The following is a 144,179-nucleotide window of genomic DNA, read 5'->3' on the forward strand; positions in this document are numbered from 1 at the left end:
AGATGATAGATTTTCATCAATCCCAGATGACTTGAACAGGTGTAGATGAGATTATTTATTCTCAGTCGTTCTTCATTTGTTTTAGACACACTAATGAGTCAGACTAATGTTTCAAGGAAAAGCAATACATAGAAAAATGTCATGCAAAAATTGAACATTGCATTTATTTCAGCCTTCTTCAGCACTGCTTCATTTGATCAAGTCTATGTTCTTGCTTACTTTCATGTCCTTTTGGGTTTCGATTCTGTAAATCGAAGTAAAGTTTTAGCCATAGGCTATGACTTGACTCATCTTGTGGGCCTTTCTATCCAACATGCAGTCTGTCTTAAGCAGTGCTGAGGCTGAGAGTTTACGTCTTGCTGACAGCACAGTCCAACAAGCAGACTTTGTATAAATTGAGTGTGACACCTTTCACAATGAATCTAAACGCGGCCAACTTCAGGGCAAAGTTTGTGCATTAAAGATGAACTGCTGAGACATCCTTGCTCATGATTTATAAATATTTTGCCAGGTGCTGCAGAAAAGGTACGACCAGAATGCTTATAAAGTAGGGCTGTATAAAGCTCTGAAAATGTGCTGTGCTCAAAGGATGCTTCAAGCAAAGCCCCCCCCCCCAAAAGCTAGGTGAAACTTTTTTTATCCATTTCTAGAAAGCAAAGCAAAACTGCTGTGATGCTTTTCATTGCCTCTGGGGCTGCCTCTGCCATGTCCTGAAGCTAGACCTGAAGGAGGAAGAACATCTAGCAGCTACAAGGGAAATGAAGGATCTTAATATAGTGAATCTTGATATATGTGGTAGCAGGAATAGCTAACAGTACTCCGTTTGAAAAGCATTACTTCCTGCAAATGTTATAAAAGGTAGTCAAGAAACAAAACAAAAAGAACGGCAGATCCCCTAAGGTAATTGGTACTTCTTCTCTTTCAATAAACACATTTGAATGGATGTTGCCTTTTTGTCACTCCAATTAAATGAAACAGAATTTACATGCATTATGAAGTTAGGTTATTGTTGTTGTTATTATGCCATTTGGAGATTAGTTGTTTTCATTCACACAGTTTGTGAGCCCATGGACAAAAGGTACCCTGCAGTTCTTTAGCTGGGTGTTGCCAAAAAGCAGCCCACTATTGTACTTTTGGACATATCCAAAATACTATTCCCAAGTGATGAAACATGATTGTTGTTGTTTATTCATTTAGTCGCTTCCGACTCTTTGTGACTTCATGGACCAGCCCACGCCAGAGCTTCCTGTCGGTCGTCAACACCCCCAGCTACCCCAGGGACGAGTCCATCACCTCTAGAATATCATCCATCCACCTTGCCCTTGATCGGCCCCTCTTCCTTTTGCCCTCCACTCCCCCTAGCATAAGCATCTCCTCCAGGGTGTCCTGTCTTCTCATTATGTGGCCAAAGTATTTCAGTTTTGCCTTTAATATCATTCCCTCAAGTGAGCAGTCTGGCTTTATTTCCTGGAGGATGGAGTGGTTTGATCTTCTTGCAGTCCAAGGCACTCTCAGAATTTTCCTCCAACACCACAGTTCCAAAGCATCGATCTTCCTTCTCTCAGCCTTCCTTATGGTCCAGCTCTCACAGCCATATGTTACTACGGGGAACACCATTGCTTTAACTATGCGGGCCTTTGTTGTCAGTGTGATGTCTCTGCTCTTAACTATTTTATTGAGATTTGGCATTGCTCTTCTCTCAAGATTAAGCGTCTTGTGATTTCCTGACTGCAGTCAGCATCTGCAGTCATCTTCGCACCTAGAAATACAAAGTCTTTCACTACTTCTACATTTTCTCCCTCTATTTGCCAGTTATCAATCAAGCTGGTTGCCATAATCTTGGTTTTTTTTGAGGTTTAGCTGCAAGCCAGCTTTTGCACTTTCTTCTTTCACCTTCATCATAAGGCTCCTCAGTTCCTCTTTGCTTTCAGCCATCAAAGTGGTATCATCTGCATATCTGAGATTGTTAAAGTTTCTTCCAGCGATTTTAACTCCAGCCTTGGATTCCTCAAGCCCAGCATGTCGCATGATGTGTTCTGCATACAGGTTGAATAGGTAGGGTGAGAGTATACAGCCCTGCCATACTCCTTTCCCAATCTTAAACCAGTCTGTTGTTCCATGGTCTGTTCTTACTGTTGCTACTTGGTCGTTATACAGATTCTTCAGGAGGCAGACAAGATGACTTGGTATCCCCACATCGCTAAGAACTTGCCACAATTTGTTATGGTCCACACAGTCAAAGGCTTTAGAATAGCCAATAAAACAGAAATAGATGTTTTTCTGAAACTCCCTGGCTTTTTCCATTATCCAGCGGATATTGGCAATTTGGTCTCTAGTTCCTCTGCCTCTTCTAAACCCAGCTTGTACATCTGGCAATTCTCGCTCCATGAATTGCTGAAGTCTACCTTGCAGGATCAGGAGCATTACCTTACTGGCATGTGAAATAAGTGCCACTGTTCGATAGTTTGAACATTCTTTCGTGTTTCCCTTTTTTGGTATCGGGGTATAAATTGATTTTTTCCAATCTGATGGCCATTCCTGTGTTTTCCAAATTTGCTGGCATATAGCATGCATTACCTTGACAGCATCATCTTGCAAGATGAAACATGATACCATCTGTTAATGATTTTGTATATTCTCTTTTTATACTGCCTGGTTTGGCAGAGATTATCCTTGCTCCCCAGGCACTGCTTTCCTAGAAATATATCAGAAAACTGTCTTATAATTTATTTTAGTACATTCGGAAATTTTCTTTGGCAAGAATACACCTCCAATTTGAATGGAATATTATTTATGAAATGAATCACAAGTAACCAAATTACATGACGGGTGACAGATTGAAGAAATATGAGCAAAAGGTGCAAAGAATCTGCTTAGTTGCAGCAAATTGTATTGTAAAGTTTAGTGTCCTTTGCATTCTGAGTTCCTGCTCTTCTCAAGGTTTCTGAAAATAGCTGTAAAGGCATTAATAATTCACTGGGTAATTTTAAAAAAGCTGCTTTCTATCAGCTTAGAGAGCAGGTAACAGCATCTGGCTGACTTTAGGCCCCAGCTGTTAAGTTGTGTTGGCCCTGGTTATTGCTTTCATAGGAGATCAGCAAGGAATCTCAGGGACCAGGGCTAGACTGGGAAATTAAAACACACACACACACACACCCTGAAAGGAAACAGTGACAAACCACTTCTGTGCTGTTGCCAAGAAACTACATGGAATTGTCCAGGAAATACTCAGGACTCAAGCTCAGCTTGAAGATGTTACAGATTGCAGAGAAGTGTAGGGTAGCTGGCCATAGCAGAAGAGAAAGCTTTGGCGGAGGACAGCCATCAAATGGGCTGGCTTGGCACACTAACTAGATCAGCACTCCATCCCACAGTAGTCAATCACAGAATGAAAAATGAGTATGGTACTGGACTTGGCTGTCAACATTGCTGTTTTATGGTTTTAGATGGTCTTATTTATTTATCCCTCTATTTCATCTGAAGGGGAAGAATCCTGAAGGGGATGGATGGGCTTTGGAAATGGTTTCTGGAAGTTATAAGGATTATCTGGATAGTGGACTGCTGACATAAGAGATGTTGCACTTCACTAGGACTAGTCAAAATGTGCTTGGCTCAAATATGGTGAGCTTAATCAGGAGAACTTTAAATAGAATCAGGGGTAGGTGGGTGGGACAAAGTCATTCATTCTTAAGTATTGTTGAAGGAAGTAGGTAGCTGTAACAGTCTGTTAAATTGCTTAATGAAAAATTAGGAAGAACACTGGGTCATAAAGTTCATGTCCTTGTTTTCTATACAGTATAGTATAGTAATGATCAGAGTATTGCTAATAAGCAAGATGAGCTTCAATTCTTACACAAAGAAGCAAGTATGATTTAATACAGTGTTTCTCAACCTTGGCAACTTTAAGATGTGTGGACTTTAACTCCCAGAATTCCCCAGCCAGCATGCTCATCTGGGAATTCTGGGAGTTGAAGTCCACACATCTTAAAGTTGCCAAGGTTGAGGAACTGTCATGATTACTGATGGCGAGCAGGAGGGGGCCTCTGTCCAGGGGGAAAAACGCATGAGTAGTACTGAGGAATTAAGCGGCCATTCAAAGAGACACAGATCAGACCCGCCTTAACTTTTGGGGTTTATCTGTCTGGGTGTTTCCCACGCTTCTTCAGTTTGTTAGGATTTTCTAATGTAGCAGTAATAAAACACTAGAGACCTATTCCTCATCTCAGCGTGGTTCCTGACTGTTAGGACATCAATCCTAACAAACTCCTACTCCCATTGAAAGAGGGAGGAACAAAGATAAATAAAGGAGAGACATTTGGGAAAATGTCTTCAGAAAACCAGGAAATTCGGCAAGCCATCCAACAATTGGCAGCAACCCTGCAACAACATCAACAACAAGTAGATCTCCAGATCAACACATTACAAGCTGCCGTGCTACAGCAGTTACAACAACCAGCTCCGGTTAATCCACAACCGGTGCCAGCAGCAGCAGCAGCAGCTCTGCCAGTAGTCTTGAGAACCCAGGGCAGTCTACCAGAGAAGTTTGGAGGAGAAGCAGGACAGTTGAGAACCTTTCTCACACAGTGCACAATGTTTTTCAACAGCAGACCGGCAGTTTCCCACAGACAGAACCAGAGTCACCTTCATTCTAAGTCTGCTAAAGGGACCAGCAGCCAAATAGGCTATTCCCATGGTGGAGAACAATGACCCAATTCTCAACAACTACCAGAATTTCTGGCAGGGTTCCGAGCACACTTTGACGACCCGATCAGAGAGGTCACTGCCAGCCGGGAAATTCCAAAGCTCAAGCAAGGCAACAAGAGAGTGGGAATCTACATTGCTGATTTCAAGCTGTTAGCTGGAGATCTGGACTGGAATGAGAGTTGAATTGAAAGACCAATTCAAACAGGGCCTGAAGAAATTAAAAATGAATTAGTGCACCAGGGAACACCAGCTACCCTAGAAGGTTTATATCGGTTGTCTGTGGTCATAGATGCCAGGCTAGAAGAGCTCAGACAGATGCAGCCAGGGAGAGGCAGGGGCCTCAGGGCACTTCCAGGATTTCCAGCTCTCTCCCCAGCATCTCCTTACTCAGGACCAGAGGAGCCGATGCAGATCGGGGCGAGCAGGAGGCTTATTTCCGAGGCTGAGAGACAGAGGGGAGAGAGAGCCCTCTGTTTCTACTGCGGAGTCCAGGGGCACATGGTGAGAGCTTGCCCAGCGAGAAGCCAAGCAAATTCCGTAAGAGCCTCAGGGCAAGCAGCTGAAACAAGAGCCACCTCCACCTCTACTTCCAACCAGGGAAACTCCGTCGGTCTCCCTCCACAGAGCTCAGCAGGGAGACCATCAATCAATTAAGAAGGGCTCATTCCGAGGATTCCAGGCAATTCTTTTACTACTTACCAGTCATAATGCACGTAAACCCAGAGCACCAGGTCAAGCTATAGGCCCTCGTGGATTCCGGAGCTTCCACCAATTTTATTGATGTACAGACCATACAAGACTTCAACTTCCCGACCATAGAATTGCCACATCCCATAGAAATTGAGACCATTGACGGCCAGCCCCTCAAGGCAGGGCCGATTAGAAGGTTCACAGAACCTTTGCAACTAACAACGGGAGACCACACTGAGTGGATCCAACTTTATGTTACATCATCACTTAATGTGCCTATAGTCCTGGGCACACCTTGGCTGAAGATCCACAACCCATTGTTGAACTGGACTACAGGAGCAATCTCCTTCCCAGCTAAGGAATGCCAGCACCACAAGATTCAAGCCGCTCTCCTCTCTCCAGCAACCAACAAAGCCACGGAAGCAGGGGGGGTCCAGTTGCCAGCCAAGTATGCAGATTTTGCAGATGTTTTCAGCAAACAAGAGGCCACAGCACTACCCCTGCATAGGGACTGTGATTGCACCATTGAGTTGATACCAGGAGCCAAGATTCCAGCAAGGAAACAATATCCCATGTCCCCCAAGGAACTAGCCACCTTAAAGGATTACTTGGATTCTAATCTCCAAAAGGGTTTCATCAAACCATCTACTTCCCCAGCATCTGCTCCTACCTTCTTCGTAACCAAAGAAGCCAGGAGGCACCCATGAGAGTGGTCCACGATATGAGTTCCCTCAATAAACTCACGATAAAAGAAAATTATCCCCTCCCGCTAATATCTGATCTGCTGGATCACTTACAGAAAGCATGCATTTTTACTAGGTTGGACCTCAGGAATGCATACAATCTGATCCGGATGAAAGAGGGCCATGAATATCTGACTGCCTTTGATACCAGGTTTGGTAAATTTGAGTACCTTGTTTTGCCCTTTGGCTTGACTAACACAGGAGCCGTATTTTCCCAATTTATGAATCAAATTTTCTCTTTACTAGATAAGTATCTAGTCATTTATCTAGATGACATATTAATATTCTCTGATGATGCTACAACTCATGTAACCCATGTACATAATGTCTTACAAAGATTGAGAGAGAGCAAGCTGTTCGCCAAGCTAGAGAAGTATGCCTTCGATTTAACTGAATTACATTTCCTGGGCTATAAAATATCAACAGAAGCCATATCCATGGATCCTTCTAAGGTCCAAGCAATTCTCTCTTGGCAACCCCCCCCCCCCCCGAAATGTGAAAGATGTACAAAGATTCCTAGGGTTTTGCAATTTTTACACGAGATCCATAAATAAATTTAGTGACAGGGCTAAACCCCTGACACAACTTTTGAAGAAAGGGTCAAAATTCATTTGGGGGGAGAGAGAGCAAGCAGCCTTCCAAGAATTTAAGCAACTCTTTGTATCCCAGCCGCTTTTAAAGCACCCTGATCCCACAAAGCAATTCATAATGCATTCAGATGCTTCTAATATTGCCATTGGGACGGTGTTATTGCAATATACAAACAAAACCGAGAATACATTGCTTCCTTGTGCCTTTTTTCACGCATGCTCTCACCAGCAGAGAAAAACTATGTTTTTAACAAGGAGTTGCTAGCAATTAAAGCAGCATTCCAAGAGTGGAGGCACTGGCTAGAAGGTGCAACCTTTCCTGTGAAAGTTTGCACCGATCACAAGAATCTACAGCTTCTACAAAACACCAGATCCCTCACCCCATGCCAAATCAGATGGAGCCAGTTTTTCTCCCATTTCAATTTTGTTATTTCTTATGTTCCTGGGGTGCAGAACCGTTTGGCAGATGCCCCGTCTCGATCCCTTCAGGCAACCCCCGCCACTCACCAGGAAGTCCAGGCTACTATATTACAACCTCACAACTTTGATCAGTCTATGAGGGGGAACCAGACAGAGATTTTAGCAGCAGGCAGACAAGCAGAGGACCTATTTACAAGAGTAAGAACTCAACAGCAACAGGACCCATATGCCAGGACCAGGATGGATGACCTCCAGAGGGGCCTGCAAGACACTGCCTCACCATTCAATGTGGAGGCAGGAATCCTCTGGCATAGCAGGCGATTATACATTTCCCCCCTCACTGAGGGAAGAAGTACTGAGACTTTGCCATGACCATCAAACGGCAGGCCACGGAGGTGTTTTCAAAACTCTCCATAGAGCTCTGAGAGACTACTGGTGGCCCAGGATGACTGCAGACATAAAGGGCTACGTGCCTTCTTGTCATACCTGTAGATGAGCCAAGCCTCTCCCAGGGAAGCCCACAGGACTCTTGCAACCCCTACCCAGCCCCAGTAGGCCTTGGGATACAATCTCCATGGATTTCATCACTGATTTACCCCTGGTCCAGGGGCTGACCTCCATACTAGTGGTGGTGGACCTTTTCACTAAAATGGCACATTTTATTCCTTGCAAGGGCCTCCCATCTGTGCAAGCCACAGCACAGTTGTTCATGGACCATGTTTTAGGTACAGAGGCATGGTAAATCACTTGGTGAGTGACAGAAGCCCTCAGTTCACTTCCAGGTTCTGGAGGGCCCTTTTCCAGTCATTAGGGGTTCAGGTCCACCTATCATCATCACATCATCCGGCTAGTAACGGGCAAGCTGAGAAAATTAACCAATGGTTACAGCAGTAGCTCAGGTGTTACACCACTTATCAGCAAGACAATTGGCCAGCCCTGCTCCTCATGGCAGAATTTACTTGTAACAACTCTGTGCAATCCTCTACCAAGATGTCTCCTTTCCAAGCACTCTACGGGGTTAACCCTCGGGTGTTGCCCACCTCCTCCCAGCAGGGAGCTGTTCCAGCCACGGCTGATTTTCTTAAAGAGCAACAAGTCGCACAGGAGTTGTTAAAGGAGCAGCTGAACAGGGCAAAGAGTGCTTACAAGAGAGCTGCAGATGCTCACAGACAAGAGGGGCCAGCGATTGCGGTAGGAGACAAAGTGTGGCTCTCTACCAAGTTTTTGACCTCTACCAGGCCCTTCAAGAAGTTGGACTCTAAGTTTGTGGGCCCTTTCACTGTGGTACAGTAGATAAATCCAGTGGCTTATCGCTTAAAGCTGCCAGCATCCATGAAAATCCATCCAGTCTTTCACAGAGCCTTGCTAGCCAAAGACCCTCCCCCAAGTGCCTTACGATCGCAACTGCCCCCCCTCCAGTAATTGTGGAGGGGGAGGAGGAATATGAAGTCGAGGAAATTCTGGACTCTAGGAGGAGGGAAAGGGGCATCCAATATTTCATACACTGGAAAGGGTACCCTGAGGAAGAGTGCACGTTGGAGAATGCCAGAGATGTACATGCACCAACGCTGGTTCATCAATTCCATCAGCTTTTCCCTCACAAACCCAAGCCTCGCACTCTACCAGAGATTCCTCACTTGGCTGAGCAAGCAGAGGAATCCCAAGCAGAGGAGTTCATAAGTTTGCAGTTTCCACCCCCACCTGAAGCCTTCAGACCAGAAACAGAGGAGGGAGCGCCACAGCCCTCCACCTCGGGCTTGCATTTCCCAAGGGGGAGGGGGGAAGAATCTTCTAATTATCTAGCTGTTTTCCAGCAGCAGCCACCTGGCCAGAAGCGTTATCAGTCCTGGAGAGCAGCACTGATTCATCCTTGGAGGAGTTTTCCTTTGAAGAATTGCCATCGTTGCCCAGTTCCCATGGGAGCTTGGAAGGAGAGATGGACTCTTATCAGACCTCTGGAAGGGAGGGGGCTGAAATGGAATGTGAATCTGGAGGGGAGGGTGATGTCATGAGTACTGATGGTGAGAAGGAGGGGGCCTCTATCCAGGGGGGAAAACGCATGCGTAGTACTGAGGAGTTAAGCAGCCATTCAAAGAGACACAGATCAGACCCTTTGGGGTTTGTCTGGGTGTTTCCCACGCTTCTTGAGTTTGTTAGGATTTTCTGTCCTATGTAGCAGTAATAAACACTAGAGACCTATTCCTCGTCTCAGCGTGATTCCTGACTGTTAGGACAGGAACATTGACTTAATTTGGGTAATTGGGACCTAATGAGATGAATCCCATGATTGGAATACAACATTCAAAGGATACAACTTGTTCAAAATGGAATGGAAGTAACAGAAGAGGAGAAGCTGCACTGTATATTAAGAATATTCCCACCTGATCAGAAATCTAAGTGAACGCGTTTGGCAATACTGTAGAGCACATGTAGTTAAAATAAATGGAGGACAAAAAAAAAAGGAATACTGTTATGAGTAGGGATGGTGAGCAGGAGGGGGCCCCTATCCAGGGGAGAAAACGCATGCATAGTTTAGAGGCTTTGAACTATCCTTCAAAGAAACTCAGAGCAGACCCGCCTTGAGTTTTGGGGTATATCTGTCTGGGTTTCCCACGCTCCTTCAGTTTGGTAGGATTTTCTTTCTACTATAGCAGTTAATAAACACTAGAGACAATCTCTTCATCTCAGCGTGGTCTTTTGCTTAAGTCAGGACAAATACTGCAATCACAAAGCAAAAGCCTTTTGACTGTCCCCTCCTGCTCACCATCCCTACTCATAACAGTACTCCTTTTTTTTGTCCTCCATTTATTTTAACTACATGTGCTCTACCCCCCCCCTTTTTTTTTTGCTAGTGCCACATGCTGTTCAGTACATGATGTAAAGTTAAACAATGGTTGTACATGTAGGGAGAACTAATTTTCTTTAGATGTACCACCAAACTATGAATAATTGAAAGCACCATTCCATTTTCATCATGGAGAGAAGTATTAGAAAAGAACACTCTATCTGGCTAGATGTGGTTTGTTAGTACTGTAACCCCCTTTCAAAGTAACTTAGCTGTACTTTCTCTTATTAGTGTGTAGTAAAAAGGCAGTCTGGAAAAATGAGTAATAATTTTTGCTGTAAGCTTCGCTTTAAACTAGCACATAAAGAAACACAGGTTTTTTTTAAATTCTCAGCTTCACAGTTATGTTGCAGTAACTAGAAGTACTGTTATATAAAATATGATTTGTTCTTTTATCTCGGAGCTTTTTACCCCATGGTAAAAACTACTTTCCCAGCCAGATTATCTTTAACAGGTCTTAGTAAACTTGCTCCTCTTAGTAAAGCTCACCTACAACAGTTTTAATTCAGTCTTTTCAAATCATGGAACCAGCTCAGAACTGAGAAAAACAACTTCTAATAAATCTTTCATTTCAATTTTCTCAAATCCATTTTTAATGTCAAGGTAAAGAATACTGGAATACTTTTTCTTTTTTAAAAAAATCTACTTTATTTCTCAAGTGGTTGAGGACTTGCATCTGAAAACCACATACAATCCAAATGCAATTACCACATTTGCACATAATGAGAATTCTGAGCTTCAATTAAAAATATGCTTAAGAAGAGAGGATGTACATATTCAGTATCATTTGTTCCATGAGCCAATGCAACCATTTAGTGAAAACATTTAAGGAAAATAATAATAATAAAAAATACTTAGAATATATTTACTGAGCTGCAAGTTATTCAGGAACATTTCAATTTTTTTTTCCAAATGGTCTTAACTATTTGGGAGGCCAAAGAGAAACAGTTACAATAAAAAGCTTTAAGAAAATTTGAAAAACAACGTATTGTCCATTTATTAAGAGACATTTGATTAAAATATGTTTGTGAGGTGACAAAAAACTGTTTCACAAACATTACTGTGTGTTAGAAAAACCTCTGTGTGGGGGAAGGTAGGATGGACACTCTCAAGGTGATTCTAAGCGAAATTTCCGTTTGGTGCAAATAATAATAAATTTATGAAAAATAAATCTACAAATGCTTCTCTCCTAAACGTACAGTAAAGTAATTTTGGTCATCCTTTAGGAGACAGTACACATTATACTGTACTACCTTTGCCTCAATAGTGGTATTTTGTACTTTCGTGCTAAGTTACGGGGTCATACCTGGAGCTCATTATGAATGCAGAGATATCAATGATATATTTAGTCATTATGAGACAGTGATTAATTCTCATTGCTTACTTTTATTATAAATAGAGCTTTTGTTGTGAGAACATATAATCTCTCATTTGTTGCTTGAAAGCCCAGAAAAGGATCATGTGTTTCCAGAGTTGCTACCAACTGCTTAGCAAGCTGGTCAACTTGTCTCCCTTCCTTTCGGTTGTAGAGAACAGTGGTTAGAGGAGTTGGCTGACGATAGATGAACACTCTTCGCAGGCACTCACAAAGGGCAGAATATGAGTGGTCTGGTGCGCAGGCCATGAATTTCTTGTCCTGCTTGGATGCCTGCACATAACCTAGAACACACATAGCAAGTAATTATTTTCATCTCACAGCCCGCCTATCATCATGTGATCTTTTGCTTTGTTTTCTTTTATGCAGCATAAAATGCGTATACGGGGCACAACCTTTTCTTTGGGACTCAAACTGATGAATATCCACAGCTTTGTATCCCCAGGGCTAGACTACTATAATAGAATAGACCTGGGGTTGCTTTCTGGAACTACAAAGAAGTGCAGCTATGGCAAACATGCTAAGAGGACAGCACATGAAAAATAAATAACCAGAACCCCATGTCTTGGCTGGTTCTCTAGGGATCTTCAATGCAGCATTTGAATTCTTTGAAATGTTGTTCTCACTCTAGTTCAAAGTAAACTTCAAATGAAAATGAGTTTCCAAAGCTTAAAGAATTACATTGATTATCTCTGCCACATCTGTCTAAGCCCTTTAATTGTGCAGCTGGCAAGATATTTCTAATCTTCCATTATACATGGAGAAACTGAAGCCGCATTTTCCTTGGAACCAATTACTGAAGCAGATTATCACAAAAGTGTTATTTTGTATGCCATATTGCAACAGGCTAATAAAATAGGAGGAAAATGTTGCTACTTTTTAATTAAACACTAAGATGAAGCCAATATAAAAAGGCCAGACTTCTTTCTAGCTATTTGCAAATTAACAAAAATCCTGCACATTTTGGACTTTTTAAAAAATAGCATCTTTAAGCTTTTAAACTATTCACTGACAGTCTCCTATTTTCATTTTTCCAGGCAATACTAACAGACATTAAGTTTCTTCTCTAAAGACCAGACTGGTTTGTTCATTGGTATAAATGTTTCCATTTCACTTTTTAATGCATATGCATCATGCAGGGAATCTTATAAGAGCAAAGCACAATTTAAAAATGTGAGCCAGTTTAAAATTGAGAGCCAGTTTGGTCTAGAGGTTAAGGTGCTGGGAGACTGAGAGTTCTAGTCCTGCCTTAGGTATGAAAGTGAGCTGGGTGACCTTGGGCCAGTCACTCCCTCTCAGCCCAGCTCACCTCACAGGGTTGTTGTTGTGGGGAAAATAGGACGAGGAAGGAATATTAGGTATGTTTGCCACCTTGAGTTATTTATAAAAATAATAAAGGTGGGATAGAAAATAAATAAGTAAATAAAATGACTGAACGATGTGAGTGTCCATGCAAATCTACACAAAGGCAATACTAAAAACATTTGTAAAAAACTATTCCACAAACACCTAATGAAATTACATACTAGAGATGGGCTGGAATTAACATCTAAAATTTAAGCTTTTAGAGAATGTTGGATTCTATGGTCTAAATGGCTGTTCCAACCCTGAATTCCCAGGATTCTATGACTATCACAAATAACTTATGCTGAGTAGAACCTGTTCAAGTTACCTCAGCATGAAGATGCTGGAAATGTCAGGTAAAGTTCTTCAGGAAGATTCAATTTGGGCCTTTATCCTCAACTGATTATTGAAATAGTTCACATTGGTAGCAATTAACAATTTTTTTCTCTTCATATTCTCCCTAGTATTTCAGAAGCTTGCTCCTATAAAACTAGGCTCTAATTCTGAAAAAAAAAAAAAAACTAGACTTGATGAGACAACACTTGAATTAATCTTGATCTCTTTTATCACAAGATTATTTCCTGAGATAACCATTTCCAAAACTCAGCCCAACCAAATTTTAATTAGAAGCATTGCTGTAAGAGCAGAGATGATTGAACTAAGTGGGAAAATGCTACAAAACATTGTTTAATAAGAGCAATACTGTATAGTCTTCTTCTCTTACCTAGGGCATTGAAAGTAGAAATGTGTTCCCACTTGTCTTGCTGATCTGGACGAGGCTGCCAGAGAAGAGCATCAACATCATGGCGCAAGCAGAAACATGGCATTTCCTTCGGATCTACCACTGTTGAGAAAAGATACTGATTGCTTCCAAGATTTACCTGTAGGATTAAGAAAAGCAATCCTCTTTATTACCAATACTGAAACTACTAGCTGGCTATACAGAACACAGCAGCACGGTTTCAGCTTTGTTTAAAATCCTACTGATACTTTGTTCAATCAGTAAGACAATTAGCTGAGTAGTCCAAATCTGTGTATTATGTTTTTCAGTCCAGTTCCGATCTAAAGGATTAGGATTTTGGGATTGGAGGATTAGCAAACACTATATAAAACTGATTATATTCAGTTGTGTTCCCTGGGCCAATATGGCATAGCATTTTGAATGCTGGATCTATGGTTTCAAATCTTCATTTGGTGATGAATCTTACTGGGTAAACGCAGATTAATTTATTAATTTTATAATCTCATTTTTACATTATAATATTCAGAATGTTTATCAAACCTTAAAAATACAGTACAAGTTAAACATACATAATTCTTTCACTATTTCTTGGTGAATTGTATTTCAAAAGATTTGGGCCAGGAAAAACATAATGAACTTTTTGGAAACATCATTTTCCAATTTATTTCAAGTTGGTGGGAATTCTGTATGGGGTGTCTATATACTGTAGATTGTGGAATTCTGTGGGTTGTACTTAAACAGGAACAAAGACCTGAACTCTATGAACCTGGGAATCACTGTCTGTTCCTTTAAAAAGGCAATTTTATCTACCTGCCCCAAACCTATAAATGACATTGGCATGTTGTAAAAAAGGTCTGCTGTACACATTTAAACAGCAATCATAATTAGGATAGTTGATATGCCAAACCATTAATGCTGCTGGCTTCCAAAAGAAGCAGAAATTATCTTTATGCCAATTTAAACACATACCTATTTTTCAGACTTAAAATAGAATCCAAACAAATAAATCACTCTATTTTGCATATGGAGAAGGTTATAAGCAGGTCAAAAAGGCTCCACAGGCTACATATGCAACACCATTGACTGTGTTTTATTTTGTTAAGAAAAAGAGCAGCTTTGCTGCTGAAAACCGAGGTTAAGAGTTTGTAACCAAGAACAGGGTTAACCAACTTCTTAATCCAGTATCTTCTTCCCTACAGTATGCTTAATTCCACATTAATTGAGTTCTGCTCGTTACTACAGTTGCCTGGGCATGACAATAAATATGCTGTGAGTGGCAAGCTGCCAATCACAAACTCCCCATGGCATTTCTGTCCTTGCAGCTGAAGCTGTATGTCTCAGTCTCTACCCCAGGAAAGCTGTTCATACCCACAAAGTGGTGTAACTTTAGCTTTAAAAATGGGATGTTTTCCATGGTTACCTATGGCTATTTCATACAAGTTGGAGTTCTGAACCATGGTTTGTCACATTACAAAGATAGCATATTACCCACTAAGTACTTGTTTAGCTATGCTGAGATCAATAGTTTCATACTAATGTTTTAAGTAAGTCAAAATCAAAAGGCACATATATTAGCAGAGGAGAAACCATGCACCAGTTTGTAATGAGAGTTTGTTAACTTCTAGTTGTTTAGCACTTGAAAAGTAAATAACAGATGCCTACAGATATTTTGCATCTTCTCCCTTGAACTGCTAAATTATAGTGATAAGCAGATTATCCACCTTATAATGAAGCAATCAAAATCTGGCAATATTTCTATTTACATATTTACATAAGACTGTAAGAACAGCCTTGCTGGATTAGGTCAAAGCCAATTATTTCTCCAGCATTTTGTTTTTCAGTGGCCAGATGTTTATGGGTTCTGACAAGCAGGAGATGGGGACATCCCCACCCCTCACTATTGTTTTCTGCTAGTATTCGGAGTCTTGCTACCCCCAATATACAGGTAATGTTGAGCTTTCAAGTCTAATAGCTCTTGATAGATCTGTCCTCCAGATTTATACAATCTCCTTTTAAAACCATCCAAGTTAGTGTGTAGGTAATAATGAAATCTCTCTCCTTGGTTGGAGAACATTCTATTGCCCTTTTCTTTATTCTTGTGATGAACCTGGTCTTCAGTTATCAATTCAGAGACTCTCAGTCACAAGCCATTAAGGAATGTGGAAGAGTTCTTTATTAATACAGTGATCAGTTTCAAAGCAAAGATCAGACTGAGCCAAAGCCCATGCAATTGCTATTTTTTAAAGGTCCCCCTTCGTACCAGCCCCTCCCTAAAATGCAAGCCTGTCTCATAAATCTCCCAGCTCTCAGCTCACTAACAAGTACTAGCACTCAAGCTGACCTTGGAGCCAAGCAGCCCAGCTAAACAATTTAATCAACATTCCTAACTGCCACTACAAGCATGCAAAAAGCAACAACTACAAAACCCGTTATATATCCTGGCAGGATGCTTCATCCTGACAATTCTCAATATTCTAATCTGCTTCACTGGGTAAATTCTGGCCCTAGTGCCCATTTTCTTCATACCATGCATGATGTTATATACCTTGCTCATGCCTCTTCTAGCCTTTGCTTGTAGGGAAGGGGTATGAAATCCTCTTTATCATTTTGACTGTCCTTCTTCTGCATTTTTTCTAGCTTTATTATATCCTTTTACAAATGCAGCAGATATTGTAGACAGTGTTCCAAATGTGGACACAACACAGAGCTATATAGAGGCATCAAATGTTGGCAGCTTTAAATTTAATCCCCTTTCTAGTGATCCCTATAATGGATTTTGTCAACATCTTCAGTGAGCTGTCCACTATGACTTTCTTGGTTAATTACAGACACCCCAGATCCCATCAGTCTCATCAGACGTGGGGGGGGGATGGGGCATTGTGCCAATGTGTATCACTTTATACCTAATTAAATAACTGCATTTGCCATTTTTGAACATTCATCCAGTTTGCATAGAGTCATCTGGAGCTGCTCACAATCACTTTTTGGTTTTTAATACTATCCTGAACAGGTTTTTTAAGTATTACCTACAAACACAGCCCTCTCACTGGCTAATCCTAAATTCGGATCATTTATGAATAAGTTAAAAAGCATTGGACCCCCAACACAGAGCCTTGTGAAACTCTACTTCTTACTTTCTTCCATTGAGAAAAATCGCCCACTTATTCCTCTGTTTTGCTAACCAGTTATCAATCCCCAAAAGGACAGGTCCTCTTATCTCATGACCAGCAAATCTACTCAAAAGCCTTTGATGACAAGCTTTATCACTGACTTTTTGAAAATTCAGGTATATAGTAATTACAAAATGTACAGCATTTTAAAAAGGACCCAGGAGATAGCTGAGAAATTATAGGCCAATCAGCTTAGCATATTCCATGGATAGAAATGAGAAACAAGGAAAAATATCTAAGCGCATAGAAGAACAAAACTTGTTAAAAGGAAAGCAGCATGGATACTACTAAGGTAAATTCTGCCTCACCAAACTTTTAGAGTTCTTTGAGGGTGTTGAGAACCACATAAATATTGACACTATTGTATACCCTTATCCACATGAAGTAAATCAGCAACAAAGAATCTCCAGACAGAACAAAATTTCTATGTCACCTGAACAAAAAATGTTAATGCAATTGGAAAATATATTTTCCCTCTGTTAAATACTACTCTCCCAACTTTTTAAAAAAGAACAGATAAGGTAGTAATTAGTGGAACAAAAAATACGGTAAATCACATTTTTGTATTGAGAAATAAAAATCCAGATGGCAATATGCAAAAGGTCAACTTACACTGCTGAATAATTAACTAATAAACAAAAAATATCACTGCAATTTAATATAGTTCACTACATCAAGATATAATTTTAGAAGTTATACACTCTCTTCTCTATCCTAGTAACAAAAGCAGTTGAATAAAAGTTGCATTACAGCTAAGAAAAAGGCCTACTGTTGGTAACCCCAACTTCAAGAAATGTGGTCAATGATTAATAAAGGGAAACTTTCATGCTGGTATAAAACTGCTATTAAAACTGAATTGTCACTTTATTAGAACATTCAAACATTTATTCAGAGAATAGACCTCCCACTTGTTCTTACAGTATATATGATAACAGCAGTAAGGCAGAATGGATGGTGAAACGGATGGAGTTGGTTGAGATGGTGAAACTAATGGCTTTGATGTGAGAAAAGACACTGTATAATTTTAATGCTAATTGGAAACTTTTTTTGGACTTTCTGTGGGAAAGGGACGTGTATTATATTTCAGAATTATTCTTCAAAAAATATAATATAAAGCAAATACAAATCTAGCCCTTGCTACTTCAAAACCCTATTTTAGCATACTGAAAAGATATAACGGGACATAAGAATATAGGTAGTCCTCGCTTAATGACCCTAATTGGGATCAACTCCGTTGCTAAGTGAAGTGAAACACGTGACCGACCTGCTTAATGACAGCAGTGCTGGCAGTTCCCGTTGCAGTTGTTAAGCAAATCACCTGCAGCCGTTAAGTAAGACATCATATGACCGCAACTTACAACCTCCGGTAGGCTTCCCCATTGACTTGGCTTGTTGGAAGCCGGCTGGGAAGTTGCAAATGGTGCATACGTGACCGCAGGATGCTGTGAGCATCATAAATGTGCAATGATTGCCAAGTGCCTGAATTGTGATCACATGACCGTGGGGACACTGTGACAGTTGTAAGTGAAAGGACTGGTCATAAGTCACTTTCTTCAGTGGCATCACAACTTCAAACAGTCACTAAACAGATGGTTGTTAAGCAAGGACTACCTGTAAATGCAATTAGTATTCTTCCAATACATACTGGAATGGGAGAGCTTTTACTAATTTTCTCAAGACAGAAAGAGGTATTGCTGAGCTTCTTGGTGGAGTAAGTTTCATAATTAGGCTTCCTGTGCTGGAAGACATACATTTGCACAGCTACCCAACCTTATATATTTAAAGAAACCAGAAAAAGTACAGAATTGTCTTTTGGGGCTCACTTTGATCAACTGTGAATAAAAATGAACTGCATGTGATTTCCAGGACTGGGACAATCGTAATGGGTCCTTTCTCTACAGCTGTAATGGCTTGGGGATTTAAAACAAACAAATATTTGTTTTCATTATTTCCTGGGCTATGAAAATTTAGAAACCTAGAAAAATGGATTACATATGAATTCATAACATTTTTAGTAATATATAAAGGGGTTAAGATACAAAAGAAATGAATATATACACAGAACTACACTTTTTAATTTTATACACCAGAAATATATGTATTTACACACACACACATATCACATTTTATAAAAACGGATAAAATGATTTTATAGCTGTAAAAAAGCACTAAAAATAAATAATGGCTAAATTACCATATTTTCAGAAATTCTGTATTCTTCCTCCCCTCAGGCAAAAAACAGAAGCAAAAATAACCCTGGAAGGGACATTTTTCTTTTGCTTCAATGTTTCCAGTCTTCTTATATCTCTACTCCCCAGTGCCCAGCATGCTGTTGCCCTAATCGTGTATCTTTGTGTAAACTCAAGGAAGAAAACTACACATTAAATAACCTTCAAAATAACACAATACTGTTTTAAAAGTAAGCGAAGAACCATCAACATATTCTCAACTTAGCCAAGCCATAATTTTGAACTACAGTGAATTAAAAATCTACTAGTACCATTACAGGGATGGTCCAGCTGCTTTGACCAGGAACTCTAAATTGTACCACCATGTATAAAGCTCTGCGTTCTACAGAGTTTTGCATTCAAAGAGAAATGACAGCATGGGTGAACCTTCTCTACCTGATGCCCTATGGATCCATTATACCAGGGGTGGGCAACCTTTTTCTTCTGGGGACAGCACTTCCTGCTTTTGCCTTGCCTGGTGGTCACAAGGACATGATTAATGATGTGATGTCAGTGGAGTGGACAAAGTTTTCAAACCTGATTTCCTTTAGCAGCAGATTAGGAGGCAAAGTAAGTGTCTTAAATCCCCTACCGCCTGGCCAACACCCAGCTTTTGAGGAAGTTTCAATATATTTTGCTCCTTAAAATAGTACAACGTGCCATAATCAAGAAAGGAGGCTGAAGACTGAGCCCCGCTTACTCTAGGGAGCTCTGCTGCCCACAAATGGTGGGCTGAACAACCTGTATTACATAACTCTCACGGTTGAGAAGCCTGGAAGTTATAATCTAATGCATTTGGAAAGCACCAGGTTGAGAAAGGCTAATATCAACAGAAGATCCAAGCTTCAATAAACCTATGGATAGGTTCATCTTGATTGCATTCAGCTAGTAAAACTTAAAACTCTGTCTGCTTCTCCCTTCTAAATGTCAAGTTGTGTACTGGGAATCTGAAAAGGTGAAGTTTACTTTTAATGATAGTAAGACTAGATTGCAGATTTTAAATTAGGTCGACATGACCCATTACGATGAACTATATTAAGCACTGGGTGGTTCATGGCTAATGAAATTCCAACTGTTATGGCGTGACAACCCTTCTAGCTTTAAGGATTGAAGCTGACAGTAGTGACAAGGTGTTTAATTGACCTTTTCTTGGTGGCCGTACATAGGTGATGGTTCAGATAAATAACATATGGGAATTCAATCTGGGACAACACTACGGACTGCTGCAGAAAATAAAGGAAACTAAAAGGAAAGGTATCATGAGGAAAGTAAGACAAAAAGATAATACAAACTTATGGAAGATACTGTTCTGTGTATTTTAAGGCATCAACACCTCAACTTGGAAGCTACGTTTTTATACAAAGTTCTTTTAATAAATGACTAGTGGGACAAACTGGTGTGTCCATTCAGTTTGTCTTCCTTGACAGCTAAAATAGATGTTTTTTTTCTTGGCTGAGTATGTCCCATCAAGTTAGTGTTGACTCTTAGCAACCACACAGACATTCTTTCTCCAGGATAATCTGTCTCCAACCTGGCCCTTCAGCCCTTTCAAGAGTACACCCATCACCACTGTAATTGAGTCCATTCACCTTGCTGCTAATCACCCTCTTCTCTTTTTCCCTTCCACTTTTCCCAGCATTAAAGACTTCTAAAGAGAGATAGGTCTTCACATGTGTCCAAATAATAGTCATTTAAGCCTGGTCATTGCCTCAAGTGATAACTCTTGATCAATTTGTTCAATGATCAACTTGTTTGTTTTTATTGTCCATGATATTCTCAGGAATCTTCTCCAACATCAAAGTTCAAAAGGGCCAATACTCTTTCTATCCTGCTTCTTCAAAGTCCAACTTTCACTTCCATAGAGTCTCATGGGGAAGCCACTGCCTGCACAATTCTGAACTTTGTAGGTAAAGGCATGTTACAACATCTGAGTATCTTTTCATGGCTTTCATTGCTACTCTACCAATTGCTAGTCTGCAGATATTTTTTGGATGCTTTCTTCTTAGGTAAAGGTAAAGCTTTCCCTTGATGTGAAGTCCAGTCGAATCCGACTCTAGGGGGCGGTGCTCATCTCCGTTTCTAAGCCTTGGAGCCGGCATTGTCATAGACACTTCCGGGTCATGTGGCCAGCATGACGACTCGGAACGCCGTTACCTTCCCGCCGAAGCGGTACCTATTCATCTACTCACATTTGCATGTTTTCGAACTGCTAGGTGAGCAGGAGCTGGGACGAGCAACGGGAGCTCACCCCGCCGCGCGGTTTCGAACCGCCGACCTTCCGATCGACAGCTCAGCGGTTTAACCTGCAGCGCCACCGCGTCCCTGCTTTCTTCTTACAATACTGAATATATAAATTTATTCCATAGTCTAGTGGTGGGAATCCCTGAAGGACTCTTAATGCTATGGTATCATTGTGCATTGGTTATTTCTTTTAGACTGCTTAAGTTTTTATAGTGATGGAACTGTTCTAATTTTGGGCATGACTCTGAGAGAAGTTGGATCACTTCATAGAAATCAGACTTACACGTTCTTCAAAAGTAACAAGTGCACTAAGTATCCTTTTTGAATCCCAGGCATTTTTGGAAGCAAAGTGTGTAGGAAACCATGAGTGAAACATTATACCTACCTGCTGGACATAAGCTCCACCAAATTCAATGAAACTTTACATTCAAGCAGATATGAATATACACTATGGTATAAGTACCAAACTATAATCTGGCCCATCCAATTTCAGAGAAACAGGTGCAGCTAAAAATCAGACACTGTCAGCATCCCACTTAAAAGGAACCTATTATGTCCTTTGAAAAAATAATGGAAAGATACTAAGAACAATGCCATCTGCACCTTTCCTGGTTATTAACTAGCAATTATTTGTTTCTTGTCCATAAAGAGAAGCTTATATGCATCTATTACTTATTACCTATGCTTCTTCCTTTATTTTTCTGTTGTAGTGAATGATCTTTCTATAATTTGCCCCCTCCTCCAATAATGAATAGCACCCTATTTTGGCTTGGATGAGCTGTTATTATCATATACGATACACTCTTCAACATGAGAGAGAGAGAAATGCACTGAAAACATATTCTAAGAACTGTGTCATTTTAAGATATACGGAAAGGGGATTGTTTTCAAAATAAATCCAGTTTAGCTAGAAACCTCCCATAACTTAACAGGGCGGAAAAGACTTTGTTCATTTGCTTGAAGCAAGCATGTCTCCCATGTAAAGGTGAAAAGGTACAGGACTTCTTCTGCACAAAATTCAGTCTCTTTTGTCAGGCAGGGGGGGGGGCACAGGAGCAAAGATCTTTCAAATGCAACTACTATGTGAATGACACCAAATGGTTTAGATGATACTGCTCAGTCTTGGAGTGGTTAGCCTATACATGAAGGAAGAGGATGATTTTTTTAAAAACCCTCCATGAAAGTCTCTCTCTCTCTCTCTCTCTCGTGTGTGTGTAGGTTTTAATAGATATATGTGTGTATTAACAGCATGCTGATACTGTTTTAACTGTTGGTTGGGAGCTGCCAAGAGTTCGATATAAGATGGGCAGCTATATAAATATTTTAAATAAATAAACATAAATAAAAAGCAAAGTCTCCTGCACTTCCTCCAAGAATGTGCTGAAAGCAACCAGATACCCACTTATATAAATCTACGACACAATATCCAAGTGTTTGAGAACAAATTTAAAATGTATTTTTTAAAAAAATATCATTATTCTTACTGCAGATGGAGGGCTTGAAGTGACATTTGCACATTCTCTTTATCCTCAGTGCTACAGAATGTCTGATACACCCGGCTGTCCTAGGTATAACTTGTTTTTTGGGGGCGGGGGCAGGGAAGCTCTAAGGCTGAAGGGCTTCCTTGGTGACAACATGTTTGACATTGGCAGTGGTGACTGAGGAAGAGTAGGAAAGGGAAGATGCTGGGAAGATCAGGGGAGCAGGTGGGCTGATGGGACAGCTATACTAGAACAACAGTGCTGGCAATGGTTGGGGGAAGTAGCTGGGGAAGAAAACAAAACACTTGTTCCATTGTTTTAGAAAAGACTGATGTCACCAAGACATTTACCCCCTCATCCATTTCTGTCTGAAAGGACAGCATTATCATTGAAAGTATAAAAAACAATCAAAAGGTCCAGAAGAACCAACAGAAAAAAGAACTGTTCAGTTCCCTTTAAGTTGTCAACCATTATGGAACTTATGAATATTATCTTATGCTTACCACATGAGTGATCTTCATGGTATCACCATCAAATCTACACAAACTTGTGCTATCTTCAAGGAAAATGTCACATTCTTCTAGCTCCTGAGCATTACATGGAGGATTTTCTTTATTAGGATCTGGATTCTGAAATCAGGAATTTAATTTCTTTAGCTTTCTATGCATTTTGTGAGCTGATGAGGCAACATTATGTGAAAAACAGTAAAAAAGAAGCTTGTAGTAAACCCATAATAAATAAATCTGTAATATATGTATTGCATCCAGTATTTCATTGATACCTTAAAGGTCTAATTCTAGAATATAGTCAATTCAAAGAAACAGTGTAAAATAATCACATTCTAAGCTGAAACATTTCAGAATGCAGGTTAGAAAATGATTTCTTCTCATAAAAAATTGGAAACTCGGAGTTTTGCTGGATTTTTGTCTCCCTTCTTTTTATGTTTATGCGTATTGAGCTTCTCTTCAAGAAAGTTTAATCCTTTAGTTTATCTACAGTTTGAAATATGTCCACCACTTTCAGCACCCCTAAACATAACTAAACACAATATATAAACCCAATCACTGTAGGATATTAAACAAAGTATGATTTCAAAAACCATGCAACCTTATCCACTAGATAGCAGTGTATTTTGGTATGCGTATTTATATATTAAAATCACAAATTTAATCAGTTTACCATTTCATCAGAGGTAAGATACATCAGCTGCTCAGCTATTGTGGCACTTTGAGCTGAGTCCATAATAAATTCCCCCTGAGAGTCACCAATGATCAGTTCTGGCCATAAATGCTTCTCTTCTTCCTTCTTAATTAAAATTATCTCTAATCTGGGAAGGGATCAAATAGATAAATATTGATAATCCATAACCAAAGCTATAATATAGGACTGCAATATTAAATAAATTAGATTAGTGTATTCACAATACTTTGACAGTAGTAACTGAGGTTCTTCAAGGGAAGCCAACTATGAATTCACACCTATACATTGTGCACTTTCACTGTAATACTATCTGGAACAGTCTAGAAATAAATTATTTCTGTAAGCATCACTGCCCCCTTGCCTTATATACCATGTCTTCCCCTCAATTTTGATGACTGACAGCAATTCCAAAAGTATAAGGAAAAACCAACCATCTGAGATGGGAAGGTGGGTGGATCGTGTGGATTCACAGATGGCCACATGAAAAACCTCAGTTACAGGTTAAGTAATCAATTCAACAACACTGTTTTTGTGAATCACACATGGGTGATCACCTGTTTACAAACTGAGATGATTAATGATGCCGGGAATGCTTTGCTGAATGTTACATACTACTGACATTAATTTCATCGTGGCACTCAGTGCTAAAGCTATTCTAACAATTCTACCACCTGGGTTATCCCTCTCCCCCACTAAACGGAAAGTGGATGAATAATAAAAGGCTATAGATGTAAATATGCAACAATGGAATTCAATAGATCAACTACACAACACTAAAATATATACCTATTTTCTTTAATTATCCATGTGGAGCTTTCATGGTCAATCAATGAGAAAAGGTCACCTTTCAGTATAGGAAACTGTGGGTCTTTCAGTGCTACACTGAGATGATTTGGAGAAAAGCTGACATGTATATCCTCTTTGGTAAAGTTTTCATGGAGTCGGAAAATGACTGTCAAATGATCTTCAGTCTGCTGCCAGTAGTACAGAGGTTCTATAAACAGAAACACATAAGGGGAATATATAATTAGCTACAAGCTACAACATTAAGATTTGTGGAGGGGCTGTCAGAGAACCAGTTGTCTGTACAATAAAATGCTGCAGTGACCAGCTACTTGAAACTGGAAAAAGAAAAGCAACAGCAGCTTCAAAGTACATTATCTGTCATAGTTTAAGTTTAAAAACTTCTCGGGAGGTACAGATATTCATTAAAATATAAAGAGAATAAAAAAAAATACAATACATACATAAATAGAATCTTTAAGAGTTGTAAGGGGCCATTTAGGCTATTAGTCCAATCTTCTGCTCAGTGAAGAAATGCAGACTAAAGCAACCAAGAACAATGGCCACCTAGTTACCGCTAGAACTCATCCCATGAAAGGGGAGCCCACCCCCCATTCCAGGCAACAGATTCCATGGTCAAACCGCTCTTACTGTTAGGAAGTCTTTTCTAACATTGAAAAGTGCAATCACAACCCTTCCCTCCCCAGTCATCTTTTCTCAGGGTTAAACATGTTAAATTATTTCCGTCTTTCTTCACTTAGTTTGTAGTCCTCCATCACCTTCACTGCCCTTCTGTGATCTTGTTCCAATTTTTCAAAATCCTTAAATTGTGGGGGCCAGAACTAGAGGCAATACTCTAGAGAATGACCAAAAATAGAATAGAGTAGAACAGTTACTTCCACTAATTTTGAAATTATATTTATGTTGATGCAGCCCAATGCAGGTTGAATTGAGCGCAATTATCTTCCAATGAACTAATGACAGGGCTGCTGGTCACAGAGCTGTCATTTTTTCCACAGTCTTCCTTGATTGTTCCCATCTATAGAAAACACATCAACAATTATGTACTGTGCAAAAGTCTTAGGCCATCGTTAGATATGTTGTTTTAGCAACGGTATAATGACCATATATAATTATTTCTCAGAGCCCAATCCTATGCATGTCTACTCAGAAGTAAGTCCCTGTCAGATCCCCCCATCAAAGGATTCACAGAGCCCCTTATCGGAGCATCTTCCATCATTTCCTTATCAATGGTGTAGACTCTCTGTCGCCGGGTGGGAGGGGGTGTGAAGTTGGAGTGTGATTTGTATTATTATGGCTACACATTTATGATGGCAGACATCAAGGCCAATTGGTAGAGATACACCAGAAACACCACCTGGATGGGGAGGGGGGTGACATACTTTTGTGGGAAAGGGAACCGGTTAAGGGAATGTAGTTTTAAATGTAAGTTTGAGTGGAAACTCCATTGGCAGCTTTACCTTTGTGCTAGTCATTTCGCTTCATTAAAACAGTTAAAGGATTTTGGTCTCCTGACTGTTATTGTGTGAAAGCTTGAATGAACTGGTGCTGTCAGTTCCATTATACTCAACCAGTACAGGTGTTTGTTTCCGGTGAGTAGGATAGGATTACACCTACTTCCTGCTGAACACAATGGGCTTACCTCTGAGTAAGGTAAATAACACCATTTTCAAACACCTCTATCAATGGGGCTTACTCCCAGGTAAGTATGGATAGGATTGCAGCCTCAGTCTCTTTAGGCTAAGGTGTTCTGAAAATTGTGTTTGTTTAAATTTTCACTGAAGGCCACAAGCACTCATTCTTCCATTTCTCTCCAACTCTTCTCACATATTGTCGACTGGACCCAAAAATTTCAAACTTGGATTCATCACTCCATAATACTCTTTTCCACTGATCCTCATTCCAATCTTTGTGAGCTTTAGCATATCTTAGCCTTTTCACCCTGTTCCCCTTCCACAAAGGTATATATATATATAGTATTTCTGGGCTTTTTTTCTGTTTTTCAATATTGCATACAAATTTCCTGTATTTTCTGGTTGTATTCTAATAAAGAGACTGAGGCTGCAATCCTATCCACACTTACCTGGGAGTAAGCCCCATTGATAGAGGTATTAAAAATGTTATTTACCTTACTCAGAGGTAAGCCCATTGTGTTCAGCAGGAAGTAGGTGTAATCCCATCCTACTCACCAGAAGCAAACACATTCACGTTTCTATTACCGCCCATCTTCCCACAAAAGGGGGACTCTACTCATTGAGTATAATGGGACTTACTTCTGAGTAGACATGCATAGGGTAGGGCTCTGAGAAATAATTATATATGGTCATTATACCATTGCTAAAACAACAAATCTAATGGTGGCCTAAGACTTTTGCACTATTTTGTGAATCACTGGAATACATTATTAATGTAATTCATAGACACTGTGAGGTAACACAATTAAGTAACCATACAATAAATACATTGTAATTTACTAAGTCATCAATGCAATATAAAACACAGTAGCTTTTTAAAAATAGAAGTACCATTTTCCTTTCTTTAGTCTAAAATGAAATTCATGGCTACACTGGATAGGTGAAGCTATTAGGATGGTTTTTGTCTAACAACTTTGCTAGCTAAAAAGGCAGAAGCCTTTGTCTGAAAGGACAGCACTACCTTTATAATAATTGTAATGTCTGAACTAGGCTATGACAGTATCTTCTGAGAGAAGTCTACTTACCTCTTTCACATAAATATGCATAAATTGGAAGTGCCACATTTCTGCATCATCATAGCTACTTATAGTCTTACAGTCATAAATATTGAAGGCTTTGGCCACGTTAGGTCCTTAAACAGATGGAAAGCCCAGGGGATACAGGTACTGTAAGTATATCATAATCTCTAACTTCTATGATTACTTCTTTTAAATGTAAGAACTGTGTGTCAAGATACCAAGGTAGGGTAGATGCTTTTGATGTTCTGGGATCAGATCACAGCATGCTACGCTGAAGCGTTTTCAAGCTTGCATGATTTTAATTATGCTTTCTACTTTAAAGCTTCAGGATAACATGAATAGTAGGGAGATTACCTTTCTTGTTTATTTCTGTTTTCTCCTTTTCATTTTCATCCTGCTTGGTCTCACCATTCTGCAAAAGAGTATAGGGCTTGTAAGAGATAACCATCAGGCCATTGCCACCTGGTTCTAGAGCTGCATAATGAGGAACGGATTTTCCTTGAAGCACTCGACGTTTGGATACTTCATATACTTCTTCACCTGATTAAAAAAAAACTTTGAATTTGTCAATTCCTCCCATTTTTAAAGGATAAGCATTCAACAAAGCAAGGACAAAAATAAATTACTTTTTTTCACCAAGTTGCTGGCCAAAAGATCTTGAGCAAACCAAAATTCAGTGCATAATCTGACAATGTCTTTAATAAGCTTTAATACTGCCTTCATGAAAGGAACCAACACGGAGTCCTTGAAAAAGTGTGATATAGATGTAGGAGCACCGAGCACATATACTCTCCTGATAACTTAAGGTTCATTACATTGCTAACTATTCTTCTGGAATAGGGACTGCTACAAATCCCAATATCCTCATTTGCAAAATGACAGATGTTGTATAAGTGGTCTCCAGAATAGAATTTGTACTACTTTAAAGACTTTCTAGGCACTCTTGATTCTGCCTTCAATATCTCATTATTCCAAAAAATAAGAAATCTGTTGCAACTTCCTTTAAATTATGATTAGATGCTATTAGAGGCAACTTAAAAGTCATCATACATAGCTAACGCTTCCACCTGTTTTCTCCACAACCACCAGCTTGGGAGGTCTGTTGGGCTGAGAGTGATCAGCCCAAAGTCACCCACCCAGCTGGCTTTCATTTCTATCCTGCCTTATGTCCAGGAGCTCAAGGCAGTGTACTAGTGCTCCGTCCTCTCATTTTTCCTCACAGTAACATGAGGTAGGCTGGGCTGAGAGGAAGTGACTAGCCCAAATTCACCCAGCAAGTTTCCATGACTGAAAGGTTACCTTGACTTCTATTGCCAGGCTCTACCTTAGCAGAAAAGCTATTCCAAAAGGTGACGGCTTGTAACATGGAGTCTGTTCTAGCCATCTGAGATGGTTTCTGTATATTTTGGGGAGGCAGGAGGGATAACAAAACATTCACTTAAAAGTAGCCTCTTTAATTTCAGTGTGATTTACTTCTATTTTTTTTTAATGCCATCCTGTATTGCCATATTTTCTTCTTAACAATATTTTCTAACAGCTCTTGCAAACATTCGGGTTACTAGGTATTTGCAAATTTGTATTCATATCCTTTGCTCCACTCCCCAAGTTAACGGCTACCAGAACTCCTAGAATAAGAACTTAATTAATATATAGCTACCAGTGAACTTCTTTCATATACCAGCGATGTAAAACCAAATTAAGCACTCACCGTCCTTAGCGGTATTCACAATTGTAACCCACTCCAGTGAGACATAAAAGCCACTGCCTTGTGCATCCAATTCATCTTTTTCGACTCGTAAGAGCAGCACACCAACTGAATGTGCATCTGACCGCAGAAAGGATATGCTGTGGACTATAATAAAGGGAGTCTCAAATTCTTCACTGAATAATATCTGGAGAAAGGAGGAAATTTAGTCAGCTACTGAGTAATATTTTCTGCGTATACAATTCATGCTTCATATCAGATAGAAAACTCAAGACCATCAGGCTGTGTTTTTGTGATGGCAACACAGCATCTGCTATTTCCAATATACCCAGCTCATTTAACAGGAGAAGAGAATACTTAGTTGAAGTGCTTTAAGTGTTGCGAATGGTATATGGTCATTTGCTTTCAATTCTAAGATTTCCCCCCCCTATTTTTATTCAGACTTGATACTTATAAAAGCTTTGTTTCTGGTGTCTTTGAATTGTGTTTTTTTTTAGTTGCTGCACTAATTTAACTTTCTATTTAACTAACAGATAAAGTTAAAAGCTGTATTAGACTTCTGCACTTTCCCATACTGTGCAATTGCAATAGGATCTACATGTGTAGAGAGGGCAAGTGATTCAACTAGCTTTAGATTAACATTAATGATATCTAAAACAACAGGCTACAATTATAGTTCACTAGCAATTAAGTACCACTACAATGTGGGAAGAAAGATGCTCAGGTCCCATTAATACTTGATTTAAGATCAGTATTTTATCTTTGCAATTCTAAATTATGTAGCTTATATTTAGGAAATATAGGAGGAGGGGAGGGAGAGATCCCTATGCTTTGTGGCAGAACTTCATGCTTAGAGGCTAATATTTATAGCAGCAGCAGCAGTAAGAAGGTAGCTTTATGAAGCTCCACTGTTCCTGCCAACTGCCAGACATAAAGCTTGGCTACAGTTAATAGATATGGATAATTCTCTCTGTTCAAGCATTCTTCATCTCTGAAGCACTGCACTGATGTCTTATAAAGACATATGAACCTGAACAGTAAGCAGCCATTACCTCTAAGCACTTCCAAAATTGATGTAAAAATTGTGTCCTTCTCCAGCATTTAATACTAGGCAACAATATATTACCTCATTATGCATAAGTTTCAATTAATTAGAATGCACATAAGCAAACGATGTTACTGGTCCCAGATGTTCCACCTTTGTAACTGAATCACTTATTCAGAATAACCTATACATAAAGTCTGGAGCATAGACAATAAATCTTATTCTATCATTCAATACCACAGATCTTCTGCAAAGGGGTAAAATATCACCCCAAGGCCAAATATAGTGCTCATTCAAACCAAGCCTTATCCCCAGGGACTGGCTCAGCATGGTGGATGAATCCTAATTGTAGCTTTATTCAACAAACCATGGTGAACACTAATCTTTACTAAGATACAATGCACTTCACTAGTCATCCAGGAAAATGACTAATCTGCCAGAGATATTGCTCAATCTACCATAAAATGCTCTATGGACAGGTTGGAAGTTTGTTTACCTCTTCATAAACCACTTCATATTTTACAAATCAAATCCCAAGATTGTGTTATGAACACATGCATGAGGAAAAAGATACTAAAAAAATCCCTCTGAAATACTGAAAAAGCTCTGGAAGCTTTTCAAATGTTTAGTTTCATACATGCTTACAAGATATCATAGCAACTCTTGAGATAGGATGCATAACAGGATGTCCAAAATTCAGCATTTAATTACAGTATTCAATTCTCAGCACAATTTCCAGGAAAAGGATAATACTGATATAAAAACCTGAGCTGCTCTTAGGAGTAACAAAACAATTGATATAAAAAACACACTAAAGAACATTCTAAAGTAGCAAAAAGCTAGGCCCTGTTCTGATAATTAGATCTTTTGCTATATATAAAAAAGGAGAAGAAATAGTTACATTTCTATGCCGCATTATTTTCTCTCAGAAATGGCTTAAGTGTATTTTAGAATTTTTTTTTACTAAAAAATATAGCAATCTTCAATGCTTGATAAAAGCACTTTTGATGTGATTAGTGTCCAGCAAAATGCAATTAAGCTCAACTTGATCTTCAAGTGAAGTTTAGGACAGTTAATTTAGGGATTGTGTTTTACGTACACTGTCCAGAACTGTTCGGGGTGTGTGTGTGTAACAGAAGTTTCTAAAATATATCAATAAATGATTATGATAATTTGGTTTCCTGTGATTAGCAGTCTTTAAGGTAGAAGCAAGGAGGCAAACCCTTATCTTGCTATTTGGAACACATATGAAAGTCAACATGTTTATACTGAAGCAACTGAGCCATAGGAAGGGGTAACCTTAGCCAAGCTTCCTCAACCGTTTGAGAAACGAGACAGCATTCAAAGTATTTAATACTTCTCTATAGAAGACAAATTCTCAAGACTTACTTCCCACTTTTCACAAGAACCATCATCCCGCTTGCCAGTTCGAACAAGATACAGTCTTCCTGTTCCATCTGAAAGGGTAACCCAGGTGGAAGATGTGAAATGTAGTGATGCACAAAGACGATTATCACAAGCTATTAAGTCTGCAGGAAGTCTGAATACTTCTCTTGGCTTTTTTAAGGCAGTGTCCTGCAAAGCAAGAAAACAAGAAAATGGTTAAGCTCAAAAAACAAAGAATAAACCCCATGATAGTGTAGCTGAGGCTTTTATGGATGGTGGTGGTAGTCTTTGGTCCTCTTGACATCAGGAAAATAAGCAGAAACAAAGCTATGTACGACAAGCCAGAGGAAAACTTGATCTCCCTATTAGAAGAGCAACAGATACTGAACAAGAGGGTGTGGCTATTGATCCAGAAGTCATTTGTTTCAGGATAGCTCTATTCAGCTCTGACTGGGGTTGCTTTCCCCTGAAGGCACATTCAAAACCTGGGAGTTCTCTTGGACTTGTGGCTCCTGTTATAGCAGCGGGTGGAAACCGAAGCCAGGTGGATTTTGGACATCTTGGCTGGTACCCTTTCCTATTATATCAATTACAACTACTTCTGGAATGAGATGCACTGAATACTCACATCTTTGTTACTTCTCGTGTTGACTACTGCAATTTACTGTACATGGCTTGCCCCTGAATACCATTTAGAAATTTCAACTGGGGCAGAATGCAGCTGCCCACCTGCTAACAAACTGGATTAGTTACCAGTTTGCTTCCAAGTGCAAATCCAGGTGCCGGTTGTACCTATAAATTTCCATATGGCTTGTATCTGGGCTATTTCCAAGACCACCACCTACAACTAGAATCTGCCCATATGGATAAGCAGCCAGGACTTGCAGGAGGTCCCAGTCCTGAAAGAAACAGATGGTGGGGCCAGAAAAATGTACTTTCTCTGCTATGATTCCTTTCCTCTGGAAGAGCTTATCTCCCAAAGTCAAGGTAAGTCTCCTGTTATTAATATTCAGGAAGGCACATAAAATACTCCACATCCACAGAACTTCCAGGAATAAATTTTATGGTTGAACTAGCCAGTGGCAATATGGGACTTGGCAATTATATTTGATGTTTTCACTGTTATTTTGATTTTAATTAGATTGTTTTGTACTGTACTATTGTGTAAGCCAACTAGAGTCTATAGCTACAAGTCTGACTAAATAAATTTATGAACTAAGTTCCAAGTCATTTTTATGCACCTACAGATAATATTCTTCTAACAGTTAAGCAGCTAGAAGGTTCAGACATTTGGATTTAACTTTAGCAAATTAGCAAACACTCATCTACAAAACTGCTCGGTGCTTAGCAGCTTTTTCTTTCAACAAGATTTAAGATGGCACAAGGCAGATATCATGCTAACTAGAAAAACTGGTAATATGTTGTGCATTAGATCACAGTAGCCATTCAGTTTAGGCAACTAATAAAACAACATCAGCATTATCATAAACATCTTTTTGTCATAACCTTGTAAATGTTGAATTTAAATTCAAAGAAAGTACATATACTGTATATCTTAAGATGAGTCCAATAATACTGTAACAAAATAGCCTCTCTTCTGGTTATTACATAGTGTAACGATCACTGCTATATTTACTTCCTTCCTAATGTTCACCTGCACACTCTCTCATATCTGTTCATATTTAGTTTAAAAACAGGAGTATAAAATAGCTTTAATTGAAGAGGCATTACACATAACAAATTGTAGCCTTTTGGACAAATACCAGATTATCTATTATTATCCATTAACAGAGAGAAGCCTGTTAATTTTTTATTTTGCTTCCCAGACATATTTGATTAGCTATTGTTGAAAAACAAAATGCTGAACAAATTGGAATTTTATTTGGTCTATCTAGGTTTTAGCTGTGTACCAAAATAAAAGACAGAATACACACTAGATATTTCAAATGTCTTCTTGGTTACAGAGGAAGATAAGAAATTTTGCAGCCTATTTCTACTGTCACTTAAGTAGCAAGACCTACCTTTGAAATCAGCTTCCAGTTTTTAGGCATCAAAAAGTCTTTCAACATCATGGTCTCCAAGATAACAATCAAGTTAGCTGTTAGTAGGAACAGCAGAAGGTTTTTGGTACTTACTCCCTGAGAATGGCTTCCTGACCTAACTGTTAAAGCAGTTTACAGATATTTCGGAGGCAACACCTTACTCGGAAGTGTAACTTCTCACTCTTTAGCAGAAACAAATAAAGGAAAAAAATACTGCATCAAATCAATAGCATTAAGTGCGATTATTTGAAAGTGAAAGAACTGATTTCTTCCACAGCTGAAGTGTGTCTACATATAACAGCACATGCATGCGTGGACAAGAGTAACATGCATGTTTCAAGAAACGGATTTCAAACAGGTTCAGGAAAAAAACAGTTTGTTTTTTTCTTCAGGCATTTTATTCAATTAAAAAGACATTTTATATTTATTTTACTTTTATATACTAAAAAGGGGAAAAACAAAAAAAGCTTACATATGCTATTTGAATGACTACACATTGCAAGAATGAGAGAATGTTGTTGGCATGTACATGAGGGAAAAAAAGTAGAGCTTTTGGAATTAAAAAAAAATTAGTAACCAGAAGCAAAACTATAATGATAAGCAGAAGTAGAAAGTTTCAACTGAGATAGAAATGACAAGAACGTTATACAAACCCATCAGATTAATTACCATGCCTGCAAAAGTAGGTTTTCCCTAATTTGAGATTTTTTAGAAGTATTTTGTTAGATAAAGCATCACTCTGAATAGTTAATTATCTGAATAGTGCAGTAACTTCCTAAGTGCAAAACTGGTAACAGCAATAGCTAATTGGTAAAAGTGCAAAGGTCCACTGTCCAGCACAAATTATGGTGCTGTATCATATATCATAATAAATAACACTAAATACTGTAGTGTATACAACCTGTTAATTCAGTAACTGGTTAATATGCAAAAAAAGCCCTACCAAAATAATGAGTATAATATATATTGAACAGTTCAATTAATAATACTGAATTGAATACTATTAATGAGCACAACTAAATAATGTTTTTTCTGTACAAGGCACAATGAAAACCATCACTGATTTCATTGCCATTTTTATTAGAATATGACAAAGCATGAATTAAATGATATTCACATACCAGGAACTGAGAAGACTAGCTTGGTGATATTTAGAATATAAAAATAATCTGCCTTTGAAAATGGGGATTTAGTTATCTATAACTGCCATGATCTCCATTTTCAGAGCCTCAGCGCTCAGGGAAGGAAGTTTAAACTTCCCCATCCCTGAATACTGAGATTTGGGAGGCAAGAATGGTGAAAAAATGAAAAAGGTCTGGCTGTGGCAAAAAGTAGGGATGAGGTTGGATTTTTAGAATTTGTGTTTGGGGAAGGGGGTAAGTGAAGGGGGAAGGCTATGTTAATATCTCTTAATCAAACCAATTAAAAAGTTAAACTGACATTATTGATACTTAATAAAAGCAGAAGCTTTGCCTATTGCAAAGCAGTAAAATATTATATTGCTGGGGCTGCAATCTCTGACCTGTTGTCCCACATCTCACCACTGTGCTCTCCTGAGCACTCCCCTGGCGCCAATCAGCACAGACAAATGGCAGCATGAGGAAAGGCACCTGCACCAGTAAATGGCAAGCAAATTAGCAGTGATTACTTAAGTGAGGGAAGTGAAAAAGGAAAAGTAACCTTTTGAATGAATGGAATTTGCAGAATCCAAACATTGTATTTTTGCTGAAAATTACACATGTAGCTCTTTACTTGCAAGAAAATTTGCCCAGTTTGCTGCTATAGCTTTGGACATCTAGCACCTTTATTTTATAATGAACTTACCAAAGTAACACTTAAATTCATGACTCTGCCAAGCTGATCAACATAATAAACATTATCTTGGTACCAGGAATCAAGATGTAGGTAATTATACATGCCAAAGGCACGCATGTGATCCAAGGTATACTGATCATCTCTCAGTTTAACTTCTGCTACGGCTGAAGAGGGAAACAGAAACAGGAAAACTGTGATATTGCATAATCACTTAGGAAATGCCCTAATTATGATATTTAACAGACAGCTGCTCAGGGGTCTTGTTCAAAACATAGCTTCCTGATTGCTTTTTAAAATAAGACTACTAGAAATTTTGCCCAAGATACTTCAACAGTAAATATACAGAAACTGGTCTGATAAATAGAAACAGTACTAGAGTGCCATCTGCTGTCTCCGCTTTAAGTTTTCTTTACATACTTAGGCAAGTTTTAGGAGGCTTTTTTTTCCCTATTAGCTTTCATAGCTTCCATTTCCTTGGCATTCAAAAACATGAAGAAAAAATGTAAGTTGTGGCAGATCTTCAAAAACTTTCATCTACAAACATGCCACACCTACTTTCTCATACCAGGACCACAAATCTCTTCAGAAACAAAACATGCTATTATTATGCATAAACACAGCAAGCTAAATAATTAGAAGCATTTCACTAGTAGGACTCTGGATTACCAAGTAAGAGAATGCTGAAAAGCTGTCTAGTCATCACAACCTATCCATAGCTATATTGTAATCATTATTATTCTCCCATGTTCAACCAGTTTGCCACTACATCTTGAAGGACTGCCTGTCTCCCATAGTATCTGCCCGGCTGATCCGAACTGGCAGGGTTGGCATGCTTCAGGATCCTTCAGTTAAACAATACCATCTGTCTGGATCCTGGTAGCACACCTTCTTTGTAGCAGTGCCCTTGCTCTGGAATGAGGTTCCCCCCCAAGATTTGAATGGCTCCCAAGGTAAAGTCTTGGTAGGTGTTATATAGCACTTGGAGAGTATACAAGCTTCTCTCTCACAATCATTCTTAATCCTACAGCATTACTGTACAGCAGGATTTCAGCTGAGAAGCACTGCTGTACAGTGGTGATGTTATCCAAGATTAACCTTTGCTTAAATCATCACCTTGTGGATCGAAACTTAGTTTATAAGTACAATCATTATAAAATAACAATGAAATATCAGAATACAGTCAAGTTCCTAACAATATAATCCAATTTTCTTATTTAAATCTCCCTTTGGCTTCATAAGATCTTTCTTTCAAGGAGAAAAAGAATACATGCAAAAATTAAAGTCTAGCTTTAATGAACTAGCCCAGATTAGTTTACAAGCAAACAAGGAAAGAGGTGCTCTTTTTTTAAAATATTTTTTTTGAAACTATTCAGGAGAAATATACAACTAAACTATATATTTAAAACCGAAGTATCTGGATACGTATTAAACAATTTAGTAAAGTTCATATTCACATGTGTACACCCATATTTTCATGCTGTTTTATATTGTATTTATACTGTGTTTTTATTGTATTTTAAATGTCTGTACCTACTGCTAAGTTAAAAATGAATTCGGCTCAAAGGAATGGGCAAGGTAGTAGAGCGAATACTAGAGGGCTTCTAACAGTCACCAAATTTGCTTCGGGATCTGGCGGCGCCCCCTGAGATGCTCTTCTTTCTTCGTCAGAGAAGAAAAGGGTATTTAAAAACTCAAAGCAGAACACAAGATCTTGCCACCCTGCTGTTATTTTCTTAGCCTGGGGGGTCCTCGGCTTTCCCTGCACCTTTTGGCCTGCCTCCATCCTCCCGGCTGTTTGTCTGGAAGCGCTCCACCGGCCCAGCCAGGCTCCCCGCAGGGCCCCAAATCGGGGAAGCCGAGCCAGAGGGGTGCCCGGCCGGCCAGCGCAGCCTGCGCCTCCCCACACCCCAACGCCCGCCGTACAAGGGGCGCCGCGGCGGCACTCACGCGAGTCCAGCCCCACTTGGTAACAGGCCAGCGGCTCCAACGACAGCTTGTAGCCCTCGAACCTGGGGTCCAGCAGCAGCCGCTTGACGCGCAACGAACAGTTCGCCGCCGTCTCCATAACGCAGGCCTCAGCCGCCGCGGAGGAGGCCGGGCTGCTAGCGCGGCTTCCAGGCCTGAGAAATCCCTGTCGCGGGAGGCCTGCAGCGCTGGGGCCGTGGCGGCAGTGCCCCCCGCGAAGGATTTTGGGTAGGAAAGGAGGGCAGAGCCTGCTGGGAATCGTAGTTTTGGAGCGCCTCTCGCCGGAGGCTTCCTGTGCGGAGCGCTCCTGTGGGCTTCGTGCGGGGGCGTTGAAGTTCGGCGCATGGCCCTTGCGGGGGAAGGCCCGGTGCGCAGGACGAGGCTCAGTGGAAAGGCTCCCCCATCATCCTAACCAATACAAAGTAATCCTATTGAGTTCATGGAGGTTGCCCCAATTCTACATCTGATTGGATCTAATGGGCGGAACTGTAGGAAAGTTCCTAAGATGGATATCTGGGTTACCCATTGTTCTAAGCCAGTGTTTCTCAACCTTGAAAACTTTAAGAGGTCTGGATTTCAACTCCCAGAATTCGTGGTTGGCTGAGGAATTCTGGGAGTTGAAGTCCAGACTTCTTAAAGTTGCCAAGGTTGAAAAGCACTGCTCTAAGCTATAAAAAGGGTTTCTCCACTTTGGTTTCGCTTATTAATTGAGCCCTGTCATTGTGGTTGGTGAAGCTGTACTGTCTTGGTTAAGGCTTAATGCGTTGTATGGCACATAACATGCTAAGCCCTAAAGTGTGGTCTAGGAATAAAAAAGTCTGCATCCACACAGACAAGATCAAGCAAATTATGTTATGGCTTAATGCAACCTTCTATGTGGACCTAACTTTTAGTATTTATTTTTAGGTTTGGTTATAGTGAAGTGCTCAACTTAGTGCCCTCAACAGAAGGATTAAGGTGGGCCACTTTGCTTTGCTTCTGTGTAGGCACACACAGTCCCTTCCAACTCTACGATTCTATGATCCTCAGAAGACCACTGATGGCCAATAAAGCCACTGGTTTAGTCTGCAGATTTCAGAGGGGCCACTAGATGGCAAAGAAGAGTGTTTTCAATTTCCTTTTGCTGCCATCCATTGGTCATCCAGAGTCTTGAAGCCCAAATCAGAGAGCTGTAGCAGTGGAGCTTGAAACATGTAGTACTTCATCCCACAGAGCTTCATCAAAGGGGCATTTCACCAAAAGCTTAGTGGAAATTGCTTTGCAACTCTATGCTGGCTTAACAAGAAACAAACACACTGTTCTTACACCGTACTTTTCTATCCGTGCAAATTACAATCCCATATATCAGGGCCTACAGCTTTTTTGGGATGGTGAGCACATGTGGAAGTTGAGAGCATATTCTGGCACTTCTCATAAAATTGCCGCTTGCAGTTCACAAAATAGTTTACAAGGAGATTCATTTCAGTCAAACACCAGTTTACAACAAAGTAAACAATTGAGTTTGATCTCCAATTCTTTAAGATGTTCCTCACCATCTCCAGCTTTATTGCTTTGGGGGGGGGTAGATGGGTCAAAGCACTGAAAAAACTTACAGTACAAGGTCCATCTATATGAGGTCCAGTGATATTTTGGACACAAAGATGATGCTGGAAGGTATATCTTTGCTGTTCAGAAAACTGGTTTTCCATTTAGTCTTTTAAAAGCCAACGAGTGACCAAGTGGTGAAGATGTTTGATTAGAACTGAGGATACCCAGGTTCAAGTCCATTCTCAGACACGGAAGCTCCCTGGGTGACCTTGGCCCAGATGCTTTGTCTCAGTGCAACCTACCTCAAAGGGTTGTTGTTTCAGGAAAAAACTGAAAGAGGGAATGCTATGGACACTGCTAGAGGAAAGGCAGGAGGCGAAATATTTTTTTTTAGATTTTTTTATCCTGTCTTTATTATTTTTATAAATCACTCAAGGTGGGGAACATACCTACTACTCCTTCCTCCTCCTATTTTCCCCACAACAAAAACCCTGTGAGGTGAGTTGGGCTGAGAAAGTGTCAATAAACCCAAATAAACATGGGTCACAGAATTTTGGTAGGTAGCATGTTCAAATTTCCAGCAATACACTGTTTCCAATGCAGTGATGTGTGTCTTGCCTTGAATTTGGCTACCCATTTTACAAAGTGATTTGCTTCCCAGTAAAATGTAAGTTGGGTTGTAAGTTTATTGGGAACAAGATTAATTGAACTGAAAGGATCCAACTTGTGAACCTTATATATTGGGACCCTACTTTTTTTTTGTCCTCAAAGAGACACCTACAATTTGAAGTCACTGCTTACTCCCCCGGGTGTTCCATTCACTGTAATTTTTGCCAAGAAAACTACATGGAAACATCGGAGACTGAGCTTTACTTTCCATTCACTTTAAATAAAATAAAGCTCAACTCCTGATAGAACATCCATGTGTTTTCTTGGCAATTGTACAGAAATTGTTCATAACTGTGTTTTCTGGGACTTTTTTTCCCCAACTCCATAATGTGGTCTATGGTCCTAGGATTCCATAGTGTCTCCCACCCAGGAACCAACCAGATGCCACCATGCTGGAAGATCGGACAAAGCCAACCTAGCTGGGTGTTCTGTTTACTTTTAAATATAACTATAACAAAGATTCAGTTAAAAAAAAAAGTAAATCCCAAATAAAACAGGTAATGGGAATAATTGCTGTATACCCCTCCCCCCGTGCTAAATGGCTCATTTAAAGTCAAAAGGGATTATTGCGGCATCAACACGCACCAAACTAGCGAGCGCCGCCAATGATTCCGACCAAAAAAGAACAAGGTGTGCAGAAGAGCATTGTGGGAAGAGTAGTTTTATGTTAAGGCAGCGTGAAGGCGTCATGGGAAAGGCTAAGAGGAAACGTCCTTCTGGGAGTTGTAGTTTTCATCGGGCGACTAGGCGTTAAAGCTATGCAGATGAGAACTACGCTTCCCAAATCTTTCTGCGAGGATTGAGGCAGGGTGTTGCAAGGCTTCTCCTCTTTAGTTGGGTGAAGTCCTGGGCACCCGGGAGAGTTAGCGGTTCGAGGCTCCGTTGAACTGGGTGTCCTCGGAGGCTGAGGACGCGGAGGAAGCAAGTGGCCCGCCGGAGAGGTAACCCGCTCGTTTGGGGCGGGCAGTGGGTCTAATGGAGGCTTTTGTGCTCGCGTGGATGTCGACGCTCCTTCGTTCCCTTGATATTCGGGTCCCTTTTCCCAGCCCTTCAAGTCTCCCTTCGTTAAAACAGAAGCTAAGATGAGTCCAGATCTGACTTTTCAATGATTGAGGGGCTTTTTTTTTAGAAGTGTAATTTAAGCATACATTGTTATATTTTGAAACCTGGTGGTGGTGCAATTGAAAACATGGACGACTCAACATGGGTGGTTATCAGAGAGGGGATCCCCAGGTGATTCAGTGAACGTTTGGGTGCTTGATTCAGTCTTCACTCAGAAACTGCATTTGCACAACGGGGTTAACCGGGTTGCTGAATGAAACCCATTTTGGTGGGCAGGTATAAGACATGGAAAACCTAAACTAACCAGACTGGGTAGATTTGCACCAGAAAGTAGGCTACAAGACTTTGCAAAGATCACTGCTCAATAGCTTCAGTGTGATGTGAAAATACATTGGCTAAGTTTTTAACTGAGCAGGTTATGCATGTTGTGAGAATGCAGTCCAGATACATACCATGCAGGTTTCTGGAAAACCGGATTGAAGTTGGGAATATGACAAGCTAATTTATACCAAGTCAGAATACTGATACCCTTATTTCAGTTGTGGGTCTGTAGGTTGAAGAGCTGTACCAAGGGTTTATGGAAGTCAGAGATCATCCTTGAAATAGTTTACATCACTGAAATATGGGTCTTTAACTAATTACTTACGTATTTATGTGACTTATATTCCACTTGTTTCATTCAGGAGCCCAAGGGGAGTTCTCTGTTTTTCCAGCAACTGTAAGGTAGTGAGTGACCCAGTGAGCCTCTATGGCTGTGGGTACACTTAAATCTCTGATCCTAGTCCAACCACTAAATCACAGTGACTCTTCTTTTCCCTTTGATAAGATGAAAGGTTTACATCTTGCCCTTTCTTGTTGCTTCCCATTGAGCTGTTCAAAATATATTTCAAAAAAGAAGTGGGGAAAGGAGAATCTGGATTCACACAACACACTAAACCTAATGTGGTTTGTTTTTGGCTTAGCCAGCAAGCCATCAACCATGCTGGGAAATACTAGAAATTGAAATCCTAACACATCTGGAGGGTACCAGGTTAGAGAATGCTAAGCTCAGTTTTAAATGGGGCTCAAACTTCGCTAAATCATATTTTGTTAAATTATGGTTGTATTTGTGCAACCCACTAATCACACTCATGGGTGGGTTCACATCATAATCTGAACTATAAATTAAATCTGTTTTGGCTTAGTGTGACCCAGTCCAGTGACTTGAAAGCCTTCCTAATACAGACTTCAGTAACAACCACCTTTGCACTAGATACTCCAGACCAAAATTCTTCAGGGTTCTAGTTTAATCAAAGGCCTTTGAACTGTTTAGAGGAAACCAACCTTTATTTTCCTAAATTTTCTGGTCCATATAGAAGGAGGTTTGAAGAGCAGAAGTTGTATGAATCCAGTTTCCAATGCTATGGTAAACTATCCAAGTTGGTAAGCTATGAGAGGCCCAGACTCACTTCCATTGTAATGGATTCTTCATTTGCTTGAGTCAGGGAAGAAAGAGGACAGAATTAATCATGGCTTATTATATATGAGCTGGAACTAGAATTAAGTGCTTTCAAACAAGCCATATTTTGTAAGCCAGCTTGAAATCAAGCCTTTGACTTTTTCAAAGCACATGGTAATGGTTTGGTTCACAAATAGCACTAAACCATAATATTATTTGGTTTAAATCAACATGGTGTATGAATCCAACCGTTCTAGTTTACAAGCCATGCAAATGGTATGGTTTATAAAGCCATAAACATGTTATGTTTTAGCGTAATCTACAAACAGATCATTATGGCTTGATCAGCAAATCATGGTCAAAATACCCATAGCTTAGCTTGATGTGTTTTTATTTTTTAATTTGCTGTACTATACAAAAGAAAGAATACAAAGAGCAGAAAAAAAAAACATGTAATATGTGTAGAAAACAACTTGGTTTTTAATCACAGCAGTAAAACTTGATCACACAGTAATACTGATTAATCTTCCTATTACATTGATAGAGAACCAGTTGCAGATTTAAGCAGGAACCAAAACCAGGAGGTTTGTTGACTGTGGCATGTGGCTGGCAGTACCTTCAGTTTCTGGGATTGCAGACTGTACCCTCCTGAAAAATGAGTGGAAATGAGTGTACTATGACACAAAAGTCCATCTGCTTCTCTCTTTCTTTTTAAGTAGATCTGTTCTACTTGCACTCAGGAGGGAAAAATGAACAAAGATGCACAAATGAGAGCAACAATAAATCAAAAGTTAATTGAAACAGGAGAACGAGAACGGTAGGTGGGTTTTCTGCTCTAGTTTTAGAACTGTATTGCTCACTGGTTGAGAAGTAGGGATGTGTATGAAACAAAAAAATTGCATTTTGTTTTGAGTCTGAGCAAAAGAGCCCTATTTGGAACATTCTAATTCAGTTGGAGCAAAACTAGAAATCGTTTGAGTGTTCTGGCTATTAAATAATGGGATTTTTTTAATGAACCCGTTGCTCCTTTGTTTTCCATTCCAAGGCCAAACAAATAGGAGGGGTGACAGTCCACACTAGCTGCTAATATGCAGTAAATGATATATTGTTAATAGATTATTGCTTGAAACTTGAAAATAATACAAGTATATGTCAAAATAAGATTGAGTTCTTTTATCATCTTAAATTATAATGTAATTTGATTTTGGCTTAGTAGGTTTTGTGAATCCAATCACTGTGATTTACATAGTTATCTTAATTACAACTTAGCACAATGTAAAAATCAGCCTGTTGTCTAGTTCATGCATCTCCTAAGTTATACTTTATTTTAATCATGACTTGCTGAATAAGCCATAGTATTTAGGTTCACATATCACACAAAGCCATAAGTTATGGTCTGCAGCTGGATTTGACTTAATTTGATCTAATCTACCAAATAATATTGTTTTGATGATGAAACAAGTCATGTGGGAGATCAAATGTATTGCCTTGGACTACTTAGAGATAAAATGTAATTAACACGACTTATTTTCATACTCATTGGGCCAATTTATGCTACCTAAATTATTTGCGAGTTTCATGTTTCAAATTTTGTATCATCTTTTTTATGCATGTTTAACTTCTATTTGTGTATTTTAATTTTTTTAAAAAAAATTATATATATATATATATATAAACTCCCAGAGTTTCAGCAATCAGATTAGGAAAAAAAAGTGTATTTAACTTTTTCTAGTACCCTGTGTGGATATTTTTCATGCTAGCAAAATTTTAACACTATTGTTTTTACAGCCTTAAAGAACTACTGAGAGCCAAATTAATTGAATGTGGTTGGAAAGATCAGCTGAAGGCACACTGCAAAGGTAATTGTCACTTGTGAATAGATTGTAATTCTTATTTCATTAATTGTGAATATGTTGGTACAATGAGGTCATAAATTCATGGTAATATGTACGTTCACATGCTTGCACTTTCTATCACAGGTGTCTGATACAAACTGCAGTATTAAAAAAGGAAACACACATTGCATTGTCACACTAATCCATCTTTTGTGCTTGTGTCCAAATGTTAAGCACAAGTATGTAAGTCATGTGATTTGCATCATGAAGTAGCAACTCACATTTTGTCACTTGTCCCCCCTTAACCATATGAATGGACCCTGTCCAGTGAATGCCTATGCTTTTGGTTCTGGAGGATGATCCATCAGATTTGTATTTTATCTGTTTAAATATAACATAACCCACTCCTTTAACTGTTTTATGCATTGTGTGCAAGATCCAATTTATTATAGAACTGGATTACCCATGTCCCAATTTTTTGGTAATGTAATTTATTAATGATTTATTTAGAACATGTATGTCTTGCCTGCCTCCAGAATTCTGAATATATATCTTCTGCTAGATATAATGAACTGTGGAAAGATTCCGTATAGAAACCATAAATGCATCTTTTTTATTGAATGGATACCTGTAAAGAGCAAATACAATGAATCTAACACCCTAAATCAGTATCAATTTAGCACTGATTTTACAGAAGTTCCCTCTTGCATCTTTAACATAAGCAAAGAAAGATTAAAGTAACTGCACCCTCATCAGCATATTCACCTATGTAGGATGGCTAGAGAGCCAGTTTAGTGGTTAAGGTACCAGGCTAGAAACTAGAAGACCGAGAGTTCTATATCCTGCCTTAGGCCCAAAGCCAGCTGGGTGATCTTGGGCCAGTCCCCCTCTCTCAGCCCCAGGAAGGAGGCAATGGCAAACCACTTCTGAAAACCTTGCCAAGAAAACTGCAGGGACTAGTCCAGGCAGTTGCCAGGAGTCAACACTGACTCAAAGGCATTACCTTTGGTAATAATCATATGGCATAGCAGTTTGGTGTTCATGCTGCTTTTTCTTGCTGGGAAATCCTTGTGAGGTCCAGCAGCCAGATGTGTAGACTCTTTAGCCGTGACAAGTCATGTTGCCTGGGGTGCACCACGAGGAGGCTAGTCTACGTTGCACCAAGTTGAGCTGAGAGAAAATGACTGGCCCAAGGTCATCCAGCTGGCTTTCATGCCTAAAGCAGGACTAGAATTCACAGACTCCTGGTTTCTAGCCCAGAACCTTAACCACTAGACCAAAGTGGCTCTCTGGGGAGGGGGTAATAGCTAAAGATGCAAGCCAGCATTGCTTTATCTGGGAGTAAGACCCATCAGCTTAGTGGAGTTGCTTTTGATTGTACAGTAACTCTCGTGTATTTTTCCTGTATTTGTATAGGTTTGATATAGGTAGGATACATGATTCCTATGTTTGGTCTGCCTAGGGAATTTGTTAGCACTCCTCTCTTCTCTACTTCACCTGTTTTGCGTTAATCATTGTATTTTTAACACATGCTCTGAGGTTAATGCAAAATATTCCTGCTTCCTAGGGCTGAGAGAGTGAGTGACTGGCCCAAGGTCACCCAGCTGGCTTTGTACCTAAGGCAGGACCAGAAGTCACAGTCTTCCAGTCTGATGCTTAACCACTACACCAAACTGGCTCTCTATATTTTAAATTACTTTATTCTAACTACTTTGAAAGGGAAAATAAAAAAAAAGCAATGTCAGCCAGGCCACAATGGTGTCTAGTTATTGACCAGGATAGATAGTGCCAAACAAGGGCACAATTCAGTTTTCTGGGTTATCTTAGATATAGGTTACTATGTTACTCCTAGGTAATGTAGTACTAGTTTAGCTGAGTTGTGCAACTGAACGATTAAGGAAGACAAACACAAAAGTGCTCTAATCTGGATTTCAAAAGCTTTTTGTCATGGGGTTTTGGCTACATTGCTATTCAAAAACTACTCAGAATAGTTTGGATTGCATGGGAATAAATGATGGCGTGGGAGGGTGGGTAGATGGGGTTGGGTTCTAGAACATGTAAGAGTGTCATTCAGGCCACAGTCCATTTTTTTAAAAATGCTCTATTGTGTTTAGTGTGTAAATCAGGTTTGTTTCTGCTATTGAGTTTAATGGGTAAAAGGTACGGATTATGTCAGTTTCTGTAGCCAAAACAAGCCTATCTGCTTCTACCTGACTTTAACACCTGTCTGGTTGTCCTGATCTTGTTTAGATGTCATCAAAGAGAAAGGGCTAGAACATGTTACTGTTGATGATTTGGTGGCAGAAATTACTCCAAAAGGCAGAGGTAATAAGATTCTCTTGTTTTGGTACTGGAGCATAAAGTATACACTGAGTTCTTGGAATAAATTCTCTCCAGGCACTGAACAAACTTACTTGTAAAGCTTCAAGAAGGTGGCTGATTCATGTACAGTGCCCTGGGATTTACATTTGCGTTTTGTTTCAGTGTTTGTGCTGTCCCATCAAAAAGAATGATTGCGTTATCGGGGCCTTTTTTTTTTCTTGATCTATGCATTGAAATATTCTCATTTGCTATGAAAATACCTTACTCTTTTGAATGTGGTCAGCCACTGAGGTTAATGATAGAAACTAAGAATACAACTTTAAATAATTTCAGTGGGACCAGTGCAAGCCCTAGTTGCAGGGATATTAATTGTGACAGTTGAACGTGCTAAGGTCTTCAGAGATCTTCAGCCTGTTTTAATAGCTTCCAAATTAGTATTATATATGGTTCTACAATGCTCATCTGCTCTGCCTTTTCATATTCCAGCATGCTGTCTACCATCTCAGGTTAACATTTGTGGGTAGCCCAAGATCTTGCTGTAAATAATCATCACAGAATTATATAGGGAGTTATATAGGGCTGATCGATGCAGGAATCCAAATGAAAGCATCCGTGACAAATGCCTGTCTAAGCCTCTGTAGGAACACATCCAACAAAAAACAAACCCGTACCTCTCTTACTGTTAGGAAGTTTTTACTAATAGCCAGAATGTGCCTTCCAATAATGTAAGACAATTATTCTTTTCTGCACTTTCAAATATGGTGCCACGAACTGGACACTAGGATATACAGCAAAGTTGAAGATGACAAAGTGAATCCAAGCAGTTGGGAGCGCCCTTTACCACTACCTTAAATCACATCTTTCTTTGGGACTGCATGCAAACCTGTGTCACACACGTGGGACATGTGTGCACAATTGCTCTTTCCTTTCCAAACTGGATTGCAACAGAGTGCAGAATAGAGTTCAGCCATTCATTTTGATGATGTATGAACTATCCTTCTTTTCAGACACTCTGTTTGTTTTTCGAGCAGTCAGATCACACTGCTGTCTCACCTTTTGATCAATTCCAATGCCTAGGCCTTTTTCACATGCACTGTTCCCAAGCAAGGCATCCCACATCCTATCTATTTACCTACCTACCTATCTACCCACCCACCCAATTTGTCCCCGCCCATCTCCTCCCTTCTGGGGACTCTATGCTCTACACCCTATGCTTGTGCCTTTTGATTTCTTTTTCCAAATGAAGAATTTTTCATTTGTCGCTACTACATTTAATTCTCTTGTTTTCAGTCCAACTCTCCATCAAGATTGTTTTGAAATTTGTTTCAAGCAATACTGTCTTTGGGTTGAGCTTGATTTGGTGACTTACACAGAAACATCCATGCAGTTATCTTAGCATGATTCAGATACCACCATCATTTTCTTCCTGTAAGAATTTTTATTTCCCATTCGAGTCTTACCCAGAGTCAATCAGGCTTAGCTTTCTAGATTGCCAATATTGGCCAGATGGTGCCACATGGCAAATGTACATGCACACACACTCATACATAGAGAGAGGCACAGAGAGTGTTATAATACTGTATTTGAAATTTGATGCAGTGTGACAGTGGTTTCATTTTTCTCCTCTCTTTTTCCCTTACTTTTCAGCCTTGGTACCTGATAGTGTAAAGAAAGAACTTCTGCAAAGAATAAGAACATTTCTTGCTCAACATGCCAGTCTCTGATCCTTCGGTTTGAATCTTACCATGCTGTGTTCAGTGAATCACGTGAAAAACTGGACGAACATTTTTCATGCTTCAGGGTTAAAGTTCACTATTTTTTAAAAAAATATTTAGTTTACTTACTGCAAGTCTACTTCAGTTCACTGACTTCTTAATCCTGATGTTTTAATGAAAACAAAATCCCAACAACCTGTGCTTAAGTGTTGAAAGCAAAGACGTTTCTGCCATTAAAACGGTGTTGTGTGACTTAATGGGACTGATGTGTGTCAACATATTTTTTTAATAGTAAATGGCTTCTCTGCCATCTGCTAAATGAGTCCCAGCACAAAGGATAAGAAAGAATAAACAATGAGGATTTGATGTCAGTTGCAAAATAGCAAAGCAGCAGAGAGTAAGGGAGCAGCAGTGTCTGCAGCAAACTGCCATGGCTCCAAATGATGGCACGTGACCAGTGACATCACGCAAATTCAGCCATTACGTGCTTGCAGGCTGACATCTGAAGGAAATCACGGCATTTGCGTGACAGCATCTTACACATTTTGACATTTGCCCCCTTTCCCTCCACCCCATGGATGCCCATGAAAGGAATTATTCCTTTGGAATATTGGAAAAGACGAGTAGTTTAGTATAGATTCTGCCTACTTTTAGCCTGTCACAGGCCATAATGAGTAAGTAACAAGATGAATTTAAAGAGGGTTTTTTTTTTTTTTGAAAAAACAAAACAGGAAAGCAGTCCGATTTGAAGTAATATGGTGTTGACACAGCAAAGGAAGCCAGATTCTGTAACCTGCAATGCAGTTTGGGCCATATATATCTAATGTTCCTGCTGCTGCAAGACTGTCAGAATGGAGAATACTCTCAGAAATCAAATTGTCATTTTTCTGATGATCGTTACCTGACATCAAGGCCTAAAAAACAAGGAGATAAAAAAAAAACCAACCCCAGCTTCTGAATACACTATATTTTTCGTATCTCACTTACCTCATGGAGAATCCTGAATAAAACACTATTTGCAATCCTATTTATTAGTATAATGCAGACTGTCTCAACCTTTTGACCCTGGAGGAACCCTTGAAATATTGAACCCCTGCATGTTCAGGCTCAAATATAGGCCAGAAGTTATAAAATTATATTAATTCCATGTGAAGGCCTGTATATATGCATTAACAGTGTTCTTAAACTAAAGAATGAAACTTATCTCTTTAATGGGAAGTTGCCCAAATTTGAAATAAATTTTTTAAAATCATTATCTCCCAGGGAACCCCTAGTGACCTCTTGCAGAACCCTGGTTGAGAAACCCTGGTATAATGTAAGGGTTTGATTTTAATAATGAAGTAGTGTTCTGAAAGTTTCTTTAAACTCAAAATGGCTGAAATGGATATATTGCTAATTATAGTACTGTAAATATACTAGGATTGCATTTCAGGTATAGTATGACTTGCGGATAATGTGCTGAACATTAACACTAGGCAGGAAGGCAATGATAAACTTGAGAATCACAAAAATAAGGACATTTCAGTGAAACAAAGATCAGCTGGTAATCTATAGCTGTGAAAGCTGGACATTGCTAAGGAAAAAAATGAGGCTTTAGAGATTTGGAGATGGTTACAGGTAATCCTCGTTTAGCAACAGCCTCATTTATCGACCACTTGTAGTTATGAACCAGGCTTTGTGGTATCGTGTGGTGGACATACCATTTGTTACAAACAAAACTATCCTGAGAATAGATTCTCGAGATAGGAATGTGTGTGTCTCTGCATTACAAAGCTACCATTATCTGCATTGCAAAAATCCAGACAAGTACCAGGTGGCAGCAGATTGCCTCTCTGTTGCCACCATCTAGTGATCATCCAGAAGTTTGCAGCCTAAATATGGTAGATCTAGTATCTGGCATAGATCAAATGGAGATAACCTTTTTTTGAATGAAAGTTCTTTGTTATTAAGCAAATATATGGATGACAGGTCTCAATTCTGCAGTTGGATTAAATGCTTCATGGAAATTATATTCTTTTTAAAATGAATTCCTTAATACCTTCAATTTGTATTTTTTAAAATGAGACTGAATCAGGATAAGAAATAAATTACATTATTGGAACATGGGCCTCAATTAAACGGTAACATTATTCTGAAATTAATGTTTTGTTATGAGCAATTTACTCTTTATATTCTTAATATTTTTAGGAACATTGCACTGTTTTAGAGGTTTATTTGGAGAAGCTCCCTTGTTCTTCATTTGGGAAGCATCACTTGTCAGCAAAAGAGGGTTAATTTTCCAGGTTCATATTTATGCCATAAGATATATACTATTTCTTGGCTAATGAATGACACATTTTGCTTGCTAGAAATTTGACCTCATGGATGTAGCACCCTTCTGAGAAGAATCCAAATACCTTACGAACTACCTTTCCTTTTTTCTAAATGCTTTTGAATATACTGTTAAAAAAAATGGGCCAATTCCCAGCCCACTATATTTTAAGTTTTTTGGACACTTTATATGCATGAATTATAAATATATATTTGATGATAAAGAAATCGAGCCTCCTAAAATAAAATTCTCAAGTATAGACAAAGATGGATAATGTGCTGAATATTAATACTAGGCAGGAAGGCAATGATAAACTTGAGACAATCACAAAGATAAGGACATTTCAGTGAAACCAAGATTAACTGGTAATCTATAGCTGTGAAAGCTGGACATTGCAAAGGAAAAAAATAGAGGCTTTAGAGATTTGGAGATGGTTACAGGTAATCCTCGTTTAGCAACAGCCTCATTTATCGACTACTTGTAGTTACAATGGTGATGAAAATAACTTTGCAACCAGTCGTCACATTTACAACCTTTGTAGGTCTGTAAAGCAAAAGAAAGCTGAAGTAAGATCATAAACACAGTTGCGGTTTCACTCAGCAACTGTTTCACTTAACTAAGTTGCTGGTCCCAATTGTGGTCGCTAAACAAGGACTATCTGTATTAGCATTACCATAGGCTGCAAGAACCAACCAATCAATGCTGGCTGATGACAGCTGACTATCACCTCCAAATTAGGAAGGAGAAACTCAGGAGTCACTTGTTTTGTTAGATGGGCGGCCATATACATTTGATGAGTAACTAAAATATAACTTGTGGGAATGTAATACAGTCACAAGGTGGACTAGAAGAACTGCTTATGCTTGGCAAGATCAATAGTAGCACATAAGATAACAGTTAAAAACTTGGTGTTTGGTACAAACCACAATGACATGAAAATAGCAAAACATGCCATGTGGTGTCACAGCATAAACTCTAGTGTTTCATACTGGTGTCTTGACATTGGATAGCACCACACACATGATCTGGATAAAGTGGGTGGCAGAATTGAGGAAGTAAGTAGAATGCCTTTGGCTGTAATTACTAAGAATAAATCAAAGCAGCACACATTTTCCCCTATATTCATGAGTCAAGCCAAACTTGATGGCGCATATATATATAAATATATATGCAGTACTACTAGTCTGCCTTGTGACTGTATTACATTCCCACAAATTATATTTTAGTTATTCATCAAATTTATACGGCTGTCCATCTAACAAAACAAGTGATTCTTGAGTTTCTCCTTCCTAATTTGGAGGTGATAGTCAGCTGTCATCAGCCAGCATTGATTGGTTGGTTCTTGCAGCCTATGGTAATGTTAATACAAACAGTCCTCGTTGAGCGACCCCCCACACCCCTACTTGTATTTCTACACTGATATTTATCTATCTATATACGCGTTGTTTAAACCAGGGTTTCTCACACTCTGCAGCTTTAAGACGTATGGACTTCAACTCCCAGAATTCCCCATCCAGCCCCCGCTTGCTGGTTTAAATCATTCCGCCTTCCTCTACCGTTTTCTCCTCTCCTAAATAAAAACATTATGCACATATTCTAATCAACTAATGCGCTTTTCCTTTCGGAGTACGCATGCAATTTTTTTTTAAAGAACGAAATACCCAGCATGGAAAATTACTTGCGCACGCGCCCAGCGCAAGCCACTCGCTAAACCTTTGCCGCCGAACCGCGAGCGAAAGGCTACCCCGGAGCCACGTGCCTAAGCGGCCCAGCCTCAGAAGCTCCACCTCCTCTCCTTTCATCTTCCCCTGCCTACGGTGCAGGGCTTAAACCTTATGCGCTTGCGCAGCAACTCCCATCCTTCCGGTTCTTTCCCCACACCTTCTCTTGGTGCCGAGCCCCGTTGGCCCAAAGTGTCGGGGCGGGGCCGGAAGAGACGATAGCTGGCGCGGGGTCTCCAGGGTGACAGTAAGGTGGAGCCGGTAGTGACCCGTGAGGGAGGCTATGGAGGAGCCAAGAGCCACGGCTGGGACGGAGGCCGCCGCATCCACTTTTGAATGAAGGGAGCTCGCGGTCGCCGAGGGAAGCGGCTGTCCCTCGGCTTGACCCGCGTCGCCTCCACGTCCGCTCGCCTCCACGCTGGACACGGTTAGCGAGCGAGCGAGAGGCGCCGCCTGCCTCGGAGTCGCCTTCCTGGAGCCGCGCTGAGGCGATTCTCTCCGTCCCCTCCCCGGGAGGAAAGCGCGCGGGCGGGTCTTGCTTCCCCGCTCCTCCCTCCGGCCGGATTCCTGATGAGGCGGCCGTTGGTTGGCTGGCCAGGCTTTCCCTGGCCGTGGGCGGCCTTGCCCTCCAAGCAAGTCCCCGGGAGGGCCCAACGTGGGCTCTTTGCCCCGGAATCCTTTGGGGGGGGGGGGGTTGTACTCCAGTGCAAAACCTCTGTCGTTATAAACATTAAAATCATAAATGAATGCAATGTAGGACATGTATCTTCCAAACTTCTGTATCCCCCATCTTCTAGGGAAGATTTTTTTTTTAATTGTAGTTGTGCAGCTGTAAATTTACTTCGTAGGCTTTCTGTGGTTGGTTTTGCTGTTTTCTTCTGTGGAAAAGAGATAGGTAAATCTGAGAAAACAGTTTCTCTGTCTCGTGCATGCTGGTTTCAGTAAGGTAGTGCATGTGGCCATGCTGTTTTTCACTTTGCCAGCACCATTTGTCCCAAGGAATAAAACTTTATTTTTTGTGACATTCACAGTGGCTTTTGAGGATGGCATTGGGTAGTTTACTCTTCCGAAGAATTTTGGCTTTTAAATCCTCTGTTCTGCAAACTTTTTATCTGTTTATGAAGAAGTCCATGTTTAGCAAGCTTGATTTCATTCTCACAAATTGTGAGACCAATATTTGAAATTGCAGTACCCTGGGAATAAGGGTTTTGAAGTAGAAAAAAAAGTCTCTTGGCTATGTTTCCTATCTACTGTATTGCATATCCTGAGTGTCAATATTTATCAGCTCGTTGATGGGATGTGAGCAACAATACATTGTCTTACTAGGTAGGCTCTAGATATGTGACCCTAGTTTGTACATAGAAATGTGAGCATACTTGAGGTAAAACTCAGCTTTGGTTGCTCATGTGGCATACTAATGAAAATGTACCAAAACTGACTGGTACTGTCTGTACTTTATCAAGGACTGTGGCATGGGTATGACTAAAGCTGGTAACCTACTGCTTTTCTGTTTTACTAAAAGCATTACAGTATGAGTATATGAAAGCTTGAGTTGAACAGAGCTGGTGATGACCATGGCATATGATTGATTAAGACATGGAATGTAAGAGGATGTAATGGTAAAAAGCATGAATTAACATGTTAATATGTTCTCTCTCAGTGAAACTAAGAGAAGGAGAAGGATGTAATAGATCTGAATGAAGATGGTCTGATTTTCTGAAGTGGAGTTGAATACATACAAGGAAGCTAACCTGCAGATTTAATTATGTATGAAAGGGTGAAAACTTGTATCAGTAAAATTTGGAGTTATATAGGTTATTAGAAAATAGGAATCTGTAGGTGACTGATCATTGAATGTTATGCTCCAGTGAATACAAGTAAGTTGATTTTTGAGAAGTCAAAAGTAGAAATGGGGAAAAGTAGTTAAGAAAAAAAAGAAAGTAAATGAAATGACTGAAGTAAAATAATTGCAGGAGAAGAGGAATTGTGGTGGATTTCGGCTGTGCCGCTGTTTCTTGGGAAGGAGGGAGCACATTCCAGGGAGGTGGAGGAGAGAAGAGGAGGCAATGGTGGGAAACAAAGAGGTTCAGGGTGGCCCCACCTTAGAGTCTCCCAGATTATTTCCTTTTAGGTTAGTTAGAGTAGCTTTAATCTGGCAAGATTCTGTCTATACTGTGAGAGAGCAAATAAAGAACTGGTGTTTGGCTGGACTGACTCTCTGTCGTTCTTGAGCTGAGCCTGACAGGAGTGCATATAAGAGGGTGATTGCTGGAAAAAATATGATGATGAAAGACCTTGTGAAAGAAAGCTACAAAGAATGTGCTGTAGTAAAAAGTGAAGCACAGTTAAAAGAGAAAATACAAAGCAATTTTGATGGAAATTGAAAAAAAAATATTTTGGAAGTGGAGTGAGTGAACAGAGATTGGAATTAAAAATAGAAGTGAAGAAATGATTTGGGATGAAATTGAAGTGAAGGAATGCTGGAAAGAGTATTTTTAGAAAAGAATATGGGTACAGTAATACTATATGGAAGAGGGTCATTGAAGCAACAGCTATAAATGTTAGTATCCAAGAAAAAACTATGAAAAAAACTCACAGATGTTGTGATACTGCTGAAAAATGGTAAGGCTGTAGGTGAAAGGAAATGAAATATTGAGAAATCTAAAAATATGTTGGTTTGTTAATGGAATGACTGTACAACTTAATAAGTGTGTGAAACTGTATATGTGCCTGACACTTGAAAGTATGGCCTTATTTTTCACCTATACAAAACAAAAGGTAGTAAAAGAAGCTAAAACTATAGTGATATTACTTTGTTAGGTGTGCCTGTGAAGGCATGTGGTGGAATTCTGATTGAATAGACATGAAAGATGACAGTGAACAAAATTTGAGAAGTGCAGTATGTTTTTATGCATGGTAGGGGTTTGCAGGCCAGATTTTTGTTTTTTAGAAGATCACTGAGTAATGCATGAATGCAAAAAAACAGGTTTATTGTATTTAGAGAATACAATTTGTTGATTTAGAGAAAGTATATGATAAAATAAGTAGGTTTGACTTATGGATGCTTTACCACCAATATGGACTTGAAAGTTACTGAACTATTACTGAACTTTCAGTAAGAGCAGAATATGATGAAAGTATGTAAATGGAATACAACAAATGGTTTACACTGAGAATGAAGTAAAACAAGGATATGCAATGTCCACTTGGTTATTTAATATACAGATAAACATAATAAGGAATGCTTGTAGTGACACTAGAGAGTTCTTGGTTGGGGATATGAATGCAACAGGGGCACAGACCTGAAACTTCTATATATCAAAGATCAAATGTGAGTGACCAGTATGAAAGAAGTACTTTGAGAGAACGAATGAGGATTACATTGTGAAGGAAATATGTACGGGAAGAGTGAAAGGAAAGATCAAGAATGACTATGAGAAAGGGAGAGGTGAGAAGATATGGTATAAGGCAATATATGGACATAGTGGAAACAAGGATAGAAAGTGTGAATTGTGTGATGGAACGAAAACAAGATTTCCTTTACTTTTTACCTTATGCTTTTTTTTTTACTTACTATATCTAACTCCTTTTATTCTTTCTGACCCAACAGAATGTTGGAAAGAAATTATATAAACAATAATTCCGCCCAGAGTCCCCTTTTTGGGAGAGATGGCCAGTGATAGAAATTTGAAAAATAAATCTGAGAACAGAACCAAACCAAATTTTGTATTTAATTTTAACATAAGCTAGCAAAAGAAAGATTGAGTTTGAAAATGGGTCAGATCTTGTAGGGAACAATGGGGGGGGGAATCCCCTAGTTTATCTCTGTGGGAGAAGCAGTGGGGCAGTTGTTCAGACCATTGCCTAATGCTTCATTCTAAGCTGACCTCCCTCTTCCTTCCTGGTGTTGTGACAAGAGAGCAGCTATTATTAAGGGGTTTGAAATAATTTAATTAGCTATGCTCTATGTGCTTTTCTTATCTTGTTGCTCTTTGCATAATACTGTTTACTCTAGGACGGAACAATGTGATGACAGTCAAGTATATGTCTGTCCCTACAGGATATTTGCTGGATTTGCAGAACACATTAAACCACAAACTAGTCAGCCACATTTTTATCTGGCAGACTGTGGTTAATTTATACTTGAATGTACTGTGCAAGCACACATTGGATTAGTTCCATAAATCATGTTTAGTGTAGTTATGCATAGGCATATTGTCTGAATCAAAATAAGAGGAGCCAGTTCCATTATTAATCCCAAATGTGTTCATGTACTATATATATTCCTTACCATAAATTTGGTTCATAATTGTGTGATTAATTACTACAAAGAAGACCTGGGTTTTGAGTTGCACTTAAATAATGTCATAATGATAACATTTTGGAACCAATGCCATGAATACCCTCAAAGATTTGAATGCAGATACTGTAATATGTGTTTCTTGCATTACATTATTTCCACCCAGATCTATGTATTTTTGACTGGAAACAAGAACTGCTAAGTTTAGTGAAGCTTAATTGTTTTTCGATGGTTATGACTCAAATCCTGAAACTTGCAATGCTAGCCTTGTGATCAATATATTTTGTTCTTTGTACTGTTTAAAGTATAGTGAATATATGCACATTACCACATACTCTACTGGATAGTCACTTGAAATAGGTACATGGCTTTTATATACATAATTTTAAATTTGGCACAGCAGACTTTCAGTCAGCCCATGAGGTAATTCATTTTATCGTGTAGACATGATTATGAATACATTCCTCTTTGTTATGCTACTGAAAAGCTATGCATAAGTAATCCTAAACCAGTGGCCATTGCTATAGCTAATGATATCAAGCTTTATAACTCATCTGTGCATTATGAGGAGAAATACTCCATTTATGTTTCCTGACTGTTTCACCATTCAGTTTTATTGGAAATCTCATACTTTACTATTATGGATGATCAATGAAAACATTTCTCAATTTTCTACACACCATACATAATTTATGAATCTATATTTCCATATCCCCTTTACATGCTTTTCCCCCCATCATTAAATCATAATAAAAATTAGCTTTTCTTAATTGAGAAGCTGTTCTTGTACATTTACCTTTTTCTTAGCCACTTTTGTACCACTGTTTGCCTCAAGTTTTATTGGAAAATTCTGCAGTTTGAAGATGGTACACTGGGATTCATTTTTAATCAACATAATTAAATCAATTTCTTGGGATCTCTATCATTTACTGAACAAAGTCAAGTTTGTGCAATGTATAGATTTCCAGATGTTGCTGAACTACAGATTTAAAAATGTGCATAATATATAGTATTTCCATTTTAATCTGCATTATAAATATTTAAGGTATTCTTTAGCTATTGCTCCTGAAAATTTTTTTTAATAATGCCTTCAGTTTGTGTGATGTTTCTTTGTCATGTGAGAAAAAGAATTACTGAATGTGTAAATGGAAACTCTCTATCCAATTAAAGATTTGTCTTGGTATATTTCTAGGAATGTTTACTTCAGAGTAAATCCCATTCAATTCAGTAGTGTATGACACTGAAAGACAAAATATTATGCATACAATTCATACATTGTTTTTATAAACAGATACAAAGACTAAACAATTTTGTGTTAGTTACTTAAAATGTTAAGATTTGCTGTCCCTGTAGCATTAGGAAAAGAGCCAGTTTGGTGCAGTGGTTAAAGCACCAAACTAGAAACTGGGAGGCAACCCAATTTCAAAGCCAGCTGAGTGACCTTGGGCCAGTCATTCCCTCTTTCAGCTCTAGGAAGGAGGCAATGTCAAGCTACTTCTAAAATCTTGCCAAGAAAACTGCAGGGACTTGTCTAGGCAGTCACTAGGAGTTACCACTGACTCAAAGGACACCCCCCCCCCCCAAAAAAGAAAGCATTAGGTAAGAATATCTTTTATGTGTCATGTAAGTCACCTGCTTGATAGCCTGGAGCAGATTTTTAAAAAGGCTTCCAGAAAAGTAGCATTCTATTGTGGACTAGTTGGTTCTTTGACTATCAGTGTCCCACGAATTGTTATACAGTTATGAGGCCAAGCAGTCTAATAATCTTTTGAGATTTTGCCAAGTTATAATAACATGATTTATGTCACTCTGTTGCTGAACTGGTTTAAAACAATAACCTTTTCAATTAATATTGAAATAAGCCTAACATTTGAATTCAATCTTCCGTTTTTCATTATATTGGACTAGTTCAGATATTGTAGCCAAAATTATAGCTTAGCTTTTGAAAATGTGCTATGGCAATAGGGAAAAGAGCCATATGCTACTTTGGTCCCATCTCCCGCTCTACTGGAGCTTTTCTTCCCTGCTAGGGTATCCTACTCAGGCAAACAATTGTTTTTGCAAGCAGTTTTTGTCCAAATTTTGGGGAGGGGGGGTAATGTTGGTTCAGAGAGACATTCTGATTAGCATTAACTATAATGCAACTACTTGGGGTATCAAAGAAAATGGAAATGGAATAGATTAGAACATTGTTTTTGAAAGGAAGCATAAGAGAATGCAGCAAAATGACTTTAGCATCATGCCCAAACTAGCCACTCTCGATTATGGATCTAGTTAATCCACTATTAGGTTTTTTAACTTGCTGACCCACACTGTGCAGGAAAAAAATATATCAAACAATGCTTTGCCAGAATTGAATCTACCCAGTCTAGACATTTAGAGCCTGTTGAGAATCCACTGTACTTTAATAAGGTCACAGGTGTGGATTAGGTGACAGATGTTTTCTCTAGTAGTTCCCATGCTTGTACTTTTTTTTTTGCCCCCCAGGTAAGTTTGGACCATCCCTCTTGCATTTCATGAGAAGGTAAATGATATTGTTCCAAACTACCTTCAGCCTTACTGGACTTTGGATGCATACATGACTTTGACTTTGCTGGTTGTAGTGGAGGTAGCAGCCTTTTCTGTATCAAAAGGTGGAGACAAAGGCCTCCCAGCAGAGTACTTTAAAAAAAAACATCTGTCAGCTTGCTCAGTGACCTATTTTGTTTTTGTTTTGGGGTTATGGGTTGTTTTTTTTTGCCACCTATGATTCAGGCAACCTATTGAAAGGAGGCTTATCAGTAGAACCTGAAAATAGATGTCTTTAAATTCTGCATGCTTTGTTGAAGGGGAGTTTTACAGCATGTAAATTATGAGTACTTCTCTTCCATTGACCCAACGGTGTCTTTTGCAAGGCAGCTCTGGAATTTGTATTTTTGGGTTGCCTCTGGCTAGTGGACAGATTTTTTTTTAATACAAGGTTGATCTAGAACCTTAAATTAGATGTCTATAGATTCTGACACTTTTTGTTGATGTCTAGCACAGTATGAAAACATATTCCACTAGTATTCTTGATTTCTTAAAAAGCAGTGGGATATTTGGACATAGCGATCTTCTTGCAGACTAGCACTGGGAATTGCATCAGACGTTCTTCAATAGCATATTTTCCTTTTGATCTTTCTTAGTAACTGAATATACATTTGAAGTCATACTTATGGGATCTAGTTACATTGAAATATATGCACAGATTTTTCTTAGCACCCAAGGCCATAAAAATATCCATCATTGCAAAATAGCGTTATGCTTATCAGTACATTTTTTCCCCCTTTTTCAGGTGAAGTCTTTCATCATGGCAATTACACAATTCCGTCTATTTAAAATTTGTACATGCTTGGCAGCAGTACTGTCTTTTTTTAAACGATTAATTTGCAGGTAAATATCAAATGTTGCATGCAATTTTGCTCTGATTTTTCCTCTAACATTTCTACCTCATTCTTCTTGAGGGTTTTCTTTTTGCATGTGTTACAAATTGGGGGAGGGGGAATATATTCCTTTAATAAAACTGTTACAAAATAAAGTTGAATTTCTTCCTTAATTGAACAATGAACAATCATAGAATTTGATGTTGCACTGAGATTTTTTTTTAAATTACTAATGTCCCTCTCTTGTATAGCTAAAGATACTGATATTATAAACATGCTTAGAAAAACAAAAAAGTACAGTGTCACATGACTGGTTGTAGCACATATATAGTCAGGACCAGAAATATTGGAATAAGGATGACTGTTTTGGCATTTGGCCTCTGTGCACCACCACGCTGAAGTTGAAAGGAAACACACCCAGATGGGAGCAGTACAGTGTCATATGACTGGTTTTAGCACATATAGTCAGGACCAGAAATATTGGAATAAGGATGACTATTTTGGCATTTGGCCTCTGTGCACCACCACGTTGAAGTTGAAAGGAAACACACCCAGATGGGAGCAAAGTCAGGATTTTCACCTATAATTCAAGGGGTTTGACAAAAGTGGGGCACTAACCATTCAGGAAGTACAGCCAGTGGCATATACACACTCCCATCGTTGGTGGCTCATAAGTAATGGAACAAATGGCTGACAGCTGCATGGCCAGGTGTGGCCTGTTTCCTGGGTACCCCATGACCAATCAAGCAGATAAAAGGCCTGGAGGTGGTTCTGAGTGTTACATTTGCATTTGGTAGCTGTTCACTGGAACTCTCAACATGTCCAAAGAGGTGTCCATGCAAGTGAAGGAGGCCATCATTAGGCTGAGAAAACAAACCCATCAGAGAGATAGCAAAAACATTGGGAGTGGCCAATACAACAGTTTGGAACATCCTGAAAAAGAAGGACTTAACTGGCAAGCTCAGCAACAGCAAAAGGCCTGGAAGACCACTGAAGACAACTAAAGTTGATGACTGCAGAATTCTCATGGTGAAGAGGAACCCTTTCACAACCCCTAGCCAGGTCAAGAACGCTCTTGCGGAGGTAGGCATGTCATTGTCAACATCTACAGTCAAGAGACGGCTTTATGAATGTAAATACAGAGGCTTCACAACAAGGTGCAAACCACTGGTAACGCTCAAGAACAGAAAGGCCAGATTAGACTTTGCCATCAAACACCTAAAAAAGCCTGCCCAGTTCTGGAATAAGATTCTTTGGACTGATGAAACCAAGATTAAGTTGCACCAGAATGATGGGAAGAGAAAAGTACAGAGAAGGAAAGGAACAGCTCATGTTCCAAAGCTTATCACATCATCTGTCAAACATGGTGGAGGCAGTCTTATGGCATGGGCATGTATGGCTGCCAATGGAACTGGGTCACTTGTGTTTATTGATGACCTGACTGCTGATCAAACAGCAGGATGAATTCTGAAGTGTATAGGGCTATGCTTTCTGCTCAGATTCAGCCAAATGCTGCCAAACCGATAGGATGCCGCTTCATATTGCAGATGGATAATGACCCAAAGCATACAGCAAAAGCTACCCAAGAGTTTCTCAAGGCAAAGAAGTGGGATGTTCTTCAATGGCCAATTCAGTCACCTGATCTCAGCCCGATAGAGCATGCTTTTCACTTACTGAAGACAAGACTGAAGGCAGAAAGACCCACAAACAAGCGGCAGCTGCAGTAAAGGCCTGGCAAAGCATCCTGAGGGAGGAAACTCCGCATTTGGCCATGTCCATGGGTTCCAGACTTCAGGCAGTCATTGACTGCAAAGGATTCTCATCCAGATATTAAAGGTGATCCTTATGTTTGTAATGATGTTGGTTTGTTCCATTACTTATGAGCCACCAATTATGGTGTGTGTATGCGACTGGCTGTACTTCCTGAATGGTTAGTGCCCCACTTTTGTCAAACCCCTTGAATTACAGCTGAAAGTCCTGACTGCTCCCATCTGGGTGTGTTTCCTTTCAACTTCAATGTGGTGGTGCACAGAGGCCAAATGCCAAAACAGTTATCCTTGTTCCAATATTTCTGGTCCTGACTGTAAAAATAAATGTTTGTAGGATATAAACTTTTATTTATAAAAGAACTTGTTTGTAGGCCAGTGCTTCCTTCTTTGTATACATAAAATGGTTAATTGATTGAATTAATATATATGCATCTCAAGTATAAAGAGTATATATTTTTTTCCATTTAGAAAGAAGCCAGAAAGTCAAATAATGTAAAAAAGGACAGTTGGTAATATAATACTAGTATTCTGCTAAGATTAAGTCTTGTACTGTTTTGAGATTTGTTCTCACTTGTTATCTGAATTATAGATGCTGCTTCTGATTAAACAGGCATAAGAATAAGTATAAATACACATCATAAGAGATTCAGAAAGTGTTTGTAAAAATATGTCTAAGGGACTAATGGACCACATACTCATTTTTGTTTGGTTTTTATCACAATATAAAAAATGCAGAGGCATATAATGACAATTTTAACTTTTATTTTGTAATGTACCTTTGCTGCATCAGTAGTGATTATGCTTGTGGGAGAAAACAATCTAACATTTATTTTGGTTTATGTAGGAAAATATACCCTAAAAGGAATGGCAATTTCTCTTAAAAATTCTGATGATTAGAAAAGGAAGGGAGGAGATGGGCATTGATAGAAATGTGAATAATAAACAAACAAATATTTTTGCTTACTATAGTTCCCATTTCTGACAGACCTGTTTTTGTTTTTAATATTTTCTCTGTCTTTATAAAGTTAGTTTGCTCTGAAGGTTCTGATTTTATAAATATATTCTGCAGTTTTCTAAATAAATTCATTTTTATAATGTTAAGAATTACCCTCTCAAATATGTAATTCATGTAGAGCATGCATACTATAAAGAGTATTTTTTTTCATCTGTCTGCAATATTTGGAAATTTAATGCTGCACACTTCTTAATGTTCTGGTGGAAATAAAATATAGAGTATGCTTTTAGTACTGAGAAGCACTCAAGCATGTAAATCCCTTCAATTGGGAAAAGTCAGAGCCTCTTCTATGTATATTGCAGGAGAATCCAGCATCTAAAGTATATGAGTGTGACAGCTGACACACCACAATATAATCTTTACTGTTGTGTTACAGAAATACTAAATTGGCTTATTTTCTTGCAGTTAGATAGTTTATTAAATGTTGATTCTACTGATCCTCATTGCATCATTTTATAAAGGAAGCTTGTCATATCTCAATGAGAAATACCTGCGGTAATACAGATAGTAGAAGATGTGCCTTGGGTTTTAAATTGTCAGAAAAAGACCTGGAAAAAAGAACTATAAGTTCTTCTTCTTAAAACTAGGATTTTAATTAGAAATTAAACAAGCTTACACAGAGGTTGGTGAGCTTTTTAAAGGTGCTACTGTAACTTTTAATTTAGCATTTAAATAATTTCTTACTTACAACTTCTTCAGTTTTATCAAATGTGTCAGAGTTAAGAAGAAACTTCTCTTTTTCAGGACTGGAAGAGGACGAAAACTTAGTGGAGACCAAATAACTTTGCCAACTACTGTGGATTTTTCATCTGTTCCTAAACAAGTAATGCATTGAATGGTCTGGATATCAGTTTTTAAATATAGTTCTACCAAATGACCCAATAAAAATAGGTTATAAATTATAGATGTTGGATGGCCAATAGAGAACTGAAGTCTTTCTAATTTCTTTTCAGCCAGAAGTAGAAGATTGGTCTTCATGGGATGAAGATGCACCTACGAGTGTGAAAATTGAAGGTGGTAATGGCAATGTGGCCAATCAACAAAATGGGTTGGAAGAAATGGAGCCTGATTACTTTAAAGACATGGCACCAACAATAAGGAAAACACAGAAAGTATGTTTTCAGCACTCATAGCATTTTGAAATCTTATATAGTGCCTTGTAATAGGGCTGTTATTTAGCAGCGAAAATTATTTTCTAGCTGTGGCTCAGTTAGACTGTTTATGTAGTTAACTGCCATACTTCAAAAATGATCATATCCAACAGAGGTATAACATATTGAGCAGTCTTATTACTGCAAATTCAGCATCATGGACCTGTATCTGGTTGAAGCTGCCAAAGTTTTCTTCTAACTGTAGAAAAGAATCTCCTCCTTTCAGTTTTTCAGTTTTACATCATAAAAAAACTTCATTTCTACCCAAAATTGACTGATTTTTTGTGTTTGTACCCACTGGGAGTATAGCAGCATATATGTGTAATAAAGAAATAAATTTACATTATTTCCTCTTTTCTGTTTAGCGTTTGAAATGTAATCACATTGAACGACTTGCATGTTAACATAACTTCCCAGTCATTTTTCTGAGTTTATATGTTGAGCCATATAGTTTTTCCAAGGATGAGATTAAGGAAAAAAGTCTGAAAGCAAAACTAGTTACTACATATGAATTAGGTTCTGTGGATTGAGTGAGATTATGCATTTTTGTTTGAGGGTTTTGCAGGGTTGTATGCCAGCTTTCTTCGACTGATACTGTAGTAAAGCCCCACCTCATTCCAACAAGCAGCTAGACAAGCCCATTACATGCATGTGAATGCAGAGTCAAAGGGCTTTGCTTCAGTTTGAGTGTTTCAGTCCTATCATCTACCATAAGCAGGCAATAGGGATATTGCATGTGACTGGGGTTAAGCTTGTGTGGAAAGATAACATGTTTCAGGATGTAGAATTCTGAACAGTCTGGAGTTTATATTATACTTTGAAAACAACATTGGACCACCTGAGAAGTGAATAAGCCTGCAAAAGCCTTTGGCTTGCAAATGTTCCCTTTTCTCCCCATCTCTTTTGTAGATATTAACAGAACAGAAGCATTTGCTTCTACTTTTAAATGAACCACATTTTAAACAAATCATGTTTTCCCTTTTCATCCACACTTATGGGTTGATGAAGAATGTAACCAAACCAGTGCTTTCCATATTCACTCATAACTGGGAGTTGAACTTTGTTTAGGAGTGACAGCTGACACCTCATGGCCACAAAAGAGATGAGTAGGCAGCAGTGGTTTAATTGTAGTGAAGGCAAGGGAGGAAGCAGTCTTGGGCCTGCAAGCCCAGAAAGTCCTGCTGGTGGTCTCCTTATCCTCATTTTTTGCCTCATGTCTTCAACAGTCCTGATTGGACTACTGTATTTGGCCTGCAAAATCCAGGTGTCCAGTAGGCAGCGGTGGAAAGAGTTGTCTGTATCTCTCTGCTACAATGTCTGATTTTATAGCCTAGACCTGGTAGCCCAAGTAAGGGGCCCCAAGAAGAGCCATATCAGGAGGGTGGCATGGAAAAGAGGAGCTGCTCTTGCACCCAGCTCCTCTTCCACTTCCAAGTCACTAGCCAGAAATCAGATGGTGGAGCTGATGGAGTTAAGGATACTTTGGTTGACTGAAAAAGTGAACTCCTGCAGGATTCAGGCCCACTGCTGCTGTGGCCGTGGCAGGAGATGTAAGTTGACATCTTTGAAACAGCCAATATGGCGTTGTGTGACATCAATTTTTATAGTTAGGTTAATGAGCTTCCAATTGTATTTGTTAATAATAGCAATATTATTTTCAATTCTTATCTTTCAGATCATTGTTAAAAAACGTGAACCTTTAAATTTTGGCAGCCAAGATGGTGGTGCTGGATTTTCAAGTAGATTAGCAGCCACACAAGATGTTCCTTTTATTCACCAATCTGTAAGTAACTTCTTTGTCACAAACATTTTTGTATGTGTACTTTCCAGAAAGTCTTGGAGAAGGAATGCTAGCTATTTTTGGTTTTTTGGCAATAGGTAAGACATACTGATAAAAATAATCTAATAAAGCCGTAAGTTGTGTAAAAATTTAGAAGCATTTCGTGGTGACACAATATAATATATCTGCATGCATGCATATATACCCATTCATCCTTGATCCCATCTTTACATGTTTTCCTGTACTGTCTTCTTAACTATTCCTACTTCTCATTCCTACTGTATTCAACTTACCTGTTTCTCCTGACATTCTCCAAATTCTCACTTCTATTTAAAAAAGAAATATGTTAATATATACATCAATTTTTGCTTCTTTCGACAAACTTTTGTCCCTCACCACAGACCATCTATTACCCATTACCTTTCTATCAGCATCTGCATTCTCCCTCCTTTTGTAAGCATTCTACCAAGGTATTCACATTTATCTATTTCAACTTGCTTTTTACCATTTATGCATAACCTGAAATTGACCCCTGCCTTGGTCTTTGATGTATTAATTTTCAGATCAGTACTCCAAGAGTTTGAATAGAATTAATAATAAAACTGATGAAATAATTTGGGATGACACCTAAGTGAGGGAATGCTGGAACGAGTATTTTAGAAATATATTTGGGACTGATAGTGATATGTTGAAGACTAGAATGAAAACAAATGCTATTATACATGTTAGCATCAAAGAAAAATTGATGAAAAGGAAGTCATAAATGTTGTGGGAATGTTCAAAAATGGTAAGGCTGGAGAAGTAGATAGTGTAACTGAGAAATGTGGATCAGAAAAAAATATGGTTATGTTTTGTGTGTGGAGTGGCTGTGCAACGTGTTTAATGTGACTGCGTATGTGCCTGACAACTAAAGGAATGCCCTTATTCCCGTATACAAGAGGAAAGACAGTAAAAGCAAATGCAAAAACTACAGATGGATTAGTTTGTTAAGTGTGTTGGACTGAAAGGCATGACAGATGTCAGGGAACAAGTATGGCGAGTATGGCTTTATATTGGGAAGACCAGATTTTTGCTCTTTAGCAAGTCCCTGAGACATGTGTGAATGTGAGAAAGGAAGTTTATTGACCATTTGTTGATTTGGAAGAAGAGTATGATTGTGAATAGATTGGAATTTTAGAATGTTTTGCAGAAACATTTTTTATGTTGTTCCACCTATGCAGTTAATAGGAACAATCCCCTAAATTCTAATCATCATCATCATATGCTCATCTTTGCTTTCCAAGAATTACGGAAGCGGGAAGATGCTGGCCAAGAAGTTATTAGCATAGATGGTACCATACAGTAACAGTAATATGGAAACATGTTAAATTAAGAAAGTGTTGGCTAGCATTTGAAAGTGGGCCGTTTTTTTTTCTGCATTGTACTGAATTCATTCAAAGAAGATGGTTGCTGTCCATAAGTCTCCCCTCACTGCCTTCCAGGAATAGGTAGAGTTATGTTTACCAGAATTTGGAATTACTAATTAATTTCCTTTTGCAGCCAGAACTAGGAGACTTGGAGACATGGCAGGAAAACACAAATGCTTGGGAAGAAGAAGAAGATGCTTCCTGGCAAGCAGAAGAAGTTCTGAGGTAATTTTATCAAATCCTGTAACTGATTATAATTTAGCTAGACATCATGACTCAGAGAGGATACACTGCAGCTGCATCTGGATATAATGACAAAACATAGTTTATCATAATGGGAATGAAATCATAATATGAATTTTGTTCCCCCTCTCTTGGCATGGAGGTAAGAGGACATTAGAATCTTTAGCTTTTCTTTTTATTTAACAACTTTAAATTAAGGTTTGAACTTAAGCTTCTATCAATAAAGTCATTCTTTTTGATCTGAGGGTACAATTAGAAGTTTGAGAGTAAAGGAAACACTCACTAAATTGTTGGCATGGTGCATCACCAAGCACCCATTTACAAGAAGGCAAATCAGTCTCTCAGGGTACTTTCTGCCATCTCATTTGGATCCTGTGGGGCTCAGAGGCATTCCTGCAAATAAATAGAGTGCTAGGGTGTGGTGCTTTGCTTTGTAGGAAGTCAGTTATTAATTTTTTTAGAAAGATCTTTAAAAAAACAACAACGAGCAGATGTCATAGGTAACCTGATGGGCACCAAAGGATTATCTGAGGACACATTGTTGCTTACAGACACTATATTGCCTTTCTGTGGACTAGATTTTCATTGGGTACTCTTTTTGATTGCGAGGAAGACTGTGAACGCATTCACAATGCAAACTGACCATATCCATTGAAGAAACTGCAGTTAATCACTTCATCTGAATCTGAAGATTGGAGTAATTACTGACAAGGATTTCTGCCAGCCTTGACATAGATGTGCTATGCCTTCTGCTGCCAAATCATGTAAGCTGCTGGTGCTGCTAATTCACACCTCTGTTTACCAGCCCTTTGCTCTTAAAGGGTGCTGTCATTGCTAGGGTAATAATTTATTTAACATTCTTCAAATGTTAGGATAGTCTCCTAATTATTATCGCAATTCTGTTTCAAAGAGTTTAGGATGGTAAAACATAGAGATTCTCATATGAAGCCTATCAAGTAGGCAAGGCACTGATGGAAAATATCTTGCTTATGTGGAGAGCTGAACTCAGGTTTCCCACATCTATCTAGTACTGACCATTAAATCAAACTAGCTATTCTGGAACATCTCCATCTGGTAGGAATCAAGACCTTCTGGGAATAAATCAAGAACTGGTGTATTGCTGATGGGAGTAAAATGTGCTGTGTGGTGAAAAAATGCCATTGACAGAATAATTCTGTGTATGTTTCCTAATATTGTAGAATTTTTTGTTTTGAGCTTTGAATAAGTGTTCTGTCAGAATATCACAAGTTGACAGTGTTTCAGTGAAACAAAACAAGTTCCTTCCTTCTTTGTCTTTCAGTCCAGGGCCACAAGAGAGGGTAATCTAATTTTTTTTCCTTTGGATTTTTTTTTAACATTTTCAATAGAAATAAAATATCCCCTTGGCCAGCTATTCTCTCAGTTGGATGAATGGTAGCAGTTAGCATAAATTGCCATCAATTCAAATAACTTCCAGCAAGTTTTCTGTTTTGTTTTTGCAGCCTGCTTGCCTCATGGGCACAAACTCAACAAAAAACAACTGGAACACAGCTCGTTGCTGAAAAGGAAAGCAGGCATGCATGGGGTGCATGTACAGGTAGTCCTTATTTAACGATGGTAATTGGGACTGGCAACTCCATTTCTAAGGAATGTGATTATAAAGTGTGATGTCACATGACTGAGCCGACTTATGACGGCAGTTGCAGCAGTCCCAGTTGCCATCATTAGGCAAATCCTGTGCAGTCACAGCGTCCCATGGTCACATGATTACCATTTGCAACCTCCTGCCAGCTTCTCTATTGACCTTGCTTGTTGGGAGCTGGCAATGAAGGTTGTCAATGTCATAATTGCAAGCCAGTTGCCAAGCGCCTGAATGGCGATCATGTGATTGCAGGGATGCAATGGCCACAACTATGAGGACCAGTCGTAAGTCCCCCTCATTCAGTGTCATAACTCTGAACAGTCACTGAATGAGTGGTGGTTCAACGAGGGCTCCCTGTACACACAATCACAAATGCATTCAACAAAACAATTTGAGTCATAAACACTGATGTCTTTGCCTTTACTGCTTATAATCTCAGCAGTGGTAGCAGTAAGCCCAGTCTTCTCTTCAGGAGATTAGATTCTACAATGGTTTTTCAGCCCTGAGTCATCTACATAATCAACTGCTGCTTTGCCCTATATTCCAGCTCCCACCTTAATCCAGTTTGTAGTAGCAAGCACATTACCAATCCCTGCTACTATACTGACTGGGCTAAATTTAATAATAAATAATAAATAGCCCCAACCCAATCACAGACTACAAACAAAAGTCCAATTACAGTTCTTGCAATAGTCCAGAATTTATTTTTATTTATGTTTTATTTTCTATCCTGCCTTTATTATTTTTATAAATAACTCAAGGTGGTGAACATACCTAATGCTCCTTCCTCCTCCTATTTCCCCCACAAGAACAACCCTGTGAGGTGGGTTGGGCTGAGAGAATGACTGGCCCAAAGTCACCCAGCCAGCTTTCGTGCCTAAGGCGGGACTGGAACTCTCAGTCTCCTGGTTTCTAGCCTGTCACCTTAACCACTAGACCAAAAATGTCATGATTTGAAATGAGCAAGTTTTGATCTGAGTTCAGGAAAAAAAAGGTACATTTCAAACAATAGTTATAAGCTTGAAATATTTTCCCCTCAGAACCATTGTTCTAGCTCTATTATATACTCAAAAATAAGAGATATTACTTTCAGGTATGGGTGTATATGAGATACACAACTATGGCTCTTAGCACTAATTTCAGAACTTTCTGCTCAGGACTCAGAATGTCACAAGAGTAAGCAAAGGCTAGTTTTACTTCAGGCATGCTCTCACTATTCTTCTCCAACTAGGATTGTTAATCTATTGTTGCCTGTATCTCATCATCTATTTCCCCAGATAGCTGGATGGTCCTTTCTTTCATGGATTTTAGAAAAGACCATTAAAGCATGGTTGTTCCATCAGACCTGAGACTGGAATATTATGAGCTTGTTCCCTGTAGTAGTGAAAACTCCTTTGATTTTTTTTTTTTTTTTGTTATATTGATGATTATTCCTTGTGCTGTGTAGGTTATTTAATATTATTGGTTTATTACCTTTTCATTGTATTTTTCTTAATAAAATTTATGGAGTTTGGGATGTATACCACTCAGAGTTGCTCATACTTGGAGCAGTCTTTACGCTCAGTAAAATAAACAAGGAGATAGATGCAGTCTACTGCTGCGTTCAAGTAAATAGGTAATCACTGATCAGCTCTTACTTACACATTTAGCCACAGTATCAGGTTACATATTACTTACTATGGCTGTAGTCTGATGCATCAAGGATACAAAATTTTGACTCTGCTAGTACTATATTCCCATGGAAACAATCTTTTGCATGAAGAGTGAGTAGAGTTGAAGTGGGAGGTGGAACTTGGAAAAGGTATTGTATGTTATTTTTTTTACATGGTCTTTTTTTCCTCTGATGACTCCTTTTTTGTCCCAGTAAAAGCTATTCAAAAGTGGAAGTGATGGATTCTCCTTTGCTGGAAGTGCTTAAATGAAGTCTTTATCTATATGCTATGGAGATACACCTCCAAGTCGACAGTGTTGACAGTAGCAGATATAACAACTTACAAAGTCTGTACGGCCATCTGATAAGGATAGATCTGTTGCGCTATTTGGCACCCTGTTCTTTCCTTCTCCCGTGCAACAGGTAGAAAGTTAGTGGGTATATGTATCGTGAGGAATGCATGTTTATTGAAAGAAGCACAAATGACTGTGTGTAAAAGCTTGCTCCTTCCCAGTTCATTAAATGAAAGTGAGAATTGGGTTTGTCAGGAGAGACATAAACAGTAACTTGAATAGGAGTGGGGTGCTTGAGATCCTAAAAAAAAAATGTGAGAAGTTTAAAGAAGAAAAGGCAGTGTATGAAGCATATGTGGTGGTGGTAGAAGGAAGGTGGGTTTGATGGGTTAGGAGGATACGGAGATGTATTGTGAATGGGATTGGTCTAAACTAGTTTAGTTACACTTCCTTTCCTCTTTCCTCTCCTATGCCTTTAATTTCTTTGGTTTATTATTTATTACTCCTTTTCTGTGCTCTGATAATGTTGTTCACCTTAAAAGAAAATAGCCTGATGGGAATGTAAGTATGTATGCATGAACTATTGTTTCATATTAAAAAACATTGAATCCACAAAATGTCTCAACAAGCCAGCAGATGGCACAGCACACAGCTAAGGTAGTCTTTTAGAGTGCTGGTTAAAGAAAATTGCTTGAAGGTTACTCTCTTTCCTTTAATGCTAAATATTGTGTGAGGTATTTGCCATGATAAAATTGAAATATAAAGCCTGAAATCTATTATTTTTTCAAAGATAGTGTATAATTTTCCAAATTAAAGTAGCAATTCAGGACTTAAGAACTTTAAGTTGAGTCAATATGTGATGATTGACAACAAAAGCCTTTATAGTGTGAGTTGTAAGTCAAAATAAGGAGTTAACAAGAATTTTTGTCTCGGAGTTCCAATCTTATTTAGTATATTAAATAAAGATTTAGATATTAAAACTTTATGTTAAGAGAAACCCAACATTTGAATGCAGTACAACTCCATACATAGATTTATAATCCATGAATGGCTTCCAGATTAAATTGAATTCTATAATAGACTTGTTTTTCAAGTAGGAGGTTATTTTTTTACCATTGAAGTATATTCCCACAGCTTAATTTGTTATTCTTCTATAGATGAAATTGTATAATTTCCAATAAAGTGTCATGGCAGCTGTTATCATATAAAAAAGCCAATATGTATATTATTATGGTTTATTAAACAGCTTTTACATAATTTTCTGTTTGATTTTAATTGCTTTTTATTGTTACTGATGTATTCTGCACAGAATCATAAATTATGAGTTGAGTGGCCTTATAAATTTCATAAATAAATAAATGGCGATTTTTACTCTCATCCATTCTAGTTTCTCTTGTAAAGCACCCTGCATCTCTGCAGGCTTTTGAAGCTGTTTGATTAACATAGATATTGAGCATACCTCTTATTAACAGACAAAGTTACTATCTATTAACCTGGCTTTGGAGACTATTTGTTCCTAATTTCAGAGAAAATATAAGAACAGCTCTGCTGTATTACTCCATAGATCTGTTTAGTCCATCAGACTGTTGCACAGTTACCAGTTGATTGCATTTGGGAAGCTCAAAATCTTTGGCATGTTGCTTGTCATTCAGGAAGTGGTAAACAACCATCACAATTAGTGTCCTTAAATAGCCTCAACTTCTGTGAATTTGCCCTGCCCCCCTTTTAAGGTCATCCAACCTGTCTGCCATTATCACAGATTCTGGCTGAGTTCTACACTTTTTGTATGTGCTCTGCAAAAAAGTATTTTCTTGGTTCTACAGCTGTTGGGCTACAACTCTCATCATACCTGATAATTGGCCATGTGGATTGGAGGTGATGGGAATTGTAGTCCAACAACTTCAGGTGTTTGGAAAGGCTGACTTAAGAATTTGGGCCATAAAAGCGAGTGGTGCTATCTACTTGTTGCTGCCTAAGCATTTCTTAGAACAGCAATACCCAACTTCCCTTCCCTTCAGTTAGAGATGAGAAGGATCACCTATGGTAATGAGAAAAAGTGTTTTTCTAATTACGTATCATCACAACAGAGTTCGAAATGTAAATGAGTCTTATTTCAAATTAGTGACTTATTTAAAAATCTAATTACTGAAAGTTTTGAGGCTGGATTTTTTAGAGGTAAGTTGCAGGGGGAAAAGTAATAAAAGTGGCATACATGATGGCAGGAGGGTTCAGATTCCCCGAATAGTGGCTCTTATGTCAGCCCCTCAAATGTTGGATAGAATATGAGCTTATTAAGGACGTCTGCAGAAAACTGTGCATATTGTGATCCAGTGGACTGCTGTGTGGAGGGGTTCATCTAATCCTGCAGGTGCTGATCACTGAACAGAAACAGTTATGTCGGTAGAGCTGAGATTATCATTTCTTATTTTGGTAGTTTATCAAGCAGTAATTATTCTGTTTTTAAAATCAAATGGTGCTGAGCTTAATCTACCTTTTGATGAGTCATTTGGACTGTCATTGATACTGTTCAGGAATCAGAGACCATGGTAATCCAGTTCCCTGCTGAATGTAAGCACAGAATCAAATAATGCCACTGAGGCTCAGGAAGTGACTGTAATACCATATGATCTTGAGTTACCCAAAAGCTTTTAAAGATAAATTTGGCTAATGAGCATTTAATCCTGTGTCTTCTGTGAAATTTCAGGCAGCAGAAAATGGCAGAAAGGGAAAAACGAGCAGCTGAGCAACAGAGGAAGAAAATGGAGAAAGAAGTACAGCGGTTAATGAAGAAAGAGCAAAATAAAATTGGTGTGAAGTTGTCTTAATGCCACTTGTCATGCCAGCAAAGGGAGAGGATTCAGTTTCCACAGCATTGCATCATTTTCTAATGATCTCAGTATTTAATAGAACTAAAGTTTGCAGTTTCATTTTTGAAGTCATCCAGGAAAAACAGTTAATAATTCCTTAATGTATCTTCAACTGGACAGTTGAAGCGACAGAAGCCTCATCTCACACAATTCCCCTACGACAGGACGGGGTTTTCTGCTGAAGCCGGATCCCATTGCACTCCTTGCAAAGAGGTACTGCTGTATAAACTCTTCAGCTGTTCTGAAGCTAAAGTGGAAAAAAAGGTGTAAATAGTTGAATGATGGCAATCTATTCTATTGTCTATTATGCTTATTACTGAAAAGATGTGTAATTAAATAATTTTAAACAACGTGCTGCTGTTTTTGCTTGTTCTCACAAATCCTGCCTTTGCTACAATACCAAGTGCCTCGTTGTATATTGTCGAGAAGCTGACTGAGCTGACAGCATCATGCATAGAAGAGAAAGTAAATTCATGGTGATGTTGCCTGTTTTGCTTTGTTTTGCTTTTCTGGCATATCTGCTTCAGAATTAGATACTTGCTTTCAGATAGGAAAAAACTAAGTGAAGGTTTTATCCGACATAGTTTCCAGCATTTTTATTTGGGGAGCAAAAAAAGAAAAAAACCAACCCATGACAATCATTGCAGGTAGAACCATGTTAAGGATGTGAAGATCTTAGATCTTACTTTAATATTCTTTCTTTATTGCTTGTAGATTTAATGCAAAATGCTTAGTCTCTTTAAAGCTTTGTTTAATAGTACCCAAACGAAGAAAACAGAAATAATTTCCCATGTATTAATATGTATCTGCCCACTTGTCCAATTTTATTGAAAGGCTTCAGATCTGCTCAGGTGGTGGTGCAAAGTCCATTGCATGCAGCTGTTGTTGTTGTTATTATTATTATTATTTAGACTTAGACTTAGACGTGTTATGGCCACCCACTCCAAAAGACCCTGGGTCAATTATAACAATGGCTACCTCTGAAACTTAAAATTCAGTCTTTTAAGAGTTCCAAATCTTTTTGGTACACAATTGACTAGCATTCTTGTGACAGTGGGGTGGCAGTTGGTGGCAGCCAAAATGGTTTTCGTTCCTTCTTCTGCAACAACAGTATGATATCTGAAACAAGGTATAACTGTATTGAAGGCAAATATGAAGTACCCCAAAGTATAAACAAACTTTTATTTCCTGGTAATTTAAGGGTTATTGCTTCTGGGCCAAGCATCCTTAATTCTGAAAAGAAATACAAGGTTGTCATAAATCAATATGAAGTAAGATTCCCTAAAGATAAAAATGAGCAGCCTTGCCTGGAATGAATTACTCCAATATCTTAATATAGCAAGCTGACCCAGTTCTTGGGTGCTTGTCAAAATCAAAGCTTGAAAGTCTTGTATGGATCCTGTTTTCTCATAGTTTCTTGTTTAGGAATGTGCCATGATTGTACATCTCGTCCTCTACTTTCATCTGCCAGCCATAAAAGCAAGAGTAAGGGTTCTCTAAAACTCATAATGGAAGTAAGTTTCCCGTATTAAAAATTTTTCAGGTTGATTTCTATGGCAATGCTATAGGATTAGTAACACTGGTTTTTATGTGATTTTTACTCCTGGTGTGGACTTTCCAAAAGGAGTTGCCCATTTTGTCACTTACTATGTAAATTACCTTTTGTAGTATTTAGTTGTATGAGAGATTAAGCATAATGATCTAAACCTTTAATAAACTTTAATGCCGAAGAATCTTAATATGGGAATGTAAGGTTATGTTAGTTTATTGATGGAATTATTTGCATAGAACTGAAAAATGAATATTCCTTCTGAGAATAAACCTAGTCATTACTAAACATCATTGAAAATGATGGAATTTAAGTTTCTCTTCATTTCAATGGGATTTAGTAATAACAGTTTCTTAGTGGGAAAAATTGTTAATACTGTCAGAGTAAGAATACAGAATTTTAGCAATACAGTAGATTCGGACTACTGCTTGAAAAGCAGATTTGAAGAATTTATGTCAATAGACCTGATTATCCAAATTGAAACAAAGGTGGTGTGGTGAAGAATGGAATATATAGACAGTGGCTTATAATATCACTCATTAGCAACTGGCAGTGTCATTAATCAACTTCCCAGCAATGTTGTTAGTCACCTGGCTGTCACTGCTCAAAGCAACAGTATGTGAGCTGCAGCTGAGCAGTTCTGTATCCTACAGGCTTCTGTCTTGAACTGCCACCCTTGGCCTGAATTATAATTTGTCCCTTCCCTGTAACTTCACATTCTTTTTAGCATGCAATTGCCATCTGGATATATGAAATCTTTATGATAGATGATTCTGTTAATAGAAGAATAAATTAACTAAACATTAGTTACTTGGAGAAGAAGCTGCTATCATAATTCAAAATAGGCTTTTATACAGGAAAGGTGATGATGTAATTAAATAACATTCTATAGAATATTGGGCTAGTATAAAAAAAGAACAGTAAATACATGATGTATAGTTAATGCAGGGACGCGGTGGCGCTGCGGGTTAAACCGCTGAGCTGCCGATCGGAAGGTCGGCGGTTCGAAACCGCGTGGCGGGGTGAGCTCCCGTTGCTCGTCCCAGCTCCTGCTCACCTAGCAGTTCGAAAACATGCAAATGTGAGTAGATCAATAGGTACCGTTTCGGCAGGAAGGTAACGGCGTTCCGAGTCGTCATGCTGGCCACATGACCCGGAAGTGTCTATGACAACGCCGGCTCCATGGCTTAGAAACGGAGATGAGCACCGCCCCCTAGAGTCGGATTCGACTGGACTTTACATCAAGGGAAACCTTTACCTTTACCTATAGTTAATGCAGTTTTACTTTAATAAATTGCTGCCTTAAATTGAAGCATCCCATGTTGCTAGAAAACAAAAATTAATTCCGTTAGGGTCAATGTAACTTTTCCCCTGTATTGTAGCCATGCTCCTGGGCACAATTTCAGCCTCATTACAATGGACTAAAGTAAAAAATCTCCCTTCATGCATGTTTCTGATAACATGTTCCTTTGCAATTAAAACCAGATATTGTATATAAACTGCATATTACCTATTTAAATAATTATGGTACTGGTTCTTGTTACGAAGATTTCCAGTTTTGATTCTTTGGTTATAATGAAACATTTCCATGAAAATATATTTAGGAGTCCTATGTTTGGCTCTGCCTTATGTTTTGCATTCAGCAACCAGAGGTGTTTTGGAATCCAGCTTAACTCCTTGCATTAAGATGTGGAAATAGAAAAACATTGTCTTTTAATTACAGAGACTAACTTCTGTTTATATTAAGGGAGGATTAAATTCTCTGGGTGCCCATTGGGTGTGCTCAGATCCTATTCTAGATCAAACAATGACTGTGCTCACATGACATGCTTAATCACAAGTCAGTCAACTACATTTTGGATTCACAACAATTGTGTGAATCCAAACTCTTGTCAAATGTGGTTGTGTGTTATGTGAAACCCCCCCTCCACTGGCTTCATTCAGTAAACTAGGGTTCAGAATTCTGTAAACACAGTCTGTGTGTCATGGTAATCTTGGTTCCAGTCCAGTTTTTACATAAAGCAGAGAGAAAGGGAATGAGTTAATACGGATGGACTACCTATTTGATTAGGACTGAGGAAATCCAGTTCAAATCCACCCTAAGCTGTAGAACCTAACTGGATGACTTTGGGCCACTTAACTCCCAACTTAAACTCCTAGAGAAAAAGTAGAATGAAAATCTAATAAATAGTTTTTAAAATAGCTATATTTTAAAAGTGATTATTTGAGACTTCTGGCATAAGTGGTCTTCCTTTCTAGCCGCTTGCTCCTTGGGGAGAAGGAGAGTAGAAAATTGGTTACTACTTGCGGGCGAGGGGGAGGAGAATGAAATGGAAAATATACTTTGTTTTCAACCTGAAACAAACCATCTCATTCTGGAACTTCTACCAAACTTGCAGATTGGTCACAATTTCACAGAAACAAAACCCAGAATGCTTTGACTGTGGTTTCAGCTGAAACAAAAACCAGAGAGAAATTGGAGTGATTTTATGGGCCAACTAGGTCTAGGTTGGTATCTGTCAACCCTTGGCCCCCACTTCTGCCCAGCCTGCTTGCCCTTGATCTCCCTGGCCCCTCCCTTTCCTCCCTGCTCTCCTGTCCTCAGCCACCACTGCCAGTGCCAATGTCCACAGACCTGTCACAAAGGAAATTACTTTGTTTTGCCTTTTCCCCACCACAGCATCTCTGTCCAGAACACCTAGGTTTTGGTCCAGACTGTGAAAAAAAGAGTTCCATTTTGTTCCATATAAAGGCCCAAACACCTGAAACACACATATTTCGATTTGGGCACAGATTGCCCCCCAAAGGGTTCTTCTGTGCCCAGAATCACTTATGGAAGGAATTACCCTAGGTATGACTCATATGCGACATCAGTATGGTTTGATAGGTCATTTCCTAATTGTAAAATGCTTTGAATTTCTTATCCTGGGAAGCAGTGGGCAGACATAATAAACCAAGAGAAATTAGGCACCATTTTGAGCCTATTGGGCATATCTGGGGCAAAGAAGGTATCTGTAAATCCTCTAGTGTTGGTAGCACATGGCTTACTGCTGCTCAAGAGCATGCAGCTTTTGTCTCCTCAAACTTTTTCTACCCATGATGTAGAATATGAAGCTTCACAAACCTTTCCTTGGTGTATTGGGGACAAAAAATCTGAATCAATGACATGATCTAAGCCCTGCCCTTTTTACATGCATTGCCTGTAAAGGGTATGCATATAAAAGGGTGGGCTTTTGATTGCACAGTTGTGGCCATCATCTTGACTTATTTGACACACACGTGGACACCCCTCTGTGTGGTCTAGTATTGTGGTTCCAGTTAGTGACAAAGAGATGGCTTCAGTTCAACACACATGCACATTCCTTCTGCCCTGACTCTTATTATACACTTTGAAAGCAATTGGCTTGGACTCCTCCAGTTATGTGAGTGGCTACAGGTAGTCCTCACTTAACAACCATTCATTTAGTGAAGGTTCAAACTTAAATGGTGATGAAAAAAACGACTTACGACAGGTCCTCACACAACTGTTGCAGTATCCCCACGGTCATGTGTTCATGATTTGGGAGCATGGCAACTGGTTTGCATTTATGACTGTCGTAGCATTCCATGGTCATGTGATTGCCATTTTCAACCTTCCTGGCTGGTTTCTGGCAAGTAAAATCAATGGGAAACTTCATGATTCGCTTAATGACCACGTGATTCACTTAACAGTGATTTGCTTAACTGCCACAAAAAAGGTCATAAAATCAGGTTGGATTCACTTAATGACTGCTTCACTTAGCAACTGAAATTCCAGTCTCAATTGTGGTCGTTAAGTGAGAACTACCTGTACATACCTGGGGTGGAGGAGATAGGTACTTGAATTCCTAAATTAGCCTCCTCCAATCTGGCTGCCGTAGTATCCCCCCCTTGGGTGTACAGTGCCAGACAGATGTGAAAATGGCTAAATGCTTCAAAACTGGTCCATTGAAGTATACAAATGCAATACCAGTAGCAAAAGAACTAAAATTCAGAAAACTGACAATAGTTAACAGGCCTCGGGTATGCATTCATGATCTTGCAAAAACAACCCCCCCCCACCAAAAAATAAAAGTTGAATAGGAAATACAGCAATGATGATCTAACATTGGGATGTCATTGGTTTCTCACCCTTAGCTTCTCAGCATTTGGAGATTTCTTCTGAAGAGCATTTTTGTAAGAGCTGTTCTTACAGCATGGCGCAAGTAAAATAATTGGAGTGGTAAATGACTACTGAATTTTGGAATACATTTCTTGGTAGAAAATGTAGTTCAAAAAGGCCTTTAAAATGAAGATGAAAAGCTATACACACATGCAACTGTAACCATTACCTTATTTGGCAAAATGTGAACTCCCCTGCTTCTAAAACTGAAAATGTGAGGAAGGAATATTTGGTTGAGTGGGTGGTCTTCCATTTTCCAGATTTTTTTTTAGTGGTCCTTGATTGCAGAATGTTTGAGAAACACTTGCATACACCAACCATTTTCATTCTCCAACCACAGTCACCCACAGAATTTGTCCTGCACACAAATTGTCCTCCAAGGAGAAATTGATAGAGATGGGATAAGAAGAAGGATGATTGCACTGGGAAGGGAAGATCAAAACTGAATGATGGCAGGAAGAAGGAAGTGGACAGGGAAGGACAGAAACCTATCAAGAGGAAAGCCAATATAATTGTTACAAAAGGAATGACATTCACTGGGCAAAAATTCCATTCCAAGAAGTAGCAGTTGCGCATCCTACTATTGCCTTTGTTTTCAACAACTACCAGAGAATGTACGACACCCCCAGTACATACATATACATGCACACACAGTTCACAGGAAATTTATTGGGGGGGGGGGCTTCAAATACATCTCTAAAGCTTCTACATGGACTCCTATTTTATAGCATAAAATCTCTTGTACTGTGCCAAAGGCAGCTACCACAAACACACCACCTCAGTTTCAGCATGCTTTATTTACAACATATGATTCAAAGGGTTTTGCTTTCTTGAAAGATTATTAAACAAGGGGAGAAAATAAGTTAATACATCACACACTTAAAATTTTCCTTCATAGATAACATTACACCCCATGTAAGACTTCATTTAAGACTTGAGACAAATTTCAATAAAATATATCCACAGCCATATTTATAAACAAAATAACACAATTCAAGATTCCCACCCATCTACATGAACGTACTGGGGTGGGGGGCAGATTTGGTTATGATCCCTGGGTACACATGATGAATGGAATGCAAGCTTGACTGCGTCACTATTGTGCCATTCAGAAGCATAGACAACACATGCTGGGGTTATATATGCTGCCTTTGAAAGAATGAACTTGACCCTCACATCAGGAAACATTTGGTATCACAATCCATACATCCGACCACAGGATGAAAAGTGCTTATCATGCGCTATAAATGCACTTGTGTATACACTTAATGGAAACAAGTCTCCATGCCATCAATAGTTTTCCTTCCATTTCAAACAATGAACATGTTTCAATTAAATATAGTGCAAATCAAACATTTAGGAGCAAAACAGGCAGATTCACCATTATGCACACCACTTTTTTTCTTTTGAATGGCCTTACTACATATCCACCAGAATTCCATCTCTTAGCACACCACTCAAGACAGTTACATCTAAGATTGGAGAATGACAGGTTCATGACGGAGAGAATTCAAGGCCAACAGGCAGCAGCCACGGAGCAATGCTCCAAAACTGAAGATTGGAATCGTTCCTCCTCTCCTAGTACTAAACATCCACATGATTGTTGGCACAATGGGGGCACCAATGGCCAACAGATCTATGAGGAAGTTGCTGCTCCAATACCTTCTTACGATGCTTCCCTCAGACAACTTTGTGACATTCCCAAGGGTTTTGGTGTGATAATCTATGAAATCCAGTTCTTTCATGACTCGGTTTTTGTAGTATCGAGAATCCATGGCACTGTGCATGGATTCCAATGGTGATAAAAGGATAGCAGAATTTGGATCACTTGGTGTCAAGTCCACAAGCAAGTCTGTGATATTTTCAGGACAAGACACACTGGATTCTACCAAAACTGGCGATGGGCTGATTGGACAACCGTCTTGTGCTTTGAATATGTTCTGAATCAGCTGCTCCATGCCTGATCTGTATAGCAACACATCAGCCTGAATAGCTTGTTCCACTGCTTCACTGTGATTGTCATCCTCTCCTTGGGAGTTTGCTAGGCTTTGTACAAGATCCAGATGGTTGAAAGTAGAGGATGTAAAAAGAGCTGGGTGACCAAATTCAGGTGTGGTAGCAAACATGGTTTCTTCAAAAATGTCATTCCCATTAGCGACATCATCACTGAGCAGTACACCACTATCTGCCATATCCTCCATAGAATGGTTCTCTGTAAGCATGCTGTCTGCCATCTTGGAATAAGTTGTACTCATTGTGAAAGACTTGTCAGGTGACTCACATCCATATTCTAAACTCTGATCCTCACGAGAAGAGCCGTTCTGGGCCATTTCCATGCTTTGAAGCAAAGACTCCAGTTTCTTGTTCTGGATGTTGATGTCCACAAAATACTTCTGAATCCCTTTGTCTTTCTCAGCCAAGCTATTTTTCATAGTTTCAATAACCTGCTTGAGTTGTTTAATTTCCTTCCGTGCTTCTTTCAAGGCAAGCTGGGCCTCCACACGATGACATTCTTCTTCAATCCAGTCATCCCGCATGCGCGCCAGTTGAGATTTAAGTTCCTTGATTTCACTTTCTCTAAGGGGGGAAAAAACATCCTATGAGCAAGTTATGCTCTTTTGAAGTTCCAAACTGTGAGGGCAAAGTGGTGATGATTGATGGGCAAGCTGTATGACAGTGGAGAGGTATTTCTTTCGATATATTTTGTTTTGTTTCAGGACAGGATAATATAGATCGTATGGCAAGTGGTTTTTACAGTCAACACAAACTTTTTTCTAAGCTGCTATTTGCCCTAACTGTAAAGCAAGCAAGTCATATACATGTATTTTTCCTCCCAATATTTCCTTGTAACCTCCCTTTCCTGTGGGTGCATTTCACTTGACAAAACTACCTATTCCACTGCAGCTGTAGGTTATACTACAGTTTTGATCATCTCTTTTTTTCCTGTAAAGTAGAATTAGAAAGGGTGATTTTCACTAGGAAACAGTAACTAGGAGTGATTAATGGTTTCCTATACAATGCATACAAGTTTCAGATCTGTAAATCTATCTCAAATATAAGTCCATCTAAATCTCGATGAACTGTATCAGGAATAGGCAACCTGATATCCTTCAGATATTCTGGACAAGAATTCCCACAATACTTTATTTTAGGAAGTTGAAGTAAGAGTTGAAGTAAGAGTTGAAGTGCAAAACATCTGGAGGGCACCAGATTGCTTATTCCTGGTTTGCGGCAGTAGATCAACCAGAGGTCTTTGGTCTATCCCAACATTTATCTGGAGATGCTACAAATCCAGGACTTTCTGAGTGAAAAAAAAGTATCTGTCCTATGTAGATTTTCCTTTCCCTTCCAAAATTGTCTATCTGTCTATCCATCTATGGTTACTTACTCTCCCAGAACATTGTTTAGAAGATCTACAGTTTAGGTTTATAATGTACATCTGTCTAGATAATGGAAAATAGCCTAACCATGAACCTCCAAACAAGCCTTCTAGTATCTGTTTCTAGCCAGAACGTTTACCTTTCTTGAAGTCTGCTCTCTGATTCCTTCAATTTTGTTTTCAGGTGCCTCACTGTCACTTCCTTTTGTTGGAGAGGGGTGAGGTACTGCTCTGGACTGGGTGGCTTAATCCCATGATTCTCACCACAAGAGTTGTATCGTGCTGGCCGCCTGCAGTAGGGAAAACTTTGTTATGCTTGCTGAGGTGTGTTGCATTCTGTGCAGGTGATTCTAATTGCAATCCTATATGCATTTACCTCAGAGTAAGCCCCACTTAACTGGTTGCTTCTTTTATGAAGATCTCTCTCTCTCTCTCTCTCACACACACACATACACACCTATAATAACTGTCAAATTATTTTGGTAGTTGTTCAAGAACTTCTGTTACTCTGTGAGGCCTTCTTCTGAGTAGATTGCATAGGATTTAATGCCAGGGTGGGTTAAAACAATTCTTGAAATCTGAATTAAATCTTTGGGAGGTAGCAGGTCAATTCTAAACACTTTCCAATAAGGAATTGGCTTCCACAGAAAGGCCGTGTTTCCCCTTCTTGTTATTTTTTAAAAAAATAAAAGCTTTGCCTTAAGCACACCAAAATTACCTTATTCAGATCTTAAATGTCCAATAGCTCAACTAGCCCAAAGCTAAGCCATATACCGCATGCTGTATAATAGTATCTACAATCTATGTACTTCTTGCAACTGATTAACAGTCCCAGGGCTAATCATACTGAAGGCAGAAGCCATGCAGTTGCCTCTGGTAAAAACTTCAGAACAAGCAACCACATGAACAGGTCAAGTAGGGGCACAGATAAAAGAACTTAAGAGCGCTCCACACAATGGAATTTCTTTCTGAAGCAGATGCAGGTCAAAGGAATGGGAAATGGTGTTGGATTACATCCCTTCACACAGGAGATGGATTCAGAAGGAAAGAAAAATAGTTAACAGAGACATTAAGTTAGGAATGTGACCTCTGAAAGATTCCTTCTTCTCAGGGAAGGAAAAAAAAAGAGCTTGTCCAAATGCTCAAAACAAGCAACTTGAACATCAAGAGATTCCAGGAACCTGCAATTATGTGCCCTGGAGACACTCCAGTGGCAGCTAGAGATGAAGGGGTTTAAAGATAGGGGAAGTGGTGGGATGGCAGGGAGATAAAGATTATGGAAAAGCTCACTTGCCTAAAAATGGGGCTGTTATCATTTCCCTTGTATGAGCTGGAATTGCTGCTGCTGGCTGAAGAAGCACCATAATTCTGATGGGGATTAATTGGACTCAACTGATTTTTGCACAGCATCGACAAGAAGTCCTTCTCGCGGGCCGTGGTTGGAGGGCTGGACCCAGACTTGTAAGGCAAGGAACCATGATTCCGTCCATGAGGCCCCCGGCTAGAAGAGACAACAGTGTCAACAATGGGTTACAATATGTCATATAAAAGAAGACATGAAGTTGTGATAGTTTCTGCTGATTATCTTTGACATTAATTAACAAGACCTATTTGGGTCAATTAAATCATGAGGCCAATTAACCAGGTGGCATATTTATTTAAAATAACTTGTTTATTTTGAATCAATGTAGTTAGCAGAGACATTTATCCTTTTTCACTTAAGGAAGAATTCTTCTTTCAAGATGACACCTGCAGATCTTCTAAAGGTATCCATTTCTTCTGAGCTACTGTTTTGTTCATGCACAAATGTATGCCAATTAACTCAAATATCAGTACTGACTAATTGAGCCAGTCCATGAGACTTCTACAATATATCAACTTTTCTTTTTAACGCTTGTAAATGTAGATGAGAACCAGGTTGGTGTAGTGGTTAAGGCACTGGGCTAGAAACCAGGAGGCCATGAGTTCTAGTTCCGCCTGAGGCACAAAACCAGCTGGGTGACCTTGGGCCAGTTACTGTCTCTCAGCCCTAGGAAGGAGGCAATGGCAAACCACTTCTGAAAAACCATGCCAAGAAAACTGCAGGGACTCGTCCAGGCAGTTTCTGAGAATTGGACACAATTGAATGGATTAAAAAAAAATGTAGATACTCAATGTTCCCACTTTGTGGTTGCAAGTGCAGCATTAGTAATTGATCTAGAGTTAATATGGTATAACTGAAAGAGTTTTGGATCTGGAGCAAAGACATCAGGGTTCAAATCTCTGCTTGGTTGTGAATGGCACCTGGGCAACTCACAGGCTGTTTTTACATGCCACAAACTGAGGTTTTACAAAGTACATTTTGGAAAGCAGACCACCACCTGAAATGTAAATATCTTCATCATGCGTGAAGGGAGCGTAGGATGAAAGTTGACTTCATGCCTTTTAAATTGCCCTCCTTGTTGAATAAACAATGCAGTAAGGAACAGTTTACCTGTGTAGACTCCCCAGGGATTTTAAAATGGCAGTCAGGGTGTTCCTCTCTGAAACCAGTACAATTTCAGAATTTTCTGACTGCGACTTTCCAAATTGTGTGAGCACCAATGCAAGACTGCCAATTTGTCACACAGCAATTTCACACAGCACTGCTGAAATCTTGTGAAAAGTTAAAAAAGTTTTACATTATTGTTTTGGAATGCCTTGCAGTGGTTTAGTGGGGCACCGACGCCCAAAATAGGTAGATTTATTTATGCATTTAATAATTCAATTTATATTCCACCTTTCTGTTTGTGTGAATTGGTAAAGAATTAACAATTAACAATTAAAATATACAAATATAAAACATAACAGGAAACATAATGCAATTAAAATCAAAATTAAACCTTAAAAACAGCATCATTCCAATAATCAAAGGCTTGGCAAAAAGAAGTGCATTTTTGCCATTTTTCCATATTTTCTAGAAAAAAGTAGGCTTTTCCTATTAATATCTGGAGAAGTTGGATGAAGAGAATGCAACAAAAGTATCCTGGCCTTTAGTCATAACCATTCTCTGCTCACCCTGCAATGCTTTAAACAAGTAGGTTGGGCTAATATGTAAAGTCAAACTATGGTTTAGAGCAGTGTTTCTCAGTCTCAGCGACTTTAAGACCTGTGGACTTCAACTCCCAGCATGCTGGCTGGGGAATTCTGGGAGTTGATGTCCACAGGTCTTAAAGTTGCTGAGATTGAGAAACATTGGTTTAGAGTTACTTGCCTGTTTTTATTTAATATTTGATCTAAATTACATTGTGCAGAGGTTACAGGACACTAAGCCATGATTGTAACCATCCACGGTCCCTTCAGGCACCATGTCAAACTGTAACCATACTTTCACTGTTTTCTTCTAATGACTGCAAACCTAAGTTCAAAGGTAGGAGACCTTGAATTCTTATATACATACATACAACATATATACGTACATACATAGTAAAAGTACATTTATTTATTTTTTTAAAAAAATGTTTGATTTCTAAGCACATTTCATAACAACAACAACATGGCATTGGACTGGTCATCAGCCATACCAACATTGCTTTGACCACTAGTTGGAGAATCTATTCACAAATAAATGTTTGTGACTTAGTATTATGGTAGGACTTTAATGTGAACACTGAACAAGTTACACAGGTCTGTTAAGAGGGGTGTGTGTGTGTGTGCACGCATACACATCTAATAATTAAAACTGTATGTTCTGAAGTATAAAAATAAGCTGACAAATAATCGGCAGAACGCCTGGATGAGAAGTCAGCAGCCAGGAAGCAGAAAGCTCTTAATTTAGGATCTCTTTGAATTGGTTTCCTCCACCCATTGTGAGGAACAATTTATATCATCCAGATGGTGGCATGGCTGTGTGGCACAGAAGCATCTCAAGACAGAGGTTGGTGGCTTTGTTCCCATTTGTTTCAAGAAAGCGGGGGACGAGGGGAGGAAGGGAAGAACAGGACACAGCATTGCCATTACGCTGAATGAATCTCTTCCCCTCATGGTGGAAAAAAAAGCCACACTTACAATTTTAAACTAGCAAGAAAATAGTGTCTCTGTTTTGCATACATGGCATGGCCAAGATATTTTTGGCAGGCAATGTTTACCTCATTGGGTGAAAGGCTCTATTTGAAAGGATACAATACAGGACTTCGATGGAAATGTAAAAGCCTAACGCTGTGTTTTCCTTGCTTGGCTTTCTTGCTGAACTAATTCATTGCTGGGGTTTGTTATCATGATAAACAGCTTCAACTCAAACATCCAGAATATAATTTTTTCTAAGAGAAAGAAGGATTGGAATGGAAGCTGCCAAGTTATTCATGTAATTTAAATGAATTCAATTCTCACCGTGAAAGGATTTTGTTAGAAAGAGGGAAAATAATCACCACAACTTGCACTTGGCCAGAATGTAGTGAAAACACTACATTCATAGTGTGTTTAAATCTAAAACAGACCATCGGCAGCTGAAAGAAGTAACTCTTGCCCATGAAACTGAAACATTCAACAAATTAATGCAATATGTAACATCCAGCAGCCAACACACTAGAAAAGTAAAACATCCCTTGAGCTGAGCTTGGAAAGATCCATGAAGTCTTCTTGACAACAATATGGACGTTGCTTTCCTTTGACCTCTTTCGGGATGCTTTTCAACTTCTTAGTTTAGCACTTGGATGGGACACTACCAAGACATCCAGGGCTGCAAGCTAAACTGGGAAGTTGAAAAAGATCCTGAAAGAAGGCAGAGAAAAACATATTCCATACAGTTATCAAGAAAACCTCACGGACATACCACCAGGTCCACCTGCTTAACTTTTTGAGGCCAGATATGACCAGCTGGGTGATACCACTTTGCTTGGCAAACACTCTCGAAGCCTGTAGCCTACAAACCCTGCTTTGCAAATTCAAATCAGTATGGCCAAAGTATTGCAAAGTAAGAATTCTTTCATTGCATAAGTTTTCCTGGACTATAGTCCTCTTCATAAGGCTCTGCTGATGACATGGACCACTTGTCCATGAAAGCATTTGCCACAGTGTATTTGTCAACCATTAGCTAGGTTAAAAGACCCCAGCAAGTTGCAAAGCATCTAACTGAGCTTGGAAGCCAACCAAAGTAGGCTCTTGCTTGAATTTGGATGGGGACCACCTGGGATTCCAGGGCTGTTGTTAAACTTCTGATGACTTCCAAAAGCCTTGGACTTGCATTTCCCAACCTGCTGCTTTCTGAATCTGTTGGGCCTGTAACTCCCAATGCCCTGTGGCCACAGAGGTGTCACAACATTGCACAACTTTTCAGCATGCAACAAGACACCTACTCAGCTGACAAAAGCAGATGGGATGAAAGTTGTGCTGGCAGAGGGTTAATAGCATTAAGAGTACAGTGAAGAGAACAAGACCAACTGTTTCCTTGTTCTCTGCATCCTAACTATTTGTTACCCACTTTGCTGCCTTGTAAAAGTAATATGCTGAACCCATGACATCAGCCTTTTGATGCAGTTTTAAAACTTTAAGGGAGTTGTGGGCAATCTTTTGGTGGCCTGAAGCTGCCTTTGATATTTTTTTGATAGGTTCAAAAGCTGCAGTTGATGGGGCACTGAGAAAAGTGGCTGAGACCATGTCACAAACATCGGTGGAGCCAAATTTGGGTGGGTTTTTTATCCTTCCCTGCTTTTTGCGGGGAGTGGGGCTATTTTCTTGGTTTTAAGAACATCATTACATTTCAGCTTTCAAGTGTACTCTGCTTCAAAATGGGCAGGAAAATGCGCCACTGATCTTTGGAAAGAGTAGTTAAGGGGCCTCCCACAGCTACAAAAATGGATTTCAGGGAATCCTGTGCCTAATGGTGTCTTAAGATAACAACTTTCATCTAAATGTTAGATTCTTCTTTGTCCTACAGATCCAGATGCAACTGTGGAAAACAGACACAGATGGAAGGGGCCATTTAAATTACTTTTCTTCCTTCTTTTCCATATGCTAAGCTTAGCTTCAGTATAAATAGCACAGAAGATAGGGGGTAAGGTGTTGTGACATACTTGCGAGAAAATGATGGTCTTTTGTTTCCAGAACCAGCAGACATGTGGACTTCAGGAGCTGAAATGCTTCCTGTACTACTTGATGAACTAAAATCAGCTTCGCTTCCTGGAAAGGAAAAGGGAGGAATAAGTTTGATGGAAATTCGAAGTCAAAGATTAGCGTGCAGCATACAAGCCTCACTATGAATCACCACCATCATCCTGCCTGGCCTGAAACCTTCCCATCCTGCAGTTTGTGAAACTGAAAGGGCAGATCCCATTTTCAGTTATTTAACATTTCGACAGGAATAAAGAACCAAGAGAAAAATAGCTCTTCTACAAATTAACTTAATTATTAAACAAGCAGATAAGTAAATTGGTTTCTTTTTAATTGTTATGAGCAACCCTGGAATATTTGTCTTGAACAGAAGCCTATTTAAAAAGGTATTTTTAAATTCCTTTCTTTAAAAAGGTATTTTAAATTCATTTCTTAAACTTGAAAGCAATTTGTTTTCTTGGATACCTTTTGTTTAGAAAGAATAGTTCAACCAACTGACATGCTAAGGTGATATAAGAATACCAGACCACTGCAAGCCAAGCCTTTCTGAAGTTAGATTGAACTCCTACCAGTTAACAAACAATTAAAATTCATTATTTCTCTCTTGCTATCTTCTAGTACTGGTCTGGATACCACACTAAGGTCACATCATCTATGTATATGTCAAGAAGAGGATCCATCCAAAGTGTTCCCACCCTGAACAGGTCTTCTTTTTAGATCTTGAGAAGTCTCGAGCTAGGGAAAAATTATGCTTGGCAGTAGATTTTTGCTGATTCCTTCTTTCCTGTATGGCCCCCAACTCTATTTGCTATACAGTTTTGCTTCTGGAACATTTTTCCAAGGAACTCTGGATCCAAGCCCAAAGCTGCAATCAAACTGAAATTTATATTGTGTCTTTTTGCTATGGTTAAGATTTTTTACCCAGCATCTTTTATTGCTTTTTCTATTCTTTTTATATGTACGTTCCTGGTTTATGGCTGTTAGCTGCCTATTCTATTTGATTACCATGGTGACCATATAAATTCTCATAATAAGTAATTAAATATCTACTTGATGCAGGGTGGGCAACCAGTGGCCACCTAGGCACATCAAATCTCCACTGTGTTTACCATAATGTTTTTGAAAAACCAAACAATTGACAAGTGCACATCTACCACCTCTAGTCACTGCCATGGTCTGTTAAAAAGTGTGAGCCTATGCCACAAAACCCTGGCTTAACAGCACAGTCTTAAAAATGTTTATTCAAAAGACTGCCCTTCCCTATTCAATGGGATATACCACCAGTGGAGTGTTCATCAGGCTGCAGTTTGTGTCTCCGTCTCTTCAGTGGACTAACATGCACAACAATGCTGTGATGATAGTGATCATAATATTATTCATCACTCCTTGATAGGAAGAAGTCTGTCTGCGGTGACTACGCAATGTGATAAGATTTTAATCTTGGTTTACTGAATTAACCCAACTGGTAGGGTTTGCACAGAACACTGAACCATAACTTATCTAAAATTGTGAGTTCACACAACTCACTGAGCCAGAAAAGAATAAATGAGGGTTAAAAACACCACAGCAGATGGTACAAATGCAGACACAGTGTCTTCTATGTGTGCAGGATTTCTTCCATAATGAACTGAAAAAAAAGTTATAGAGTGATCACATGGGAAAAACATTCAGTAATGTCGAGAGAGAACAAGAAAAGTAAACAAGCAGGCTTTAAGCCATGTTCTAGGTCAACCTTTTGGATATTTTGGAATAACCAACAGATTATGTGAAGTGTTTATGGTTCCAGTTTCGTATTTCTGTTGGCTCAAAGTCTTCCTAGATTGTTGAAGAGGAAAAGATGTTGCTGTGTTTTAAAATACTATCTTTTTTCTCATGAATCACAGTACTTTCATTTCCAATTAGGAAAAAAAAATGCAACAGAGGTTGGGCAGAATAATTTCTTCTTAATAATAAATAAAGCGTGGTTAAAAATATTTTTGCATTAAATCACAAACGATCACTTTTTAAATTAAGCAAGCTCCCTATACAGTAAGTAATTAATAAAATAGGGTGTATTGATTTTATTTTACTGTGAGAAGTTCTTCCTTGCATTCAGCAAGTGGGTAACAGCAAACTTTCAATAACCCAAGATCTAATGAAATGCTATTCCAGACCACTTCAAGCCAAGCCTTTCTGCAGTTAGAATGAACTCCCACCAGTTAACATACAATTTAAACTCATTATTTCTCCCTCCCTATCTTCTAGCACTGGTCTGGATACCATGTTAAGGTTACATCATCTGTGTATATGTCAAGAAGAGGATCCAGTGGCACACGAAGCTCTTTCAGTCCAATGGAATTCCATGGAAGAGTTAAAATACATTAAGTTTCCAATTTATATTAATTTTCAAACGAATAGAAGGAATCAGACATTCTTGACTATGGCTAGATCACAAAATTGCCAATCAGTTTGACAAACTCTATTTTTATCCTGAACATTCAGTGGAATCAACTGCACAGAAAAGATGTACTAACTTCATTATGGGTGAAGTATTCACCAAGAGGAGAGAAGTATAATCATCTAGTTTGACCAAAACATTAAAAAAAAATTGAAAAATTCTTATTTGCTTTGCCCTTTAGAGATGAAGATGAGATGTTGATTTATATGGAGGAAAGTAAGTTGGGGAACAAACTGCCCCCACCCCAGATTCTGATGACCACAGTGTCTGGGACAGGGAATTTAAGAGGTCTTTCCCACCTCAGCCCCATATGAAATGGAATTTATATGAATCAGATCTGCAACATAATATTACAGTGTGTTCCTATTTCCAAATAAATGGGTGCATCTCTTCAGGATTCCAGCCAGCTTCCTCTTCTTCCCAAATTCCATTCCATTCTGATTCCATTTGTTTGGTCCTTTTCCGCCCACACCCATGCTCCTAACAGACAGCACTGAATAGATACTGACTAAACTCATGCACCACTGAGAGTGGGGGGCTGTTCATTATGTTTAAATGTTAGTTGTACTTCTACAAACATTGTAGCTTGAACATGTTGACCATTCTTTCATGTATTTCCACACCTCTGTTGCAGCTTCATTTGTCTCACCTTTTTCCATTTGTCTGCTGTTAGAGCACCCTTTCTCAACCTTTTGACCCTGGAGGAACCCTTGAAATATTTTCCAGGCCTCAGGCAACCCCTGCACATTCAGGTTCAAATATAGGCCAGAAGTTACAAAATTATTATATTTGTTTCATGTGTAGGGTGTAGGGTGGTATATATACATTAACAGTATTCTTAAACTAAAAATGAAGAATGAAACTTAACTCTTTAATGTGAAGTTGCCCAAATTTGAAATAAGTTTTTAAATAAATCGTGATCTCCCAGGGAACCCCTAGTGACCTCTCATGGAACCGCAGGATTCCACAGAACTCTGGCTGAGAAACATTATTTTAGAGGTTCCAGAGACCTTACTGCAGACACTCAATATCAATTTATTTTCTATGTGTATAGCTGCACCCTTTCATCTGCATGCCCTCTTCTCAGTCTGTCTAGCTCCACTCTTACTTTCATTATTTAATGATTTTTTAATCCTGCCTTTATTATTTTTATGAATAACTCAAGGCAGGGAACATACCTAATACTCCTTCCTCCTCCAATCTTCCCCACAACAACAACCCTGAGAGGTTTGTTGGGCTGACAGAGAGTGACTGGCATTTCCTAATAGTTTTATGCTGCCACCAGAACAGAACACGGGTACTAGTTTTTGCACTTGTAACAACCACACTGAGACCAAAAATACCAGGGAACTTTCGCCATCAAAATCTCTAGTCTCATCATTTCTGAGTACCTTCATTTCCAGAGGTAGTTTCTTCAAACTACAAAGATGAAACCTTAAACAGAAGATAACTTAAACAATGTCGGCCTCTTTGCTTACATTTGGGAGTGTGTATTTCCAGAATGGGGAGTGGGGAACTCTTCACAAAAAGAAAAGCTGTAGACTCTCTTGCAGAGGGATGTGTATTTTATGTGTTCGGTGGAGCATAGTTTTATCCTGGTGTCTCCATGGAGACAGATCACTTAGTAACTCCTCACATCAGAGTAGTGGTAAGCAAAATAGCCAGTACCATAGCAACAGACTCGAGGCTAAAAGGTAGCCTATCAGCAACTGAGTAGCATCTCTCTCAGGTAAAAGTGCATCCCATTATCATGCTGTGCAGGCTAGCTTCACCAAAAGGTGAAGAAGAAGAAGGTGCAGGAGAAAACAAGGAATGGAAAAGACAAGGCTGTCTGATAGGGGCAAATCAACCTGTTTTATGCAACTGGTGATTAGTGGCAGCAATGTCCTGGGAGAAACACAAGTAAGAATAGGATATTTGGGGTAGCAAACATCTATAGTGTTTACATCTAGCTGTCTTATCTGGTTTTATCAGTGCTTGGCCCTCTGGAGTTGTTGCTGAGTTCTCTAGATTTAAGGACATGTGTTTTGAAAGGGCGAAGACCCCTTGTAATTTCAATAGAGAGGAGTCAAGTTGAACTCAAGGGAAATTTGACTTACAATAAAAGCATTGAAAGCATTTAAAAACATTAATACTTAATAAAAACATCAAAATAATTAAGTTAAAACCTCCAACAATAAAAGGCATGTCAAAAAATCTGTTTTAAAGATTTGACAACAAGGAAATTAATTGTGTTCATTTGATAAAATGTGGAGCCTTTTATTGAAATTAATAAAGTGTGTTTGTTTTTAAAAGATAAAAGGTGGACCCAAAGTCACAGTTTCCGAGACTGATGTCAAATCCGATGCAGCTGGACAAAATCAAGGACACAAGAACTACACAGATTTCAATGTTTATCTAAGATAAATATGAATCTTTAATGTTTATCTGAGATGAATATGAATCTTGGAAGCTGTAATAGGCAACTTCTGAACTTCATTTATGGTGAGTTAATTATGGCAGAGTCTTTTCAAATGCTTTGAAATGCTTCTTTCCAGATTCTTTCCATCTGGTCCAAGTTGCTGTCTATGATATAAGCAGTCTGACTGCTATCTCTTGATTATATCTGTGTTCTCATCCATTCCTTTCCCAGCCTCTCCACAATCTCTTATGCTGCTCAGGGACCATTTTGATCCAAAGAACCCCAAATCCCTCCAGTTGTCTGGCCAACTATGTGACTGCTCCCAAGGGGGGAAACCTTTGCTGGTGAAACTGAACAACCTTCTCAGCAAGTCATGACTGAAAAAGAAGGACCTAAAATGGATATGGCTATGAATAGTCTTTTTTTCCCCCCAAGACAATTATATAAGATATAGAAAAAAGATGGATAGTCATTGGAAAACTCCAGTTTCACCAAAAAATGAAGCCCCCAAAGATGTTCCTTAACCTATTTTAGAATCAAGAAGGTCCTCCCCTTCCTAGAAGTGGGCCACTTAGGCCACCGAGTCCAGTGCAGGAACCCAAATAAAAGAAACCTTGGCAGGACCCTATCTAACCTCCACTGAACATACTCAGTGAAAGGGAGCCCATCACCTCTCTGAATAACGGACTCCACTGTCAAATTACTTTTACTGTTACCAAGTTTTTTCCTAATGTTTCCCTGGAATTTGCCTCCCTGTATCTGAAATATATCGCAGCTAGTCTTCACCTAGCGACTCTTTGTTTACGCAACCATTCGCAGTTACGACAGTGATGAAAAAGTAACTTTGCAACCAGTCCTCACATGTACGACCTTCACAGGTCAGTAAAGCAAAGGAAAGCTGAAGCAAGATCAAAAGCACAGTCACAGTTTCACTTAGTGACTGCTTTGCTTAATGACTGAGTTGCCAGTCATAATTGTGGTCACTAAATGAGGACTACCTGTATTCCATATTTAATGGATTTAATGGAACAAGGTGAAACTTAGCTGCTTTATTTATATTCTCCCATGGAACTAACTTTATCATTCATAACTTCAGCAATACCTTAAACACTGCCTTCTGTTTGCTTCCTGACAAACATCCTAAGCATGTTGTTGTTTATTCGTTTAGTTGCTTCCGACTCTTCGTGACTTCATGGACCAGCCCACGCCAGAACTTCCTGTCAGTCATCAACACCCCGAGCTCCCCCAGGGACAAGTCCATCACCTCTAGAATATCACTATCCATCTTGCCCGTGGTCAGCCCCTCTTCCTTTTGCCTTCCACTCTCCCTAGCATCAGCATCTTCTCCAGGGTGTCCTGTCTTCTCATTATGTGGCCAAAGTATTTCAATTTTGCCTTTAATATCATTTCCTCAAGGGAGCAGTCTGGCTTTATTTCCTGGAGTAATCCTAAGCATGGGTCTATACAATCCACAAGGTTGGAATCAGTGATAGCAAGCATATGGATAAGAGATGTCTGATCACACATATGCCTTTTATTCTGCCTACGATTATCCAAAACAGTTACTTGAAAAATAAGTGGAAATGAAAATGGGGTGAACATTTCTCAGTAACAGCTTATCCATGAAAAGAATGCTACCTTTAAAATCTTCAGTAAGAATGAACAATGCAGCATTTTGTTAGGTGTGCTGCAAAGCTATTATTTGAAAACATTCAACTATTCCCATGACAAGGCCTCTCTATTCAATTGAACACATTCTGTATTTAAACAACAAACATTATTTGTACCAGATTGCTGAGCTCTGCAGCTGAGAACAAAAAGCAGCAATTCTAGCACAACATTTTAAATGTCAATTTCTGCAAACTTTTTGCAGAATATTTTCCCAAGAATAGAATGAGATGCTTTTGAATCAATATCACGTCCAGCACAGCATCCTATAGACTGTCAACTCTTTCTGCAAATAAATGATCACAGTTCAAAAATAAAAAGGTAGCATGCTTGTTTAATTGGTTTAAAAGTAGTTAATCATCTTTCACATTCAGAGGCTAGTTTTCAATTCATTTGAAATTTCCAGTCTCCAGCTGCATTTATTAGTACCTCGACAAAACATTTTTTACTGTTTGATTCACCATATTTAGAATAAATCCCCAAATCTCATTGATTTCAACAGATCTAATCCAAGTATGACTAAGTCTGGCTCTAATGAGGTCAAAAGACTGCAATTTTATGAAACTAAGCTCAACAGAACTTACTTTTGAGAACATATGCACAGAATTGTTATGTAAATAATAAAGAGTGATAAGTTAATTACTTAATAAATGTGCAGTTAATATTACTGAAATCAAAAGGAAGACTATTTAAAGGAATCTAGCATTTACCCTTAGGGATTTGTGGCATTTAGTATGATTTATTAGGAGCCTTGGAAATTTTGAGCTGAAATTTTAAAATATTTTAATAAATGAGTAAAGAGAAATTACAAGTTAATTCTACATTTTGTCATATTTAGAAATCAATGGGATTTTTCTTATTATTTATGATTAAAACAAATCCTGTTGTTTCAATATGTCTACAATAGAGTGTGAAATATGGAACCCAACCAATGTATGCAAAACATTGTGAACCTTTAAAAATGCATAGTAAATTATTGCCCCCACTAGTTTTGTCATCTTCTGCAGTTAATTTATAGTGAAGACCTGTCTGACATTCATCAGAAACTTTGTATTTACTGTCTCCTACAACCATTCATTGTATTCTTTCTCTTTACAAGGGAAGAATTTGTGGTGATTTAATTTGCAGAAAGTGATAGGAAAAGTACTTCAACATTAATTAACAATCAAAAAGTTTTCTCCATCCATATCTATCCTTTAGGCAGTATTAATACAATGAAGCTAAAGCAGTTACACTGTCTTTAAATTGAATTTAGAGACTCTGGGAGGAGTACAAGACATGTAAATAAAAAAATTAAACAAGCAAAAATAACAAAACAGAACAAAACATACACACAAGGTGGAATATCCAAATTAATCAGTTTAGTTCAGGCCAATCATGCAGTGGAACAAAAATGTTTTCACTGCCTTGCAAAAAGGAACAAAAGTGCTACATGTACGGGGGGTGGGATTCCACAGCAGAGCCAGATACCTCATCCATGTCCCATGCCCTTCCTGGGGGTGGGGGTGGAGGTATGGACTTTCTGTAGGCCCTCTCAAGATGCTTGGACTGGATGGGCAGAACTGACCTTGATCAGGCAGTGCCTGATGTAACCTGGTGGCATTCCATTAAGGACTTTAATGATCAGCACTCTGAATTTGACCCAGAAGCTTGTGAATAACCAGTCCAGTGACCTCAAAATCTGTATTATCCTATATTGGTTGGATTTTACCAGCTCTTCTGGCCATTGCATTCTGGACCAGTTGTAGTTTTCAAATCATCTCCAAAGGTTGTCCACATGGAGCACATTATGGTAGTCCTCCTTTGGACTCAAATTTTGTTTGTCAGACTGTTGACTAGGCTGTGGTTCTTCCTCCTGTTTCCTAAGGTCCTTCCCACATACTGTTACATGATGTGGCATACATAGTGCTCCTTCTTCTCACAACATAGCCCTCTTATGTTGGGTAGGTTGGGTTGAGAGAGATTAACTGACCCCCAAGTCAAGCAGTGAGCTTCTGTGACTGAGGATGGACTTGAACCTGGGTCTCCTTGGTGCCAGTCCAACACCTTCACCACTATGCCATATTGGCTCTGCAGATTTACTGGTTGCCCCCATGTTGTTCAAAAGAGAAAGGAATATTCTATTTCAGCAGCAACTCATTCTAGGTGATGTGACAATGGTAACACGCTGAGAAATAGGGAAATGCAGTTCCTACTCATATTCAAACACATCTTATTCAAAGCATTCAAAAACATCCTTATGTTGTAGAGCAGACCTCTAAGGTTTCAAGCATCACCTTTTTGCTACTCAGTTTCTGTTTGTTTTTAAATAACACCATCATTCATAATACAGTATGTATGCTTCACCCCTTATGTAATTTCCAAGTAGGCCTTTGTTTAAAGAATATTTTACACCATTAAGACCAATTTAGCTACCTCTAAATTATAAAGATCCAGCTGATCACAAACACGTATAAATGCAGACTCTATTTGATTTGCTATAAATTATGTATATAGTTCAGTAAAATTTATTTTGCAAGGAGGGAAATAAATTATTTTTTTTTTTAAAGAAAGGAGCATCTAAATAGGCAACCTCTTACCTGGCTTCATGAGGTTTGTCTTTGCTTCCTTTTTATATCGAGCCGACTGATGAGTTCCATCTGCTGCTGTTCCTGAATTAAATTTCTTTCTGGCATGGTCTCCCCCATCACTGCCTGTACAGAAAGTGATTGGACTGTTTCCAGTATCTGGTGGAGTCTTAACTGGAGATACTGATTGGCTACTGGGGCAACCAGTGTCATCTGAAAACAAGAGAGGGGCAAAAGTTACTTGTTGGATTAAACACAGGTGGCAGGGAACTTCTCCCTCTCTCTCTCCCCCTCTCTCTTCCCTCCCCCTGGCATCACTCTGTAAGGGCACTAGTTTCCAACGAAGCATGCAGCCCTGGCAGCGACTGAATGGCTTTTTCTTTTCAGTGGAACATTGCTGTGTCACCGTTTGATAAACATCTTCTTTTCTAAACAGCAGTGGTTTCTGGTTCACTAATGTAAGAACTTTGCTCTGTAACCCAGAGGGACAAAAATGAAGGCCCCATTAGCACTGAATGTCATGCAAGGGTTCATTCCCACCTTACTCACTCTAAGCAGAATCTTATGGGATGGAAAATGAGATAGGGAAATATGTGCCTGGGCTCATGCCATCCAAGGGCTTCCTTCTCCCCCACTTTCATCATCATCATCATCATCATCATCATCATCATCATCATCATCATCATCATCATCTCAACAGAATGTTGGAAAGGTCTTATGTAACAATGCTCAGGACTCACTCTGTCTGTCCACCAGCAGGATAACTCTGTGAAAACTGAACTGAACAGGACCAAATTTGTTATGGAGGGAAAGGTTAGCACAAGAAAGACTAAGGTCGGAAATCAGCAGTATGAGGTCTGGGGTTGTAGAGTGTCAGAGAAAATTCTTCAGTACAATCCCCAGGGGGACACGGATAGGCAGCAGCTTGACCTGCTGCTGATCGTTCCATTCTAAGCAACCCCTCTTGCTACCTGGTCATGGCACCTAGAATGAATGCTGTGTCCCTCTGTATGCACATGCATACAGACACAGAAAGACAAATGAGGAGAGAGCAGAAATAGACACAGAGGGACACCGTATACACATTCCTTTGTTATATAAAAGAAAAGACAGATGACTCCTATGGGCACTGCTGGAAATGGGGTTGGAAAGAATTCCAACACTGGCCTATATTGTCTCCTTGCTCCCTAAAACTGGATAGTAAGTAGAATTTCTTTGGACCCAGGAACACAATACTTTAACCTTGTGTTAGCTATCCCTAATCTGACACCCTCCAAACACATTGGGTCTGCAACTCCCATAATTTCATTCAATATGGCCCCCTGGTAGTTGTATCTGCAACATTAGGAGTTACGGGCGCAACTGTTTTGGACATGCTCTCTGGGAATTCTAGGTGTTGAAGTCCCAGTGTATTTGCTTTTTTTTTGGTTCTGTTTTTGTGCCTTTGCATCAGTGTTGACTCCTGGCGACTGCCTGGACTAGTCCCTGAAATTTTCTTGGCAAGGTTTTGGAAGTGATTTGCCCTTGCCTCCTTCCTAGGCCTGAGAGAGAAGGACTGGCCCAAGGTTACCCAGCTGGCTTTGTGCCTAAGGTGGGACTAAAACTCACAGACTCCTAGTTTCTAGCCTGGTGCCTTCACAGCTACACCAAACTGTCTTTCTAAACAAGTCTTTAAAAAATGTAAAAGGTAACCATCTCTTATTCCCAAATTGTTTTAAAGGGCAAATAATTCTCTGAAGTATACTTTAAAACATTTGGGCATAATGGATTATTACCTTTTACATTTTTTAAAAGACTTGCTTAGAAAGCCAGTTTGAAGTATTCTTAGAAAGCCACTATCCTTAGTCTTATTCATTATTCTTATCTAAGTATTCTTAGAAAGCCAGTGTGAAGCGTTCCTAGAAAGCCACTCTGAAGTATTCTGGAAATAGACGTCGTGTGGCGCAGAGTGGTAGGCTGCAGTATTGCAACCGAAACTCTCCCCACAACCCAAGTTTGATCCCAGCGGAAGCTGGATTCTCTTTTGGGTAGCCGGCTCAGGTTGACTCAGCCTTCTATCCTTCCAAGGTTGGTAAAAGGAGTGCCCAGCTTGCTGGGGAAGGCGAGGACTGGGGAAGGCAATGGCAAACCACCCCGCTATAGTCTGCCAAGAAAACGTCACAAAAGCTGCATCCCCCCAAAGGGTCAGACATTACTCGGTGCTTGTACAGGGGACCTTTCACCTCACATTCTGGAAATATGCCCAAGGAACAGGATTTACACTGAATTCTTATTCCTCTGAAAAGATGAGCAAGGGTTTTCAAAGCACCACCCTCTGGCTTCATGCGCTCTGTACAATGAAAGGTGTGAGAAAACACACTGGGAACACCACAAAGCTTAGAGAGAAGCCGAATGTTGGAAAAGCCTTGTAGACTCAGTGGCTACTTACATGGTTGCTGACAGTATAGCCAAACTGAATGGAGCAGGTGTTACAAATAAAGTACTACATTTCAAAGAATAATATTTCATTAGCAAAGGAAGGACATCCAAAGCATACAAGCATATTTTGCGTGTTTCTGTTTCAAAGGAGGAATGAAGATCCTTTATCCCAGTAGCAGAAGGTATTCAAATGATCTAAAACAATCAAGAGGGAACCTCCTTTTTGATTGCATACCCAAACTTGTTTGCTGAGATTCTGGTCAATATAAACAGAGAAGGTATTGGCCTGTCACCAATCTAACAACAACAACAACAACTGACTAGAAAGCAGAGAAACAAGACAGGTAAAACTGAGCAAGTATGAATGTCTTCTGTCATTGCTAAACAAGTATACCTTGTTTCTCATGTACCAGAGTGGGTAATCTGTGCCTCTTAGAAACTTGTGCCCATCACTTCCTCTGTAACATTCCCCACGTGTGATCCCCAAGCAGTCCACTGACTGGCTATAGGGGACATCCATGCAGGGAGGAAAATACAATTCATGAAGCTTCAATTTTTCCTCCAAGCAAAGCAACACCTATCTCTGCATTTTGAAGCTGCTGGCAAGCAACAAAACCTCCCTGTTTTTCTTGAAAGAAAACAAAACAAAACAGTAAAGCCTCACGGATTTACCTTCTGAGTCTGGAAAACTGTCTATAATAATCATTCTACTATTCGCCACTTTGCTGGTTTTCCTCAATTCTTTAGGATTCTATTATCTGTACCACTATCATCGCCACTGTCATTATTATCCTCCTCAACCTCCTCATCCCCAAGTTCTTTAAAATATTTGTGACACCCAGCAGCAAATGTAGAAAGGACTTTCTACATGGATTGAGATGAATATGAGAAGACATCTCCACACATTTAGGGACCCTGCTTTATTAGCTAAGTTGTAAAAACAAGCAGTGGGGTTGCCAAAAACGTCAGAAAGAGGAGATCCCTTATACAAGGAGTATAAGGCCCCTTTCACCTTTCCAATTTGGCATGCTGTTAGTTCAGAAAGAAACACCTTAAAATGGTTATAGGCAGGACTCTTCAAATTACACAGTAGATTATGTTCTCCACAGTTTAAATCAATGGATGATTTGCAGATCTGTAGAATCTACACTGGAATTCAATTTTATGGAAGTGAAATGTTTAGATGCATTTCAAAAAGTTACCCTGCCTGGGTTAAGTAGCTAGAATCTTGGGACACCTTTCTGTCCAGCTTCTCCCGGATCAATACTTGGAACGTGAAGGATGGTAGGCTTAAGGATACCCCTCCTGATAAGGCAGCTCTGATTATGAATACTAAAAACACTGTTAGGGTGGAATATAATGAACAAGTGCCAACTATAAGACTCAAGCCATAGATATATAGCAGACCCTGTCCCAACCTTTGATCTCTTTCTTACCTCTTGTGTGTTACAACAAGCTGAGAACTGCTCACTTTGCAGCAGAAGGAGTGGATAGCCCCTGTGCACTGTTATCTTAATGGGTCAGTTTGCTGTCAGGCCCTTTGCTTTGAACCTTGTCAGATCTACCCCTCACACTTCCATAACCCCAGACACAGCCCATCTCCCCACCTCTCTCTCTCACACACACACAGTAGACAGACAGACAGACAGACAGACAGACAGACTGACTGACTGACTGACTGACTGACTGACTGACTGACTGACTGACTGACTGACTGACTGACTGACTGACTGACTGACTGACTGACTTCCTTCCTTCCTTCCTTCCTTCCTTCCTTCCTTCCTTCCTTCCTTCCTTCCTTCCTTCCTTCCTTCCTTCCTTCCTTCCTTCCTTCCTTCCTTCCTTCCTTCCTTCCTTCCTTCCTTCCTTCCTTCCTTCCTTCCTTCCTTCCTTCCTTCCTGACCAAGCACTCTGAACAAGTCCTGGAGACTGGGTCTAGCTGCCATTTTAATAGCTCACAAACCTGGTCTAGGGCATTGTGGAAAATGTAGATAATGGTGACAGGGAGACCTGACAAGCCGCAATACAGGAAAGGTGTCATCAGGAGAGGAGGGGGTTCCAAGCCACTTTTGTTAGTTCTTCTTAAACTTGGATCCAGCCCTGAGAGCTGCACTCCTGCAGGTGCTTCTATTATAACTGAAACTGCTTCAGCTCTGCTGCTTTCATGGACATCAAGCTGCTTATCATAGGAACAAAGTGATCTTGGCACAGAAAATCATTCTTCACTTGGCTCATGTTATTAGTGACCTTTATACATACCAATAACTCAGGCAGGCTTTTGAATTCAAGCTGCAGACAATGCAAGGATCTGTTGTATAAAATCCCTCGTACACTGCACTGTTATTTTTATCAAACTATATAATGAATACTAGGCTGGTTTATAACACTCTTTCTCTCTCCTTCCCAAGTATTCGCAGAGAAAACATACGTACAGCGGTACAGTCACGTTCCCTCTTCCATTCTGCCAGAGGACATTTTTTCCTCCCTGTACATTAGTATCAAATGAGCATTTGATCACTATGTCGCCTGCAGGATCAAAAATTTCACCGTTACCAAAACAGCAGCTGCACATCTCCCAGCACTGTCCATCACTTAAGTCAAAGTCATTCAGTGACTTAGGCAGAGGTTACACTACTGTACATAAAAATGACAATCACAGGAAAGGGTAGGTCTGCTCTCGGTATAACTTTACAGAAGACTGATTTCTCTTTCTGGAATAGACAGAAATTAAGTCTGAATTCCTCTGTAGATGGCTGGGTGGTTTGCAGAAGATTGACATGGTTATCAACAGATTCACAGTAGCAGTAGCTTCTCAACTTCCCTTAATTATACTACTGAAATGGAAGAAAACTGGAGACCACCAAGAACAATTCTGAAAGTCAGAAGCAACGCCCAGAGCTTGGAATATATTTTTTGTATCAGGCTCCAGTCAACCATCCTCCAGATTCTAGGAGAAAATAAAACAGATCCAATAAGACTGTACTTGTTTATGAACAATTATCAGAAGACTCTGTTTGGTGATACCTTCTACTTGAAGGACTTGTCAGCTTCAGGACTATTTAAAAATAAAGACATCTAAGGGAGAGCAACAGTCTGTAAAATGCACAGAATTATCACCTAGATAGCTTCTATTCCCTGAAATTGACACCCCCTTGAATTACATCTGGAGTCTTGACCTCTTGAAACTTAGAAAGGCTCTTAACATGGTTCTTTTCACAGGACCTTTATAAAACCAGAAGAACCTTCTCATTATTCACTATAGCCTTAGATTATGCTTGTGCTAGTATCAAGAAATGCTTTTATTGATTATTACACTGTATTAGGGAATGTTGATTATTCTGTTGTTTTGTTGTCAATACTGGTGATATTGTACAGTAGACTCTCAGTTAACCAGCACCCACGGGGATTGGTAGATGCCGGATAAATGTAGTTTCTGGTTGCTTGAGAGTTACTATTAAACCTTAATGCCCACTAGATTGCAGCAGAGAGATAGAGATTTTTTTTGCTGGCTGCTTGAGAGTGCCGGCTTTTTTCCAGTTTGATTTTTGTGCTGATTGCTTGAGAGTGCCGATTGCTTCAGTTCCAGTTAACTGAGAGTGTACTGTATATTATTTTTATTCACCTGTATTGTACTTGTTTATAAGCATGCATTACCAAAATTACTACTGTACTGCTACTACTACCAAGCAGACTGAGGTGACACATAAGTCTCCTTACTTAATCTCTCTCTTAAAGTGAGACCTTCTGTATTTCTATAATTATTATTTCTGCATTCATACATAGAAATTAACCCATGCATATCTGATGAAAATGTTCTTACTTCTCTGCCCTCCAAATGTCTTTTTGGAGCAATGCAGATGATCCTCCTTCCCCCTTTTAACTTCCAACAACTCTCTCAAGTAGGTTAGGCTAAATAATATTAATTGGATTAAGATTATTAAATGAGCTTCATGGCTGAGTAAGGATTCAAACTCAGATTTCCATACTACTAGTTTGACATTTCTACCTGTGACACCACGTTGGTTGTCAAGTATCCAGGGTATATTATATTATTTATTTATTTATTTTAAGTGCCCGAATTAGTTAAATATTCAAATATATGTGCATATAGATGGAAACCCCCCAAACACAGTGATGCTGGTTTGATTAGAGCTAGGGGACTTTTAGACTTTATTCTGTGTGTTCTTATTTCGCATGATCAAATTTTATGATGCAATATTGTGATCAGCTATTTCTTTAAAAAAGAATTTAAAAAACTACCAGGCTACATAAAAACACTTTGAATAAATATCATCAGAAATGTGAATCCCGATCACATTTACTGACATTGGATTCAAGCCTATGGTTATCTATAAAAGTGCTTTTGGGGGGATGGGGACTGAAGTCACCCTATCCATAACACAAGAAGTTCCTATGTAAAAATGCTACTTAATTAGTTTTTGCTCCAACCAGTAGAATACAGCCTTTGCTCCAACAACAGACTAGAGCCTAAATCAATACAATGTAGTTTTGAATCATCATTAAGAGGAGACTCTTTAAAAGGTAGGGATTTTTAAGCAGAGGGTGAATGAACACTTTACAGGTAGATGCAGTAGCAGATTTCTTGTACTGGTAGAGGTTTTGTACTGGTAGACTTTTGATGTCCATGTTCTGAAATAAATGTGGCTTCAACCTCAATTCAACCCTCTGCAAAACGAGTATTGCATTTATGCTGACCATTCAACCAGAAAAAATTGACTGAATTGAAATTCATTCATAGATCGATGGATAGATAGAAAAAGAGATTGCCTGGCATTCAAAAAAGTTTGCCAGAAGGCGTGCAGTAAATCACAATAACACAAGATAAATAATAATTATACATGATTTTACTTAGCAATTAGATAGCCCCTTTTGAATATACAAGCAGTTGGAAATATAGTTTTTAGTCTTCCTTCCAACAGCCCTGCAATGAAGGCAATCATTAATGCAAACTGCAGAGCACACACAAAAAAAGGGAATAACAACATGAGAAGCAACTCTGCTTTGCTTAAAGCTACTGAGTTTATGATCAAGATAAGATCTGAACCACAGACTTCTGAATCAGCCATCACAACTTACAGCTCATTGATCGGCATCTCTTTATTTAGCTTCGCAAAGAAGTTAAGCACAAATAGAAATTTTCTTCAGCCCCCACTGCAAGCTTACCATCATTTGCCAAGATCTCCATGAAAAAGCTCCTGTGACCAGTTTACATTCCTCTTGCCACCCTTCACAGCCCCTTCACACTTTCACCTTCCTAAGTGACTGCCCAATAAATCATGATCAGCAGTTGGCTGCCCCCACAGCTGACTCTTGAGCAATTCTTGAAAACATTCTGTCCCACACCTCCAAGTTAGCAACTCTGTCACCAAATCTTACCACTCGCCACCAATTTGATAGCATGCACTCAAAATGGGTAATGACTTATCTCTAGAAGCTTCTGCAGATTGGAATGACAATGACGAAATTGTGAAGTCAGAGCCTCAGTCACAAGTGGGAACAAAAGGAAATGTCTCTGTTGTTCCTCTGTAACTAGAGACAACTTTGTCCGTAAGAGAAAAGCTGCCTGAATGTTCTAACATAATTCTTCAGAAAAGCAGATTGGAAATGGAAGGAGAAGGTTGGGGGTGACAGCATGCCATTAATTTAGTAGGATCACTTCCCACTTCCTGGTTCTATTTGCCTGATCATAGCATACTTTTCTTTTTTACAAGAAAGAAAGAAAGAAATCTGCCAACTTTCAGCTCGTGCAACTTGGCAGAACATAATTTTGGACAGCACAGAATGTTTTCCCTCCGCCTTTTTTTCATAAGGCCCTCAGTTATGAACAGTTCCTAACCAGTATCTGCTATAACATGTCTGGTGGCTGTGACAGAAAGTACTTAAATTAACCTCTTAACAAAACAAGCCCTTCCACACCCTCAATTCTCAGGGAATTAAAGACATGCTATTATCTTCTCCACTCCCATTCCTCTAATGTCAAGATTTCAAGATAACAACAAAGACAGTGCAGGTCTTGTCTACTGATGAGCTTACAGACAATCAGTTCCTACACTCTTAATCCTCAAACTTGGCTGTGATAAAGTGCGTCATGCCATAAATGTTTTTTTTTTCTCTTTCAAGATGTATTCATTCAAAAATATATTTCTATAATGTTAAATGATAAAATGTAGGTTTATTTGCTATATATTCCTTCCATGAACATAAAATAAAAGGGTGGCATAAATTCCATTGAATAACATCGTCGGTCTTTTTTAATTTACAAGTAAGTTGCTGATCCAACTGCGACTATCTTGACTAGCCTTCCAATCTGACTTACAGTTTTTAAAAATTTTGGACATGTTTTTGGACATGCAACCAATTATCCAGGGGCATCATTGTGTTACAGATACCTCTCTTGGTGCCCTCTAGGCTCTCTGGCATGCCTGACCTTAATTAAAAAAAACAAAAAAACATTCCTTTAGTTTAAAACCATAGTATATGGGAAATTGGCAAGCTGCAAAGCAAAGTACTAGCCTCCAGCATGATCCCTGTTTCCAAGAAGGCCAATGTGTGAATCCCACCAAGATCACACAAAAATGCAATTCCTGAAACTGAATTGGAAATTAGGGGAATTATAGTCCAACATATTTGGAGGTTACCAGATTGAGGCAGGATGGGGTAAAGGAAAATCAGTCCCTTGAAATGAGAAAACAAACTGGCCAGCAGCTTTGGGTGTCTCAGAATTCCAAGAGATCTGATTGAACAGAATGCTCAACAATCATCATGCTCCTCATGTGATTGTTAAAGAAACCAGAACAAAGAGCTTTTGCTTTGGTAGAAGAAATGTGGCTTTTTTTCCCCAAAGCGGATTGCCCAAGAGAGATTTCTCTGTTGCGGCACCTCAACTTTGGGTTGGACTCCCCCTGGTGAGCAGGCTAGCACAGACCTTCTCTGCTTTTTGATGTGGACTCAGGACTTGAGTCCACAGCTTCCCTAAGACTTTTGTCTCTTGTGCCTATCACCATTACAATGATTATTGTTATTGTTTTTAACTTATTATTTATCCTATTTGGTTTGTTTTATCCTGCTTTTTGATGGATTCTAAATGGATAGCAGGTGGGCCATGCATATTTTAAATGAATAAAGATCAGGATTCGCCAGGAAAAAGAGAAACTCAGAGCAATGAGGGTGGAACTACCATTCAATCAGATCAATATCCCCTATTTTGGGATTGCTTTTGATGAAATGAGGTCTAAGTTTGTTAGGGATCAAAAAATAATCGCCAGGCTTTTCACTGTGCTTGATAAAAATAGTAGCAGGGATAGCTAGTCTACTGCCCTAGTTATTGTTTTATGGCAGGATGGCCAGGATTATGAGGAGCTACATCTAGTGAAATGCTCTCTACCACTCGATTTTAAATAAAGATAAATGATTAGTGCCCTCTACTATTTCTAGGAGAGAAGACAAAATCATTCCCTTGAAGCAGTTTTTTAAGAATGGAATGAAAATAAGGCACTTAGGTTTGCTCCTAATTAAACTGAAAGTGTGCCTTAACAAAAAAACAAAACAAAACACCTCATTACAGAATTGTGATTTGATTGAAGGGAATTGCTTCAAACTGCTTCAGCTTTTGGGCTGGATCATGTTCTCAAAACTCTGCCATGATTCCTATGGGTACGAATTTAAAAAGAGATGAGGTGAGGGGGTGGAGGAAGGATGCATAACTGTTATGATTGATGAGCAAAGCAGGTGAAGACAGAAGTCAAGGTCACTGGCTTGGCTTCCCAAGCAGGTACGCACAACACTGACATGCGGATAATCACTTAGCAGAAGAGCCCGTGCTACGCGAAATCAGTCATGCAGGTGACATACAAAGTCATAAGGTCTGAATTTATGTGCAGTCTGCCTCTAAAATATTCACTGGGAAACCTGCTGAAATCAACAAGGCTTAGACTTCAGCATTCACAAAATGTTCACCCCACAGTGCATTCTTATCAATGAATTTTTACTAAAAACATATCTTTATGGTATAGGTTTAAAACAATGAGATATACATAAAAGAAACACCCCCAACACCATGCTTTTTAAAAATCTCTGGTTCAATGACATGACAAAAAGAATTCCTGAAATGGCTTTCTTCAGTGTAGCTACTTCACAAGTTATTAATTTACTGATTTGATTTGCAGAGTGCCCATGCCTGAAGTCCCTTAGTGGCTGTACAAAAATGCCTCAAATTTATTTAGAATTAAAATTATATAAATATATTAAAAAGACACACAGACACACACACATACAGACTATAGAAAATTGGTGGACTATATTTCCTATCATCCACTGCCAAGACATTTCTAATATAAAGGATGCCATCTTTTAATGGGTCAACGAAAGACAAAGACACATTGCCACAGCACAAGCAAATTGGAAAGGGCTGGGGTGTGGGGGAAGTTGTCCAGGATGATACGTCCAACAGCAGCCATTAGTTCTGACAGCTAAACCAAATCTCTGCATCCAGCACAGCCTGTCATGCTGGCTTGTATATTTCTCTGCGGGCATCTGTCTGGCCACTATTGGAAACAGAATGCTGGGTTGGGCAGGCTGCTGCTTGGATTCAGTGAAGCCCTGGGAGAGGTCCTCACAGTGCAACCCTGTTCCACATTTCTTCTCAGAAATAAGCCCTACTGAGCTGGTGATGAAAGGTATCACGTTTGTCATCTCCCATAATGCAGGTTGCACGTTGTCTTCTAGAAACCATTTGTCGTCTATCTGCCCCAGGAATCTGCAGCCAGGACTGGTCTTAACATTTTTTTTAATTGCCTGGGGATAAGTCAACCCCTCCACAGGTTTATTTTCAGCATTCATTCTATGTCTAGGTAAAATTTGTATCTTGACTACTTCCATTTCCTTGTTCCAGACCACATGGATGCTTTGCACAGGACACTGTCTTTTATGTATTTAATATAGATTTTTTTTTACAAAAATTGTACATATAGTGATCTGAAAATCCTCTTTTAGCGACCACAATCGGGACTGGCAACTTGGTCATTCAGCGAAGCAGTCACTAAGTGAAACCATGACAATGCTTATGACCTTACTTCAGCTTTCCTTTGCTATACAGACCTGCAAAAGCTGCAAATGTGAGGACTGGTTGCAAAGTTACTTTTTGATTGCCGTCATAACTGCGAATGGTCACTGTCTGAGGCAGTTCTTAAATGAGGACTACCTGTATGTCTGGCAAATGCATGCGTGTATATTTTGCTATCAACCCATTCTTTGCAATATGTATAACACTTAATTAAGTGGACCATGTGTACCCACCAGGCATCAGATTGTGTAGAACTTTTAAAGTGCATCTATTTCCCTAAAATTAAATTATTGATCTGCAAGATAGCTCAGACTTGAGCAGTGAACACCGCATAACAAGGAATACATTGCACATTTTCTTAGAAATACCTACTTTGGCTAGTAATAGATTTAGGTATCTGATACACAAAATTATAGAGCTGGAATATTTAAGTACATTTCCTTTAGAATCTTGCTATCTCATCCCAGATCCCTTAAGGCAAATGGCTTAACTTCCTTTTTTTCCCATTTATTTGGAACAGCTACACTAGTGGAACTTAAAGCTCAGGTGGCCAATATACCTCAATACAAATGTCACCCCCCCGCCTTGGAAAATCTGTTCCAAAATGGCTGTGCAATTTATGATTAAAACAGAGCTAACTCTGGAAAATAACCTGAAGTGAACGGGCCAGCTAAATGTTGCTGGGAGAATGTTTTTTCTCAGCTTGACATATGAATCCTGCAGCTGAAATCCAAACCTAAGGGTGGAAAAGGGGCGGAGGAAGCATAAAGGGTGTCTAATTCCTATTTATTCAGTTTTTCAGAATGCTAATACCCAGCTGGAAAGGGTTTGCTTGTTCATTTGTTTTTAATCTAATCTAGTTAATGGGGTCCACGCATAATTAGAACTGGCAAAATGGCAAATTTCTCCCCCCACCCAACAAGAAATGTCCTAGCATGGTTCTACCAGCACCTCTTTTGCAGTGCAGCTGAGCCTCAACGATGCTGCCAAGAAAGTTGGCATCACATTTCAGCCCTGGATGTGTTGTGATCAGAGCATTATTGCAGAACAGAAGCCATCTAAAAATACATTAAACCAGAATTTCAACCTTTCTGCAGCACACACCAATTTGGAAGTCCTGAAACATCCTTTATGCCAAAGCCTATTCAGAGACTTCACCTAGGCAGAAAAGTCCAAATTGTAATTGTAAGCTTGTACACATCATCATGTTAAGTCTCACACAGCTTGGCAAGATCAAGGACACAAGAACGACATCGATTGCCATGACCTTTGATGCGCATCTGGGATCAATACAGAATCCTGGACACTGTAAGAAGAATTTCCCAGCCTCATTTATGGTGAGTTAATAAAAACAGGCTCTCTTTGAGTGCTTTGAAATGCTTCCTCCCAGATTTCTATCTACCTGGACCAGGTTGCCATTTATGCCAACTATCAATTGATTCACCTGCTGCTATCTCTTGATTGTTCATTACTGTGTCCTCACCCATTCCTTTTCCAGCCTCCTCACAATCTCTCACACATCCGTAGCAGGCCTATCTTGATGCCACTCAAATGGCTGGCCTATAAGCATCAGAACTGCCAGCCAACATAGTAGTGGCTGGGCACTCTGGAGGTTTTTGTCCCAATACATCTAGTAGTTAGCAGGTTGGGGATAGCTGGAGGACATTATTCCAAATGCTAAATACGATCTCTAAACATATTTGTGGACAAAATTCTGCAGGCCAATCTTATTATTATCATTGTTTTTTAGTGTGTAGGCTGCAGTTAATTATGAGGTCACCTGACAAAACAGAAATGAAACGTGTGTCAAGCAAACATGCAATTACACAATTCAGCAATGTTATTTCCCCCCAAAAGCACTGCCAGAAACCATATCCTCAACACTAGAACTGAAATAACAATAGAGGCAGATGAGGCAACAACCTGTGATGCTAAAATTTAGAACTCTATCTGCTACGCTAATACTCAGGGCAATGAGGCCCTGTATTTCAGAAGATACAAAGGCAGGTTAGAACCTTGTTCAGCAGCTGAAAGTGTTTCCTTTATTCTAGGACTGTGATGAGTTAATCCAGACTAATTGGTATCCAGGGGCAAGTATTCAACAAGTCCACTGACTGAAAGCACCATCATGTGATAATTAGCTCACAGATTCAAAGTATAAACAAACAACTTGCATCCTGTCACAGACACATTACTAAATTACAGAAGTCATCCTGCCCTGGAGTGAATAGTATGGTTTTTCTCATATTCTTACAGCATAGTATATCTGCCTATATAATTTTATTCATTTTAAATAATTTTAATTTTAGTTTCAGCATGCCACTGGTTTGAAGCTACATTAATCATTTTACAAGACTTATCATGCTATTCTTATGTATAGACTTCATTCATACTCATCAAGTACATCTTTCTGTTACAATTTTGTAGTGATACTGAACAGACTATATTGACTAAAAGCCAAATGGTAAGTATTTTGGAAATGAACTGCTATCCCAGTTCTGTATTGCAATTGATTCAGACACATTTGACCTGAACTAGCCTGCATCAGTTCAGAAGGCTAAATAGTCACCCAGGCCTAGGATAAATTTTATGAGAATGCAAGCATTTTCTTCAAGCAACTTTATATACTAGTTGTAATGTTGTGCTGGGTCCAATCTAGCACACATTCCCACTACCATTTGCTCTTTCTGGGAATACCTGTAAGGACAGAGACCTGTTTGGAATCTCCATCACCCATATACAGCATGACCCTTATTCCTCTTGCATTCTTTGGTAGAAGTCATTATAATTAAAGAAGTAGAAAACTAATGTATACTTGCAACATATGTAATTAAAGAGTCACTTCTGCTTCCTCATACCTTCTCCTTTGGCAAGACCTTCCAAATCTTCCTTTTATGCAACCAGTACTCCTTGCTACCTTGTCATTATAGAAAAATGCCTCCAGTCATGCTATTTACAGTATGCGTTATAACCTTCTGTTCCTCCTCCAAGATCTTAAGATATCACATAGTACTCTTGTCTCCAATTTAATCCTCACAACAACCATGTAAGGCAGATATAGCTCAGATTCTTCCAGTAAGCTTCATAGTGAAGTTGGATTGAACCAGGCTCTCTCCAGTTCTAATCCAGTAACCCAGCAGTGGGCAACCTGTGGTGCTCTTGATGTCACCGAACTCAACATTCCCTACTTCTAGCATGTTGGCTAGGTTTGCTGAAAGTTGGATATTCAATACCAATCTGAGAACCATTCATTCCCCACCCTTGCCTAACAATTAAGCCTGTGTAGAACTTTGGTTCCAATCTTCAAAAGATGCTTTGGAGACCTGGGAATGCAAACAAGCATCTACCTGCAACACAGCTGTCCTTTTTGCAGGATCGTGAGGCTACCTTCCACAGTTATAGCTTTTTAAATATGCTACTGACAGGTGTGATGATCATGCTGTAAAGCACCTTTCGGAAACTGAATCCACAGTGCCCTTCTAACCATATACAAAGAAGAGAAGGATATACTTTTATTTGCATACTATAGATACCAGAATCAACAGTGCTGACAGAGTTGATTACTACCTCACACATTGGTCACAGTGTCGTTTCTGGTGGATTTATCAATATTAATGACTTAAAGAACATTAACAAATTATAAAATCATGAATTTGTAATTCCAGCCATCCTGATGTCCTTCTGATCACCTGGACAGCTACCTTTATCCCTCAACCAGCAAGGCCAGTCTGGAACCTATTAAGCTGGGGAAGACTCAATGATCCACATATTTTATACAGCATGACCAAAGAACATCAAACTCTTAAGGGTCTCTAGATGAACCTCATCTTTTACAGCTGTCAACAGTGTATAAACCCCAGCAGCATTATTAAAAGAGCCATGTCATCTTTTCAGGCAGATTATAAAACAATCACCTACTAATTTAAACAGCAACATATGATTTTAACCAGTGGAACATTTTTCATACGTTTAGGATTGAATTTCATCAACAATGACTTTAGCTGTATTGCAGGTACTGAAGCATAACAGCACCTGGAAGAATAAAGCAATAAACAAGCTGTGCCTCTTGGGAAACATGTTTTTGACAGACTAAGTGATTGTTATCGCTTACCAAACCAACTGATTCTTCATAAGTTCAATTGGCAAAGGAATGGAACAAACACCCATTGAGAGACCCCATCAATAGTTGATTTTTGATAGTACTGATAGTTCAACACTCGAAATCATTGGATAAAGAAGTGGGTTTTTTTTAAATCCAAGGCAGTAATTTTAACTAGTTAAAGTAAAATCCCAATATTTATTTCAGGGTTCTGTGTTTCCCCTTCACAGTCCCTTTAAGTGGGCCATTGACATCATTGGGTGAAAAACCTTGTAGAAAAAATTACAGAATGGCAAAAATGCAGTGAAAAGGAAGTTGAAGGAGGATGGACAAATGAACATGCTGCCAATAGGCAGGGGTGTCTGTGGAGGGTGGGAGACAAAAGGCCAAGGTGGTGGGTGCAACTACACAATTGAATCCCTGCCCCTTTGTATATGAACCCATCTGTGGACATCCCTGCCCAGGCCTCCCAGAGTTTTAAAAAGACCCTACTATAGTTGGTACATTCCAACCTTGGTATCTTCCAGATGTGTGGCCTTCAACTCCTATGATTCCCAGCTGATACTCCCTATCATACATCTGGAATTGGTTGGTTAAGGTTGCTCTATTCACTATCACCAACTCCTTTGCAAAGTTTTCTATTTTGGGAGAAGTATGGAGCTGCAGACCTTCCCCATTTCACTAAGAAAAAAAACCTTAAATACCTGTGATCTTTTTCATAATTATTTTCTTCTAGTGTTGGGGAACCATCCAAACTAAAGCACTGGCCTTCTCTAGGCCCCCATATCTGGGCTGACTGCAAACATCCAAAGGACCACTAGATGGCAACAAAGAGATACAGAAAACTGTATCTCTTTGTTGCCATTCACTGATCATCTGATTTTGCTACCATCCACTGATCATCTGATTTTGTTCTTCAGCCCAGAGTTGATAGCCTATTGAAGGCCAGTGACGTTTAGTCACCTTCCAACTATATTCTGTGGATGCCTCTGAGCCCCATGGGGACACAAAGATATTTTTTATGGAGTAAAGATGGAAAAGTGTGGAAGCTAAGGTTTGCATCATTTCTTGTCACCTGGGAAAAGAGATAAATAGACTCCATTGCCACCATTTGATTGGGAGGGATCTTGGCAAAAGCAGGAGATGAACCTATAAAAGTGTGAAGAAAAGGAGGAAGTTGACCGAATGGAATGGGAAGTAGCAGCTGAGAGACCTGGGTTAGGAAAGGGGAAAGGTTCTATGTATGCATGTTTGAATGTGGGTATCAGAGGTATCTGTAGTATGCATTTAGGGAAGGATACCTGAATGAGAGAAAGACTTCAAAGAGATGGTCTATTTTTTTAAGGCTCAAATCTTATTGCCTATTGTGCAGTCAAGATCTTGGGTAACTTCTTTACCAATCTGCCTTTCTATGAAATAGGTTTCTGCAGGAATGGGAAAATGGTTGGAGTCAAAGATGTTGGCTTGCAACTTGAGGTTCTGCTCTTATTTCTGGCTTATATCCAGATTCCTAGACAAATGACTTGATTTGACAAATACTTTGACAAATTTTCCCATCTGTGAAATGGGTGCTTTATACCAGGCCACACCTACCACGGCAACATTGATAGCACTTGCTTATAGTTCCTAATGAGCCAGAATGGCTAGAGAATCCTATGGGGAGATAATTTTCTCTCACTGTTGTAAAGACTAGTCTCCAGTGGTGGTCACCAAATACATGTTTCAATAATGAATTCCATACTTGGACATCTTTAAATGGAGGTTTGATAAAGTCATAACCACTCATCACAGTGTTAACAGATTATCTCCAGTGATGGAGACAGTACATCTCTCACATATAAGTGAACACAAGCAAAAATTGCATTCTGAGGGGGCTGGATTACATGACCTCTAAGACCTGTTCAACTATGATTCTATAAAAAACAGCAGTTAACTAATGTACTTTCTTTTAATACCTGAGCAAAAACTGTTGCTGCTGATTGTCCTTGCAGACCCTCCAGATGAGCTTAAAGGATTGAATTCTTTGCTTTCCTCTTCAGAAAAAGGGGATTCAGAGGCTGGAGACACCTTCTGGTAATGGAAGTGCTGCTGGGGGAGATGAGGCCGAAGTACCAGGCGAGGAATGCGGCTGCGGCAAAACTCCTTGTCTTGCATCTTGTGCTCCTTCTGAAGGGAAAAGAAAGTTGTGTCACTCACGCTGACGATGTTATCTAGCTTAGTTATGACACTTCTGCAATCAAACAGCCAAACTCAGAGAGCACCAAGAACTCCACAGTTCATATCTGAGATATGCTCTTCTATTGGAAGTTGTGTCAGTCCCTGCTGTTTCCCAGATCCACTACACCCAAGTCCCAGCTAACAACATGACATCAGCAGAATGGCTGTCATCATATAATATCCATGACAATAAAAGCTTGTGCAGTTAGCACTCCTGTTGAAAACAGTGAATTATCTGATTTGGGCGCAATGAGTGGAATGTCTTTTTGCATGCATAAATATGTACATTTAGATTACCTTCTGAACACACATTTGAAACTATTGCAACCAGTGGTGGTGCTTTCATTGGATGCAGAGAAGGCCTTTGATATGGTGCAGTGGAATTTTTTTAAATGAATCTTGCCTAAGTGCGGATTGGATTGATTGGATTAATACATTGTGCACCATTTCCTTTGCTAGGTTTATTACAAATGGTGTTATTTCTTCATCTATCAAGATATTTCATAACTTGAAAAAGACCTCCTTTATCTCCTCTGATTTGTAATGCTGAAACCACCAGCCTGTTATCAGCTGAATTCAGGAAAATTTCAGTACAATAGTGCTTGAGTTGAATACAAATAAATCTTGTTTACTTATTTTGTATTGTGTTCGTATCTTGTTTTGTTATATTGTGAACAGCCCAGAGTTGGTTTGAAGTCAGGGAGCGCCCAAATATAAATACATAAATAAATTTGGGACAGATATGTATTTTTGACCCTTATTCCCATGACTAACTTGTATTCCTGAATAATCCCAGTTTGAAAATTACAGGTATGGAAGTTGTGGTCAGCCAGGGGTATTGATACTTCAGATCAGGTTATCACCAATCGAGTTTTTAAACCATCTGAATTATTGCAAGTGAATTTTAGATTGCTTTACAATAACAAATGGCTTCTCATCTTCAGTTAAGATATCTTGTTGTCATAATTGGTTCAAGATGTACTGGATAAAATTCCACATTACTATCAATATTGCAACATGTTTTGGATGATTCCAAGTTATGGTATTTTTTTAATGCACAAACAGTATTGCTAAAGTGAGTATCACAAGTTATTTGCAAGAACTCTGGAATAAACAGCTGCAATATCCTATATAAACAGATTCATTGGTAATGGTCTTAAAGATTATTTAGTATGCTTATGAAAATGAGACTCACTTTTTCATATTTACTGGACATCCCAGAGAATGTTTAAAAATGGTTGGCTGATAACATCATTTGGGTGAAAGTGTAAATTGGGTGAAGGTACCCTTGGGCTTGTCCCATTATGATCCCATTTTGGTTTAATAAATGTACTGCTAAAGTATATACCCCAAACTTGGAATTTATCAATGAAGAATTATGGATTTATTAAGCATGGTGGGGGTGGGCAAAGAAGCCCAGGTTTGGGTTTTGGAAAGCCAGTGTTACTCCAAATGTACTATCTTGGATCACCAATGTGTGTTTGTTTTCATTTTATCAACTTGCTCTCTATCAGTGTAACTGAATGACCAATCAATATTATTCTGGGCGGTCAAGGTTTAGTGATTAGGCTGAATGATTTCCTATATGTGACACAATATATTTGTCTTGTTTCCCTTTTTTCCTTTCCGCTGCTTGTAAAAGTGCGTGTGCGTGTGTGTGTGTACGTACTTCCTTCTTTTGTAAATTAAAGCACTAAAAGTTTTTTTTTTAAAAAAAGGAAAAATCTGTGGCTCAGCAGTAGAAAGTTTTCCATCCATAGGAGCCACTTTCGATCCTTGAACATCTTCAGACGTCTATGAAGAAATGCAGCTAAATCAGAGGATTCCCTAGCCTATACAATTCAAGTAGAGGTCCAACACTGACAGAGACCAACTCATCTGAGGAGCACCACATTGTTAGGGAAGGCACTATTAGACGTTCCCATGAGAGGCCAGAGCTAGAAACAAAACTGTTTAATAATATATCATAGTAATCTCATACATAAATCTCCTTTGAGCTGAGCTTGGCTCCTGCTGGCTATATGGCTACGTCCAAGCTGTTTTCTTGATAGCAGTACAGAAGTGGTTTACCATGGCTTTCGAGATGTTTTTTCAACTCCCCAGTTTAGCCCCCAGCCCTAGAATTTCCTGTTTGCTTCCCACCTGATCCAGTTTAGCATTTTCAAGATCAGGCAAGGTTGACCTGGTGTTTCCCCCTGTCAAATAGAATTGGTTTTCAGTGGATATTAAGCCATTCATTTCCTTAGTGAGTTTGGCACTGGGCCACTGGATACCTAAAAAGGTGAAATCAGAATTGATAAATATGACAAACTTGCATAGAACGGAGATTCATGAACATGCTTATCATGTTAGTTAAGAGTACACAGGTTGAAACTCAGGAGCTGCATGTGGTTCAGAGGTTCTCACCAAATTTTAAAGCAACAGACAGGGTTAATAATAAACTTTCTGTAAACTTAGTCTTTATTTCATCAATAAATCATTCATTTATCAATAATTCAATTTATCAATCATCATATCATAATCATTCGTTTATATTTCATTAAATCAAGTGTAATTTCTGCCTAATTTTGGGAGTGGGTTTTTTGGCACATTATCAAGGGAAGCCCCTGAGTCTACCAAGTTATGAATGTTTGATAGAGGTCCACCCATGAGGAGGCTTTTATTGGAGGCTGGCTTCCAGTTGAAAGCTATTACAATGTCCCAAAAGCCCTTAGGGATTATACAGGGACCTGTTCACTCTACTGCCTGTTAGCTGTCTTGCAGTAAATCCACACACATTTCAACACACCTTGGAAAAAAAGGAAGCACATGGTATCGATTGTTAATGGATTGGCCCTAGCTTTCTTCTCTTGGGGAAGGGAATCTATTCAGAAATGAACCCCAGTGTCAGAGGCAAAGAACGGAGAGATACTAACCTTTTAAAATGGACTGCTTCCCGAATGAGAGATTCGGAAGCCCAGCATCACATCTGGGAGGAACAGTAATGAATTTCTTGTGCTAAAACTGGATCAGCTGGAAAGGGACTCAAAAGGCAATTACCAGAGTCCGCCTCTGTCTCTTCACCACCGCTCTCGGCCCTATAACCCCAAGGGACTCAGCCACAAGGGGAAAGGGGTGGGAGACAATCCAGCTTTGAGCTGATGTAATTGTTGAGCTTGATTCCTCCGCTGCTGCCGCCGCCCGCCTCCCCCCTCCTTCAGAGCTTTGGGCTGACGTTATTTATTTCTGAGCTTGATCCCACCCACCCATTCTAGAGAAAGATCCGCAGCAGACGCAGAGCCACGGAAAATGATGTCAGCCTCCTTCAGGGGTGGATGAGGGATGCTTATCTTCAGCTGGAGAGGGGCAGGTTCAGATTCTACCCATAGGGGTTCCCTTCACCTCTTCCCCGGCCCCTACATACTCCATCTCCATCTCCATGTAACCCATACAATCTCCCATCGCGAGGGGTTGTCAAACACGATCGGGGGTGACGGAAGCTTCTCTCCCCCACCGCCCCCCCCTCCGGCTTTTAATGCCGCTTTTCGAAGGGCATTTTGCGTGGCCGGAGATCGGGTGTGGAGAGGCCGAGATCCCTTCTGCCTTGTATCGGAACGCGTGTCTACGCGTTTACCCGCTCCGAAGGAAGTATGCACGCACACGTCGCGGGTGCATCTGGGCGCGAGCCCTTCGGTAGCTGAGGGGTTCGCATACAGACAGGCAGGCTGGAACTGAGATCTCGCTACACCTGGTTCCCCCCCACCCCCCATTTTGGGCCACCCCCACCTGACCCCCGTCGCCCTCTCACCTTGCAGCTTTCCCTGAGGGGCCCCATCCCGCCTGGCCCCGGCGGAGACAGCCAGCTGGGCTGCCGCTCGGAGGATGGAGAGGCGGCCGCCGAAGTCTCGCGTCGCGGGGAGAGCGGCGGGTCGCTGCCAATGCCACAGCCTCTCCCACCGCCTGCCGCCTGTGCTGGCGCTCCGCAGCCCAAGCTCCGGCCAGCACCGCCTTCGTCGCCCGCTCGCCCCGCCCTGACACGTGGAGAGGCCGCCGCCGCCGCTGGCTGTCGTCTCCCGTCGGGTGGCCGGGCGGGGGGGCGGCGGCTGTCTCCGCCGAGCCTCCCGGACTCGCTGCCGCTGGTGGCGGGGGGAGTCGCGCCAGCCGCCGATTGGCGCGGCGCCGTCTGAGATAAAAGCGGGGGGTGCGCAGGGAACCAGGAAGGCTTGGGAGGCGAGTGGAAATTGGTCCTCGGTCTGGGAAGTCGGTGTGCAACCTGCTCTGCTTGCGCTGCCTCGACGAAACGGGCGCCAGGTTTGCAGAACCGGATTGGGGAAGGCTGCCCCTAATTTTTTCTGCCTCCCTCCCCAGTTTAAAGTCGACCCTTCTTGGCTGCCCTCCCCACTTTTAGGCGGGCTTCGTGTGCCTTCTCAGCAGGTGAGAACCAGTTGGCCTGGGCCGCCCGGCCGGGGTGTCGGGCGAGGGGAACACGTAACACACAACACACATTAAAAAGGGGCGGGGCTGGTGTAAGGTAAGGAGGTAAGGCTTGGTTAACACTCGGAGGGGAGAGCCCAGGCTGCAAGTTACACTGGGATGTTGCAGATCATCCTAGAAGTAGGTAAGGGCTAAACATTTCAGGAAGTCTGCCAAGAAAACTGCACGGTTGTGCCCATGGAATCTATGTGCTTATTTATCTTTACATGTCTAGTTTTGGGGTGCTCACAGCATGACCAGTTGATGGCCCTGAGCATCTTCGACTGATTGATCAACTGGAGTTTTTCCTTGTTGGGGACAGGCTGGCTGCCATGCTCTGTGCTGTGTCTATCTCTTGATTACTGTAATGCATTATATGCAAGATACTCCTTGAAAACAGTTCAGAAGCCCCAACATCCTTAATTGTGATAAATATCTGATTGGGTGATTAGCTTTGGCTTGATTGTTACTATTGAGCAGTGAAGGGTGTGTATAATAGGCCTTCACTTCTGCAGACTGCTTGTCTCTAGTACCCTCTAATGGCTGTTCCAGAAATGTGGCTTGCCTTTCTTCAGGAATAATACAGGCTTTTGCAACAACTGAGTTGCATTATGGTGCCCCAATGTATTGGCTTCTTTTTAATGTACCATGCTGCCTCTTCATCTTTATGATTGAGTGTGACATTTGTCTTAGGCGTTCTGTATAGGGCCATATAAAAAGAAATCCAATAAGAAGGGGCTCTTTAATTCCACAGGGAAACCTTCATTCTTCTACCTGCCTTGTAATTGTAGCATGAGATAAAACAAACTGAAGCAAATAAACCCAGTTCCCCAGCTTGAATAATTTAGGCACATATCAGACTTTTAAAATCTTTTCTCATTTAGGTTGTGCTGACAAATGGAATAGCTTGCATCAATAAGTATGTCACAGTGCCATTTCATCTCTCCCTGTGTATCATTTATTTATTTAGAATATCAGCACTTCTTTCTGTAGCCCTCAGAGGTTCTCAGAGAACTTTGCAAGGTTTATGTAGGGTTTAAGTTTGAGCATTAAGAAGGGAAATGGTGAGGTGCCCATCTGGGGCCAGCTATTTGGGGATCCATTCTGACCCTTATCCTTGACCTTCCCAATAACTTCCATGAAGGACAACTAGGCAAAGCAGTGGGGTTGAGAAAGAGGTAATTTTCATGTGAATCCCTGCTTTCTGTCCCAGACTTCATTGCGGCAGTGAGACAGCTGGAACTGGACCTTGGGACTGATGTCCAGGACTCCACATCTTGCCGGGGTGGCATTGAGGTCCAAATTATAACTCAAAGTGAGAGGCAGTGGCAAGCAAGCCCAGCATGTAAATCTAGCTGACATCAGCATGTTGGGTCATCATCATTATACTATCATTAAAAATTAAGATATTAATAATAGGGAAAAGTGGCTCAATATGCATTTACAATTGCCTTTTATTATTTATTATTTTCACATTTCTTTTAAAAAGTGAACAATTTGCCAAATATTCCCTGTTAATAAACATGGTCATTTTAAAAAAGGGAGGGGGAGTGGCATAAGATCAGTAAGTCAAAGAGATAAATCGCTCAGTCTAGGAGCTCAGAAGATCGTTCTTACTATCTTACCTCTTGGAAGACAGTAGCTCCCCTGGGCCATAGTGTCGTTTTTGAATTTAGGTTTCCTGCACTTAAACTGTTGTATCATTTAGTTTTAACTGTTGATGTCTTGTGGGTAGAAATGTGGGCTATATCTTGAAGCTATGAAAGAAATAACCAGCTTCTGCATAAACATGCTCAGTGAGGGGGGGGGGGGACAGCTCTTTATTCTTTGGTTATTGGATTCATAATGACCATCAATTTGCTCAAAAGCTGGGAAACAACCATAAATCTGCTGTCCATTTTTAATGCATGGCCTTTGTTCCTTTCCTTTTGAACCTCTCTCCCCCTTGTTTTCCCACCATTTATCATTACACTTAAGCTTAAAGGTAGAATAACCAGAAGGCCTCTGACAGTATCTGTACCTTCTAGAACCAGGTGTTATGAGGAAATCCGTGTTGTCACTAATCACTAATCAAAGTCAGAAGCAATATCATTGTAAAAGTCCCCAATCTGCTCATACCTTTCTTACAAGAGAAGGGGGAAAAATGCTTTACTCTTCGAGGAAATTACAAAAGAATAAACCTATCTTGATTATTTTACATTCCTTTTGTTCACTGAACAAGTTAAGGGTTGACTTGCATTGTTTCTGAATGAGTAATTTAATGACAAAGTTAATTGTGAAACAAATTTTAAAACTGTAGCCAATTTCCCACCAGGTAGTATTCCTGTGCCTATTTTTAAGACAAATCATAAAATATGAGTATGCACTAAATGGATCATTCCAAAGAACAGATTTGCTTGATGGTTGATTAGTTGGACTAGTGTAAGTCAAGCATAGAAGATCTATCTTAAATGCCCAGCTTGTATCTCACGAAACCTAATGTAGCTCAACAGGGCCTTGATAAATTCCTCCTTCCCCTAATGGTTTGTTTCAGATTCAGTAGACTTTTAGGGTCCTTTAATGCAATCCCAGAAAACTATGTCAGTGGGAACTCAAACCATCATCATCATCATCATCATCATCATCATCATCATCATCTAAAATATATTCCAAATCAGACAATAATAAACATGTAAAATGCAATTATATTAATCAAAACCAAGAGAATACTTTTTTCTTAAAGAAAAGGTAATAACAAAAGCAGAAATAATAGAAGAGAACAGCAAATATAAAGCTGATCACCCATTAAAAGAGATAATAAATATCTATCTGATGGAGAAAAGCTAGTAAAAGAGACACCAGAACAAGCATCCCTAATTGGAATGCCCAAACTGAGAAGACCTTGCATTTGATCACCAGTCACCTCCTTTTGGAAGGAAGGAGAATTCTGAGCATGACATCATGGATGTAGCTGTGGCTAATAACTGGGTTGTTCTATGGCTATTTGGGTTCTTCTGGGTTGAATGATGCCTATAACACATCTCTGTAGTAAGTTCTAGTGTTGGAAGGAGTATACTGAACTCAAGTATTGGAGTCTAGATGTTTGCTGGATTTTGGGAAAGACTCATTGATTATAAGAGCAGTTCAAACTGTGGACTTAAAGGCCTTTTGAGGTGGTGGACCTCATATAGCCCAAGCGGCCTCTGTTGAGGATGTTTAGCTCTGGATTCCCTATGTCTAAAGAAGTGCAGAGGAGGGAGAGAGAGGGAAGATGGAGTAGAATCCTCTAAATCTTTGGTGGAGAAGATCCACAGTACATTCAGGCCCTGTGTTGGCTATGGAGTCCAGTGATGATACTGACCTTGAGCTAATTATTCAAGGAAAAAAAGAGTTGGTGGTAATAAATACAGCTAGTCCTCATTTAGCAAATGCCTTGGACGGTGACAGTTCACAGTTACAATAGTGATAAAAAAGTAACTTTGTGACCAATCCTCACATTTACAATCTTCATAGGTCTGTAAAGGAAAGCTGAAGTAAGATCATAAGCACAGTCACAGTTTCACTTAGTGACTGCTTTGCTTAATGACCTAGCTGCCAGTCCCAATTGTGGTTACTAAACAAGGACTACCTGTAGAAACAATTTTTGAAATGTCTGGTTTCCAAAATTTTGCCACTGGATTTTCTGAAATAGGGATGCATACCCTTTTTTTCTTTGTTCTTTTTTTTGCAGCAGAACTGTTCCCTCTTCTTTGGCAGCCTCTTATCTGTTCACATTCCTCTTCCTTCTGCTGCTTCTGTGAGCACTAATTTGATCTGACAATTTCAAGCCAAATGCCCATTTTGAATTATTTGATTAATTGCAAACAACAACAAATGATGCCCTTTCAAATTTCTTCCAGAAAATGCAGAGATCTGTTAAAGGCATCATTAGTACAAAGAGAAATGTGGTGGCCTGTTGTCGTGTTAAAGCAGCCTTTCCCAAACTGATGTCCTCCAGATATTTTGAGGTCTTCAGAGTCCCCAGTTGGCTGCATCTGATGCACACTGAGAAAAAAAAAAAGTCCAAAATGTGTACCTTTAAAAAAAAAAAAATCTTAGTGCTACACAAACAGTAGACACAGTTCGGATCCAGATTTGGTCTGTTTTGAACTGACTCATTAAATCAACAAGACTTAAGCTGGGCAGGTTGCCTTTATTCTAAAGGCAATCTGAACTGGATTTGTTGGATTTACTCACCTTTTGACATTTCAGTACCAAGGACAGAGTAGAAATCTCCCTAAGCAACATAAATCAGTTACTGTAATTCTTTTAAGAGCCCCAGTTATGTTGAAACTATCTAATCTGAATGCCTGTTAACTTTTTCTATAATAAAGGAGTAGCAAAATTGCATATGTTTTATTCTATAACTTGGTATAAATATAAATATCTTGCCTTTCTGCATTTAAGGTGATTTATGGCACACAAAACCAGTGTATAACCAAGCAGTACATTAAAAACAGCAATTAGAACAGATTCAGTCCACACAAACAATAACAGTTCAAATCTGAAAGGTATAGTTGTCATACGGTGATAAAAATATGACCAAAAAAAAGGGGCAGGTTGATTTAATTCAAGTTCTGAATGGGAATTAATTGACTCTCTGGAGCAATAAACTTTTGCCAGCCACCTGCTTCTGTCCCAAAAGCAGATTCCTTAGATAACAGAAAAGAAAAAAAGCGGAAACAGTAGAGATATAAAGCAACATAGATTGAAAGTCTAACATTAAACTCAACAAGAGTAGTGAGCATCCTGTGGCTCTCTAGATCAGTGTTTCTCAACCTTGGTAACTTTAAGATGTGTGGATTTCAACTCCCAGAATTCCCTAGCCAGCATGCCCATACAGACCAATATTGTTCACACTGACTTGTAGCATCTCCCTAAATTTTTACAGTGGAGACCTACTTTCCAAGATATTTGGGCTAAAGTTGAGGCCATCTGCATATAAAAGCACTCCTTTATTAAGTCATTATTTGTTTTTGTCTAATAAAGAGATATTTAGTTTATTGGACTGGCAGTCCTAATTGTGGCTTGCTTATCTATCCATTTCCCTGACTGACTACCATGTAAATGATCTGGTTGAGACATGGAATAATGAAATCTCTCAAGTACTAGATATGGTTGATCCTAAATCCCCCCAGCCATGCCTCTGTGAGATTTGAGCCCACTTCTGACTCCGAAAACAAAACTTATCCAGAGTCAGAAGGGGAAAACGAAACTTATCAAGAGGGACTTGGAGAAGCTGAACCAGGAAGTGACTCAGAAGAGAGGGAGAATTTGTAAACGTGGATTGGGCAAACTCCGGAGGGGGATTTGAATCCTCCAATCAGTGCTCGAGACAGGAGAGCAGAGAAGGCAGCCCGATTGGCTGCAGAAGAGAAAAGGCATGGAAAGGAATGCATTAAAAGGCAAGTGCACATTGAGCAAGCTGCGGGAGACAACCAATCCTTTGAGCTCACAGCAATTGCGGAAGAGCCATTACCAGTGTCAGAAGCCTTGCCTGTAGCCAGCGTGGAACCAGCGCCAGCGTCTTCTGTCACCACGAACCCACCTGCTGCACAAGCTGCTCCAGTCAAGCCTCTCCCTGCTGTTCCTGCAGAGCACAGTCTCGTGTCTAGCTCCAACCCTCGTCACATCGCTGCAGCACATTCCAGGTGTGCTCCCAGATTCAAGCCTTGCCTATACTCTCCAGTGCAGTCCAACCTTGTTTCCAGTCTGCAGCCTTCCCTAGACCCTCCAGTCCAGCCCAGCCTTGCTTCCAGACCTCAGCCTCGCCTAGACTCTCCAGCCCAGCCCAGCTTAGCCTCCAGATCCAAGCCTTGCCCAGAGGTTCCAGTCCAGTCTTGCCTAGCCTCCACGTGTCAGCCCAGTCCTATCTGCGTGCCAGTTCACAAAACCTTGCCGCCAGCTTCTGCCTTGCCATGCACCCTAGCTTCACTGAGCCTGATAGCTTCAATGATTGAGTTAGCTGAATTCTGCCCTGCTGTTCTGCCACAGTCTGAACCTGCAGCTTTGCCTGTTCATCCATCATTGCCTGGGTGGTCTTGATTGAAACTGCTTGCTTTATTTATTCACCAGGACTTTACTGTTGTAAATAGTTGTTTTAAATAGAGAGTTTGATAATAATTCTGTCTGGCCGCCTCATAGTCTGAACAGGACAGTCTCAATGACAGTCTTCATGTGTCTCCAGATAGTAAGGACTGAATGTGGGAGGATACACATTCTTCTGAATTTGGACAAGGGGAAGTTGTTGCCAATTCTTGCTCGGGTGATTATACCTAGATGGGGTTCAACTTATCCTGAAGGAACAGGTTTCCAGACTGGGAATCCTCTTTGATCCAGAACTGATACTGAATAATCCTACAATAATGGTGGCAAGGGTAAGCTTTTATCACCTTTGGCTCATTAACCAATTGTGCCCTACCTTTTTTCAGTGATGTAAGTGCTGGTAACCACAAGGTTGGATTACCCCTATGAACTCTTCATAGAATGGCCTTTGAAGATGGCCTGCAGATTGCAGCTGGCCCAAAATGTTGTGGCATGGATGAAAAGTGGCATCTCTAGGAGGTGCCACATCCCACCCATGTTGAAACAGCTGCAATACTTGCCACTTGCTCTGTAAACCCAATTCAAGGTGCTCACTTTGGTATGTAAAGCCTTAAGCAGCCAATTCACAGTACAGACCATAAACAAAAGATACTTCACAATACATTGAGAAGAAGGAAGAAAAATGGAAGCCTCCTTTGCATGCAAAAGGAACATTAAAAAACTGAAGAGACATTTTGGCACAGTTTAGTTTAACTGTACATCACCATAGTATAAAGGAAGTGAGGCAGAACTGAGACAGCAGAGGTAAACTTGAAATGGAGAAAACCAAAGAGGACCCAGACTCGGTACTTGCATCCTTTTTTGCTCCGTTGCCATGGTGAATAGCATTTGCTGCTGCCAAGTTTTCTAGTGAAATTACTTGAGCTCCTATGAAAATGGCTGTAAGATGAGCCTAAAAGACTGAGCAGTGAGGAAGATCACTTTTTATTCAAGTCTCTTTTCAGGACTGAACTTGAAGATGGTTGGAGGGGAAGACCATGGTTGAATTTCCACATTTCTGAAAGGTGCTGTGTATGGAATATCAGGTTGGTCATTCCTGATGGTTCAGAAAGAAGCCTCTCATTGCAGATCTTTGACCTTACATTTTGTTTCTGTATACACAGTGCTTATAACCCACCCCACTCCCAAGGACTTGGCAGCATACAACAAAAAGAAACACAACAATGATAACTAAGTGCAAATCAGTATCCCAACCAAACTTTAACCACAAAAGAAAAGCAAAGGTAAAACCCCAAATAGGAAGCCACAGTCATTCAACTGGATTGCAAACACTTTGTAATAAATTGGGCTAATTTGTTTATGAAATTTCAGCAAGGTGGGGCCCACTGCTCATACCTCAGGGAGGAGTATTCCAAAGGCCTATTGGAATATTGGGAAGTCATCCTTTTAAAAAATGAAATAATTGCTTAAATTGACCCTCCCCCATCCCCAATAAAGAGGACCTGGAAAATATTCGTGTGTCCTTTCCATTTTGTCCCCACATCAAGCTGGTGAGGTGGGCCTGGCCATGAGAAGATATCATGCACTGAGGCAGACAACTCAAGAAACAAGAATTGGGATTGAACCTTTGCTATTATGAGGGTAAAGGTAAAGGTAAAGGTTCCTGTTTAGTTGTGTCTGACACTAGGGGGTGGTGCTCATCTCTGTTTCCATGGCCAAAGAGGCAGCATTGTCCAAAGACACTTCTGCGGTCATGTGGCCAGCATGACAGTCATGGAACACTGTTACCTTCCCACCAAAGCGGGAATTTATTTATCTACTTGCATTTGCATGTGTCATGAGTACTGATGGCGAGCAGGAGGGGGCCTCTATCCAGGGGGGAAAACGCATGCGTAGTACTGAGTAATTAAGCAGCCATTCAAAGAGACACAGATCAGACCCGCCTTAACTTTTGGGGTTTATCTGTCTGGGTTTTTCCCACGCTTCTTCAGTTTGTTAGGATTTTCAGTCTAATGTAGCAGTAATAAAGCACTAGAGACCTATTCCTTGTCTCAGCGTGGTTCCTGGCTGTTAGGACAGCATGCTTTCGAATTGCTAGGTTGGCAAGAGCTGGGGCGAGTGCTGGAGCTCACTCCATCATGTGGCACTCGGGTCTCGAACTGCCAAACTTGCAACCTTCTGGCCGGCAAGCCTGGCATCTTAACTACTGAGCCACCACGCCCGCTGCCATGAGGGTAAAGTACTGAATCTTGAAAGCCAGACCTTGGCTGATCTGAAAAGCTAAACAGGGTCAGGTCTGGTTATTAACTGGATGGGAAACCACTCAAAAATCCCAGGTTGGTAGCTGACTGTGGAAATAAACAAGCCTCTGAAAAGGCAATGGCAAACTGATTCTGTATTATTGCCAAAGGAAGCTAAAGAGATGATTCTAGGTGTCCACAGGTCTTAAGCTCAAGTTAAGGGAATATTTCCTTTTTATTTAATGTCCAATATTTAATGTGAATAATATTCAGTCTTGAATACTGATTTTTTATATTTTTATAATCATTATTCTATATACAGTATGTGTTTTTTTTATTTGATTATTGTATGCTGCGTAGAATAACTTTCTGTGAAATGGGCAGCCCTATAAATTTGATTAATAAATAAATAAAAATGTTATCATCACATCATAGTAAACATGAACTGGGCTCCAGAAACCATCTGTCATTCATACGAAACGATCTGGTTTATTTAAAGAGCTCTAAGCATAGCCATTTTTCATTCATACACTCTGCATTGCCATGCCACCCTGTTGGCTAAATCCAGGGTCCTATGAAATTTTCTCTAGAACGCATGAAAATCAGATGCAGTGCAGCATTCGTTGCACTGCTCCTGGCAACAGCCCTGGCCTGGGTGATGTAGAGTAGCATGGCCTGAATTGTTGACGAACAGAAGCAGACAATGCTTGAGATGTACTCTTAGAAATGAAATTAGATCCACACTAGCAAGACGATTGTACACTGACCCTCTTCTGCCAATATTCTACTATATTTGTTGTGACTCAGGGGCTTCACACACACACACATGTGCATGCACACACATGCACACACACTTGGTACCGTATCAAGATAATGCTCAGTGAAGAAAATTAAGAGATACTATATGACAGCCTTTCTCAACCTTTTGACCCTGGAAGAACCTGTGAAATATTTTTCAGGCCTCGGGGAACCCCTGCACATTCAGGCTCAAATAGAGGCCAGAAATTAAAAATTATTATATTTGTTTCATGGGTAGGCCTGTATATATGCACTAAGTGCAACACTAAGTTTAAGTGTTCTTAAACTAAACATAAAGAAGGAATCTTACCTCTTTAATGTGAAGTTGCCTGAATTTGAAATAATTTTTAAAATAAATCATGATCTCCCAGGGAAGCCCTAGTGACCTCTCATGGAACCCCAGGGTTCCACAGAGCCTTGGTTGAGAAACCCTGCTGTATGATATTTAGACCAATCTCTTGAAACTGATTTTAGGGAAATAGTTACAAAAAATAATATAAAAAGAAAATGAACCATAGTTTCTTAGAATGGTTTAGAATATTGTCTCTTTTAAATCATGCAGTCTCTATGATTGGTCAGGTATATCCAGTGTCAAGGGCACAGGAGTAACCTGAAGCCAACTTTAGTGTCTTCTTGATGTGTTGGACTTCAGCTTCAATCATTCCTCACTCAGCATAGCTAACATGCTGGCTGAGGAATTACGGGAGCTGAGCCATTATTATTCTATAAGAGAAGTTGCAGCAAAGGGAAATCACTGCACATCCTCTTGATTTTTGATGATGTTTTAAGTAAAACATTTGAAATTAAAATTCACAATCCTGGGCAGTTAAATCAGGCTTATAAACGGGAAACAGATGTGTGTTAGCTTTAAGTCTCCTCTACACACCCATATGTTCTGGGAACAAACTGGAGCCAAACTGCAAAAGCTTTGAAGAATGTTTTTATCCTAAAAAATGTGAGTCACATGTACACAGACTGAGATTGAACGATCCTGGTTAGCTTTAATTATGGCTTAGCAAATAAAATGTGCTTGGTTTACCATGCCTATGATCTAACAGGTACATACGCATTTGTATGTATCAAAGGATGGAGGTTTAATGAGACCCTGTAAACTAGACTGATGATGACATTCATTTTGGTTTAGGATAAAAATCAAATCCTCCTCCTCCTCCTCTCCTCCTCCTCCTTCTCCTCCTCCTTCCTTGAAAATTGTGTTTTGCCCTACCTCTCTCAGCATTTTAGTAATCTATAAAGTTTTACCAGGCTGTAAATTATTCCTATTTAGTATCTTTTTCATTGTTAATTTTAAACTTTTCTAACTTTTTGTATTGTGATTGGATTTTTAACTTTTTTTTAGTCAAGTGTTTATTAGAGCAGAAAGGAGAAGAATAATTAAAGAAAAATTATAATTACACTGGATGCTGTGGTATAATGTGATGCTATAGCACAGCCTCAAACATAAAAATAGTTTTAGGGAAAAAACGAGAAATTTTGTGAGAGTGACAAATTGTGTAAGGTTTTGGGAGTTGCAACTTCTTGTAAGGTTTCCCTGCTTTTGCCCCAAATGTTATGGGATTTCAGTATTGTTACCCAAAGTCTTATGCTTTAAATTAAAATAAGGGATTCAGTAACAGATGACCCTGGGAATTGTTGTGGAAGCTTTACAAATCCCTATATACAACTGTCAAAAAAGGATGGACAAATAGAAATGACCTAAAATTTAGATATCATTTAAATTGTTGTCAAAGGTAGCATTCCTTTTAATAGAAAGGTATCAAACAGTGGTAGACATGGGGTTGATGGTAAAGAGGGTGACAACAATGTCCAGATGGCTGTCAAGGCAACATAACTGTTCGATGTGCACCAATGTCACACAGACAGAGGGGTAGGCCTTCAGTGCTGCCGTGATGGTCATCTGGATTTGACACCACTGGTGTCAAGGCAATTTGTGTCTGAAATCAGAACCCAATTGTGCTCCCTCCCAGACTAAGGCTAATATCTTAAAAAAAAAATGCAACAACTCTAGAAACCAAATTCCTGCTTCTGATATCCCTCTTTTTCAGAACTACCTGAAATAGGAAGGCTATTTCCAACCTTTCGGCTACACAGGAGAGTTGACCATGCCCTTTTAGAAACTGATACTAACAGTGGAAAAAATGGTCCTATAAAGTCTTCATTATTGTAACACCATGGATCAATTCTGTCCTTTAGGTGATATTCCCAGCAGCATTTCCGGGTAACTTCTTAGTTTTCAGGCTGAAATCATTTCCCTGCTGTGAGATGGGACTAAAAATGCAGATCAAACCCTTACTAATACGTAATTGATCAATAGGACAATCTTATGCATGTTGATGTTTGATGTCTAATGGTGGTACTCCAAGAAAATATATATTAAGATTGTAACTTTAAATAATGTGGGTGAAGCATGTATAGAATTTGAAATGTTCTATGTAATTCCTAGTGAAATAGATGGTATGTAGTATATTGATTAAATATAACATTAAAAATTCTTTGAAATGGGATACAAATTGAACACAACACATTTAAGACTGCCAAAAAAAAAAAAAAGAGGCATTTTGTTTACATGTTGGTGATGGCATAATCTCATTATATTAGTCTTTTAGTAGGAATATCCCCAAGTTGGCCATAAGATGGAGCATGAATAACATTAAAACCTTGCATTGCCCAACTGCTTGCTCCTGAATAAAAACCATACCTAGTACAAGCAAAACTTAAATCACCCTCAAATGTGACTTGATTTCTTGATTAGGGTCAAGTATAGATTCAGGAGGAACCATTCCACCTCCCCTATTAGTAACAGGTGGTCCTGATGATTCGGGCATTAGAAGGGGATCTGCCTGAGCAGAGCAAGGTAGTTCAAATTTTAATTCATAGAAGTTGTCTGCTTCCTGGGGGAAAGCAGACTGGTTTGAGTTGTTGTTGTTGTTGTTGTTGTTGCCCTACATTTGGGCCTCAGCAAAGTTCTGGTCCCAATTCATTCAGCACAATGCAAACAGTAGCCATATCATGAACAAAACAGAAGGGTGGGAAAGAGAAGGAGGACAGTGCTCTTGTCCTCAGTGACTGACAGGGCCACAACGAGTGGGGGGCAAGCGGGGCATGTGCCCCGGGTGCCACACTAGGGGTTGTGTGCCAAAATGAATGCTAGGGGGGCACCAAAATGGGCGCAGAATCCATGTTTGCCCCGGGTGACACAGACCCTAGTTGCAGCCCTGGTGACTGATATGTGCTCAACAGGCCCTTGGCAATCTGGGCCCTATTGGTTAGTCTAGTCATAGCATCTTGGAAAGTGAAGAAATCACAGTGGTTCACTTCTTTACTTTTAACATTCCTTTTATGATGGATGTTCCAAAGGGCCTTAAAGACCAGGTGGTCCTCTCAGGCCTTGCAGCCGGGTGTCTGAAGCCCCTTGCTGAATGTTGGTTGCTTCTCTTCAGGTGTTGTCAGCTGGATTCACCATCTTGTTCTTTTCTTTTCTAGTTTTTGTGGTTGTTATTGTTGCTTTGTACTATCTTGTTCTTATGGATATTGTTTTTTATTCTGCTCTTTTTATTGATATGTTGGAGTTGCGTGGCACCAAATAAAAGAAACAAATACATAAGTTCCAGCTCCATGTCATTGTTCCCCAGTTTGTCATCCTAAGGGTTTATGTACAGTACATGATTACGTTTTCTAACAGTTACAGCTATTTCTGTTTTCCTCATTCTAGACAAAGGAGAAATGGAGCTACGTTTTTTCTATACATTATGGACACGGAGCGAGTCAAATTGAACTAAACATAAGTTGTATCAGATCAAGGCGTTTCTGAAGCTCCAGATCAGAGTCCCAAACACGATTAGGTAATCACTGCACCTTGATGATATTGGGCTTCTCATGTGCTATGGCTTTTGTGAAAGTGGAGTCACTTGGTGTTAGTGCTAAGAAGATTGGCCAGCATCTCCAAACCTCCATGAACTTGAGGAGTTTCATATCTGCAAAGGAAGGATGTGCCAAACCTGCTGTTTCAGGGAAGGAATGTTGAGGAAACACCAGAACTTTCTGTCTTCTCCTGGACTGTGCTGATCTGGGGATAAAAATGGTAGTTTTCTGGAAGCAAATCCTATAGAACAGGAAATTGTTTGAAATGGGGCCAGGCTGTCCCATTTCCTGGAATAGTGGGACCAGCAGTACTGGAGCACTGGAAAAAAGATGAAAAGTTCCAGTTGTACCTAGAACAATCTATCCAATGAACAGAACATTTGCCCAACCCTAGTACAAAAACTTACATGACTGGATCAGGTTATCTAAATATATTGTTCCACTGAAAGAATGTTTAGATATTCAGAAGAACCAATACTGTATGTTCTATGTTTAAGGGAACTCATCAACTTTTTTAAAAGCCCTGCATGGTTTGGCACCTATCACCTATTCCATATAAAGATGACTCAACTGAGAAGATCCCCCCAGGAGAAGCTGCTTTGGTCCTCCATTATTGTGAGACGAGATGGGAGCCAGCAAATGTTCTTCCCTCATGGCTCCTATATTCTGAAATAGGCTCTCTCCTGAAGTAAGGGTGGCCCTTTAGTGATAACCCTGGAAGGTAGTGTAGACTTTACTCTTCCAGAGGGCCTTTGATAACTGATTGAGAGCCATTCAGAACTGGAATTTTTTTAATGAATCAAAGCATTAATTAATACTGTGTTTTATTTATGATAGCTGGTTCATTTTGATTACCCAATATTGTAGTGGTTTTATTTGCTTTATTTTGTTGGATTTTAAAGTTGCTAAGGTTGAGAAACACTGCTTTAGATAATGGGCAAGCATCAGTATCTTGTTGCGTATGTAGGAAAGAAGAAAGTGGTATGGCAGGGCAAGCTTCACCTCTTTGGGGCATCCATGCAACACTGCTATGCACACAGTAAAGGGGTGGGACTGGCATCACAATGCTGCAGTGTAGCATCTGTCTGACTCCATCTGCCCGCCATTCCCCCCCACCCCCCATACCACTATGGACAAATGAACTTGAATGGGCTTATAGGGTAGTGATTTGTGTTTTGAACTATGACTTGAGAGGCTCAAATCTGCTTTCAGCCATGGAAGTTCTCTGGTGACTGAGCAAACCAGTAAATCTCAGCCTAACCTGCCTCACAGAATTGTTATTCAAGATAAAATTGAACTGTACTGCTTTAAGCTCATGTACGAAAGGCAGGATATATTTCTAAAATAAACAGAGAAATGACTATCACCATCACCCCCCCCCCTCTTCCCCAAGTAATTCAGGTATTTTACTACATTCCTGCAGACAGTTAGGTGATAATATCCTGCTCTGCATTTCATCTTCCAGTGAAGTCATCGATGGTTCAGAGCCCAGAGCCCAGAGCCTAGGCTCTTTTGCTGGAGCACCAACATTTAGGGATTCTTAATAGAAAAAGACTTGCTGGCAATTTCCTGTTCAGATTCCTTTGCCAAACGTCTGTTTCATAAAGATCTTCCTGGCTGTAATGTAACTGCTAAGACAACTATTTTTGTTTGAGAAACCTACAACTGCTGTAAATCTGATGCTGTTAAAGATTGGTATTATCTGCTGCTGAAGATATTATAAGGATGCTTTCACTCATGTAGCTGGTTATTGAAATATCTTTCCAATAATCTAGCTTTTTCAGCCTTTCTTGGTAGTTTCTGGCAAAGAAATTCCATGTAAATATAGAACACTTTGGGAAAATTAAGTTGCAAGTTGAGTAGTCTGTGTTGACATTCCCAAGTGGTAGGTTCTCATCTGGCAGCAGAAGGATCTTCAGCCACATAAGTCATTGAACTGTCCTCCTAGATCTCTGTCTGCCCCTGGGATTTGAGTAGTATTAAGGCTAATGCTGTACCAAGAGGCTTGAGCATGAAAAAGAAATTTTCAGAATGATTTGCAAGTCAATTTTCCAATTTTCATTTGGTCCAGCTGCGTGACTTAGAGATGCTCCTTTTAATTGCTTATTAGATACCAAAGTGCAGTGGGGGCTTAGTGTCAACATGTAATATGTGTGAGTAATATAATATACTCAGAGCAAAAATGAAACACAGGGCATTGGCTGCTGTTTGACACCAAGATACTAGCAGACCCACTTTGTTGACTTGGGTTAACAGACTTGCCTTTAGAATAGCTACAGAATTTAATCACTTATGAGTATGGAGTCTGGGAACATTATTTTATATTTGTTTATTTACTCACTGGGCTTGTATACTGTTCCAATCAATACTGACTCTGAGCAGCTTACTTATCCTTTTCCATAAATGTTATAGTATGCAGGTATCAGTAACTACAACGCATTATAAACAAATCAACTGAATGTCAAAGTTCAATAAAAACTCAATTTCAAACAAACCCCAAATTAGAAGAAAGCAGTTCAGAAGATATCAGTCCTCAAGGCCCACTGAAATAGGCAAGCTTTTAATGGCTTTTCTAAATCTCAGCTGGGTTAGGACTAATCAGATCAAAGGACAATACTGTTCAAAAGAAAAAGCCCACCTTTGAGGCCCCTGATGATGGCATTCCCTGAATGGGAATGGACCTGGAGGAAGTGCTTCTACCTCATCTTGTTGGGCAGGCAGAATCAATTGGGAGCTGTTGGTCCCACAGATACAAAGGTCCTGAGCAGACACCACCACCACCTTTAAGTGCACTCAGAAACAAAGTGGTAACCAGTGCAGCCCTTGAGGTAGCAGAGGTACATGGACAGATTTAAAACACCCATCACCATTCAAGCCATTGTGATCTGGAACAGTTGTAGTTTCTGGGTGATCTTCAACAGCAGCCCCACATAGAGTGCAGTGCAGTAATCCACATGAGAGGTGACTAAGGCATGAGGTAGCAAGGAAAGGACCTTCTGTTCCAAGAAAGGTCTTAATTGGCACACTAGATGGAATAGTGCAAAGGCCCTACCCAACCACCTGCCACTTCCTCAAGGAGCATTTCAGTAAGGAAGAAAATAGCACCTCTATATACTGTATCTGCAGAGTACATTTTTCCACTAAGTAATAATGAAAGTAACCTCTATTTTATCTTGAACAGGGAATGGCCAGAACATCAAAATTTCAGCCCTTATATTTTTTTGAATATTTTTAAAAATAAATATTTTTATTTTAAATATAAGGTGTGTGTCATCCTTGATGTCCCTGTTGCCAACTATGAATTCGAAGGTAAAAGATCTGCAGTTGATGTCTGCAGGAAGTTGATCAAAAAACTCAAGAAGATGGCCACAACCACGTGACACACATAAAAGGGTGGGGCTTCAGTTGCATGGTTCTGTTCATCTTGTTGACTTCTTCCCCTTCACCCCCTTCCCTGCAAGCATCCCTTAGGACATCAGGGCAGCGAGCAGCATCTAGCCAATCTTGGTAGACAGAAGAAGGAGTAGGAAGAAGGAAAAAGGAGGAGAAACAATAACAAACCAGGGATGAAAGTAGCTAGTGCTTGGATGACAGAACATCAGGAAATCCTAAGGATGTAACATGACTGGGAAGTCAGAAAACTGTCCTGAAAGAAGGTAGCAATGTTACCAAGAAAGCTACATGGATGTGTCTATGCAGTCACCAGAAGCTGAGCTTGACTTAAGGGAATCTTTGCCTTTACCTTTTCAATGTATAAAGGCCATGGTGATTTAGAACCCCTGTGGACAGTCCCCCTCAATCCTGTATCACGTTCCTGCTCTCTTTCCCATGATTCTAATCACATGGATGAGCTGGATGTCTGAACAGGGCTTCTGAGAAGGGGGCTTCAGCTTTTACCAAAAGGCATCAAGTGAAATAATATATTCAAGAAAGTGAACAGGGAATATCTGGCAGAGCTGAGAAAGTCCTGAGAGAGATTGAGGGAGGGGTTGTAAGAACATGTTGAAGAAACCTGTCTGTAAGAACCCTCTCAAGCACAAGCCCAGAATCTGCCAGTCAAAAATAGATTTCTTGAGGGAAACAGCTATTTAATATTAATGGTTCCTGAAGATGAATGTCAATTTGTTCTGCCCCACACCAGAGCCTGGGTAATCACAGAGCTACTATAGGTTGAATAGAATGGAACAGAACAAACTTTATTCAGTCAGTGACTAATGCAAAAAAAGAAAAAAAGCAACATAGCTATGTACATATTAGCCAAGTAGGTAAATTTAAGCTAAAAAATTAACCTATGAAATCTGTTGAACTGATCTAGTTAACCAAACCTATAAAACCTATTATCAAAGCTTATCTACTTTTGCTTTCGATAAAGCTTATCTACTTTTTCTGTGTTACAATCTGTGGTTGGGTGCACAAAAAGCAAGAAAAAATAAAATGGAGGAAGAAAATAACTTTATAGCATACAGTATTAAAATGGATAAAACATAGAATTCTGCCTTGCTAAGTTTGCTGATATTTTTCATCCATTTTGCTTCAGAGCAAAATCTTGCAGCTTGTGCCAAAATATTAGGGGCTATATTCTTCAGCAATAGATGATGGTAAATTCTGTAGACCACCCTTTAAACCTTTTCATAAATGGAGTTACTTTTGGTGTCAGGCTTGCTCATGGAAGGGCATCTTAGGAGAATGCAAGTGATTGATTCTATATTCCCCTTTCCACATTAAGCAGAATCTTTCTAGGTATGGAAATCTTCCTATATTCAGTACTGAAGGGGGGTAAGCATTAATGTGTGCCTTTGAAAAGGCCCATCTATATTTGTAAAAAATAAGATTTTTGTGAATAATTGGCTGGGGCACCACTGGTACCTTTCACCAATGTGGGCCTTGGACCAGCTCTGTCTGGTGTTCCATATCAGCTTTCCTTTCTTTAACCATTCTCATATCCCAGTTGGCTGGAGGTGCGAAGCTATAGGTAATGAGATTTTATTCACAAATTAATTGCCAGTAGTCTTTATATTTATGTTATAGATTGAATTAGACCAAAACTTCATGATTCTGTTTCTCATATAATTTTTTATCAGTTTTGATCTCCAGCAGTCATCTGTTTTCAGTGACATTTGCTTTTCACTCTAGATTTGGAATTTTGTTCTAATTAAATCCCATTGCTTCATTATCTTGGCTGTCCTTGTTCATTAACCATTCTGCAGTAACCATAATTAACTCCTTTTCTTTGGATGTTTTATCTTTTTCCTGGACCCAAACATGGCATCAGTGCTTTTAATTAACCTTGTAATATAGTCCTAACAATTTTTCTTTCCAGGTCCACTGCTAGGCAAAAGGGTGATAACTTTCTCCATACTGGCTGCAAATGATGGGCTGTAAAGTACAACACACAGGAGGGGCAATGAATTAGCAAAGAAGTTGCCTGCTTCCTCATTCAAGAAAGAATATAGAAATAAAAATATTTCTTTATTTAGCAGTCATAAGTTGTTGTTGTGTTCCTACCATTCATGATCAGGCTACCTATTTCTGTAACAAATGCAATTGCATTGTGCTGGAATATGAAAGACTAAGACAGAAATGGAATGAAAGATAGAAATTATCATCATGCTTAGATTCATGTTGCAGATAATGGCCATCACTCAAAGAATATGGCAAAGGGTGAATAAATAAATATATATATTTGAACTCTCCTCACAACCCGGGTTCAATCGCAGCAGAAGCTGGATTCTCGGGTAGCCGGCCCAGGTTGACTCAGCCTTCCATCCTTCCGAAGTCAGTAAAATGAGTTCCCAGCTCGCTGGGGGAAAGGTAACTATGACTGGGGAAGGCAATGGCAAACCACCCCGCTCTATAGTCTGCCAAGGAAATGTGGCGAAAGTGGCATCCCCCCAAAGGGTCAGATGTGACTCGGTGCTTGCACAGGGGACCTTTCACTTCATATATATTGTGTATATGTGTGTGTATATGTGTGTGTGTGTGTGTGTGTGTGTGTGCATCATATGATGAGTACATGTATATATATATCATATGATGTGCACATGTATATATATATCATATGATGAGGACATGAAAAAGCAAATATATACACACAGTCCACCCAATTATATACAAAACTTCTGCAGGGATACAGCAGTAGCCTCATAACTGGATGTCCAGTTCAGCTATCCAGGCGATCGCTTCTGGTGTTGCTTCGTGCAGATCCTCTAAGGAGCCAGGGAATGCACGTCGTGGGCAGTCTTGCACAATCTGCTTAATGGTTTGCATATCAGCACCACAGTTGCAACAAGGAGAATAGATAAATAAATTATAGGGATAGTGCAGTAATGCATAAACTGACATCTCAAATATATTGCAAGGAGAACATGTGTTGTTTATTCGTTTAGTCGCTTCCGACTCTTCGTGACTTCATGGACCGGCCCACGCCAGAGCTTCCTGTCGGTCGTCAACACCCCCAGCTCCCCCAGGGATGAGTCCGTCACCTCTAGAATATCATCCATCCACCTTGCCCTTGGTCGGCCCCTCTTCCTTTTGCCCTCCACCCTCCCTAGCATCAGCATCTTCTCCAGGGTGTCCTGTCTTCTCATGATGTGGCCAAAGTATTTCATTTTTGCCTTTAATACCATTCCCTCAAGTGAGCAGTCTGGCTTTATTTCCTGGAGGATGGACTGGTTGGATCTTCTTGCAGTCCAAGGCACTCTCAGAATTTTCCTCCAACACCACAGTTCCAAAGCATCTATCTTCCTTCTCTCAGCCTTCCTTATGGTCCAGCTCTCGCAGCCATATGTTACTACGGGGAACACCATTGCTTTAACTATGTGGGCCTTTGTTGTCAGTGTGATGTCTCTGCTCTTAACTATTTTATCGAGATTTGTCATTGCTCTTCTCCCAAGGATTAAGCGTCTTCTGACTTCCTGACTGCAGTCAGCAACTGCAGTAATCTTTGCACCTAGAAATACGAAGTCTTTCACTGCCTCTATGTTTTCTCCCTCTATTTGCCAGTTATCAATCAAGCTGGTTGCCATAATCTTGCTTTTTTTGAGGTTTAGCTGCAAGCCAGCTTTTGCACTTTCTTCTTTCACCTTCATCATAAGGCTCCTCAGTTCCTCTTTGCTTTCAGCCATCAAAGTGGTATCATCTGCATATCTGAGATTGTTAATGTTTCTTCCAGAGATTTTAACTCCAGCCTTGGATTCCTCAAGCCCAGGATGTTGCATGATGTGTTCTGTGTACAAGTTGAATAGGTAGGGTGAGAGTATACAGCCCTGCCGTACTCCTTTCCCAATCTTAAACCAGTCCGTTGTTCCGTGGTCTGTTCTTACTGTTGCTACTTGGTCGTTATACAGATTCTTCAGGAGGCATACAAGATGACTTGGTATCCCCATACCGCTAAGAACTTGCCACAATTTGTTATGGTCCACACAGTCAAAGGCTTTAGAATAGTCAATAAAACAGAAATAGATGTTTTTCTGAAACTCCCTGGCTTTTTCCATTATCCAGCGGATATTGGCAATTTGGTCTCTAGTTCCTCTGCCTTTTCTAAACCCAGCTTGTACATCTGGCAATTCTCGCTCCATGAATTGCTGAAGTCTACCTTGCAGGATCTTGAGCATTACCTTACTGGCATGTGAAATGAGTGCCACTGTTCGATAGTTTGAACATTCTTTAGTGTTTCCCTTTTTTGGTATGGGGATATAAGTTGATTTTTTCCAATCTGATGGCCATTCTTGTGTTTTCCAAATTTGCTGGCATATAGCATGCATTACCTTGACAGCATCATCTTGCAAGATTTTGAACAGTTCAGCTGGGATGCCGTCATCTCCTGCTGCCTTGTTATTAGCAATGCTTCTTAAGGCCCACTCAACCTCACTCTTCAGGATGTCTGGCTCTAGCTCACTGACCACACCGTCAAAGCTATCCCCGATATTGTGATCCTTCCTATACAGGTCTTCTGTATATTCTTGCCACCTTTTCTTGATCTCTTCTTCTTCTGTTAGGTCCTTGCCATCTTTGTTTTTGATCATACCCATTTTTGCCTGGAATTTACCTCCGATGGTTCTAATTTTCTGGAAGAGGTCTCTTGTCCTTCCTATTCTATTGTCTTCTTCCACTTTCGCGCATTGCTTGTTTAAAAATAATTCCTTATCTCTTCTGGCTAACCTCTGGAATTTTGCATTTAATTGGGCATATCTCCCCCTATCACTGTTGCCTTTTGCTTTCCTTCTTTCTTGGGCTACTTCTAGTGTCTCAGCACACAGCCATTTTGCCTTCTTGGTTTTCTCTTTCTTTGGGATGTATTTTGTTGCCGCCTCCTGAACAATGCTGCCAACTTCTGTCCAGAGTTCTTCCAGGACCCTATCTACTAAGTCCAGTCCCTTAAATCTATTCTTCACCTCCACTGCATATTCCTTAGGAATATTAGTGAGCTCATATCTAGCTGATCTCTTCCCTAATCTCTTTAGTCTGATCCTAAATTGTGCAAGAAGAAGTTCGTGATCTGAACTACAGTCAGCTCCAGGTCTTGTTTTTACCGACTGTACAGATGTCCGCCACCTTTGGCTGCAAAGGATGTAGTCAATCTGATTTCAGTGTTGTCCATCTGGGGAAGTCCATGTATAAAGCTGTCTCTTAGGTTGTTGGAAGAGAGTGTTTGTTATGCAGAGTTGTCTTGGCAAAATTCTATCAGCCTATGTCCTGCTTTGTTTTGTTCTCCCAGGCCATGCTTACCTGTAATTCCAGGTGTCATTTGACTGCCCACCTTAGCATTCTAGTCTCCCATGATGAAAATAACATCTCTTTTAGGCGTGTTGTCCAGTAGGTGCTGCAGATCCTCATAGAACTGCTCTACTTCAGCTTCTTCAGCATCTGTGGTTGGGGCGTATATTTGGATCACTGTGATGCTAGATGGCTTGCCCTGAATTCAAATTGAGATCATTCTATCATTTTTTGGATTGTATCCAAGCATTGCTTTAGCCACTTTACTATTAATTATGAAGGCTGTGGTCCTCTTGTCCACAGTAGTAGATCTGGTGGTCATCTGATGTGAAGTGGCCCATTCCAGTCCATTTCAGTTCACTGATGCCCAAAATGTCTATCTTTAATCTTGACATCTCACCAATAACCACATCCAATTTGCCCTGGCTCATAGATCTTACATTCCAGGTTCCAATGGTGTGTTGATCCTTAGAACATCAGATTCGCCATTCACCACCAGCACCGTCGGCCGCTAGCCGTCCTTTCGGCTTTGAGCTAGCTGCGTCATCACGTCTGGGGCTAGTTGAACTCCTCCTCTGTTCCTCCCCAGTAGCATTTTGACCATCTTCCGACCTGGGGGTCTCATCTTCCGATGGTATACCGACATATCTCTGGTTGTACTGATCCATTTAGTTTTCACAGCAAGAATACTGGGGTGGGTTGCCATTACCTTCCCCAGGGATCGCATTTAGTCTGACCTCTCTGTCATGACCTTCCCATCTTGGGTGGCCCTTCACGGTTTAGCTCATGGCATCATTGAGGTGCTCAAGCTCCAGCATCATGACAAGGTAACGATCCTTTGCTGAAGGAGAACATACAAAAGCTATATCTTAAGATAAACAGATGATGTTCAGAACTCAATTTAAATGGATCAGTTTCATAATAAGAATGACAGCTATCTGTGCTGCATACAAATCCTTGTTTTCATTGTGTTAGGTAGATGTAAGGAAGAACGGTTGTATCCACTGTAAAAACACTTCTGCTTCTCCTCATCTTCCTCTTTGCTGAACAGGGGTTTGAACACATTGGTACCCTGTCTAAGGAGGACACTTTAATTACTAGACTATACTATCTATACTTTTGTCAGTTGTGTAATTTTGGCTGAAGTAGTTGCATTAGTTTTAACACCAGCCATTGGTGGAACATTGATCTCAGAGCTTCATATGATTTGTAACAGGGCATGCCTTTTAAGGAAGAGAGAGAGAATGAGAGAATGAGAGAGAGAGAGAGAGAGAGAATACTTAGATTAACTATATTACATATGACAATGTAACTGGTCTGGAAAGAAGCCGATAAGGGAAGGCTTCAGTCGAACAGAAGAGCAGATCTTTGAAGCTGTAGCTTATATCTCCCATCCAAAACAACCTGCACCTTCTAAAATATATATTTTTTCTTAATAACTAACAAAGAATGATAACAATATTGGAATCTTTTCTGTTGACCACTAGGCAAACTCTGCAAAACATGATTATTAGATAAACAGCCTTCTCCTATGACCTAGAAACAATGGAAGAAAGAAGGGTCACTGTAAATGTGATTCTCTCCTTCGAGGTAGCTAGGACTGGAAAAATAATTTATAGATAGGGAGATGTGCAATAGGACTAAAATGAAGAGTGGAGTTGGGGTTGTTTTTCATCCCAACTGTAGGTACTTTTTGAAATCAGCAGGCAGTTTCAACGGCTGAATTTCAACTCCTAATTAGTTATGCTGTAAAAGGCAAAATAGGAAGGGGAATATCTTTTGATTAAAAACCTAAACCCTGTTTTTAGTGTCGCTTCTATCTGAACAAAGATAAGCTGATTTCTTTGTTGTGGCACTTGCTTCTTATGCAAATGTTGCCTTGGTTTCCTGATAATTAATCATGAGGAAGTATTCATATTGTTTAGGGCATTCTGTTACACCATTATCTTGCACCCTCTCCACATTCAGGAAAAGTAAGCAAGATTCTGTTCACTGAAAACAGAGACCAGCAACGAGACCGGGAAAGAAATGTGAGGTAGTTGAAGACCTACAACCCTTGATAATTAGTCTTGCACAGTACAGAGGAACTTGTTTGTATGGTTAGTCAAAACAGATTAGTTCTGGCCTTCCTCTGATATCCCCCACAGTAGCATTTGAATGGCATCTGCACTGTACTGTCTTCATATGATGGGGAAAATTGTGTGTCTGTAGGGCCATAATTGTGCTATTTGCCCTGAATGGATTTTTAAATGTTGGATGAGAGTTTAAATCCCTGAATACCGCTAACTTTGAATTTTGAGATTTTATGGTGCTGCTGTAGCTATGTTATTGATGTTTTAGCCTCCTAGAGTTGGGAAGTCCACTTAGGCCATGGCATCAAGCTTCCTACTTAGTGTAGGAATCCAAGATATCCATTCCTGATGTGCTTTTGCCTGAACACCAGCTGTAGAGGGGGTATTATTATTATTGAAATTTGCAGGACGGTGGGTGTTGTATTGTGATTGAAGCCTCACCTCCTTTTGTTTGTGTGTTGCACAAGAAGATTGTGCAATTATTATTGTGCCTGCTATTGCTTGGCGTTTTCACCATTTTTCTTACATTGCTTTTTAAACTCTGTTTGACTT

General features: G+C 39.7%; 4 protein-coding genes across 7 annotated transcripts; 2 read left to right on the forward strand and 2 right to left on the reverse strand.

The window, feature by feature from the left end:
* Positions 1-10,556: 10,556 nt before the first annotated feature.
* NUDCD1 (NudC domain containing 1) lies at positions 10,557-37,431 on the reverse strand. The gene is made up of 10 exons (XM_063299598.1): positions 37,231-37,431; positions 35,293-35,447; positions 31,430-31,615; positions 28,999-29,182; positions 27,645-27,830; positions 24,560-24,767; positions 23,753-23,900; positions 23,077-23,202; positions 13,436-13,592; positions 10,557-11,651 (listed from the first exon to the last, which is right to left on the reverse strand). The coding sequence occupies exons 1-10, from the start codon at positions 37,346-37,348 to the stop codon at positions 11,359-11,361; spliced, it is 1,761 nt and encodes a 586-aa protein (XP_063155668.1). The 5' UTR covers positions 37,349-37,431; the 3' UTR covers positions 10,557-11,358.
* Positions 37,432-40,207: 2,776 nt separating this feature from the next.
* ENY2 (ENY2 transcription and export complex 2 subunit) lies at positions 40,208-48,073 on the forward strand. Of its 2 annotated transcripts, none has more exons than XM_063299600.1 (5): positions 40,208-40,385; positions 42,661-42,761; positions 43,733-43,803; positions 46,030-46,104; positions 47,749-48,073. In XM_063299600.1, the coding sequence occupies exons 2-5, from the start codon at positions 42,694-42,696 to the stop codon at positions 47,823-47,825; spliced, it is 291 nt and encodes a 96-aa protein (XP_063155670.1). In that variant the 5' UTR covers positions 40,208-40,385; positions 42,661-42,693; the 3' UTR covers positions 47,826-48,073. The 2 variants fall into 2 exon arrangements, with proteins under 2 accessions (XP_063155670.1, XP_063155669.1); XM_063299599.1 differs by having other exon boundaries at positions 40,212-40,385; positions 42,664-42,761.
* A 3,984-nt stretch (positions 48,074-52,057) lies between these two features.
* Positions 52,058-73,695, forward strand: EBAG9 (estrogen receptor binding site associated antigen 9). 2 transcript variants are annotated; one of them, XM_063299601.1, is made up of 7 exons: positions 52,058-52,275; positions 59,462-59,559; positions 63,078-63,156; positions 63,287-63,445; positions 65,160-65,267; positions 66,804-66,895; positions 73,183-73,695. In XM_063299601.1, exons 2-7 carry the CDS (start codon positions 59,477-59,479, stop codon positions 73,301-73,303), a joined length of 642 nt encoding a protein of 213 aa, XP_063155671.1. In that variant the 5' UTR covers positions 52,058-52,275; positions 59,462-59,476; the 3' UTR covers positions 73,304-73,695. The 2 variants fall into 2 exon arrangements, with proteins under 2 accessions (XP_063155671.1, XP_063155672.1); XM_063299602.1 differs by lacking the exon at positions 52,058-52,275 and adding an exon at positions 52,725-52,743.
* A 6,054-nt stretch (positions 73,696-79,749) lies between these two features.
* On the reverse strand, positions 79,750-119,365 carry SYBU (syntabulin). Of its 2 annotated transcripts, XM_063299604.1 has the most exons (7): positions 119,196-119,365; positions 115,147-115,357; positions 97,605-97,805; positions 88,483-88,588; positions 83,748-83,954; positions 82,594-82,743; positions 79,750-81,651 (listed from the first exon to the last, which is right to left on the reverse strand). In XM_063299604.1, the coding sequence occupies exons 1-7, from the start codon at positions 119,220-119,222 to the stop codon at positions 80,547-80,549; spliced, it is 2,007 nt and encodes a 668-aa protein (XP_063155674.1). In that variant the 5' UTR covers positions 119,223-119,365; the 3' UTR covers positions 79,750-80,546. The 2 variants fall into 2 exon arrangements, with proteins under 2 accessions (XP_063155674.1, XP_063155676.1); XM_063299606.1 differs by lacking the exons at positions 115,147-115,357; positions 119,196-119,365 and adding an exon at positions 105,195-105,345.
* Between the last annotated feature and the right edge of the window lie 24,814 nt (positions 119,366-144,179).

Source organism: Candoia aspera, chromosome 3 (assembly GCF_035149785.1).
Source record: "Candoia aspera isolate rCanAsp1 chromosome 3, rCanAsp1.hap2, whole genome shotgun sequence".
NCBI classification, from domain to species: domain Eukaryota; kingdom Metazoa; phylum Chordata; class Lepidosauria; order Squamata; family Boidae; genus Candoia; species Candoia aspera.

What these genes read in the sequence shown, in the direction of transcription:
- NUDCD1 (XM_063299598.1), bottom strand. Translation starts at nt 37,348, where the DNA reads ATGGAGACGGCGGCGAACTGTTCGTTGCGCGTCAAGCGGCTGCTGCTG. An exon ending in CCAAGTGGGGCTGGACTCGC is followed by an intron (nt 35,448 to 37,230) that starts GTGAGTGCCGCC and finishes TTCCCTCTTCAG; the next exon opens with CCGTAGCAGAAGTTAAACTG. An exon ending in TGTGAATACCGCTAAGGACG is followed by an intron (nt 27,831 to 28,998) that starts GTGAGTGCTTAA and finishes TTTTTTAATCAG; the next exon opens with GTGAAGAAGTATATGAAGTA.
- ENY2 (XM_063299600.1), top strand. Translation starts at nt 42,694, where the DNA reads ATGAACAAAGATGCACAAATGAGAGCAACAATAAATCAAAAGTTAATT. An exon ending in GCTGAAGGCACACTGCAAAG is followed by an intron (nt 43,804 to 46,029) that starts GTAATTGTCACT and finishes GATCTTGTTTAG; the next exon opens with ATGTCATCAAAGAGAAAGGG. An exon ending in AATTACTCCAAAAGGCAGAG is followed by an intron (nt 46,105 to 47,748) that starts GTAATAAGATTC and finishes CTTACTTTTCAG; the next exon opens with CCTTGGTACCTGATAGTGTA.
- EBAG9 (XM_063299601.1), top strand. Translation starts at nt 59,477, where the DNA reads ATGGCAATTACACAATTCCGTCTATTTAAAATTTGTACATGCTTGGCA. An exon ending in TTTAAACGATTAATTTGCAG is followed by an intron (nt 59,560 to 63,077) that starts GTAAATATCAAA and finishes TCTCTTTTTCAG; the next exon opens with GACTGGAAGAGGACGAAAAC. An exon ending in CAAGCAGAAGAAGTTCTGAG is followed by an intron (nt 66,896 to 73,182) that starts GTAATTTTATCA and finishes GTGAAATTTCAG; the next exon opens with GCAGCAGAAAATGGCAGAAA.
- SYBU (XM_063299604.1), bottom strand. Translation starts at nt 119,222, where the DNA reads ATGGGGCCCCTCAGGGAAAGCTGCAAG. An exon ending in GACAAACCTCATGAAGCCAG is followed by an intron (nt 88,589 to 97,604) that starts GTAAGAGGTTGC and finishes TTTCCTTTCCAG; the next exon opens with GAAGCGAAGCTGATTTTAGT. An exon ending in GATAACAGCCCCATTTTTAG is followed by an intron (nt 82,744 to 83,747) that starts GCAAGTGAGCTT and finishes TCCCTACTGCAG; the next exon opens with GCGGCCAGCACGATACAACT.